The 126,482-nt window shown below is 45.3% G+C and overlaps 1 protein-coding gene across 23 annotated transcripts; it reads right to left on the minus strand.

Moving 5' to 3' along the window:
- Positions 1 to 7,177: 7,177 nt before the first annotated feature.
- On the minus strand, positions 7,178 to 119,348 carry SCRIB (scribble planar cell polarity protein). Of its 23 annotated transcripts, none has more exons than XM_042785756.1 (45): positions 119,051 to 119,348; positions 96,617 to 96,734; positions 96,291 to 96,369; positions 94,840 to 94,929; positions 94,089 to 94,145; positions 90,245 to 90,308; positions 88,925 to 88,999; positions 88,691 to 88,835; positions 88,223 to 88,341; positions 87,360 to 87,559; positions 86,385 to 86,551; positions 85,660 to 85,784; positions 84,352 to 84,477; positions 83,568 to 83,801; positions 82,781 to 83,098; positions 80,609 to 80,671; positions 69,170 to 69,259; positions 68,511 to 68,588; positions 66,093 to 66,407; positions 65,512 to 65,592; positions 59,297 to 59,554; positions 58,937 to 59,047; positions 55,277 to 55,453; positions 54,715 to 54,831; positions 51,145 to 51,333; positions 50,330 to 50,449; positions 50,016 to 50,072; positions 45,734 to 45,790; positions 44,909 to 44,992; positions 38,005 to 38,073; positions 34,747 to 34,797; positions 34,094 to 34,135; positions 33,089 to 33,214; positions 31,218 to 31,325; positions 27,872 to 27,919; positions 27,523 to 27,688; positions 26,229 to 26,397; positions 24,661 to 24,750; positions 24,182 to 24,370; positions 19,811 to 19,975; positions 18,989 to 19,128; positions 18,559 to 18,596; positions 17,619 to 17,693; positions 14,885 to 14,936; positions 7,178 to 9,555 (listed from the first exon to the last, which is right to left on the minus strand). In XM_042785756.1, exons 1-45 carry the CDS (start codon positions 119,210 to 119,212, stop codon positions 9,395 to 9,397), a joined length of 5,565 nt encoding a protein of 1,854 aa, XP_042641690.1. In that variant the 5' UTR covers positions 119,213 to 119,348; the 3' UTR covers positions 7,178 to 9,394. The 23 variants fall into 23 exon arrangements, with proteins under 23 accessions (XP_042641690.1, XP_042641689.1, XP_042641695.1 ...); XM_042785755.1 differs by having other exon boundaries at positions 33,089 to 33,217; XM_042785761.1 differs by lacking the exon at positions 80,609 to 80,671 and having other exon boundaries at positions 33,089 to 33,217.
- Between the last annotated feature and the right edge of the window lie 7,134 nt (positions 119,349 to 126,482).

Below are 126,482 nucleotides of genomic sequence, written 5' to 3' on the forward strand. Positions count from 1 at the left end.
CTCACACGACATCTTTGTCTCTGAAGTGGAGAGACATGGCTTTGACAGATGGACCACTCAGTGGATAAGGAGTTGGCTAGGTGGTTACGCTCAAACAAACTGTTGTGGTCAACAGCTTGATGTCCAAGTGGAGAGCGGAGATGAGTGGCATTCCTTAGAGGTCAGTGTTGGGACAGGTGCTGTTTAACCTCTTTGTTGGCAACATGGACAGAGGGATTGAGTGCACCCTCAGCAAGTTTGCCAGTGACACCAAGCTGTGTGGTGTGGCCAACACTGGAGGGAAGGGATGCCATCCAGAGGGACCTTGGCAGACTTGAGAGCTGGGCCCGTGTGACCCTCATGAAGTTCAGCAAGGCCAAGTGCAAGGTCCTGTCCATGGGTCAGGGCAATCCCAAGCACAGATACTGGCTCGGTGATGAGTGGATTGAGAGCAGCCCTGCGGAGAAAGGCTTGGGAGTAGTAGGGAATGGAAAACTGACTATGAGCCAGCAATGTGCACTTGCAGCCCAGAAAGCCAACCTGGGCTGCATCAAGAAAGTATGGCCAGCAGGTTGAGGGGGGGGATTCTTCCCCTCTATTCTGCTCTCATGAGACATCCTCCCCTTCCCCCCCATAGTACTGCATCCAGGTCTGAAGGTCCAAATATAAAAAGGCTATAGACCTGTTGGAGCAAGTCCAGAAGAGGCTACAAAGATGCTTGGTGGGGCTGGAGCACTTCCCTTATGAGGACAGGCTGAGAGAGTGGGGTTTTTCAGCCTGGAGAGGAGAGGGCTCTGGGGAGAACTTCTGGTGGCCTTCCAGTACTTAAAGGGGGCTACATGAACAGTGGGAAGGGACTCTATCAGGGAGTCTAGGGATAGGACGAGGGGGCAATGGTTTTAAACTTTAAAGGGGCAGATTTAGATTAGATGTAAGGAAGAAATTCTTCCCTGTGTGGGTGGTGAGGCACTGGCACATGTTGCCCAGAGAATTTATGGTTGCCTGTTCCCTCGAAGGCTTTAAGGCCGGGTTGGACGGGGCTTTGAGCAGCCTGGTCTAGTGGAAGATGTCTCTGCCTGTAGCAATGGGGGTGTTGGAACTAGATGAGCTTTAAGGTCCCTTCAAACCCAAACCATTCTGTGATTCTATGACATTAACAATTTCCTTAGAAAACCCCACTAGGATGAAATGTAATTAAAATGGTATCTCAAAACTAACTATTCTGTCATTGGAGTGTAGTGCTTGATATCATAAATACCAGTGATACCTGCCCATGCCGGACTTTAACATATGTGTTCATGATGTTTTCTTCTACTTTTTTTTTTTTTTTTCCGAGTTATCCTGAAAAAACCAAGTGAAAACGTAAATTGTTTCTTTTGGTGAGCATTATCTTGCATTTATATTTTAAAAATTCTTTCTGCCAGTATGCTGTTTCATGCTTACATTGCATAGTCCTTCAAGCTCTGTTGCCTACAGAATTCACCTGCCCAAAACAGGCAGCACTAACATCACTGTGTGCCTTCTGCCACACTCTGGTGGGGAGAGAGGGGCAACGGAAGGAGCAGGAGTGGAAGGTAGTGTTGCAATATGGTTCAAAATTTAGCTTCATTGTTACTGTTTTGTATGGAATACAGAATTCTAGTTTCTGCATGGAGTGACGATGTTGGAGTCAAAATCTGTTTGAGTGGACAGTGAGTTTGAAGTCATTATATCTGTATATGGTAAGAAGTCCCATCAAGCTTGCATGAAGCAGAAAGGTCGCAACAGTATTACTAATACAGAGAAGGAGAGACCTCTGGGATGGACAAAAAAAAAAAAAAAACAAAACCAAAAACCAAACCAACTTTGACAGCCTACCTTCCAAGCAGCTCTGATAAGGAAGACTTTTTGTGTGCCTTAATAGAAGAGGTGAGGGGAAAGAACTATCATTTATCTAAGAGTAATTTTGTGATTACTGGTTTCTTATATGTATGAAATTTGAGATAAGACTACATATTCATGTATGAAACATCTAGAGGCTATTTTAGAGGCGCTGTCCTATAGCAATATGTTATTACAGTCTGGTGTTTTGATAGTGCTATCACACTAATTATATGAACTAGGTACTAATTATATGATCACTTACCTATAGAGTGGTTTCAGTTGAAAGTGAAATAGGTTGATTTAAACTAGTGCTTTAATTATACCCTTATTATAACCTTGCTTGCTTTTGGTACAAGGTGCAAAATTAGTCTGTGCTTTGGTTACCATGCGGCTTAAAAAGGAAAGTAGAGGAAAACTCAAAGAAGGTGAATGAACTTGGGGTGGGGTCAGGTGTTGTCTGACTGCAGAAAATAAGGAATTGGCAGAGGGGGGACATTTACTTGTGCTTACAGAAAGGGCTGCATCTTTGTGATGCCAGGTCTCCATTAGTCAGAAGGCTGTTTGGGGCCTGTTACAGAATTTGGTATGGGACACTTCTGGTTTAGACATGTAGTTCATTTATTTCTTATCAAGACAGTATCTTCTTTTTGTCCACATGCAGTCAGCCATTGTTTATTATCCATTTGGACAAGCTGCAGCTTTTCTGTAGTGCCAAGACAGAATTTACCAGAACACACTGTATTCAATTAGCATGTACCTGGAAGCCAGTAAAAGTGGCTTTGCCTAGGGCCCTGAGATGAGTAAGCTGAACTATGCTGGTGGAGTGGCAGTGCTGGTTATAGCATAGTGGAGGTCCTGCAATGCTCTATCTTCAGGATCTTTCACTACATCTACAGTGTGTGTCACTAATGTCATCTGTAAACACAGCATCAAATAAAAACACGAGTAGCAGCAGCAGAAGTGGTACTGAGTTAAAACTACAGATTCATCTAGTCCAGCATGTTGTCTGCAGAAGCAGCTGGTGGCAGGTGGGCAAGACTGAAAACCAGCATTTCCCATCCTCCAGTTATCCTAAGTGTTTCCAAGGTGCAGATTTCGCAGTGCTGACTACACATGGGCAAATTTGTTGTGATTTGCAGCTTCCATGTTAGCATCTTATATCTGTTAGTAGACAATCTTTGAAGAGAATCCTATAGGTATTCAAGACACCTCCCTACCACTATATATGGAGGGAAACACAGGGAAGGGGCATGAGAATTCCATCCCTCACTTTGTTTACCAGTACCAGCCAGGACTTAGTGCTGAACCCAAGAACACTTGCATTTAGTAGGAACTGAGGGACAGGCTTTTGGGTAAGAGATTGGGCGCAAAGTATCTCACAAATTAAAAAAAAAAAAAAAACGTGCAGCCTTAGTCCATGCTTAGCACTAAGATTCCTTCCCATCTGTTGAAGTTATCCCTTGAGAATTCTTTCCCCCCCTCCTGTTCTCTAGCGGTAAGGATTCAGGATTTGTCGCTATCCCTAATTTTAAGTGGCTTTAAAGTTCCAAATTACTTGTTTTCATCTCTACTCATGTATTCGTCTTTGAAAATTAGATTTTAGAGCTAGGTCCTTGATGGCTAAGATTTCATTACTATGCCTTGCATAGTTGTAGGGTTGTATTTTGGGGCTTTTCTTCCCAATGAAGATGGCTTTCTTCCATTTCTGGGGAAAATTAGTTAGAATATATGGTCTATGCAAATACCATAAATTACTCTTGCTAGGACTACCCTTTGTAGAAGACCACTGTCATCCTTACTGCTCTTGAGCTATGGTCTTTGATTCATTACCAGCTTTCTACAGAATGTCTCTATAACATGTTATTCAGTTGGATAATAGTGTAGATTTCATCAGATCAGTCCAGAGTAGTAATGCTCTACTTTGTTTAGACAGGTTTAGGACAGTAGTTCTTCCCCATACTATCTGATCTTGATCTTACTGGGCTTAGTTGCATAGATTTTTCCGCAATTAATATCTCTCTCAAAAAAAAAAAAAAAAAAGAGTCCCTTTTAAACTTGGATTAGTTGTTGGTCTCAGTAACTTTCTATTAGGCTTTCTGTCTCTAATGTGTTATAAATGCTGTACTACCCGTAGGATCATTTGTTAAAGGGAAACTGAATTCTGTGGGCTTGAGGGCCCATTCCGGTAGGACCAGCTTGTCTGTGGTGCTCTGGGCTTGTGTCCAGACAGCAGCAAGGCTGAAAGTGTATCCTCAGTGTGCACACAGAGACACAGACAACCACCAGCACAGAAACACAGATAGGAGTACCTTTTCAGGCACCACATACTCACAAGCAGCAGCCACATAGGCAAGAACAATACAAATGGCTTGTTCGCACAAGACGAGCCCTTTTTATCCCCCCACTTTCCATTTTCCCATTCTTGTTTGATCTACCTTGAGCCTTCCCTTTCTCCACCTTTGGCCCTTCCCCTAGACAGTCCATGATAAGTTTTACATGAACCAACAATGTTCCTCAAGTGTCATCATCATCATCATCTCCTCCTCCTCTTCTTTTTTCTTCTTCTGTGTATCTGGGTGTTTATTACTTATCCTACATCTTGTCCTGGTCTTTCATGCTGAAACATGCCCTTAACCAGATAGTGTCACAAAACAGGTAGCATCCCAGTCTATATACCTGTGCCACATTAACAAGTTGCTTTTTAAAATTTTTTATGTGCATTACTGTGGTTTTTATTTAGCTTGCTGTAGTTCTTTCCTGTTGCTGTATTCCGTCTTTCAATATAATATGCTCCTAACAAGACACGGTGGTCAGCTATGTGGTAATCTCCAGTAAAACTACGGTGCACAAAAATGAGTGTTATGTAGAACAGGTTTTACTTCATGTCTTGCAAGTTTGCACCTAGTGTTATGTCCCAGTATGACATTAACTTCCCCTCCACACTCTCAGTAGCACATCTTTGATTCACTGTTGCTATACAATGCATTTAGCTGCAAGATTCTTGCAAACCTTCTACCTAACCAGTTGCACAGCCTTGAAGATCTTTGCATTGTCCCTATAAAATGAAACTGCTTTTTTTTTGTTCCTATTTACAGTAAAATCTCCAACTCAAATAAATTTCCTAAGTTAAGTTAATGAAAATGTAAGAGTATCCTTCCAGCACACCTAAAAACCAAGAGAAGCTATAAAGTTCTGAAATTATTTGTTGGTTGTCTTCTCAGTCTTTACTCCAGTAGCAACAGATTACCAGAAGTGAAAATGTGCGAGGTCTGTGCATACTTTGAGTAGCTATCATAAATCAGACACTCTTGTATGAGCACCTTTTCTGGACCTTCATCTCATAGAGCATTTGGAATTAGGGCCTACTCCCTTGCTTCTCATCAGCAGGTTTGTCCTACAAGAAGCAAAGCAGCTGGACAGATTTTTCTAGTTCTGAAACTCTTCTAAATATGCTTGCCATTAAGACTTCTGGGCTACCTTCCATCACAGCAGTCCTCAATGTCTTCCTGTTCTCCTAGCTGGAAATGGGGACTCTAACATGGACCTTTGGGAAAATCTGAATTGTAGATAAATGGGTGTGAATTTCCTGCCCCACCCCTCACCCCCCCAGTGTATATGCAATGGATGGGTATGTTATAGGAGGCTTTCAGGTTGGCATTTTTAGGAGATGTGTATGTTACTATGTGCTCTTCTCTGAGAAAAAGTATGCTAATGACCTGCTTCAATTCTTACAAGGACTCTGATGATGTTTATGAGAATGTGTTTACTTTTGTCTAAAGTGATAACTTGCATACGTCCTAATCATGGCTCAGCTGTGTTAGGTAATATATAAGCACAAGGTAGTAAACCTGGCGCAAGAAAACTACAGTCCAAGTGCAGAGAAAAAAAAATCTATTAAAATGATTTTTTAAATTCTATTTTATAGGAGAGAGCCTGTGAAATATATTGTTTGAGTCTAAGTCTACACTTTAGACTCTTGAACCCTCCAAGCTGAACTAAGATAAGACTGTTCCAGTGGTACCATGTCACATGTCATGGTCCCTTTTCCATCTGTACCTGCAAGTCAACAATTGTGAAGGATGGAGAATGAGGCCAAGGTCTAGCATAACACAGTCTCTAGAAAAAGGAATTCTGCCCTCTTCCCACTGAGGCTGCTTTTCTTTCTCTGTGCTGGCATATCTCAGTGGCCATCCATTGATCCAGACTAAGGGAAACTTGTTTGGGCTCCATGAAATGTGGTAGTTTTTTACCATTTAAACCGTATTTTTAAAACCTTTAATCATGTAAACAAAATTGTGTTGTTTTTTTTTTGTTTGTTTGTTTTTTCTTTTTTTTTAAGCAGAGCCAAAGCAAGCCAGCCAAGAGGCTTAAGATGTTGCTGATACCACTGTGTTTCATATTACATCAGCTGCCAACGGGTTTCAGGCTGTGCACTGCTTCCAGGCTACTACAATAACAGCCACCTACTGACTCATGTGTGTGGGTGTTCCTTCAAACACACATACACACAGACACACACGCACTCCCCCCCACAGCCCTGGCAGCTGGTCAGATGGAGCCAAAGCCTTAGGACTGGTGCTCCACAAACGCACCCGCAGCGCTCGGCAGTGGTGGAAGGGACCAGTCCTCACTGCCACAGACAGCAGCATCACATCGAGCAGCCTTTACTGACAGAGGCCCAGGCACAAAGCTTGTGGGCACCACAGCACATATGTGCATTTTGTGCCTGATCAGCCCCTCACGTGGATTGAATTAGAATCGGTCTGAAGTTAACATTGGCACTTATCTTAAAAAGTGTAACACTGAACAGCATATTAAAGCTTTTCTTCTCATTCCTGAATTTACCTCCCTCTCTTGTATGCCATTAAGTAGGATATTGATTTTTAAATAGGTGTCAGTGATGAATGTGGTAACTAAACCGCTGTCTCCTACATATACCATCTCACCTGTTTGTCCCCATTTCCTCTCCCCATCAGTACAGCTTCTCTGGAGCAGAAACCTCCACTCCCCTTCCTCCCCTCCAGGAGTGAATTCACTACTTCCAAAATAAGGAGTTCCTTTCAAGCTACATAAAGATGGAGTTAACAGTTACTGGTTTGGGTTCTCTTCTTCGCCTTTCAGCATAGATGCCAGTTTTCTACCAAACTGACATGACTAACATGTGCTCATCTTTATGTTCCTGCAGTTGGCATTGATTTAGGTGATCATTAATTTCTCCACACAAAAGCAGGAAAATCAGTAGTATGTTTGCTAGATTATAGGGTGACTAAGAACCAAAGTGTTGATATAGAAATTGCAGACTTCACACAGGGCAACCCACATTAACTAAAGTTTCTAAAATGTAAAGTAAACTTTATTATCCTTGAACCACAAAATAGATTTCTTTGGTTGTACAAATTTCACTAGTTACAGTCTTGATGCGCTCATTTTCCCTCAGAGTCTCTCAGGAGAGAATGGGAGAGAACCCAGAGCCTGGCACCAGGTACCGCAAAGGGAAAGAAAAAAAGAATCACAAGTTAGTCACCAAAACCAATCCAGGATTGTTTCCAAAATTGCTGTTGTTAAAAAGCAAATGCTAAAATTAGATTTAAAAAGGAAAAGCTCAAATTGCTGATGATGTAAGCAGCCATAGCTGCAGTTTGAGATTATCAGAGTTCCCCCTTCAAAGCTCTGTAAAATGAAAACATACGAAGTCAGTTAAAACGATCCACTGGATTTTGGCATGAAGGGAGATTCTCAACTAAAAGAAACTGCATCCAGTTCTTTCATTCAGCAAATATACAAGCAGAAGTGCCTGTTGCTCCAAGCCACTTCAAGTCACTGAAAGGCTTAAGGTCCAACTCTGGTCTTAATGCTGGAGGGGTTCAGCAGAGAGCACCAATGTATCAGGGTAGGCAGATCAGATTGCTGCCAAGCTCAGACGCCTTTCTCCCTACTAGAGGCATCCAAAAAAAAAAAAAAAAAAAAAAAAGAAAAGAAAAAGGGATGTCTTATTTCAGTACAGTAGTGGGCAGCAGAGACTGGTTTGAGCTATAAGCAGCATCTGCCTCCTCCACATCTGCAGAGCTCACTTGATACAGAATCTGTTCACAGCTCTTGTTCCACTCATGGAAACCAGGAATCACACCCCTGCTCCTTTTTAATTTTCATTTTTTACCTCTTGCATGGGCAAGCATGTATTTTTCCTGTTCTACATGGAGAGGGGCCTGAAGCCAACAAGTTGGCAAAGTGTAGTAGAATTGTGTAGTTATTGCAAGGCATAGGCCAGACCCATCCTACTTCATTGTGCTCTCTGCCTGGCAGGCGCTCCTTGAGAGCCCCACACTGGGCACCCCCATAACATCACATTTCATTTCACAGCCAGCAGGCAACCTAGTGGGCTCACCCACTAGTATCCTCCTACCTGTAAGACCCCATTACTCCTAACCTGACCCCAGCAACGCCACTTCCTACCCTTCCCCATTTCCTGAATCCTAACCCACTATCTTTTCTGCTGTTTACACCTCCTATTTCTGCCACCGTATCCTAAATCCCCAACTATTCTGCTCTCTATTGCTGTCACACATGCACACTGCTATACTCTTGCTACAGCCATTCAGCTCCTTTCTCATTTCTGCCCCAGTTCACCAATTTGGTCATGGTGCTGACAGAAGACAGATACCTGGCCTCCTCTGACACTCAGTACAGCGTGCTTGTAGAGTGGTTCACACTGCCTGCACGTAATACACAAAGTTACGTGTACATGTAGGTAGGTCTTCCAGAATAGCACAAAATACTGGCAGGAGCGATTTCCTACATGTGATAGATTGCTGTGCTCACAGAGGCAAGTGGCACAGAGCTGGCACAGGCTCCTGCTTATTCAGTCATCATGAGCACACAAGTGTCAGTGTCAGAGGGAGGCACTTCACCGAAATTGTTTTGGTGGTTTTTTTTTTTTTGTTGGTGTTTTTGTTTGTTTGTTTGGGTTTTGTTTTGTTTTGTTTTTTTTGCCTCCAAGCTATCCATTTCCACGTACTCCCAAAAGAAAGCAAGGTGACACGGTGCAGGAGGTGGAAGGAGATGCTTTTTGGCAAAAGACTGGAAATTAAATAGGAGCAAAGGCAGGCTGGACCTTCCTTCTACTTCATACTGGAGTAGAAGCTCCCATATTAACCCCTAAAAAAATCCAAGTTGAGGAAATAACAGCTGGAGCCCAAAACACTCTCCCACTCATATATGCTCCCTGTCCTACCCTTCCCCCACACACAATATATACAGGCTAACAAGCTGCAGCTGCCCACTGTCCTACCCACACCTCCTCTCAATTTGCCATCAATAAGTCTGGTGTTGTCCAGCTGTGTTTAGGACATGCCCCAGTGCATTATTGGGTGAGAAAAGAGGGCGGTTCACAGCCTTAAAGGAAGTTAGTTGACCACAATGCTCCCTGTGGTGCTCAGTTCCCATCCAGAGTCCAGGAGGCAGCAGTGTGGGCAGTCCAGTGCTGTCCCTGGAGCACAGGAAGCTCAGAAGCCCCCGTGCTGGGCTATTCCCTTGCCCAGGTGCATCAGGTCTTCTACGTAGGGACAGCAGCCTCCAGACTGCGCCGGCTGTGTCGGAGTTTGCGTTTGCTGCTGTACAGGGCCATTTCTTCAAGTGCTGATGAAGTAGGTGTTGATGAATCACGTGTTACTAGCATTTCCTCTTCCTCTGTCTGCCCATCCTGCTCATGGGGAACTGTGTAGACAAGACAAGTTAAGGTTTTAAGAGAAAGTGCCAGGTTAACTATATAGCTGATACAGTTAATGTAGACATAACAGTATACCCAGGTGCTGAATTTGAGATGGCACTGAAGTCTTAGTGATTCACAGTAATCTTGTGCCCAGAACTTTCATGTGATCTGTAGCTCATGTACTCACTACTGTGGATTCCGTGAAGGAAGTCACACGTGTGAGAAGACACCTGCCCCTAACACCCATGATTCACTGAAAATTACTGGAAGTGTCAAGCCTTAGGAAAAATCAAGTATACTGAAAGGACTTAGGTGTGTGTTAGTGCTCCAGGCATTTCACTAGTTTCAGTAGAGTAGCATGCACTAAAGAGCAGTGTGACTGCCAGTATGGTATGCCATAGCTGATGGTAAGGTGAGCATTTTGACCTTGCATAATGTTGAAGTTACAGGACTAAGTCCTTTCTGTAAATTTAGACTGTGACTTGGGTCCCTCACTGAAGGAAATGACAAGGAAAGATAATCTGGCAGGGCAGACTCCCACTTAACTTGGTCTTGGGCCTTTTAGGATGTGTTCTGCATCTAAAAGTACGCTGTTGTTACAGTGGCTCCTCACCCTCCCGATAGGAGCTGGTAGAGCTTATCTAATGTGCTTTGACATACACCTGGAACATCTGCCCATTGTGGTAATTTGGCTTGAGCAACTACTATGAGATACTTGTGTAAAGAGGAAAAAGTTTCACAAAACCGCAGATTTTTCACTTTAAGTGCAAACTGGCTCCTGAGAACCCTCTCTAAAGTCTTTGAATGTAGCAGATAAATACAAAATCTCAAATACAGAAATCTATGAAGATATATCAGATCAAAGGTGCACAGGCTGCTGAGCTGTACCCAGAGGCCTGCCCTCTGCTCTAAAGCCAGACCAAGATACAATATCCCCCTTGTTAGAGTACCCAAATATGAGTAGTTGTTGTAATTCACGACCCTTCCTGAACTACTAAGTGTAGCATTAACCTGTTGTGTTAAAAGGCCTCAGAACCAAATGAATGTTGGCGACAAATCTGACATCTTGAAAGGATACTGGGATTGGTAAGCTGACTGACTTCCAAACAAGGCAAACAGATATAAAAGAAAGGCATGGGAACATGCAGATAAAATCCAGATGGTTGGGTAGGGGTAGGAAATCAGTGTGTCTTAGAGGGAAGTCATTCCTTTTAGACCCTCTTAGACTAGAATTTGACAAAGGAGCCATCAAACATGCAAGTTAAGTGATCTCAACACAGCACAGTGAACTCTTAAAAAAACCTTTTGATAGTTCCTCAGCAAAAGCTCTTAATAAAAACAAGCTGCCATGGGATAAGAAGGCATGTCCTTTGGTGAGTAAGTAAGTAGTTAAAATATAGAAAATATCTGGCTCAAGACATTCCTAGGTAGTAGGTTATGACAGAAAATTGAGAATATGCACCCATGCAAGCTCATTTTCTCGGTTTCTTATAGTCTTTCCTCAGGAACTCACTTCAAGCCAAACAGGATACCGGTGTATTCTGAACCAGTACAAGCCTCCCTTACATGTTTCCTATCCTATGAAAGGAATCAGAAAATACTGGAAGAGAGCACAGGCATTGCAACTAGTATTAATCCAGAGATTCTAGTTTTGTGAAATTTTGGCGTTCTGGTGCGACAGAACCTGTAAAATGGAAGTCTGGACAACAAAAGGGTGGATGGAAGTGTTTCGAGTAGAGATGTGGCTAAAAAGGCTGGAAGGGAATATGAGCTGCTGAGCTGAGGCCTGGACAAAACTAATAATACAGTAGTGATTAGTCCAGTGTAGGATAAAAATATACCTTTCCTGTATATGTTGCTATAGACATTAGACATCCCAAGCGGACAAAGACCGTGAGGACAAAAGAATTTTCTTAAATACCATAAACAGGTATCCAGTAGTAAGTGCAATACTACGTTATCAAGGCTGTATGTCTGAAACCTGAGAGTTTTAAGATTGGAAAGCAAAAGATTCTGTCTCTAAGTGATCTGGAAGAGTTATGTCATAAAGCAAATAAAGCACTGTTCCACTCTAAAAATGCTATTATGTAGTTTAATAACTTCAGGGCCGCATGAAAACCTTGGAATAAATTATTTTAATACATTTAAAAGATGACGACCATGAAGTCAGACCTAAGAGTGGAGAGAAATATTTCTTAGAGTGCACCTGCAGTCGACAAGAAGAAAATGGTGTGCTTTAAAAGATGTTCAGAAGAGATACATGCTAATGCTTTCCTGCAGCCAACAGTAAGATATCCTTGGAGTTGCTGTCACAATGCTTTTCTAACATAAAGTTTAGGAATTGCTTATGAATTTATCATATGATCAAAAAGTCATAATTCCATGATCAAGGATAATTCTGATTAAAATCCCAGTGTGTGTAGAGGTGTACAGAGAAAAGGTGTCACTAAATGTAGCAATGAGATCTCTTTAAAGCTGTATTAAATACACACAGAAGTGAAAGGCCTGATTAGATATGTCAAATTGGTGCCTGAAATGCTGGGAATTACAAATGATGCTAGGATGGTGGGTGGGAGGAGAATGCACACATGTAGTGTTGTTTTGAACTAGTTCAGCATATACTCCCTTTGATATTTGGTAACTGGTTTCCATTCCTTTTCCTTTTACGGTAAAGAAAAACGCAAGTAAAAATCACTTGAATTCTCAAGTATTTTCCCAGAGAAATATTTTATTCCAAATATTTTCTCCTCATATTCTGAGAAGGTTATCTGAAAAGAGACAAAAGTAGGCCTAGCAGAAGGCTGGAACTGATGCAGAAAAGGAGAAATTTTTTTAAATTCCTCATACAGACGTTATAACTTGCCAAAAGCTATGTAAAAATAAAAATAAAGATCTGTATGTTGGCTGGAATGCTACACTGCCTGAAAGAATGAGATGAGGTCAGGGGGGGTGTCCTGGGATGAGTGAGTGGTGGAGTTTTTTGGTGGCAGGGGAGGGGGCTATCGGGGCGGCCCCCTGTGAGAAGCTTCTCGAAGCTCCCCCAGCTCCACGTCAGCTCCACTTCTGTTTGGGAAATTGAGCCAATCGGCTGCGCCTCTGCGATAACGTATTTAAGAAGGGACGTGGTGATGGGCAGTCGGACTTGTGAGGAGGAGTTGCTGCAGCTGCGTGAACACCAAGGTCAGTGGAAGAACAGAGGAAGAAAGGAGGGGGGAGGTGTGCCGGAGCAGAGACCCCCCTGTATCCTGTGGTGAGATGGCAGGGCTCCCCCCCCCCGCCACCAATGGAGATCTACGGTGGAGCAGACATTGATTTGTGGCCTGTTGCTCCTGCTCGGTTGATCAAGGTTCTGTGCCCGAAGAAGGCTGGGGTCTCATGGGAAAAGGCAGCCCCACTGCTGCAACTCAGCGCTGGGGGGATTGCAGCATGCGGGGGTGTCCACACCGGAGCAGCTCGGGAAGGGCTGCAGCCGTGGGAGGGAATCCAGTCGGAGAAAGTTAGTGACCCATGACGGAGCAGTGTGGGGAACGCTGCGGCCCGTGGGAGGAATTCAAGTCGGAGAAAGTTTGTGGAGGACTGTCTCCTGTGAGAGGGGGACCACGATGGAGCAGGGGGTAACAAGTTTTGGACACTCCCCTCACCGAACATGAAGGAAGTGGCAGCACTGCCTGCACCCCCCATTCCCTGCCCCTGCGCCACTGGGGGAGGAGGTAGAGATATCGGGAGCAGAGCTGAGCCCGGGAAGAAGGGAGGGGTGGGGGGAAGGTGTTCTCAAGATGTGGCAATGCTTCTCACTGTCCTACTCTGTTATGTGTTGTTAGTGTCTGTAATAAATGTATGTTCTTTTTTTCTTCCCCTAACGAGTCTGCCTTTCGCTCGTGATCATAAAAGGGGGATTTTCCCCCATCCCAGTCCTATCTCGCACCCCAAGCCTGGCTCTCTGTCCCTTCTCCTTGCCGGAGGGGAAGGGAGAGAGAGCTGCTGCATTGTGGTTGGCTGCCAATCAGGCCTAAATCACAATAGGGGGAAATCTAAAAAAACTGAACAGCTTTGTTCATTACCGAAAGAGCTTAGTTGCATCTTCACCTGCTATCCTTCCAAACTGATTTTGGAAACCTGCATTTTTTTGGTGCCTCACACACATCACAGCCTCATACTGAGGTGACTTAAGGATTACTCAAGGACTAAGGCCTGGGTTAAAAAACTCTTCATAGAGCACCACACTCTTCTCTTTATGGCTTTTACTTTATTTGAGGGCCTAACAGACCAATGACAGGCAACAGTGAAGTCTGAAGCCGCTAAGCAACTGCTAATTATTTCCCAACCCTTCAGTAACCTCCTACTTATGTATACTGACTGAATGGACTACCTCAAGAGAATAACTCAGGGTTGAGAGGTTTACTCTGAGGGAAGAATAACAGATGTTGTTCTCAGGAAATTAAGTTTTTTCTTGAGTCTCCGCAGCAGAAACTCCTTCTGGAAATGGTCCATACATGGATCAGCTGTCTGGAGTGCAGCCTTTACTCAGAGAGATGTGCAAAGATAAAATTGAGAGAGAAACTGTTCCTCATGTAAAATAAAGGGAAAAAAAAATAGCTGCAGAACAGGTAGAAGAAAACCAGCATCAAATGTTGAAGGAAACAGAAGTACTACTGAGGAGCAGGCAGGCCCTGCTGAGCTCCACACTATTACTACAGCCACCTAGAGTGAAGTGGGAGATAGTCAGAGCCTATCTATTGTAGTTAGGGACAGAAAGACATACTATAGCTAGGACAGTCTGAAGAGCTACAGCAGTCGAAGGTTTAATTACTGTTTATTTAGGTGACCATGCACCCAGATCCACAAGCACAGACTTGGAGAGTCATCTGGGTACTCAGGCACCCAAATGCTCTCAAGTCTTAAACCAGGATGAATTTATCTGCAGCTGGCTGTTGCAGGCAGCAAGACTCTTTACTCTAGCAAAAGGAGCACAATACAGACCCTGGACAATGGATGTTATTCACTTTCAGCAGGTGACAGAGGCCAAAACTTCCCACCCTGTTCTACTACCACTCTTTACTCCAGAACACAAAAAATGAAGAAAACTAGGCATGCTTGTTACACACCATTCTCAGCAAATTAGCCATCACTAAAGCACAATGCAAATATCCTACCCAAATCTGAATGTGGCGAGTTTGGAGGTTTCATTCTAAAATGGACAAAATAGGACATTGCTTCAAGCAGCAAGAAGTTGAAGTCCTCAGGGCTGACTCCACAAGCAGGCAAAGGGAAACCCTCTACAACCATGGTGGGAAGCCAGTAGTACAAAGATGACTCCTTTAGCCATGAGCTTACCTGAGTTATTTCTGTCATCTATGTATCTGAGGTCATCAGCTGCATCAGGTGACTGGAAGAGAACAGAAGACATGAGCATCCACCTCTGCAACACTAATTTCCCACCTCTAGCCTTCCAACACACTACAGAGAATCTTTTGCCCTCAAGGGCGCTGGTAATACAGCAGCTGGGGCATGACCCTCGGTGCATGCACGTGACTACAACATTACTCCATTGTGCTAAAGTCAAGCAGCCCATTGCCTGAATTGCAGAATGAAGTGCATGTCTGTCCATCAGAGCTCTCATTCTTTTACTTTGTGTGTAGGAAGAAGAAGAAAAGTGACCTGAAAGGTAGAAAGTGTAAAGACTATAGAAAAATTAGTAGAAACATGGGAGGAGAGCAAAGACAAGCTACATTTCCTTGAGAGTCCTGGATCCTAATTTTGCATCTGCACTGTTCCCAGGCCTGGCTTCTTATGCAAAAATCAACTTTCTCCTTTCTATTCAAGTGTCTATAGAGAATTGATGTGGGATAGGAAGCAGTAACATCCTAACAGATAGCAGACAGCTTTGGAGAAATGGCTAAGTGATAATCATGAAATTCCACCAGTTCCTGCTAATTTCAAAGTCTTCACAAAATGAAGGCCATTCCAACAACCAGAGCTGCCCGTAGCTCATCAGACCAGACTGACAACACCATGATAAAACAATTTTGCTCACAGTCAGGAACTTGAGGTGGCTTGAAAATCAGCACTATTCTGGGGACAGGCATAAATGTCCCAAGCCCTACCTATTTTGCTGAAATAGAGAACTTAATTTAGCTGTATATAGTGCTTCAAGGATAGAAAGGTCAAAGTATTCTCTTGAGGTATTCTGTTTACTTGAAAAGTGGCTGCATTTGTTACTTGTACAATTCTTCCCAAGTTTGTACACAATACACTGAGCTCAACCCTTCTCTGAGCTATACAAATGTAAGGATACAGTTTCAGAAAAGCTCAGTATTCAGCAAGTTTAATCATGCCAAACTTGTCTGAAAGTTCTGGCCACTACTGATCAAAATCTATCTTTTAGGGGGTTGGGTTGTCTTGCTCAGCTCAAGAGCACTAGTGAGGAGAAGCTTAATGTTTCTTTAGTTGTAGGATGAAGGATGGCAGCTCTCTACACTTACATGGAAAGCATTAGGGAAGTTTCACAGCTGTGAGAGTGCAAGAAGTCCTCATTTCCATATAAACTTGCCTATTTTGTGCAAGCAGCAAAACTGGAAGAGGCAGGAAAGAGGGGGAGTGACCTCAGCCCATTTAGTGCTTTAGAAATAAAGCAAATATATGGTAGAAGTCATGCTCTTCACGACCTGTGGTGAGCAGAGCACAGGGGGCTGTGATGATTTTGATATGCATTGTTGAGGAGCACAGCCCAGCCAAATAGCACTGCACTGATCCAAAGTGACTTATTTGTGTGACTATGGCCAGGAAGAAATACAGTCTCTTTATTACTGCACTGCGGAGAGAGGTCCAGAGGAACTGCCAAATGACTTGAAGGTGTAGCCTCCTTGGGAGGCACCTTCTCAGCTGTATGAAGACCCAGTGCTGTACTGTGGCCTCAGCAGAGCCTTGGGGAAACTTGGGTAGTCCAGAGCTGCCACTGGGGCCTGAGTGGCCACTCTTCAACTCACTTGGTACAGCATCTGGACAGGTACATACCCCAAGAGGGAAGGGATTCTCAGAGAAAAAGATTACCAAGGGCTGAGCAATATCACCAATGAAAGGAGTCACCCAAGATTATGCTTTAAATAATGTATAACTGCCTGAGACCCCTCAAACTGCAACTCTGCTAAAGTCAGCCTGGTTTTGGGATGACACTTTGGACCTGGGATCTTTGTGTCATGGCAGCAGGTTAAAGCCCAACATGTCAGTACTTGCCAGCTCTCCACACACAGCACAAATGTGACTGAAGGTATGTGCTTCGCTGTCTTTATATAAAACTAAAAAAAAATTACAGACATACAGCATCTGCTCAAATCAGCAGTCACAAATGCAATCAGTTAATGTCTAACCCAGACAATAAGAGAAAGGCAGTTCACAGTCCTGGGCAACTGGTTCCAGGTGGCCCTGCTTGAGCAGGAGGGTCAGACAAGATGACCTCCAGAGGTCTCTTCCAACCTCAACCATCTGTGATTCCGTGACAAAGCAGCTTAAATGAAATGAGGTTCCTTTAGGAAGGAGAACAACCTTGCCATGGCACTCACCCTTGAAACCTGGTGTTCTCTTACCACATGATTATTTTACAGTTCATCTACAGCAGTTACAACATATGAGAATTGTCACCACAGTGTGCTTCTTGGGCAGGATGCCAGATACATTCCAGTTTGAAGTTAACATTTGCTCCAATTTTAAATTTGTTGGCAATAATTTCTATAGTTTTTTCTTCCCTTTTAGTTCTCATTTTTCACTTAAAAATACTTCAGGATCAATTAAAGTGAAGATGTAGCTGCTTTATATTTGCAAAGCTTTTTTTCATTAGTTTTAAAACCATCTGGACCAACTTTTTCACAAATCCACTTGACAGAAGTCTCCAGTAAAGCCTCAGTTACACAGCACGGCTGGTCATCATTGCCTCCCACACAGACAGGGCCTTTGAAGAGGACTCCCTCAAATCATTCAACCTCTGCTTTGAAGGTCATCACTTCATGTGCAGGCACTTCCATCAAATCAAGTCCTAACCAATCTAATAGAAGGTTTAACATGCAGTTTATACCTGGATTTCGTAAACAGGTTTGGAGGAAGGAATAGCAGCAAATTCCCGGTAGTCAAACTTCTTTTCAGACATGGACTAAAAGGGACAGCGAAAGAGAAGAAACAGAGAAGAGAGTAAGGGGAGAGAAACGGATGGAAAACCAGCAGCAAGCTGAGCAATCCGTGCAGAGGTAAAAGCAGAAGCAGAGTGTCATTCTCAGTTAGTGCCAAGAATGTCTTGATACAGCCTCTGAAAATGAGGCATCTCTGGGACATGGTCTTTTTAGCTGGTGTCAGGACAGGGGTTCCAAGTTGCAGAGAAAATATTATGTGCTCCAGTAAAATGCATATGCATGGCATGGCCAGTTAGGTAGGAAGCCTATTTTCATGGGAAAATCCATAGCAAGATTCCTGATGGCTGTAGCACAGTCAGGATCTCAATCTAGAGTTGGCTGTATCGTGTGACCTTGGGCAAAACCAGGTCCTCCCTCTGTGCAGCTGCTCCCACTCTTCCGTTTAACTGTTGTACTAATTTTGACAGCTCTCTGCAACAATGTCCTGTTGCATTTATACAGTGCTTAGAAAAAGGAAAATGCTGGTTCCAGCTGAAGTTCTCAGCTTTATGCTGCTGAGGAAACAAAGGACCAAAGTCTCTGAAGCGAAAGGCTTTCTGAACACAGAGATGAAGAACCAAGAAAAGGATGAAATAATAAAACAGGGAAACAGAAAATAGATGTTACATCATTGTTGCAAAAAAAGGGGGGATGCCTCTAGCAATGTGTATGGCAGAGCTCTATCCACTGTGCCCTCTTCACAATTCTGTATATCATGCAGCCAGATCTGGCTTAAGTATTTAAGTAGGGATCCCATGGCCCAGATGCACAGTCCACACCCAAACTGAGTAACCAAAAAATCCCAGCATTATAGACAAGATAACAAAAGCAAGCACAAGTATGTCATACCAGCCTTCCCGGTGAAGTGACGTTTCTGGGACTGCAATCTGAAAAATATGACAGAAAAGCACTATTTAGTGAGTGGTTGTATTATATGCAACACTTCCCTGAATCTGCCCCTTCCATTTAGCAGCATTTAAGTGTGATAAAAGACTACGCTCAGGAAAGACTCTGCCTTTTCAGAACAAATGATTCTTTCCTGTTTTTTTTAAGATGCTGGTTTTATTTCTGCTCTGGTTCCCTGGAACCATACTTCAGATGTTCTCTCACATTTTCTATAGATCAGGCCCATGACCTAGGCTGAGAGATGCCATATGCCCTGAAGGACCTGCCAATCTATGCTGAAGGAGAAAATGCTTTCAGTAGGTCTGCTTTCAAACCAGTTAAGCTAGAGAATCATTAACTTTTTTCCTCAGATATAGAGATAGCTATACAGTACCTTCCAGTGGTGTCGGTGATGGGGTAGGAACAGGTGAAGGTGACTCTGCCAGCTGCTCCAGTGTGCTGCGTTTTTTCCCCTCCTTGGACTTGGCAATAACCATTTGGGCTTTAAGAGCATCCTGTTCAAGTGATTTCATTCTGCCTCAGAAATGAGGGAGGGAGAAAAAGACATCAGACATTGCCTTCTTGATAAGAGATAATGCCACCTTCTGCACCCAGCAGCCAGACCACAGTCAACAGGCTGAGTGCAGAAAGGCAAAATTAAGCACCCTTGGTTCCCTGAGGCAGACAGACTTTTACAGCAGGAGAGGAGAACAGCTTGGTTTGCTGTCATCCTGAAACACACATGCCATCATGTGTTGAATAGACAGAACCTAGAGCTAAGCATCAATGCACCGAGAAGCTGCAGGCCTTTCCAGAGGTGCCATATATGATGGGACAGCAACAGAAACTGGGAAAGGGCCTGCAGGGGCTCAAATGAGTAGGATCAGTTCTCAGGGCTTTACTCTCCTCTGTGCTCTCAAGTGTGTTGCATCTTAACCCTCTTCAGCTATCACAGGATTAAGAAGTAGCTAAGAAAAAGCAGGCTCAGCCTTCATAAACGTCTGCTCTCTCCTCCCAAACAGACCCAGCATCCCCCCCACCTTCCTCATTGACACCACTTCCAATAGTCTGTGGAACCTCAGGGAAATGAACACCGGCAACCACTAAAATTTCCTCCCTATCCCTGGCAGGCCACAGCTGGGAGCACCGCATTAGGATGGAGGGATACAGACAGGACTGTTGAGCATGCAGCTGGCAGGGAGGGGGCTGTGCACACCTGGATTGGCTTCCTGACCCAGGGATTCTTGAGGCGTGACTCTGCATTGGACTAGACATCTGAGCTGGCCTGGCCCCGGGAGCAGGTGCCCACTGTCGGGACTGGTACAGCTTCCTGGCCAGATCCTGCTCGTACTGTTTAATACTGTCTTCAAGAGCTGAGGATCTGAGGAGGAGGAGGAGGAAGAGGAGGAGGAAGAGGAGGAAGAGGAGATGATGGTGATGAACATCGCAGCAGACAAGCGCAGGGAAAGAAAGAAACAGATACAGGAACACACCCTGGCAAGGAGAAATACGGGTCTGATATAGGGGTAGCCTTGATTAAAAGAGGCTCCTATATCTGATCCTGTCCAACACCAACTGCTGCAGAAGAAGCGGGAACCTCCAGAGGGCAATCTGGGATGATGTGCCCAGAAGCATTCGCCTTCAGAGCCTCAACATCTAGAGTCTGCACTCCTCACAGGCTAGGAGAGGACTAGAAACACCCAGCAGACCAATGGAAAAGGCCCAGGAGGTAGCTACAAAGAAGTGTGTATGTGTGAAGCAGACTGAGGGAGTACAGGGCATGAGTGAGTGTGAGTGCACACATTTAATAATCTCTTAGTGTACATTTGCATACATATATCTGACCACCTGTTAGCATGCACCTTTGTCTGACCACAAGAAAAGGGGAAGCAAAATGGACAAGCACATTACAAAAGGTCTGTTTGCCACAGGCCCTGGAACACATGCAATTGAAGAGGTGAGTGCATCTGTAAAATAGCATGTGCACAGTAGGAAAACTGCCCAAGATGTATACAGCCCTTGCAGGACACCTGCCCCACTCGATATGTGCCTGTACTCTTCCTATCACACGAATGCCAGTAGTTGTGTGTGCCCAGAACAGTTATATAGCATGGGTCCTGGTGTGACTGTCCCAACAAAGCACAGGGGGGTGAGGGTGTTGCGGGGGGGTGGAAAGGGGGGCACACCACATGTCCTGGCAGAGCACTGATGACACAGGGAGAAAAAGGAAAACCCAAGAAGGTGCAAACTGATCGGGTCACGAGTGACAGCACACAGACCAGAGAACTGGAAAGAAGCAGAAGATAGAAGATTAGAAAGAAAGTAATAAAATCAGTGGCATGCACTTAAAGAAAATAAAGGTTAGTGAGGCTGCAGCACCATGTGCAGGGCAATACAGTCCTCCCTCTCACACAGCACATGTAGTGCTGCCTGGGGGCCTCTGGAAATAAGACTTGAGCCCTGGCTGCCATCATGTCACTGTGCCTGCTCTAGCAGTTATAGAAGAGGGATCCTAGGAAGACCAGATCATCCTGGAAGACCTGTGGTAGTAGGGAACAGCCCATCCTTGTCTTAACAAAAAGGAGCACATTATGGTGACTGGCTGATTCCTGACAATGCCAAAATAAGTAAGGCCTTAACCCTACACAAGGGCCAAGCAAGGAATCAGCCAGGCACTTCTCTAAGAACTGAATAAAAAGCTACACCTTGGTATCAGAAGCAAAGTGGAGCTGAGGACCTGGTCTGCAGAACTTAAAAACTGTAACACTGGATCTGATAACTGAAAAGCAAGACAGCTCAAGTAGCTGCTCCCTGTCATGTATTCTTACTTCTAAAAGGCTCTCCCTTCACTGGTTCATTTTCCATGAACAAATCATGCTTAGAAGAGAAGAGACTGAAGGTTTGGAATGCAGGGATCTCTCTCCTGCCCATCGTAGGCAAAACCACTACACTCAGCACTCACTAACCCTTCTACATTAATGCAGAACTTTTACTGTGCCCTTAGCAATTTCAACAAAATCCTAGCTAACCCAAAAGCATAGTCAGACATACAGTAATGCTACAGGAGCAAGTCATGTGATGACCTAAACCAGATCCTGCCCCCTTTTTTTCAGATTTCTTTATCTGCTGGTAACAGCAACAAGTTCATGAAAGATCACAGAGTCCTGAGGCAAGTGGTATACGTTCTGTGACATGAGTAATGCTACAGCAAATGGCTTTGCTTTCAAAGGTTTGTGCAGGCAATGTCACATTTCTCCTTTCTACACCCAACTTAAACAAAGCTTTTATTACAGCATTCCTTGGATATGTTAATGGTTAGGAGGAATTAGAACTGACATTACCTCATAAAGCCTGCCCCACTGTATGAGGAAATATGCATGGGAAGTGGAGGCATGAGGGAGAGAAAATCCTGCATGTAATTGGGAAAGGATGACAGATCAGTCTCTACAACCTCTCCAAGCACAGTGATACTGATTTTCAGGAGGAGAAGCCCGACAGACAACTTCTGTTTTGTTGGATCAAATAGAACAGTGGAGCTTTATTTTTTAGGTGCAAAGACTGAATGAACAGCAACTGTCTGCAAGATGTCTACTCCTGACAACACTGGTGCTCACACAGCATCGTACCAACAGTCAGTTTTTAATTTATTCAATGCTTATAGCCTTCCTGGAAGATAGAGAAGTGCTATTACAGTCCTGTCTCCATGCATCTGCAACACAGAAGTACTCGGTGATCTCTCCAACGTCGTAAGGAAGTATATGCCAGAGCAAGAATTTGGATCTGATAGTCTCAGTCCTAGCCAGCCTCTTCTGAGCAATGGTTTGTAAGCAGGCATTTCGCTCCACAACACTTACACAGCTTCTAGCCCTGTAACACAAGGGCAATGTGTCTGTTTTGGCAGGCACTGTTTAAAAATTCTGTTCTACCTGTATTTTTGTAAAAGGGTTGTTCCTGGCTTAATGTGAAAATACAGAACTTCCATTTGCAAATGATGCCACCTAAAAAGTTGTGACATGGAAACCGTGGGAACAGCATCAACTAGACTAGGTGTGAGGTGTCAAATACAGAAGAACATTCAGTGAATCAGAGCAGCAGACAGAATCCCACAGTATTTGGAGCATGAAACAATAGCACAGGGTAAAAACAATCCTTCCAGAGCATACTCTGTTGACGTCCTGACTCATCCCTGTGCCTGTATGCAGGCATCCCCATTAGTGGGGAGCTGGGGAAGGAGAGATTACTAAGTATAGACTCACAGAGCAATTCAAGTTGGAAGGGACCTCTGGAGGTCATCTGATCCAAAAGCTGCTCAAAGCAGGGCCGGCTTCAAAGGTCTAACAAACATGCTACAAGATGACAGAAATCAGTGTCTTTCAAATCAATGTTCCATATAGCAAACAGGCTTTCCAGTGACTTGCTCAGCTTTCCGACATTACAGGGCAGTGCAGTGAAACTAAGGCAGCGCTTTAGAAAAAAATTTCCAGCTGAGACAGACCAGGCAAAGGACTCATCCACGGCAAAGAGTTGGAGCATACCAAGAAAGTTTCTCCTGAAGGGCAAAAGCCCTGGTACTAGAAACATGAGTCCAACTCTAAATAAACCGTAAGCAGATCTGTTACAATGATCAAGTAGCAATGGGAAGCTTTGTACCCTTAAAGCCCTAGATAACTAGCCAGCTCTCATTGAGGATTCCTCTTTATATTCCTTCATCCTCAGAGACTCCCCAGAAGATGACAGCACTATTATTATCCACGTCTAAGCACAAACACTGGAACTGCCAAATGGTATCACAACTCATGGTAATCCCTCCATCATCTTATCTAGCAAGCTGGCAAGAATGAGTCGCTAGCAGCCTTGTTTCTCTAAAAGCTCTCACTCAAACCCCAAAAAAGACTGTTTCAGATTGTCCTTCGAATGTCTCCTACAGGAACATTATGGGAAGAAAACTATAATTAGTTATAGGAGCAGCTTGACTAATTTTTGAAAGGAATTGTATGACACAGTAAATGCCTGGACTAGCTTCAAGTCTTAAGTTCTGAGCTAGAAGTTCTCTTTCTTCCAAAACAATTTTTAATCACTTTTTCATAGCTGATGTAACAGCTTGTGTGGATAAGAATGCCCTTGTCTCACTAATTACTTGGCTTTAGCAAGTTTTCCAGTCTAGCAACAATGGATATGTGAAATGCTCTTTCCATTTTTCACCTTGCAGCTTCAATAAATAGAATCTTTTTCATGTGTTACAAAATAGGTGGGACGCTGTGTGCTGAGAGGGAAGGAATACATTCATCATCACATAAAGGTGTTCAAGTTACGTATTTTGTAAAACTCCAGTGTCTTCATGACTGTGCAAGCACTGTTGAAATGTAAGACATCTCACCCACGTAGCTGTCAGAAGCAGATGAGCTCAGCCAAGCGGTGGATGTCTTGCACTGTTTGAACAGATACGATATGACCTACCCTAACATCTGATTTAGGAAGGCCTGTTTATTCCCTGCTTTTAATGCTATGTAATACACAAGACATGCAGCAGGTCCCCCTTTCCTGCGCTGGCCTAATAAAGAGAACAGTGAAAGTTCTTCTGTCTCACCGTGCTGCCCTCCACATTGCTCGTTTCTCTGCCTCCAGAGCACGGCGTTCTGCTGGGGAAAGCTCCTTCTCCTGACCACTCAGAAGCTCAGGACTCTGCATTCGCAATCGCTCCTGGTGCCGCCGTTCAGCTTTGGCTGTCCGCACAGGTGCCACTGAATCCCCTGCTCCAAGATGTAATGGACTCAACCTGGGCAGAGAGAGAAACAGTGAGAGGTAGGCTGGGCTGGCCAACCACAACTCTTACCTGCCTGCTTTCAAGATAAAAAATGATGACTGACACCCCCAATCAACTGTTTAGTACCACATCCAAGCACATCACCTTAGGAGATGGAAGGACACATAACAGAAGTGAGTTTCTCTTAAGCTGGTTCCAATCACAGTTTCCCTTTCTCTGCACCGTACGTCTGCTAAAAAGAAGGAGCCATCTGCTCCATCATGTGGCAGCTCCTAGGCAAAGGACGTTGCTGGTCCACTTACCCAGACATAGAGTTGGTTCTCTGTTCAGGCTTGATTCCCTCTTCCAGTGAATTCCTCTGTGAGCTGCTGTTCTCACTGACCTCAGAGGGCCTAGAGCAAAAATAAGCACATCAGCAGACGGTACCACAGGCTGGCATACCCAAGAAAGGTTTGGAACGGATCCAAGCCACAGAAAGCAACTAATTCAGTTTGAACACGCAATCCTTACTGATTTGCTCAATAGCTCCTTCACATACACACACAGTCAGATGTAATGCATCATGTTTGCTAACAAGTTCTTCCACAGTTCTAGCCTGGTTCTTTCCAGCTGCCATGATGTGATGGGCAGCCTGGCTGCTTCCAGATTTTTCCTTTGCTGATGTCATATATGCACGAATGTTAAACGAAGGACAACCTTCCTGGGTTGTAAGTGAATGCACATCTGGGTTAGGGACGAATCCTGAGTGATCTCAGAACAGTGATTCTCAATGTAGCCACTCTATGCGCAACTGCTTGACACACTGAGGCTTTATGCTCATAACCAAATTACTGCAAACTTCAGATCAGCTGAGCTGTAGTTACCATCTGCACTCTTAAATTGTATGCATGCAGATACTACTCAGTTTCATTTGTAATGAAAGGAAGTCGCACAAGCCCGTATTCCACAGGTTAAGAACATGCATACTGTGGCTCAGCTGGCAGTGAGGAAATTTATCATGACTCTGAGCCCTTATTTTTACTGCTCAAGTTTATTTTGATTAAATTTCAGTTTCTGTTCTAGCATGACAAAAAAATATTTCAGGAAACAAAGTCAGTCTATTCCTGCCTTTGCTTTTCTTCAAGCATAATAAGCAACTGAAAGTCATCTGATGGATCTCTAACCTCCCACATTTCAATATAAAAACAGCCGGAGTAAGTATGCCTTCACATCAAACCAAGAAGCTGGTTTGCATTTGGCTGCTGTCCTTCCTTAGAGTTGCCCTGTCTGCACAGGAGGTGGAAGGTCTCAGTGCATTCATTATGTGAGAATTTCCTCAACAAAGACTGGACAGAAACAATGGAGAGAAATGAGATTCAAAATGACAGGATAAGTGTTTTCATCCACTATAAGACTGGCAATAAAAGTCTCTGTGAAGAGAAGAATGTCTGCACCAAAGACTCAGAAGAGAGAGTCAGATAAGGACAGCTTCAGCTTTATTCTAGTGCAACCTTATTTTATCTTTTATCTGTGAGAAGACTTTTCTCATTCCCCATTTTCTATCCCCAGGAATTAGAAAAACAACATTAATGCAACCTGGAGGACAAGTCCAGGAGAACCAGAAAACAAAAGCCAAAATATACCCAAACCTAGGTTCAGCATCAGGGCTTATGTTGAATTAGCTGTCTCTGAAAATCAACATCTCTACATGTGCAAGTGCACAGCTGGAGGATCTGTTCTTCTGAAAAGGAAGAGCTGAAATAAACCTGCCCGTTTCTATGCTGAAACAAAAATACCACCCAGCCCTTTTCTCCGAAAATTACTGACACATGATACTGATTACTGACACCTCCGACACGTGGGTGGTGCTGAGCTACCAGTTTTCTCTTACCGAGTTGCTGGAGCCTGGATGCTCCTTCCGTTTAGTCTCTCAATCTTGTACTCAACTCCTTCAATGATGACACTGGACTGCATGCTCATCTCAGGCACCTGTTTTACCATCTCATCCTCTTCTGCCTCTTCCTCCAACAGAAGGGTACGTTTCTGCTGCAGTTTTCGAGCTGCCAAAATAAAACAGACTCATACCACAAAGCACTCCCACAAGGACACAACTTCAAGGCAGGTCCTTATGCTTATCATCCCTGCAAGTCTGTGCTGTTCTAAGTCCATACTCTCTCCACAGAAGCCTTTGTTTCTCCTCCACTGCACTAATGCTTCAGACGTAACAAACTCTACACCAATCCCTCCGTCCCTCCTTCCTTATTCACTAAACTTCCATTTCCGAACAGTTTATAGAAAAAATTTCCAACAGTTCATCATGTTGAGTGTACTCATCCTCAAACTGAAAGTTGTGTGCAGACTCTTCTGCCCCTTTCCCCAGAATGGACAGCCCTAGGAATCTGCATGCACGTGTTGAGTCTGATCTTCCCACTTGCCTCCTGGAGGGACCAAAGCCTGGAGTGCTAGTGACAGACCTCCACACAAGGCAAAGGACTGAGGTGACCATTAGGCACGCAGACTAATAGGTCAGAAAAGAATCAGGGACAAAAAGGGGCAGAGAGCAGGCTGCTCTATGCAGGCTTGTATTCGGCAGTCAGCTGGTTGCCAGTGGTGTTCCTCAGGGCTCCTTTCTAGGGGCAGTTCTGTTCAATATTTTTATCAACGATCTGGACGCAGGGGTTGAATTCACCATTAGGAAGTCTGCTGATGATACTAAACTAGAAGGTGCTGTTGACTCTCTCAAGGGACATGAGGCCTTGCAGAGGGATTGGGCAATCATGAATTTAACAAGCACAAATGCTGGATTCCGCACCTAGGACAGAGTAATGCTGGGCACAAGTATAATTTGGGAGATGCCATGGGCAACCCTGTGTTGCTGCATATCAGCCTGGGCGACTTACAAAGAAACGTTATCATTTGTAATAGCTTTTTAAAACTTTATTGAAGTGTTCACCAACTACAGGAAACCCTGACACCACAGCACTTCCACCAGCCCACGGAGTAACAGTGGAACATCCACTGAACTCCTTAACGTTCACTTATTTCAAGCTATTACCAGGCCTTATGAATAACCATTCGTGGGCTTTTGGATGTGCTGGATTTCTGGTGTGTGTGCTCTCTCGTGCCTCCCACAGAGAAAGGACTTGCTTAACAAGCCAAATTTCCCTGCACAGATCCCAACATACCTTCCTCTTCTTTCATTTTCTTCAGGTCATCCTCTCCTACCAAGGAAACACGCTTGGGAGGCTTATCCATCTGCTGTTGCTTCACCTCAATTTCAAAATACTTCTGCCTCTCGCGGAAGGACCTCTGCTCAGGGCTGTGCAGTCCACTGGGGCTGTGCATGGCCACCTGCGAGAGCCACACCGGCACTGCCCAGAGCAAGCGAGCCGAACCTCCCTCCCCACATCACCCCCAGTGCGTGCCCCACGCCTGCCCCCGCCGCGACCCTGTCTCCACATCCACAGCCCAGAAAGCCTGAACCTCTGTGAGTGCTCAACCTACTTCCAGCTCCAGCCAGCCATCAGAACTCACCTCCGGGGCAGCTTTGGGATTCTCTGTGCTGGTCTGACCAAGCAGTTCCTAGAAACATAGAAAAACAGGCATGTTCTAAAAAGAAAGTTTCCTACCAGCACTCCTGCCCTCCAGCCAAGAGTCACCAATGCCACAAAAACAGCAGCAGTCCTGGACATTAGCTGGTGGACTGGTTCACAAAACAGTCCTAGAATTAACACAAGACAACATCACTTTAGGCTCAGCAATCCTGAGTAATAAGAATTTATGTTAAATTGAGGGCTAAACAGAAACAGATGGATGGTGGCGACTTTTAAAAGCACAGAAACTGAAAAACATGGGGAAATAGATGAAGAACAGGAGCAGAGGGCTTAGATTATGATGGAGGAGACTTGGACTTTCTTTAAATCAAAGATGCAACTATCAAAAATTTACTTCTAAGAAGTGGAAACACCATCAGGAAAGAAATAAATCTGTATTTACCAGAATAAATAACAGAATATTGTATGATTAGAATTACAGGGGGCAGGAAAAGAAATTGATGCACAAAATCCATCTGTGATTCAGAAATCAGTAAGGATAAAATGAGAACTGCCAAGAAGTTATTTAAAATATGGAAGTTTTTTAATTATACGAATGAAAAGGAACCACAAGATGAGAACAAGTAGACTACCTTCAACTTTATTCACATTCCAAACACTAGCAGAGTTTTAATTTTGTATATGGAGCACAATAACAGAGAAGGGAAGAAAAAAAAACAACCAAACAACAAACCAAAAAACTTCTAGCTAAGAATCAAATGTCTGGAAATAGAAATTATTGCTGCTAACACAGAAGAAAACTTAAGAGCTCAATACACTCACCTGCAGGGACAAGATAATCACTGTTCAATTCTGAATGAAATGACTTGTGAAACTGCAAGTCTGACAAGCACGGATTTTTAATTGACTTATTTAATTGGGTGGCAGTTCCTGTCTAAAAAATAGCTAAGATACCCTTAAAAAATCAAGAAGCAGGCAAAAGCAATTTGAACAGTGGAGCTATCAGCCTGTTCAATTTCAACAGGACAAATATTCAGGAATTAATATAGTTAAAACAAAAATAAATAGCAAATATTACAATGGAACAGGTGCAATGAAGATTAATCTAAATCCTCCTTTGATAATATAAATAATTTTTGAAACAAAGGAACTGCATAGATTTGTCTTGAGACTTCAAAGAAGAGTTTTGTGACCAACGTTGCTTAACATTTTCATTGACAAATTCGAATCAGAAACCAGGAAGGTGTGAATAAAATTTAAATTACAGAATACAGATTCACAGAAATGCAGAGTTGTCTGAGACCTCTGCAAATTATTTAATACATCCCACTCCACTGAATGGGGACAAGCATCGTCAAAATTCAAAATAGCTTGGAATATCATCCTGCAATGGCAGGTTCATTTGAGCAGAATGAAAAGAATTTAATAGTGCAAAATACAAGGTGATCGACGTCAGGATCAGTAACTGTTTCTTAAACCACGATACACCAGCCAGAGATTATGAAGTTGGAGAAACTGTCTGTGTGCAAGGTACAATCTGACTCATGAACTCAGGTCATCTGGTGGGTCACAGATGCTAGAGCCAAGTTCCACTTCCTTTTCATCCTGGACTTAGCTAACAACTTTCCTGAGCTTCTACTGACAGTCATTTAACTGAGTAAATCAGTCTATAAAGCTAAAATGGCTAAAAATCAACCCTACACACAGTAAAAAAAGACTTGTGACCCATACTAATTTACTGAACCAGATCAATGTAAGGCCAGATGAGCACCAAGGCAGGACAAAGTAGACAGTGGGAGGACAGGATTAGCTTAGATATAACACAAAATTGCTGTCACAAGTCAGTGCAGAATAGCCGTAACTCCCAGTATAGCATGATTATGAAAAAGGTGAGTGTGATGCATTGACATGTAAGTAAAGGTATTGTCTATTAAGATTCAGAAAGAAAGAAAAAAGAAAGAAACAAGCAAACAAACAAAACAACACTAGAAAGAATCTGTGAAATAGGGTATCACATTTGCATCAAAGATGTTCAGCAAGAATTCAGATGGGAACAGGTGAAAAGGAAAGCAGTACGATGATTAAGAGAACTAAGGGTCTTTCCAAACACCAGGTGTGAAAGTTGATTCTTCAGTTTAGTAAGCGAACTGATAGTATGACTGTTCATAAACTGACAGCTCCAGAAATCTCGCGTAAGTGGAGTGCTGCCGTGCATAGACACAGGCTCTCGAGGAAGGACAGGCAGGGAAGACAGCACGGGCGATGCCTCAACAGCACACTGAACGCGGGTCAGGACAGTGCCTTTGCAGAGTAAGGGCTGGCCACATGCTGGACTGCTGGAGTGCAGGCAGCAGGTCCAGGGAAGCGATCCTTCCCCTCTGCTCAGCACTTATAAGAACAGTGTGCCCGGTTCGGGGCTCCCTGGTACAAGAATGCCATTAACAAACTGCAGCATATCAAGTGGAAGACCATCAAAATGATTTAGGGGGCTGCAGGACATGACATTTGAAAACAGCCCCAGAAAACTGTGCTTGTTCAGCCTGGAAAAGAGGAGGCTCAGGAAAGAGGGATCTAATTCCTTTATTCAGTTTCCTAGAGGCGGGTGACAGAGCACAAGGTCAGACTTCCCAGAGGTGCACAGCAAAAGGATGAGAAGCAACAGGACACAAGTTGCAATAAAAGAAATTCTGATAAAACATATAGAACACTTCACAGCAGAGATGGTCATACACTGGAAGAGGTCGCCCACAGTGACCTTAGGATCTCCATTTTTGGAAATTCAGAACTCAAGTGGACTGGGCCTGAGCAACCTCATACAACTTCAAAGGTTGCCCTGTTTTGCATGAAGGACGGAGGCAGATGACCTCCAGAGGCCTCATCTAGCCTGAACGGTTCCATGACTCCAATACATGGAGTGGAGAAGGAATAGTTCCAATTAAGTCAAAGATCAAAATCTAATAAAAAATTCCCCAGAACAGGTTTAGCCTGGTCTTGGACTCTGGAAGTTTAGAGAGTTTCTTTATATCAGAACAGCACTGTTATACAACAGCATCTTAATGTCCAGAAAGAACAACAGCAACATGAAATTCAATGAGCTTTTAGGACTTGATATGTTTATGGACAGGACTCTGCAGGGTGACCACAACATGAATCGACTTCAACTTTCAAGGGGACCTCAACACGTCCCTCCTTCATGACAGCTTTCTTTGGAGGAAACAAATCACTACCTCCTTCCTAGTCTCACACTTCCCTCACTCACCTGCAATGCTCAATCTTCTGTTTGCACCACTGTTTGTGTAACATCCCCCCCAGCCAGCACTAGTTACCTGTGCCTCAAGCAGAGGGTGTGACAAGGGCACTGCTGCAAAGGTCTTGTATGCTTGCTTGACATTGATGGGGATCTCATCAGGAGAGGGTGGTGACGGTGGCTTTTGCTACAGGGACAAAGACAGATGGTAAATTTAAACACAGATGTTAAAAAAAAAAAAAAAAAAAAGAAAAATAACATGGGGGAAACACAGCACAACTCTCAGCCTGCAAAGCCTGAAGAGTGGACTATACAAGGGACAGCTCCTGCAGCCTTCGACAAAAACATGAGCAGCTTATTGTATACATGCTATATAGAGCAGCACATGGATCACAGCCCCGTTTTATGGTGGAGGAATGATACTTCTGGTCGTACAGATTCTCACTGACTTGACCAGAATTTTGCGACTGATCTCTTGGCCAAGGGGCCACAGTGCTGTCACAGTCCTTAAGGATTTCCACCCAATTCAACTAGCATGTGCCTACTTGAATCAGTGGGCTTCTGGGGCTGCAATAGGATCCAGCTGACAGTTGACTCTAAGACCTACTTTGGTCTGACCAAGTCATATTTAGTTTATTAGAAAATTAAAGATAAGCCCTGGCCTTATCTGGCATTTCTGACTAAAGAGGCCTTCTTCGTGGGAAGGGATCTATTAGTCTCTTTTGGTTTTTGCAGTGACTATTATACTTCTGTTTATAAAATGACTAGTGTGCACTTCTGTGTACTTCAAGGCTAATTGTCACAGCCTCCTAAACCAAACTGGCAACCCATTTAGGGATCTATAATCTGGAGAAGACCTGCCTTTGATCTCTGATTTTCCCTTCACAGAATTCCACTTACTCAGAAATATCTGATAAGGTCCAAGAGGACCCTCCTACTGTTTGTCACTTGTCTTTGCTAGTCTTTTCCTTGCCTGTCTTCCCCATGACCCCTCCAATCACATTCAGGGAGGAAGAAGAGTTAGGATGATGTGCTCAAAGCATCACAGAAACGAATGGGAGTAGGAGGGAAATGACACCACCACCTTCCTTTCTACTAGAGAGCAAATCCCCTGTAGTTGCTCCCTTCCTTCAATCACTCTAGCTGCAGTAAGGTTCAGGTGTTTGGGGTTTATCTTTGTCCTAGACTGAGGCTATACTGTGTTGTTTGATGATGCTCCCTTCTGCATAGGCTAAGTAACAGCACATCAAAATCAGAAGATACTGTAAAATACAAGAATCTTGGCCAACTACGTCGATTATACATAGCTGTCTGTCTGCAAATCAGGTCTCTAATTTGGTATGTTATACAAGCTTCAATAAAATGAGAAGGGCTATACTGCAGGTCTACAAGTCTCCTGTCATGACAAAGACCAAAATACCTGAATCTTTCTCTCCCATCATCATACAGCCCAAGGGAATACGGATCTTTCAAAAATGATAATTTTACAAATCATAAAATTATCAGCAAGATGGTATTGGCTCTTGCTCAAAGATGCAGGACATTGATAAAGGTTCTGAAAGATTTATACCTCAACAGAATGCAACACCTCATAAAAAAGGATCTAAAACTGTAACTGCTCTGGGGATTTCAGCCACAATACAGTTTCAACAATACTAACTTCTTGAATGGGTAAGTGAAGACACCAGGCAAGCTGCTGAGGTTCATCTGTGTTAGAAAAATGAATGGGATGCACTGACCATGACTCGACTGTGAAGAGTGTGTGTTCTTACCCAGGGCATCCAGACTGATGCATAAACAAGACCAGCCTTAGCTAAGGCATATGATCTTTACACTACAAAATCACCAGTGGGAGGGTGTGTTCAGCCAACCCACCATAAAAAAAGTGGTACTTTAGCAACCTAGGGCAGATAGACATAGCTTAGCAAGAAGGAACTGCAGGCCACTTACAGAGTTCTGGATATTGAAGCACAGCTCAGGTTGCTGGAAGGGATTGGGGCTGTCCCCGTCCTCCAAATTATGTGAGGCAGCATTCTGTCGCACTCGGGAAAGAGGCTGAATGACACCTGGTTTGGTCTGCTTGTGTCAATACCACACAACAGGGGGAAAGGCAAAGGAAGGGGGTGCGGGGGGAGAGAGAGAGAGAGAGAAAAGAAATAAGCAGTTAGGGCAGCAAGACGTCTCTGCCATGCAAGACAAAACCATGCATCTCGAGCTCAGTTCCTCAGTTGTGCTGCTGACTCCAGCAACCAGACTGGGAGAGAGAGCCACTGAAACAAACACCAAGCAATGCCTCTGGTGCAAGTATTTCGGACAGGCAAACAGATGAGTCAGAATCACAACAGGACCAAGGGTTACAGAGAATTCCAGGACACAAGGAAGAATCTGCCATACAAGTAGTAGCTGCAAGAGTCAGAGGGGTATGGCATGAGTATGTCAAAGCTTGGAGAACATAAGCATCATGAATGGAAGATGCAGTTGGGAAACATCAGCCAGGAATGAGTATTGGCAAAAGCTGGGGATGAAAATGAACTGAGACCCAGCTAGGGCTCCGATTAGAAATGCAGACATAAGAGCAGAGACAAGAGCCTGAGATTTGACCTCAATGTCATCACTGTTGGAAGCCACGTGGAAGTAAACACAACATCTAATACTAAAGAAAGTAGAAGCAGGAATTGAGTAAGCCAGAAAAAACTACATGAGTGAAATCTGCAAGGGTAAACAGGAATAAAAGCTGCAAAAACGCTTGCAGCAAGTTTTCAAATTGACAATATTTAAGACTTAGTACATTTGTACAAACTTGAGGTGTAGTGGAGGACTGAAGAAGACAGCGTAAGAGCCAACAGTGAGACTTACAGGGCTGTAACTGAGCACACAGAGAAGGAAGAGGCAAGCTCTATGTGCTGCAGAATGCATGGGGACACTACAATAAGGTCTCATGGCAGATGTACTTACTGATTTACTGTCATCCTGTGATGTAATGAAGTTAATGGAAGCCTGAAAACAGATATAGAGGTGTAAATTTGAAGTCCATACAGGAAGCCTTTAATTTACAGTGCTCCATACACAAAGAAATACAAAACTGCCAACCTCTCCCCTGCCCCGCCGCCCTCCCTGTACAGGGAAGATCCCCCAAGTCCCATAATAACCCCCACCATACCTTCCTCATGCAGGGAGCAGTCCAGAGCTCACCCACAAGAGCTTCTCCCAGTTCCTCAGCTATGTGAGAAGGCTTTCACAACTCTCTCTGCACATCTGTGGGCACTGACCCCCACCGCCCCCCTCTCTGCTCCAGCTCAGTTGGTCCTGGCCCTTGTTTACACCCCTGCCCTCTGCACTTGCTACTGAGCTTGAGCAAAGCCATCAGCACCACAGCTTCTCTGCCAGGAAGCGTTCACAGATGCCATCTCAGCAGTGGCTAGCAGGGAGCAGTCTCCCGTGCCCTGGCCTGCCGCCCCGGGCGCTGCTCTCTGCGGCAAGCCCTCGGTGCGCACCAAGCCCAAGAGCCAGCCGGGGAACGCGAAGCCGGAGGAAGGGGCGAAGAGCAGCAGTGCCGGGTGAGAGCAGCACAGAGCAGCAGCGCACACTGCACACCAACAGGCACTTACAAAGCGGGTCTCCCTGCCTGGCAGGTGAGCAGGCCGAGGGGCTGCAGGCGTCTGGAGAGGGGCAATGCCAGGGAGGATCGTCAGGGAAGAGAATGGGAGAGAAAACGAAGAGACTGGGTTTTCTGTGTAAGAGGCTGAGACGAGCACCTTTCCCAGCACAGAGACTGCAGCCATCCAGAGCTGTCAGTGTCCCCACGCAGCTCCCTGCTGCCTGCCATGGAGAAAGCCCCTCTGCTCTCCTTGGCACGCACACACAGACCCACCACAAACACCACCTTCCTCCCCCTGCCTGCTTCCTCCCCCACCAGAAGCTCACAGAACTCAAGGCCAGGCAAGACCATCATGATACCAGTCTCAGGACAAAGGATTCAACTTCTCTCCGTAATTGTCTGAGAGCTCTGAAATAAGCCTATAAATTCTGGCTGGACTACAAGATGTCAAGCCCCAAGAATTTACGTTAAAAAATAGGTAATGGCAGAGAATTAGAGATGCAGTTCATTGGAACTTCTACTCTGGAGCAACAACCTGAAGGTCAAGTGTCCTGAATTCCCAGAACATGTACAAGCCACAAAGCTAGTGATTGCCCTGTGTCCTTCAGTCCTGCCTGTTGGACCTGTTTATCTAATCTGTTATTTTTATAATCTGCTCACAGTATTCAAGGTGAGGGCGCACCAACGCTGATAGATATTTTATCTTGACGTTAGATATCTCTTTTCAGAGAACTAGATCTACTAGATACAGTCTTACCTGACATGCAGGAGACTGCTGTGGAAGGCTTTGGTCCAAAAAGTATTGAATCATGTAAATGTGACAGAAGGATCATATACAGAATGCAGGGTTGAGAATGCCACTATTAAGGCTAACGGCTCAGCATTGCGACACCAAGGCATCTTTAAGAACAACTGCCAGAGTCACCAGTTCATAACGGCCATAGATGAAGTAAAGAAAAAAAGCCTCAAAAAAAAAGCATCAAAATGACACATGGACTAGATCTCAGAAATGAAAACAGTGAGCAAACCTGCTGATGACCTTAAAAGGCTAAAGTAAAGGACAAAGTAATGAAATTGGTTATAAATGCTTTAAGATATTAACAGAATCTCTCTTGGCATATGCACCTCTGAACAGAGGGATAAAAGAGAAAAACAAGAAAAAAGCTCTATAGATCATTCAATATCTTGGTCAAGCTACAGAGGATTCATGATACAAAAAACCTGAAGTGACAGAATAGACTACAAATTACCGCAAGTGCTACATAACAGAGAGTTTGAGACATCCAACTTAAAATTATGAAGACAAATGCCTGCATCTGCAGAAGTGCTCCTGGGCTGCTCTTAACTCCATAGAACGCATTAGTGAGATCTTGTTTATTCTTCTCAGAGCCCACGGAGGAGAGAACAAACAGTTTTATGTGGAAAGTTTCCACTGTCAGAGCAGCGACTGCTGTAAGAAGACAAAGTGGTCACCGTTGCCACAGGAATTCGATAATGACAAACTATTAGACTCTAAAGACAAACAATTTATCATTGAGCAAGCCCATCCTGAGTTAGGAGAGCAGATGACATTATAGCAATAGGGTTGCTAGTGGCAAGGACAACAGCACTGAGCCTCCAATGCCAAAACAGTGATAAACAAAACCATCAGGGGTACTACTAAAGTTGCCTATGAGAAGCTGGGACAAGGGACATTCCATCCAAATACTAGTTTGAAAAAACAAATTAAATCAATCACAATGAGTGATAGTCAAATATTGGAGCTGGCACCTAGAAAGATGTAGACTTTCCATCTCTAGAGGCATTCAAACGTTAATTGGACCTGGTCTTCAGTAACCTGATCTAATTGGACCTGCTCTGAATGTGGTCTTCAGTAACCTTCCATCCTAAACCATTCCATGAGCAGCTGCATGGCAACACTGTAGGATTTGGGCTTCTTTTTCAATTGAGAGCTGAGGATCTTTAAAAACAGAGCAAATTAATATCTAGATCTCTTTCTATTGTAGAATGAGGAGCATCATCCCGACCCCATTCCTTCTGGACAGAAAGAACCCAATCTCAAAGAAAATTTGTACTTCTTGTAATATGAAAACTTACAGACAAACAGCCTAAAGTAAACCTCTGATCAGTATGCAATCACTGTCAGAAAAGTAATTAAGTAAACATATGCAGCTGGAACAGAAAGTTCAGTATGCAGCCACTGTCAGCTGGAACAGAACGTACTGAAATATTACTACAATGAATAGTATTTTCTAATCTTATTGTGTCTCTGGTGGTCACTCAGTTTCAAAGGATCTAAGAATTGTGGAAGATGCAAGATAAGCCAAGGAAGCAACAGAAGATGGATTGAACTGTTGCTCACAATAGCTCCACTGTCCTATTTGCTGCTCCCAGCCACATGGTCCTGACCCTTCTCCAGAGTAAAGTGTTAATCGTCACCTCATCCCAATTCATCTCACTAAGCTGAAGTAACCTAGCAAAAAAGCAGACAGCTTTAGTCCAGCTTAGAGAACTGAAATGTCTAAGCTAAAGATCAGGTAAGAACCAGAGCTAGTAACACCAAACAGCTGGAGAGCAGTTGCACTCCAAAAGGAATGCAACAGAGCACAAGGTATAATTTTCAGTTCGTTCCAGCCCCATAATATAAGAAACAGTAACATGTAATGACTGTGAAAGGAAAATTTAAAAAAATCCATTTAAGAGTATTTAACTTCAAAAGGCTCGACTAACTTGTGAAACCTACTGCCACAGGATGAAAAGTGAAATCAAAGACTTAGCAAGATTTTAGAAAAGATCAGAGTTGTTCTGAGAAATAAGAACAGCTAGTGGAAATAGGTAAAGATTACAAAATAAAAAAAAAAAAATCAGAAGTTACAAGAAATAAAGAAATTTCCCATTTCAGAGTGTAAGCTAGCCTCTATGCAAAGAGTTTTAGAAAATCATTCCCTAGGAGCAGGCTAACCTATAACTGCTGCAGGATCCTTTTCTTCAGACCAGCTGATGTGGGTGGCTGGCGGCATCACAAACAGAACTAGGGACCTCTCTGGGAGACTGAGTAGCGACGATTTACAGACCTGAGATGGTTCTTCACATCCTGACTTCTCCATTTCTTCTGACGTATCAATTGCCAGAATTAAATAGTCTCTGTATCCCTGGATACTCTCAAGGATGGAAATCACATTCAGCTTCCTCTGCCCTGCTGCGGTCTTGCCCTGGAAGCATGCCTCCCTGCATTTCCCCGTATTACCTGTCCTGGGAGCAGTCTCACCTGCTGATTACTAGGAGAATAGGGGGTTTCACGCCTGGAATTTCCTGTCCCAGACTCGCCTGCAGGAGTCTGAAAGAGAGAAGACAAAGCTAGTCACTGTACAGCAGCAAATTCCATGCTTCTCCCTTAGCAAGGAGAGCACAGACATCCAGCCTGAGGCCAACTATGGGCCACCTTACCACACAAAAGCAGTTAGCATTGGGCTCAACAGCAGCTATCATATGGCAGAAACTTGCAAAAAGTGATAGAAACAGCAAGGGAATGACAGGAATGACATTAAACATTGGAACTGAGATCATATCCAAATGGCCTGCAAGACCAACTGAATCACGTTAAAGTCCTCTGCCTTGTAAGACATCCCTGGGAATCCTCTCCCCCTAAATTCTCATTAGCCCTCAACAGACTACGCCACAGTCTAGGCAAACAACCTTGTTGTATAGACACCAAGCAAAAAAAGCCACTCCCAACTGAAAGGAGACAAAACTCATCCCCAGCCATATCCACTGTCATCGGCCTACTGGCAAGACCTCTACAAGTAGCCCAGTGCCTAGGAAAGACAGGGCTCGCACCCCTTCCACAGGAACCTATGATCACCAGTGCTCAGGCTGAGCCAGTCTACAGCCAGTCCCAACAGCTACAAGAAGGAAGCAGTCCCAGTAATTACTTGCAGTCTGTCCGCAGGATTAAGGAGCATGATTTAAAAAGTATTTGAGAGGCCTAAAGATGGAAATGGGTCACGTGGGATTTAGAATACCATTTAACCAAGTCTAGGGTTCCGCATTCATTAATACCATACCCACACACTACTGAATCATGTTAATGTGATTCAAGTCAGCCTTGGGCAATTGCACTTCTACTGACCAAGCCAGGGGATGGGATCTGAAGTTTGTATTGGAGCACAGAAAACATCTGATCCTTCTTAGCACTGTAATGACAGAGACTCTGGTAGTATCAACTGATCTACTTTCATGCCTTATTGCTCACTCTGCTTCTGGCTACTGCCTTTCAAGTCTTCCCATGTGCCAGCACATGCAGCTTACCAATCCACCAAGGAAGGAGCTGTTCTACAATACTGTTTTTCAGGGAATTCGGGTCTGTAACCCATCTGACACATGACTGCTCCAGTTCTGGTGTCAGCATACAGGAGGAGAACCATACAGACAGGGGGAACAGATTCCTTTTGCCAGTAACATGGAATTAGATTATCTCCAGCTAAGTGTGATGCCCACCTCCAGACTGATGACAGCTGATTTGGCATAAAGTCTGCCTTCAGAAAGGGTCAGTACTTTGTGACCACTGCTTTTTCAAGCTCTTGAACTCTAAAGCTGGATGTCTGTAATATCCAAACCCCAGTCTTTGACTTTCAATATAATGAGAGGTTACAGAGATTCAACTACATGCCTTGCTCTATGCTTATCTGCCTGCACATCTGTAAAAAACAAATTCTCACCAAGGAACTAGGCTACAAACACCTAAGAGAACTACAGCTGGGTGGTTTTTTGTTTGGTTGGTTTTTCTTCTTTGTGTGGGCTGTTTGTTTGTTTTGCTTCTCTTGCTTTTCAGATCTTCTGAAAGTCTGAGAAAGGAAGAAGAGGAGAGTGGTGTGGTGCTAATACGGAACATAGTATTTTTGGGTCTAGTCCTTGCTCTGCCACAGGTTTCATGTGCAACAGTGAGAAAGTTAAATACAGACTTCCCAGAGCAAAAAGCAAAGGCTAGGTATATTGAAACGTGTCACTTCAAGGAACAGCATGCCCCTGGGCTGCAGATTAACTATGTCAGCTATACTGCCTCTTAGTTTTCAGAAGTCTAGAAACAGCTGAGTTTGTTCAGGCCCAGATACATAGGTGTGACACCACCACCATTCTTCTACAAGCCCTTCCAACTCTCCACTCTCACAATCAGAGCAGATAGGGAACACCACTGCTCCTAGCCTGACTCCTGCCCACCCCAGAGAGACACTGGGGAAGGTGCCTGATGCCACTGCCTCCCCTCAAAGAAAGGCTTAGCAGTGTCCACACTTGGCAATAACGGGGGTACATTAGTGGCTGGCAGACAATTCCCTGACCGTCAGCGGCTGACAGCCTCTGCACACAAGACTGGAGAAGCACTTGTGTTAGGTGGAACCAGCTCCTGCACAGGCCTCGTGCTGCCTGGCGTCGGGGGTCCAGTACATGCGCAGGGGTTTAGTAGAATGCAGGTGGCCTTAACTGCGTGATTGCATGCCACACATAGCGTGCCATGGGACTGCTTGCCTTGGAGTAAAGGTTGGTCTTCAGCACTCCCCCCCTGCCATAGCCGAGGGGTGGGCCCCCCAGGCAAGCCTTGCCTGCTGCTTTCCCCTTGCGGTTAGCCACCACAAAGGGGTTCTCACTGAAGAGGATCGGCTGAGAGTCGATCATACACTCTTGCTCTGGCGTCTTTGGCATCTGGTCCTGGGACAAGGGACAACCTGTGGGATCCTGCTCGTCTAGCTGGGGCTTTTCTGCCCTGCTCGTGCACTTGTCAGGTGATGCAGGGTCCTGAGGAAGGCCAGCCACGCTTCCGATGATCGGGCCTGCAGCTGTGTCTGGGTATGAATCCCGGCTGTCCTGTGCCACTGGCAGGGACAGCACAGCACAGTCGCCCTCCATTCTGGAGCTGGCCGCCTTATACTGAACAAGCTGAGAGGAAAACAAAAGGATCAGAAAGAAATAAGGAGAACAGAGTAAAGGAGAGGAGGGAGAAAATACTGAGCAGCTGCTGATGCTGAAGGATAGGGGAGAGGAGAATTCCAGTATTAATGCCCACACCACCACCCCTTCTCTCTCTACTCTACCACCAATCTTGTGAGCCCAAATGCTACTTCCAATAGAGGACCTTGCTGTCGGCATGCAATACATACACCAAGTAGTTGACAGGCACAAGCACACTCCCTGTACCTTACCAGCTCTCATACACATTCCAGCCTGCACTTCAGAAGCTCACCAGTAACACTTCAGCTCTCTAGCAAAACTGATTGCCTGCACAAGCACACATCCTCTCCCACCTCACTGCAGCACATTCTCAGTTCAACTCCGTCACACAGTCAAACACCAGTTGTCTCACTCCAACATACTTTCAAGTAGTACCAGCATGGTCACGCAGAGTAAGACCTCTCACCTCATTCCAGTGCATTTTCATAGTTACAGTTATCATCATATTGCCTACCACATGCATTTCTATCACACCTGCATGAGCAAATGGCCCCACTTCATCAAAATACACACCAACAAGTAACAGAGCGTTAAATAACAGCTAAAAGAGCACAGATCCCTTTGAGCACTCTTACTGAAGGCAGGTCTGAAACAGAGCTCCAGTTCTGCCTAGGCAAAACTATACCCATCCAAGACGAAGCACTGACCTTTCCTCTTTTAAAACTATAAAAGAGAGATTGTTACCCCAGTCAAAGCCTTCTTCAGGGAAGCAGAGATAATCAGAGAGCAATGATCCAATCTCCTTCTACCCAAGTGCCTGCCGAGGAGCAGAAAGACCTCCTCTGCTTAGAGCACTTTCTCCAGCTCCTGTGTCATGGCAGCATTCACAAAAATAGCTCTCAAGGGCTGGGTGGGCTGGTGACTACAATGGCAGCTGAGAGGCTCAGGAATTTCTGAGGCCCTCCTCTAACCCCTCAACCCCAACCCAACCTAACGCAGTGCTTGGCAGAGCCCTGGCTCATATCATGTTTCTTCAGACAGTGATGCCTGTGCTACACTTAGAAATTTTGCTATTGTAGCTATGTGACTTTCCAATATAAAAAAACTCTACCAAAAGAAACTCCGAACAAAACACCCCTAAATTCCACCCTTCTTTTCTCAGAGTACCATAAACTACACTATCAAGAGCTCTAGCACACAAAGTTATGCAAGGCAAAAAGTGCCTTTGGGAACATTAGTTGTTCATTGGGGATGCTGTAATGAAAACACTGCTGGCAATCCACCACTGCAAAGTGGGTTTGTCGGTCCTACAGCCAGCCCCTCCAACACCACTGCCGCTTGCCCTTGCAAAGCAGAAGAGCAAAAACACTGACTAAGCCAGGTCCCAGGTGAATCCCACCACCAAGGCCTACTTTGCTTCGCACAAAGGGAAAAAATAAACAACACTTTTAGGGCACTGTGGAGATGGGCATCTCAGCAAGACTGCATGAAGTCCATGGGGAGCATCAATCCCTATTTTGTTCATGAACATGACTGGAAGGGAGCTTCATCTACCCCTCTCTTTAATCTCCAGCACTTCTGCTGCAGCAGTGTATTCCAGTGCAGGATGCCTCGCTCCCTCTACTTCACAGTGGGCTATTTTTATCAGACAAGCAACAATTTCTATTTCAAGTAAGCAAAGATTTCAGCAATGCAGTATGCTTTTCCCAGCCTTGCCCCTGTCACTCCCCAGTCTAGTAGACAGGCCAATCATGTTTTACCCTGCATCCTCCAAGGCAAAGACAGAAGAAATGCATTTGCAGTTCTGATCCATCACTTTGCCCCAGACACTGAAACAAATCTAATTTTAAATCTAATGAACAAGTACAGAGAAAGAATTAATGGCTACAAATTGAAGAGAAATAAGAGTCAGACTAGAAAGTACAGATTGTTAATTAACTAACCATGGTGACACACTACTGAGTGATGTAAAGTCTCTGTTTGTTATAGTCCAGAAAGCAAAACACGATTTTAAATGTTTGCAGTGGCTAGATGCAGTCATTCATGGGTATGGTTTTCAAGCTTGTACTATGCAGAAGACACAGACTATAATAGATCTTTTATTGCTGTGACGGCAGTATCCAGACACTGTAGTGCACTGGGTACTCTGCAGACATCAACTTACTGAGCAGCTGGCACAGCCGGTGGGCATCACTGAGAAGAGCATTCTTATGCAGCTTTCAAGTGGAATTTGTCAGTTGGGGTTTTAAAAGTATGCAGACAAAACAGGCTCACATCTCAGTAAGCCTTTGTTAAATCTTGCTCACAAAAGGACCAATACACATTAATAGAGATTAATCCAAGAGAGACAACTATCTGCTCCTTTCTTTAGAGGAAATCCTCATGACAAATTCCACCCGCAATCTACAGTGGTCACAACAGAGGTCTGCACTTCCTCCTGTTCAACAGCACGAACAACAGGCCCTGCACCTCTCTTGCAGGAACTATATGGCAACAAAAGATATGCAAACACTGCTTAGAGGAGAATATACGTGGTGAGAAAGTTGGCCCAGACACAGGAAGAAAGAGAAAAATGCTTGGGGAACTGGGCAATAGTATTACTCATCTTAATCCAGTCAGACTGTCTGGAGATAGAAACCTGTTAGTTGAGCCGCCTGCTTTTGTGCTGGCTGGACTGATCTGTGTGAGTCTTCCAGGCAGTCACCAAACAGGCAAAGTGCAGCTCCTGAAGGAATGCCAGAACCTTGCTGTCCTTGAAGCCTGTATCTCCCTGCACTCACAGTCTAGGCAGATGTATTTTTTTAAACAGAGCAAAGACAGGGCTGGGCAAATGACAGCTGGAAAAAATAAACATGGGCACCAATTGGGCTTTCCCCTGAAATGGGACATTTATAGATGCCGCCCATACACCCTGGCATTCCAGTGTGTTCAGCTCCACATTCCAGTGCCAAGCGTTCCTGGGCTTATATAGACTGCTAATGCACAAGTTCCCAAATGCTGCTCTGCTCTGGACAACAGAGGACTGTTCAGCAAAGAGGCAGCTGCTTGCATGGGGCTGGATCTCCCCTTGTTTCCAGCTACTAAGTTACACTAAGAGATGCTAAAAATATGTTAAAACTTTTCCTGATTACACTTTTCTGTGTGAACAGCTGGGAGAAAAAGCTGGGGAGGAATAAAATGAGACAAAGCCTGAGACAAAGCAGGGCACTAAGCAGTGTGAAATCAGAAAAGTAAAAGAGCCTGAAGTCAAAGAGAGGATAGATGAATAGGAGAGGAGACCTGGCTGGATGGAATGAGATGGAGACAGTAAAGGTAAAAGAGATAATCCCGAAACAGCAGAATGGGAATGCAGAATCTGATGATGACAGCAAAAGGTGATCTTGCTGCAACAGGAGGAAAAGAATGGAGGTGAATACTGAGGATGTGTGTGAAGGTGCAGGCAGAAACCCAGTGGAATAGGTGTGATGCAGGGAAGATAAAACATGATCGAAAGAAGCAAAGATGGAGAGGTGAGGTGAGATTTTAAACAACACAGGAGAGACAGATGACTTTGTAATCTGTGAAGTTTGTGAAATCTGGATTTTCTCTTGGCTGAGCTGCCACTACGTATCAGGGACTGAAATGCAGGTCACAGGGGCAGGAGTATCCAAGGCTGTATCAGGGCTAAGTCATGATATGCAATCACTGCCACCTTGCCTTTTGTAGTCCTAGGTGGATCCTGACTTTCTTTTAATACTTTTGGTATCAGCACACTGCATCCCTCCTCAAACACCATCCCACAATTAATTTCAACTAAGTTTTGCACACAACATTGTAATCTTCTGTGTCAGGAAGAATCTTTCCCTCCTTCCTCTGCAGCTTTCAGTAGTTGCTTCCTCCCATGATAAAACCCCTGTACACTCCCATTCATATGTATCCTCCTCTCCTGCTGGGCTGTTCTTTCTGCCTTGTTCAAGACATGTCCTTTTGCATCTTGGTAATTATACAGGGCACCTCCCTTTCCAAAACAGAAAGCAACCTGGCTCTGCTCTTCTCATTTTCTTATTCTAATCATTCTTTTGTGACTACCTCCCATTTCTGAGTGTCACAGTCTAGCACAGTTCTGCTTCCCAGTTTTCCTCTGCAGAGAATATTGTCATCTCACACCAGGGCACAAGGAGGGGGCAGATAACAGCACAACCACGGCTTCTCCCACACAGGGACCCACGTCTCAACAGCCCCTCACTTACAGTGCGATTGACTCTCTGTAAGCCACTGCTGGGCAAAGCAGCCAGGGTCCGATAGTCCAGTCTCAAAGGTTCACTGGTGATATTCTGGAGAGGGGCAAGGGGGGGAGCAAAAAAAAACACAAACACCAGGAAGAGATCAGGCCAGAAGTCAACTAAATCAACTGGAAAGAGCAATTAAAAGGAAACCACCCCTAGTAATAACCAAGGCCTTATTGCTAAACTCTGCAGAAAGTTCCCATTGTGTGGAAATGAACCTGAAATTGTTCCAAACACAACCACGGGGGCCCATGACAGAGGCCAGGCTTGAGAAATACTGCAGAGAACATGTCGCTCTGTGCCCTGGTCACCCACTGGTGCACAGATCCCCACCATTCCTCCTGCCCCCACGTGCACACATCCACTCCCCTACAGGGAGAGAGGAGAATGTGACATACATACCAGTTTTCTCCAAAGAGCATCCAGAAAAGTTTCCAGTCTGGATCTGGAGACATTTGAGAGTACAAATCTACAACTCCTCTACAGTATCTTTTCTCAACCTTAACTCACCCTCATTGTATAATTTCGTTTGATTTTGTTTCCCATTTGCATTTGTCTGCCTTTCTAATTCTAGCCATTGTTCTTCACCATTCCTTCCTCAATCATATTACAGATTTCTTCATTTCTGGTATCTTCTCTTATACCCAAAAGTCAAGTCTTTTGGGGGGGCAGAGGGGAAAGTGGAAAACAGAAATTATGGAAACAAACGCTTTTAGAGATTTCTCCAGCCTTCAAGTCCAGTTGCATCCCTTTTCTGCGACTCTCCAACCCTCCCACCATGCTCCTCACCTCTGCCTCCTCCTCAAGTTGCTGCGTGGCTGCCTCCCGCTCCCTACGCATCCACTCCTTCCATTGAGACAGGACAGAGTCAGAGCAGCATCCAAGCAGCACAGGCAAAGAGAGAGGGAAAGAGGTCAGCACCATGCTGGGCAGTAACTCCAGGGGAGGGACAGAGGAGCATGAACAGCATTGGCACCAGGAAAGGGCGAGCAGAAACCTAGCACATACATCGGGCCCAGGGAAAGAGGAGCTAGAATTCTGCATGAGCTTGGTTATCGCCAGCAAAACGGATGGGAACAGACACCCCATATAACACAAGCCAGGGTGTCACCAGATGAGGGGAAGGGAGCAGAATGTCTCTAAGATCCTCAGTGGGGTCAATCCTGGGGAAAAGCAAAGGTTGCTAAAGACCCCCTCCCCCAAACACAGGCTATGTCATCACCAAGGGAAAGAAGAAGATTGCTTATTGCTAGAAGAGACATCTTGACAAAGCACTGACTGGAGAGGCTGGAAGGGAATGGAAAAACAAATCTACAGAGCACAGGCCTAGCTGTCACTAAGGAAAAAGACCTAAAAAAAAAAAAATCACATGCTTGTTAATAGCATCACAGCCAAAAGACTATATATAGAGACAGAAATTGTATAAGCATAAGGCAGGGCTTAAAGTCAGCTGGTCAGCTCTCAGTCATTCAGCACAGCACAGGAATACTGTAAGAGTGACCAGTGACTAATCTCACAAGCCCCAGCTACGGGCTTGCTTCCAAGCTGCAAGAGGAAGGTAATAATATGTTACTTGTCTTAAAGAATTATTTCTGTGCACTTGTACTTTTGTGACTTTTTGCCCAGCATCCATGCTACACAGCAAGGGCTGTGGACAAAAGCAACATCATTCTTCTGTTCTGTTGTGTATTGCAACCCTCCTGACTGCTCCTCCCAAACAGCAGCAACCAGATGGTCCAGAAGTCCCAAGCCTAGGAGGATGGGAGGTGGAAGGCATCTGAGAAATACAGAGGGAGCTAACTGAAAATTCTGATAAGCACCTAGGCCCTTCTCTTCAAAGTTTCTGTGCAATACCACGAGCAAATAATCAGTGTCCCACATCACACCCCCGATCTCCAGACAATAATGAGCAACATGAGAAGAAACTAACACTCCGGAGCATCACAAGACCCAAAGAGATATTTAGGGATATTTAAGCTAAAGCATATTCTGAAGCTGGTTATGCTTATTTTGGACAAGCTTATCTGTAAGGTGAGTGTTCAAGCTGACAGTAATCTTGTATGTGATCCTTCTCTGAGGTCTTAAGAGGGGCAAGAGCACCAGCGAGCCCAGATGGAGCTGCGGAACATTCAAAGTTCATTTCTGACAACATCTTGGGAGCCTGGACAAGCTCTGGAAAAATGACTTGAAAAGTAACTACAGCTACAGAGCTGCGACAGAGAAATGCGCCATGAATCAGTCCATGGAGATTTGGAGTTACTAATATTGCTACTAGAGACCAAATTATCAAAGAATTGAACTTAACAGCCGTATGCAGTGAGTGCAACAGTGTTATGTGAAAACTTCTACAGGACTAACAGTGAGTATAGCAAAGCCAAAATTCTTCTCATTTCTTCAGCTCACAACCTTACTGTAAGGAGACATGTTTGATCTCTATCACTCTTGTGCAAAAGTGAACATGAAACATTGAAGTATTAGAGGAAAGGTCCAAAAATGTTGACACAAATAGTATTCCTGAGGATCTGGCACTGAGGTGGGAACTTCCTTTAGCACTACAATAGCTACCATATAGTGCTGGCTCCATCACTGGTATAAATTTAATCATCAAAACCAGTAACAGAGACAGAATCCCAGTTTCAAGGTCATGCTAAAAGGCAACAGCAGAAAAATGTGTCTTTGTTCTTGGGTCTCAGGCCATGGATCCTGAGACATCAGAGGAGTCTGGAGCATCCACCACAACCTCCTCCTAGCAACCTAATGCAAGGGGCACCAAAAAATATAAGATATTTTAAAGGCACAGGCAATTCTGGAGGGGAGTCTTGGTCTCTGCTGATCACCAGGCTACAGGCATACTTCTCAGACTTGTATGAGAAGAGGTTGGGATAGACATCGCTGTAATTATACTAAGCCCTACTACAGTGAGAGAAAAGGCAGTATATATGGGAATACAGACTTTAGAAGTCCTTAAATACACGTCACTGCAACCTCAGAATGTTGCTTTAAAATCTATCAAAAGTAAAACATCCAAGAAAGATGAACCACGATTACTGTGCATTGTTCAGCCTCCAGGAAGAATAATGGTATTTGTTGTAAGATGCTCATCATTGTTTTGAAATATTGCTGATGGCTGAATGACTAGTTATTACTAAGGGTTTTTTCTTTCAAATTAACCATTTTAATAAAATTTCAAGTTTAAGTTTTCCATAAAAAGCTATCATAATACCATTGGCGCTTTTTAAAATGAGATATGGCCAAGGCTACGTCACCAGTCATAAAGTTTTTTCTGCTTTTTTTCCACAAAGTCTCAGGGCTATTTTTAAGTAATCCCAGCATAAATTTTGGAAAAATTTTTTATCTATCTAAGACTGAACTAATGCAACCCGCTCAGACAGAACAGCATGGTTTTGGGGCCAGACTTGCTCTTGGTTTATCCAGAGGTGTTAGAAATGCTGATAATGACTCATAATACCTGAAGTCTATAGTACCTGAAGAATATGCAAATCTATATGCTACTAACATAAAACTAGTAGGAACACCCTTTGCTGCAACACTAACACTACAAAATCAGGTCTTCTGAAACCATTATACACCACTCTCAGTGCCTTCCTAGGCAAGGAACAAGAGATATCATAGGAAAAACCTAAATCTGATCTAAATTGGCTCTGCTCTGAGCTGAACCAAGTGACTTGTGGAGGTCCCTTTGTTATTATTCATAGAATCATAGAAAAGTTTGGGTTGGAAGGGACCTTTAAAGATCTAGTTCAACCACCCTGAAATGAGCAGGGATGTCTTCAACTAGATCAGGTTGAAGATTATTCTATGAAGTCGTTTCAGTGGAAGAATTCCTATCTAAGTATAGATCTCGAATACCATCAGAACACCTTGCAGATACTTAGGACAGGACTTATTCCTGCACATGCTGACATCAACCTAAGCTGTAGGCCAGCAAAGATAAAGCAAAGCTTCCAAAGGGAGTCTGCAATGCCCTCAACCCTTCTGTCTCTTTACCCCAGTCTTTTGTAAAATCATACCCTGCATAGCCCACTGCAGTCACTGACAAAAGGCAGATTAGGATTATATAAATATAAAATATATATAAATTTAATGATTACACATATATTGTGCCAGAAAGGTCATATGGCCATTTTCTTGTTCATTGCTCTGTCCTCTTACAGTCTGTGCCATTGCCTATTCAAAACCTTGGCTGTTTTTTCCAAAATAAGTAAAATCTCAAGTGTGGACTAAGTTATAAATATCACCTCCATCCAGAACAGCAAACACAACTACACTCCTGTGGGGTGTAATAAATGTAAAAAAGGCTGAGTGATTATGCCTACAGAAAGACCCTAGACAAATATAAGGTATATCTAAATTGGAAACCTGAAGAAATGCCTGCAAAAAGTACACGTACTTATCTGACAGGAAAAAAGATTCCTATTTGACAATACTGAAGAATTCAATTTTCCCTCATCTTCCAAACGAATCTGATTGAATAAGTTACAGTTGCAAGAGGGATAACTAGAAAGCCCAAGTCCTTGAGGGGCTTGACGTCTGCTAATCTATTTCTGCGAAAGGCTAAAATAGTGGGCAGAGATATAAAATTCTCGTAACAAATCAGAAAAATGATCACATAAACTGAGGAGCACAAACTTGGTGATTAACAGCACCACTTCTTCAAATCAGGGCTACTTTGAGCTGTGTGTTCTCAGCTTTGCTCATAAAAGTTCTGTCAGGTCATGGAGTGCTGTACAGAGAGAATTGATTAAATGCGGGACTTCCAAACTAATAGGCCATTTTTCTCAAAGTTGCAGCTTGGCCAGAAAGTACTAGCAGGTAACAAAGATGAACTCTGTAAATAACAGAAGAGTACCATCAAAGAGGTACATAGGAAGGGTATGGCAAAGCCAAAAAGCAGCTAGAGTAACTGAGCAGCGCACTGAAGAGAGAAGGCCCAAAGTCTGTCATAGCACTAACTGCTAGGTAGAAATAATCTGTGGCATTTTGCTTAGGGCTCACAGGCTTGGCAGAACCTCTGTCAAGAACAGATTCTGCTACATGAAAAATCTCTCACCACTTTCTCCATTTCTTCTCTCTCCCATTGAGTTGCTTCTCTCACCATTTCCATCTCCTAGGAGAGACCAAAGTTAGAGCCACTTCACCCACTGCTCTCTCCCCACTTGGAGCACCTGTAACCTCATGAAGATTTCAGAGTCCCATCCTAGAGCATTCCTGATGAAAATGCTGGGACCCGCTAATCCCATAAAAAGGAAGTCCATTACCCGTTACATTGCAGATTCTATGCACCAAGGGAGACAGAGACACCAGAGATTTTGAGAAACTTTTTCCACTCCATAACATTGTCCCAGTTGTAGCCAGAACACCCACCTTCTGAAGGATCTCCAGTTCTTCAGGGCTTAAATCCCGATCGATAGAAGAGATACTTTCCAGGCTATTCTTGCGCCCAATACCAGCAGCAAAAGGGTTTGCAATAATTCCTGGGGACATCTACAAAACAAAAAGGCAACAAAACATGGTGGAAGCCCACAGTATGCCATACAAAAAAATTCCATATCCTAGGCTCACAGACAGAGAGTGCCAAGATGATCCTAGGCAAGTCAGAACTCCTTCACAACTTGAAACCTTATCTCAGCTGTCAATTACTCAAGGAACTTGAGGACTAAGAAAGATGAATTTGAATTGAAACAGGTATAGAAAGGGGATAGGGTGACCAGGGATTGGGTACGTAGTCTAGTGGACAATAAAAAAGTTTACTCGCTAAGCCTTGAAAAAAGAAATCTGAGAAGGCACAGGACTGCTGGGAGTGTTTCCCTGTGGGGAAAGGCAAACACCAGTGAACAGACAGACAATTTACCTTAAATATAACACCGGCACAAGAAAAAACAGGCATAATTAACCTGGAGAGAATAAACTTGAAAACTACGTTTCTAACCAGCACAGTCATGTTGTGAAACAGTTCTATAATCAGCAGAAGTGAGACAGGCTCTAGAGACTACTGCTTTTATGAACTGACAACCACCTCCAGTTCATGTAGCAGGAGACCAGACTTTGAAATCTGGAACCTAAAAAAAAAATAAATCTACAGCAAAAGGTTAGGAAAATCCAGCAATCTTCTGTGAAGAAAGCAGTGGGACCCTTGTGGCACCGGTCACTACGAGGGCACCCTGAACTTAAGCTCTCACCTCAATGGCAGCTGCAGCCTTCGGATCAAAGCCATCACACACGAGCACAAGGAGCGCATCACCCACGCTTCGGAGTATCTGTACTGCTTCTGTATGCGTCATTCCCAGCAAACTCTGGTGATTCACCTCCAGGATCCGCATTCCCACCTTCAGACGGCCATCCCGGGCTGCAGCCCCGGAGGAGCTCACCTGTAACAAATGGGGGGAATCAAGGAATCACCTAAGGAGGTAAGAGAAGACTGGAGAGCCCTTGTATGGGGGCCATCAGGAAGAAGGAATGAGAGAGGACAGCATACAAAGGAAACAGGGAGAAAAGGCTGTGGCTACAAGTTGGGGAAAGTGTCTGAAAGTACTTATATATAACTTATGGAGAGGGTAGAAAAGGGAGAGCATGTACAGTTTGGTAGAGGAAGCAGGTGTGGAAAAAATCTCTTATGGGAGATAAAAAGAATCTGTATTTGAAATGTGTTGTCCCAAGGAAAGAAGCTGCTTTTGTTTTGTCAATGAAGCAGGTGAGAAAAAGCTCTTGCATTTATCTTCACAGAAAGGAAAGTATGATTTTTTTTTTTTTTCTTGGGAGAGACGGAAAATGCAAGCATAGGGATAATTTTTGTGGATAAAGATAAATGAGGCATAAAGACTTTTCACTGTCTTTGTGGTAGAGACAGGCATAACAAATTACACGTCTGTCATTTTCCATCCTTTGGTTCAGAGAAAGAACATGTAACTCCTATTTTCTTTCCTCAGAAAGTCACAAGAACTCATACTTGCCTCACGTACACAAGCTGTCACAAGGGAAAGCAATGACATGCAGCATATTGACAAGGCACATGAAAGTCAGAGATTGTCTTAAAGAGTGCAAGTATCCATATATGTTTGAGGAGAAACAAATATATTGAAGTACATGCTTTGCCACCAGAACAAAGGCAGTAGAGGCAAGGAATTTTGTTCAGTTTTTCCCCCCTTCAGAACAGGGAAAAGAGACTGTAGGACTTGCTGTGGACAGAAAGTGAAAGAAAAGGGGAAAAAATCAAAAACCCAAACACATGCAAACATAAGGCTCAGGAGAAACATGCAAGCTGGGGAAGTGAGGGGGGGGAAAAAAAAGCAAAAAAAATAATTGAACAATGGTAATAGAAGAAGCTACTATCAGGAACCAGACAGAAATACAGGATACAAAATGCCTTACGGAAAGGAACAGAATCACCAAATGGGCATTATTTTTTCTAATGGGAAATAAAAAAGCCTGGAACAAAATGGGATGTATACAGAGTCAAGCTAGATCAGATAGAGACCTTGGTAAACCTGGTATATAGACAGACCTCACTGGGAACATCAGAGACAAACAAATGGCTTCAATTCAAAGGCCCAGTCTCAAAGTCAAAGAACCAACATGACTAGGCTTTACAAAGAGAATTATGACTAGTGCTACTCAAGGGCTTCGCAGAAAGAGTATGTCAATGTCAGGGATCTCAAGCAAAGCCTGTAGACCTATGACAAAAGAATAAGGAGAGCACAAGGACACACAGCAGTGGTGGGGGAAAGACAAGGACATGTAGGACTCATCAAGGTAGGGTGGAGGCAGAGGTAACATCACAGGAAGTAAAGAAAGAAAGGACGGACCACTGCACACCACGTATTACTGGGATCAGAGAGAAAAAAAAACTAAAACCAAAGGCATGGGTGTTTATTGGATGAGAGCTGTTTTGGAGAAAAAAAAAAAAAAAAAACAACAGATAAATGTTTAATAAAGTACCTGTAAAAAGAGGAGAAAAAATGCTGCATGCATTTTTATTTAAAAGGTTTTGGGGGAGGGAAAGCAGCCATGCATGCCTACGCATAATTTCTTCAGGGCTGTAAAGGAAAACATTTAAGTGTGTGTAAGTGCATGTGCATGCACAAAAGTGGACACATGCAGCTGAATGGAAAAAGACCAAGTACTCACATTTTCTTTTCCAGGGAGAGCAAGTGCATAAGTGTGACAGTAGAACACCCAGAAATAATGGGAGGAGGTGAAGTTAATGTAGAAAAATGTCCTTAATGCCAACTGTCATCTGTATTACTGATATGTCACTGAGGTACACTGAGCTATCCCCATTGAGACAGATCATGAATTTCAAATTGCAGATGTAATTTATACTTCTCATGGTATTCAACTTGCAACACTTCATCAAGAAGGTTTTAAAAAAGAAGCAGCAGGTTACAACTTTTTTAAAAAATGACGATTAAGGGACTCAATGGAAATGCAAATTAAGAGAAACTAAGGAGAAAGAAGATATTAATCGGACATCCAAAGAAGAGAAAAATGAAAAAGCACTACTTTGTGTCTCAGTTACTAGAAATACACAGACAAAATAAGAAAAGCAGGAAAAACACTCTGGTTAGAACAGGTAAGAGAGATCAAGCTGAAATAACACAGTTGAAGGGAGAGCAGAAAAGTTCAGTGCTTTGGTTCTCCACAGGCTAAAACAACTACTGTTTAAGAAAAAAAAAAAAGGAGGGGTAATGGGTAAACTAACCCTGCAATGGGGCTAAACTATAAGCCTTCCAAACCCCTAAATGCTGTAACACTGAAGGAGCTAAAACCAAACCTAATTATTAAAAACAATTGTCGGTTACAATAATCTTAGGTTTTCTTTTATTGCTACAACAAATATTGCAGTTGAATGTGCAACTATTACTTTGATAGAGTGAATTGACTCTTGTAAACTTTAAAACTCAGATAAAGAAGTTGTATCTAAGTAATAATGAACGCTGAGTATTCCCTTTCTTTGAAGGTAGCCAATTATTAGAAAGAGTTAAGTGGCAATTATGGGGTGTCCACCATCCAGCAAGGATTATTAAGACCTCTAGAGCTAGAGTAGAATTTATACCCTACCATAGCAGCTAAAGAGGGAACCAGTGGTAGTAATGTGAGCATCCAGAGTCCCTCTTTGGTCGGCACCAAGACCAAATAGTACACCACTTATCACTACGCCCCGTTGCTAATGAGAAAGGGGTGGCAATACTTTCTGGCAAGAGTCAGGAGGAGCATAAGCTTATACACAGTGTATTACTGAAAAGAAAATGTGCATTACTTCTTGGGGAAAAGTGACATGACAAGTAAGTATGCATACAACCAGTCATTTACAAAGGAAAGGGAACAAAATTGCATAAATGATGCATGGCACAGGAGGAAAGGTGAGCAATTCATAATGCTTTCAATGAGAGGAGGAAAGATCATGCATGTCTGAGAAGCAGGAAGGCCACAAGCACTTGAGGGAAGCAACAGGAATGGAGGGGAAAAGGAAAGATGGATGACTACATGTTTTAGAAAAAAAAGCAAGAAAAGAAATGCAAGGCAAAATAAAAGCAAACATAGGAAATGAAAGAAGAAATTCTGTAGCTGTTGTAGAGGAGGAAATCTGAAAGGAAACAGATGTGCCTCATTCAGTGGATGGAGAATACTCCAGGAGAATTGACGTACCCAGTGAAAAGTGGAGAGAGCATATCGAACAAATTCCACCAGGATCACCCTTTTCCCTAGCAGCCCTTGCATGCAACCAAGTTGCAGAGTTAGTGGTCTGGTACCTTAGAAATGAAGATGCCTTCATCAGTGGGATCAAACGGATTTCCAGCATGACCTTTTGCTCCACCCCGGATACTGATGCCCAGCTTTTCTCCTGGAGCTTTTTCAATGCATATTTCCTGTAAGCACAGAAAGGATTTCCTTGTTTCTGGGTCAAGTTCAGACTGGAATTGTTGAGAAAACACTTCTAGTAGCTGGCCATATTCTAAGTACCCTGAAAACGACCTGAGTTAAACCCCTCACTCATTTAGCACAATTTATTCCTTTTGATGAGGCTCTGCCCTTTTCTGTATTTCTGTCTCCTGTTCAGGTCTGGTCTTCATGAAATCGGGTCATTCTCTGATCACAGTATCACCATGGGCATGGCAAGAGACCCTCCACAGTCCTCAACTGTATATATACTTATTACAAGAGACTGGATTCTGCCAAAAGAGAAGGAAATTTCAACCGGAAGTTGGGTTGTATCCTAGTCCCAGGCTTTCAGCTAGATAGGAAACTGCCATCAAAAGTGATCCTTCTGTCAAGAAGAGTGAGATTCCCCCCGTTCTCTTACTCAGAACCTACCTGCATACCAGGTGGTGGCGGATCTCGCCTTACTAGCATAGTCAGCTCCTGGGTGTTTGAGAGCAGGGCATTCACTGCTTCTTGGTGGGTAGCATGGCGCAGGTCAATACTATTTACTTCCAGGATCCTGTCCCCTACACGGAGTCCACTGCGAGATGCCAGTCCACGGGGAATGACCTACAAAGAATCATTAATATTACAATTAGAGAAGGAAATTCCATGTCTCCTTGGAGAGACACTGACTGTGTCCCTAGGCTATACCCTTCAACATCTTCTGAGGCCTGTTTTGATGACTCCCCTCTGCAACCAAAGTTCCCCATGAGGTAACATATCTGTGAACACTGACAAAGAATGAAATGAGATTTGCTTTAAAGTGTCATCTGATATGTTATTATATTCTCATATTAGCATTTACCATCTGAAGCAATCCTGTGTCAGCTTTTCCGTTATTTTGCCTATGACTGTAACCAGAAGATAGTTTTCTCACTCAAATGTTAAACTGCAGGGCTGTTGTTAGACGTGCATCATCTACAACTACCAATGGCCACTGTACCAGGACTGACAGTGTCAGTACAACTCCAGTCCGCAAGAAGTGCTCTGGAAGGGATCTTGAGTGCCTCGAAGTTACTAACCAGGAAACCTAACTTCTATTCCTGGTAAAACAGTAGAGTCAACAAAGAAAGAGTAAGATCTGTGATCATGTGGATACGCAGGGTTTATTGGGAAAGAGTTAGTTTGGCGTTAATAAAAGCAAATCCTGCCTCATTGACCTGCTGAAACACAGTGAGAGAAACAAATGAACATATGAAGGAAGGAATCTGGTAGACGTAACTTCTGGATTTCCAAATGGCCCTTGACAAGGTCTGAACTTAAAGGCTAATAGAGAAGCTGTGTCCACTGGACTGGAGCAAAGGCCATGTTAATGGACCAAAAGCTGGTTAAAGGAGAGGAAACAAAGGGCAGGGCTGGACAGCTGCTGCTCAGGACACAAAAGATTCACTAGTGGGGTGCCTAGAGGGATTGGTGTGAGACTGCTGTTATTCAGCATGCCCAGCTGTGACCTGAAAAAGTTAGTGGGCAGTGAAATCTCCAGGTCTGCAGATGATATTGTGCTGTTTTCAGCAGCCAAATGCCACCCTGGTGGTGGGGAACTTCAAAAGTGGTCAAGAAAACTGGACAAAAAAAACATGGCGTGAGCTTCAGCACAGACAATGTGTCCATGGAAAAACACCATAAACCATGCACACACACCACTGAACTCAGAAACGATAACTTATGGAAGTTCCTAGAGACACTGCCACATGTTCTCTGAAATCATCGGCTCCATATGCAGGAAAAAAAAAAAAAAAAAAAAGCCAGTAAAACTTTGGGGATCATCAGAAAGGGTACTGAGACCAAGACAGACAGAATCACCCACATTTCCAGGACTGTTCAAGTTCTCTGCTCCCACAAAGGCAGAGCAGAAGGGGACACAGAAACTGTGCCACAGACTGTGCATGGATGATGGTGATATGGCACAGGGTAAGGTCAGCAGCACCAGCCGAAGCACCCCTGGTGCTTTAGAGGAAGGATACAGCTTTCAGGGTCCTGGGCCACAGGGAGTGCTTAGAACCTCTCCCTGAGGCTGGTGGTGGCCTCACCAGTGGAAGGTGTGTGCTGATCAACGTGATGAGCTGTCAGGTGAAAAAGCTACAGGATGAGATAAGCATACTGCATAGCATCCATGAAAACAAACAGGAGAGCAACAGGCTCTTTGCAGAAATCTTGCAGAGAGAAGAGTCCAGACCCCACGTTGTATGGAAGAAGGGTCAGCTATGGGCTATGCTCAAACGAACAGCAGGGGCTCCCAAGCTGGGGAAGGCTGGGAGCTCGAGATTGCTGGTAACAGAGGGAAGAGTCCTTCTCTCTACTGACACACATCTAAAAGATAGGTACGGTGCCTTGTAGCAGATGAGGAAAACCAAACTACACAAAAGGAGGCACTGGAGCCATTCCAGAATGAACCCCGTCAGCACCAACAGAAAGTGTCAGGTGAAACGTACTGGAAACCACTTCTGCGAGGGACAGAGGCACAAAGCTGTCAAACAGACCTGACTAGCAACAAGCCTCCTGAAACAGCAGAGGCTGCAACTCAGTATACTGTGAAAGACAGCTAAGTCAGCAGTGTGCCCTTGCAACAGTGGAGCGTGTAACAAAGGAGCTGAGGGAAGTGATCATTCCCCACTAATCAGTGCTTGTGACATTGCATCTGGAGTACAAGACAGACACTGATAAACTGGAATCAGTGCGGCAGACGGCCAAGAAGATGAACAGGGAGTAGAGAATACACTGTACAGAGGCAGGCAGACAGACCTAGGGCTTTTTGTTCTTGAGAAAAGAAAGCTAAAGGTGATGTTGCTGCTGTCTTCAACTACCAAACACAATGGTACAGAGAAAAGAGGCCAGGCTCTTCTCAAAGGTACACAGTGGTAGAGGGAGAGAGGCAAGGGATCCAAGTTGGAACCAGGAAAATCTGGACTAGATATGAGGAAGAAAATGTTCACCATAACAGTAGTTTAAAGTTAGAAGAGGAGCCCAGAGAGGCTGTGAGATTTCCATCTTTGGTGATACTCGGAACTTGACTAGACAAGGCCCGCAGCAAGCTGATCTAGGCTGGCCCTGCACTTTCCCTGAGATCAAATCACCTCTGCAGGTCCCTTCCAACTTGAATGATCCTGTGATGCCACATATCAAGGACATAGTGGGCTTATAGAAGGTTCAGAGAAAGGCAACATAAAATGAGGGGATGGAGCAGCACCTTGCAAGGAGAAATGAGGGCCACAACTCTTGAATTTGGAGACAAAGCTGAGGAAAGAGAATAAATGAGGTTTACAACACAGAAAGTGGTGAATAAGCTGAATAAAAGACTTCTGTTTACCAAATTGGCAATACAAGAACGGAGGAGCACTCGGTGTAATCAGTGGGACGTTGGTTTAGAGCAGATCGAAGAGTGATCTTCAGGTGACAGGTAATGATGTTCTGGGACTTGAAGCCATGGGCGTTAGAGGAGACAGATTCAGCGTGTCCAAGGGACAAGAGACATATGGATGCAGGAAGGGCTGGGCAGAGATGTCCTCTCTGACATCTCTAATCCAACAAGTGTGAATGTGTGGGACTGTGAAAGGAATGAGCCACAGCAAGTGGCTGGCTTGTGTGCTGTCTCTAAATAGCATCAGCTAATGCCACCACTGGAAAGAGAATGTCGGGTCGAAGGACACTGATCTGAATGCAGGAGAGCGTTTGTGTTTTCCCTTGCATTTACACATTCATCCCACTAACACGTTCTGAGTAATGACTGGTTTTCTGAAATGCTTGCATCTTTCCAGGATTCATTAAAAGCTAACATAAGCCCAGAAATTTCGAAAGCCAAACTTCCCAAACAGTTCACCATGAGCTACGTATGTTTGCAGGCTTTTACATGACATTTCAATTTCTACAACAGCAGCAGTATGTCTAGAATAAGCTAACTTTTTACATATGCACACATCTCTCCCCATCCCTTTTTTAAAGAAAAATCTATACTGTACTTCTTAGACTGCTGCATCAAAATCCTTCATCTTAACCCCAACAATTAAACAGCTCAACAGTGTCCACTGCTAGACTGCTCACCCAGGACTCTACCTTTGAAATGAAGACACCTGGTTCATGAATCCCAAATGGATGGCTTGAATGGTCACTGCCTCCTACAATGCTGAGTCCCAGGGGACCACCTGCTTTTACAAGGTGAATTTCCTTGAGGGAACAAGAAGCAGAGTCAAAGGAAATAAAGGTTATCACATAAGGACCACAAGCACTGAAAAACATGGAGTCAGGGACGTTTTGCATGAGTGAGCACAAGGCAAGCACCCACAGGACAAGGGGGTTCCCCATTACTGCTCAATGCCCCCATAACACAATGGGCCAGCCCTCATCAGACTACAATTTTTTCTAATGAAAACCACCCAAGATTGCACTATCCCATATTCCAACAGACTCACTCACCTCAATGGGATATTGATCCTCCAGGCCTTTAGACAGATGGTTCCTTTGCAGAGAAGGCATCTCCTCCGGCGGGCTCTCCCCGTGGCCGGGAGGCGGTGGTGGGGAGTGCATGCGCACCCGTGGCACGCCTGGGCAGTCTCCCTCGCTGAGCTGCTCTGCACACTCTCTCTCTACCAGCAGCACGATGGTGGGGGAGGATGCGGTAAGCAGCGCTACTGCCTGATCATGCCTGGCTTCTGTCATGTCTACCCCATTGATCTAGAACAACCCGCAAACTCAGTGTCAGACCACCACCTGAGTACACCCTGTCATTTTAAGCACTTAGCCAAGCACCCTAAGGGACCCCATCCTGCTGGAACACTGCCCCTTCTCAAAAGCCTGTCTCCCACAGCACTCTGTAACTTACCACACTCCTTCCTATCTGGCAAAGGGACATAGGCACCTGCTTATTCCCACCTGACCACAGTCCTCTTTCTAGACAGTTTACCATCCCCTTTCCCACCTTCTATGTACATCTCCAACCCCTAACAGCATCATTTGTGCCTCAGAGGGCCATGAAGACCAAGTAAGATGCTGCAACTCCTGGAGTACTACAAGCCTAGCTATTGCCCAGACTCAGCTGTGGCTCACTCACTACCAGGAAAGTACCTGTCACTGCTGCTTGGCTCTGCATTCCACCTCTGCATTCCAGCTTTCCTACTGGGTCACAACAAAAGAAGCCCAAGAGGTTGCATTAAAGAAATGGGTTCAAAGATCTCAATATGGGAAGAAGACAAACCAGTGATTCCCAGAAGCGATGCCACAGCACAGTAATGTGCCATAGCATCCGCTGCCTCTGCACGAGGTCATTTGCCCTTATCAATCACTCTCAAAGCCCAGACACAGGCACTGAAGAGCATGATCTGATGTGCGACAGGGCTTCCCACTGGACACCGGGCTGCTGTCTGCCCCTGCTGGGCAAGTTCATGGCAGCTGGGAAAATGTCAGTTTTAAGTCATAAAAAGTGCATCCCAGGTATAAAAAGACTTGGAAGCACCGAGAAAGAGATTCTGCTAGTCCACAGCGGCTGAGTGGCTGACACAAAAAGAAAACTAGAATTCTTTTGGACAAGAAAACATCCAATATGCTATGCTGAACAATTTCAAGAATGCAACTACAGTCATCTTTTGTTACCTGTGAAAGATATAATGCCTCAGACCAAGAGGTACTTCCAGTACATACAGGGAAGCAACAATGTCATTCATACAAAGCACTGAAGAAAACTCATCTGAAAAACTGTGTACTATTCTCATCCTTCACACACAGAAAAATTATCTCACGTAAGTTAGCAAGATGTGCAGACAAAAGCTGCTGCAAAAGGCAGGGGAACAGAGAGCTTTTCCTACAAAATTTAAAACAGCTTGCCTAGAAACTCAAAATGACCGGAAAGGATGCAACTGTTCTCCATGAATGTACAAGGGGCAGAATATTGAGAGGAGAACTAAGCTAGAAGAACACTGCCAAAAAGATGAAACTTGCCATGAAAAAGTTGGAGCTGAAAATTAAAAGGTTTCTACTTCTTAGGTCCCGGAAAAGCTTTCCAAAACGAACAGAGAGGACACAAAAATAACAGCTGTTAAGATGGAATTCGATCAGCTTAGAAAATGGTAATGTGACTTTGTAACAGCCACAGCAACTGGATTTAGTAGGCCGATTCCTAGAAATATTATAGTTGCTCCCCAGTTCCTTCCAAAAAAGCAGTTTCTGGACAAAGCTGAGTCCACACAGTCTGACAAGGCTTTGTCCAGAACCTCCATAAACACCACCCCCACCCTCACCCGACCTGCCCCATCCCATCTGCAGTCAAGTGTGCTACTCCCCTTCCTTACAACATGGACGATAGGCAAGCCAGCCCTGTGCTGTGTTGGACACAGACAGGAAACTCTCAGCCCCACAGCATTGCCTCTACTCAGAGGATTGACCCCAAAGGGACACCTTTGGCACCAACCACAGAGGACAAACAGAAGGATGTGAAGGCATGCCAGCCTGCACATGCATGCAGGAAGAGGAAGGATGTAAAGGCACAAGGGTAATGGCTGATGAGCATAAGAGACAAGATAATAAGCAGGGAACGTAATAAATTAAACACACAGGTGCACAAACCTTGATGAAATGCACATAACAGAGACAAGACTCGAGACACTCATGGATGGATCATTAAAGGAATCACTCAAATGGTAACATTAAAGTACAACCAAAAACTTGGTGATCAATATGCAGAGGAAATCAAGATTACCATGGGTTATCAGAACAGCTCTCATGGGAAAGAGCAAACTTGCTATAGGAAGTCTTAAGGGGGACTGTGGACATGTGCAAACCTTATTATGGGATGTTCAGCAGAAGGATCACAGGTGGAAGAGTGGCCAAGGAGGAGAGGGGAGGAACAAGCATGGGAGAACAGAGAGGGTGGAGAACAAAAGATGCTGATCACATGCAAGCAGGCTGCTGGTCAGTATGCTTGTCTGGCCAAGCCCTGTGCCTGATCACCATAGTCTGCTCTATCTTTTTATCAAACTCTGTTTGCATTTACTGTGCAAGTGTGCTCTCTATTCTGGGTATGTGTGCAAGATCTACTAGTAAAATTCAAGTTGGACTAGCCAGCAAGTAGGAATCCAAAATGTGGAAAGACCCAACAGCTGGCCCAGAAACTGGATAAAAGGCTCAGGGTCTGACCAAAGAGCCTTAAAGAACTTAATGCTTGGGGCAGAGACCAAAGAGACCTGCAAACGTGAATATTTATAAAAGTTGAGCGAGGGAGTATATGTGCATGTTTCACTAGCAAACCTTAAACCTGCTTAGCCGGAGGGCAAGAACAGGGTTAAGTTATCTGCACTGTTCATGCCCTATGAGGACTGTTTGTGTTTATGTGTGCACCTCTAAAGGTACCGCCCTGCTTCTTGTCTGTGTAAATCTGTGGCCAGCCATGTCTGCAGAGTGTTTCATCTTTGGAATCTGCAGTTAGCCTTCCTTAAGAGCTGATGCTTTTCCCATTCCCAGGTCCGTGTCCAGTGGACTGGGAAGAGAGGATTCCCTTGGGTCCTCCTGTCTGCTATATACACGAATTTTTAACAAAGATGACATGCAGAGGAGACTTGGCCCTTAGGTTCTTATCACCAGATCAAGGCCCAACATACTCCACAGACAGACCTGCTGTAACAGCATACACACTTGACTTCATACACTTCCCTGTTATTTTTCTGCCACTGCCAAGAAGATGAGAATGGTCAGACTTGGTCAGACCAAAAGTATACAGTGGTACTCCTCCAGACTAGTGAACATGGACACGGGAATTTCCAAGTCAGAGGTATATCACATGTAACAGCCCTTGATGGCATTTTACTCGTTAACTTCTCCATTACATAGCAATCATGATGCCTTCCCAGCTTTTGCGCAGCTAGTTTTCTGTGGCCTTTTTTGCTACGTCTCTGGTTAGCAAGGCAACCAGGCCAACCAGTGCAGTTCAGCTAAATGCCCAGAGGAAGGGAAAGAGTGTCATCTTGTCCTTTTCCAGCTCTACATATTTTGACATGTGCCAGGGAGTTATATTATTCTGGCAAATTTCTTAGTGATCAGACCGCTCTCATTAGAACCCCCATGTGTCGCCTGGTGCTACTACTGTCCTAAGTCTCCCCCAGAACCAGTTTTATTCAGTCTACTCCCAGTCCTATCCCCCCAAACTAGCTGCCCTTAGCCACTGCTCCCAGTCCTGCACCCTCCCTGCTAGATTCTCATCCCATGATTCAAACTCTCCAACATTCCCCCCATTGCAGCTTCCTGCCCTCTATCTTCCACTACCAAGACGACTCTCAAGATGCCTGTGATGACTCTCAAGACACACTAGAATACAGGGAAAGCTGAAGCGTTAGTAGTCAATCACTGGTGAGTTTTGGGGGGTGTTAACTTTGAAGAGAGATCTAGGCTGGGCTCTTCAATCCATGTACTCAAAGCTCCCTTAAGAAAGTAAAAGGAGCTATCCCAGTCCTTCTCCTGCAGAGAAGTCCAGGATGATTTAGAGCACAGGGGAAGAGTATGAAGCTGTGCTGTATTTATTTTCTTAAGAAAACAAAAATTCTTTGGCAAAGTGAGAACTGAGGCATGACTAGGAGATTATGGCTTTGGAAATGGGTCTCTGCCTGCTGGACCTATGAAACTGCCTGTATCCTAACGAGGGCTCTCCTGCTTTCCCCATGCAGACAGAGGGGAACACATGCAACCTGCACTGCACATCCCAGCAATCATCACATCCTGAAAAGCTTTCCAAAATGGGCAACCACTGCTTCGAAAGAGTTGTGGTAAACAAGGAATTTATGTGATGCTATGCAAGCACCGCTCTGAAGTGAACAACCACTCTCTCAACATCCAGTATCACGGGGCAGGGCAACCCCACAGCTTTAACTTAGCACCAGATTTTGCCAGAGATGGAACAAAACTCACACAGCTGCTTATGCATCTCCTGCAGCAAGCATATATTCTCAAGGACAAATATCACTAATATGAGGCCTTAGGATGTAACACTACCTCTATGTGGACATCATACTTAGCAGTGAACCCCACAATCAGGAAAGGCAGAATAGCAACTGCTCCCAGAAGACATGGCTGCTGGAGAAATGACAGTCAGACTCTTGCTGGAAGGCAGGGAAGTTATGTGAATAGTCCAGACTAGGTAAGTGTTCTGGAAGATAATTATTTGTTCCTGCTTTCATCGTAACTGAGCACAAGATTTGAGCTGCAGCTGATGCTCAGCACCAAACCTTTTATGACTACACACACTTCAGAACAGGTGGCATCCTTGAGAGCAGAAGACCATGCTCTCAAGCATGGGCATATTTCCTACCTATGCAATAACACCGCACTCGTCATTATAGCAGGGTGTGTCAGAGGACTAATGACAGCAAGGCCTTCACCCACAGGCCCTGAGTTCTGTAAGCCCTGAGCCCATACATTGCAGTCTGAAGACACTGCAAGATATTACTAGGGAATTAGATCTGCTTTTCCTATGAAGCTGCCCACAGATATAAATAGAGCTGCTAATGGGCGGTGGAGACAGGTTTGACTTTTGACTCTATTCTGAGATTTTGTGTTTCCTTCTTGCCACAGGTATAGCAAAATCAACACCACATGATAGGCTGTGTGCCTGCAATTACACCTCTCAGTCATGCCTCTGTACCAGTGGAGCATCAAAAGATGAGCAACACCAAAATAACGTAGGCTCTCTGGCAATAATCGGGGTCAGGGCTTGATTTTGGGAGGAGGGGGGAGCACTAGCAAGGAGGGATAGATACTGTGCCAGTTCAAGTCTCCTGCCAAGATACATGTGTCAGAACCGGGCCAGAGCTCCACTAAAACTTTGTGCCAGAGCAAATACAACACAGCCCCCAGCCTAGAGATAGAGCAGACAGAAGCCAGCACTGACAAGGCTGTATCAGTGTTTACTCACGCCAGCTCTGTGGTAACACGTGCTCTTACCACAACAGCTGGATCAGAAACCCACCACCAGCACCAGGATGCAGGAGCTTTCAATTGGAGGCAGCATGCGAGCTTGGGAAGAGGGTCAGGAGACTCAGCAGACTCTCCCCGCAGGAGGGGGAGCAAGTGACACATTACGCAGAGAAACTTGAGGTTAGAGGCAGCAGTGAGATCCATACCACTGGCACAAACAGGAAGGGAAACCGAGGCCGAAGTTTCAAATGAAAGCAGGGGGGAAGCACTGCAGTATGCCCTGCCCAGTTCCACATCACGCTCAGGCAGCCTCCATTGCTTCAGCCTACGCCTGCCACCTTGCTCTCTGCAGGGAGCCGGTCAGCTGTGCCCCAAAGGGCTTCCCTCCCGACATGCCATGCTGCAGCAGAGCCCTCCGAGGCTGTCCTACAAAGCTCTGGAGGGACACCAGGCCATGGCAGTGCTGTCGTATCATCTCTCCAGCACAGCCCGGACTGCTGCACGCTGCTCCCATGGGGAAGCGCTCACGCACAGCGCTTGGGGAAAGGGGAGGCATTAACTGCACCCACCACCAGTCACAGGCAGGGGTAGAACCACCAAGATTAAATGCTCTCCCAGAAGGCTCAGGAGCTGAAAGAAGGACCCCCAAAATCCACCTTCAATAACAGAAAAACAGTCCCTGCATGAGGAAGGGCAGGGAGCTGAGTCAGACCCCTTCCCTGCACACCCGCACTCACCGAGATGACCCGATCTCCTACGTGCAGGATCCCGTCTCGATGGGCTGCACCCCCCTCTGCAATCCGTGAGATAAAGATCCCCTGAAACACAGTCAGAAGGGTCAGAGCAGCCTGTGCTTCCCCTCACCGGGGCTTGGCTTTCCAGAACTGTACCTGGACACCAGGCAGGTCTCAGTGTCTCAGCCCCTCCACCCTTGCAGACCCCTCCCTTGCCCTGGCACTTCCTATTTGTTCCTCACTCCACACAAACCCTCTTCTGCTTCTAGAGCCACCTGCAAAACCTCCAGCTGCAGCAAAGCCTTCATGTGGCCGAGAGCCCAGAATGTATGTCAAGAGGACAGTGACAAGATTAAATGTCACTGGCAGGGATTGTGAGCCCGAGCCCCACCTCCTTATGAACTTCTCTCCTTCCCTGACTTAAGAGTAGATTCTGTCCCTCGGAGCCCTCCTGGCCCACCAGCCCAGGGCCAGGCTGCACTGCTGCATGCCCATGGGTGAGGAAGACTCCGCACCGCTCCCACAAGTAGTGCCGAGACTCAGGGATAACAAAGCACCTTCCTTCCCAGGAAATCATTACTGACCGTGTCACCAGCCCGGTATGGTGTGGAGCCTTTGCCACCAGCAATGCTGAAGCCCAGGCCCTTCTCATTGCGCATGAGGCAGGTGGAATATCTCTCTGTGGGAGGTGCCCCCTCGGGTCGCTCTGGGAAGCGCAGACCACCTCGCCTCTCACGAGGGCTGTAGTCATCCTCAGGGCGCAGCGGTGTGACAGTGATGGCGTTCTCCGGCTCCACCATCCGCTCCCGCAGAACTGTCATGGAGACGGAGCTGCCTGATCCACGCAGAGCTTCCACCGCCACATGATGCTCAGCACAGTGCAGGGACACACCGTTTACCTGGGGACAGACAGAGCCAGGCACAATCCTTACCTCTGTGGAGAGTTCCTCCAACAGCTGCACAGACAGCTCCAGCCTTAGTAACTGCTGCCCAAGGCAAGCACAGCTCATCCCCTGCACAGCTGTGTTGACTTGTTCCCGGAGGGGTGCCCAGACCTCACCTGCTGCTTGCAAGGGAGTTTCCCGGCACAGGGGGCTCCCACAACACGTGCTGCCTGTCCCAGGCCAGGGCAGCCCCGGCCTAGCACAGTAAAGACCCTTCCAGAGGAATTCTCCCCCCACAGGGAGCTCCAACTTCCCCACCACCTGTATCGTCCCTGAAGGCAACAAACTCCCAGACAGATAACTACTCACCCAGAACTACCTTCCCTAACAAATCTCGGTACAACTCAGGTCAACACAATTTCTCTTTCACCTTCAAGAAGGACATCTACTTCCTCATACCCTGAAACACTCATTCCCTCCCCCGCCATGCTAAACTAGTAAAGTACTCGCAGGGAGGACACCAGGTTCTGCAGCTCTTGGGGAAGCAACCTGATTCCCTCCACTTTTGCTTCCCTCATTTCAGAAAGAGGTCCTACCACATCAGAAGACTCAGGATATGCAAAGCAGCGTCCCATGAAGCTGAAGAATCTTCTTTTCATAGCAGCTACCTCATTGCATATTAACACACACTTACAGGAAGGATTGTCTGGTGCTCAGCCTGAAAACCAATGTTCAAATCTATTTCCTCCACTTGATGGCATTTAGGGTTTCTTCCCATCATGACCTTCACTCCTGAGCAACGCTCTGTATCCCTACTCTAGGGGTGAAGACGTATTCCTTACAATTCATTGCCAATGAGAATGGAATCCAAGACTGATGTGCCTCAGTCACATCTTACTTGTAGTCATAACAGTCTTTTAGAATGAATATGACAAATCTCTGAGTTATGTTGTGAGGGTACAGCCACTTCTGCAGAAGGCATAGATGAATGGGCATCACGGGAAGTGAATCAGAAAGGGAAAAGTAAATAATCTCTTCCCAAAGTTGTAACTGAAGAGGGATCTACTTTACATGAAATAGTAGGGCACCACAAATTTAACTGTTGGGAAAAGGAATAAATATTAATCTCAAAATCTTCAAGATCTGACCCCCTTTGGGAAGTCATTCTGCAGCAAAATGCAGTATTATGCATGCAGCACAAGGATGTTCAGTAACAATGAAGGTCCTAAAACATACAAGAGACCAGGCTAGCTCAAGTGCATACTCCCTTTTTTGGACTCCATGGAATTATCAAGACAATCCTATGATAACTGCAGAAGTGAACAAGGTAAATTTTGCAACTCCAGAATCAAGTCTTCTCATGAAGCAACACAAAAACTTCTAATTACAGAACCATATAGCAGTTTATTCGACTTCTACCATGGTCAACAGCAGGTAAGTGGTGAGAAAGACCGGAACACCTACTCAGGCAAATGCCCAGGCCTCCACTGCTAATGCGTAGGCTGCAGTGAGTAGGAGCGCATGAGCTACCCAGAGACACCATACCAGATCGCACAAACACAGGCCACTGCCCAAATACAGACCACTTATTCCTCTGATCTCTGTCCAGCACTGTAGTGACATCTATTCCCTCCATAATGCAATCAATCCTTCCTCAAGTGCATCTCAATCCTGTATGATTAATCACGTTTTCAAATTATTTGAAGACAGGCAAGCATGGCATATGGCTGGCTCCCTGGTTCCAAAGTTATCTCCCAAGGCCCACTCTTGCCCCACACAGGAAAGCAGATATGTAGAGACCGGCTGGTCAGCCTGCTGGGGTCATGGGGACACACTGCTGAGTATTTCTTCCCACCTGAGTTACACAACACTTCAGAGTTGGGGGAGAGTGAAAGCAGGAGCAATTTACATCCTTACAAAGCAGCAAAAGATTAACGGTAATGTTAATTAAATACCTAACTCTTTGAGCTAGGGGAATTTTGTTTTGCTCTTGCACAGCACCTGATACTTAATTTGGCCTACAAACTAGCATGATGCAGATAAATACCAAATCGTATTTCCTCCTCCAGTCTGAAGTAATCAGAAGCATTTACTTCTTCACAGTAGCTAGGTTCTTACCTCCAGAAGCTTGTCCCCAACACGAACCCCTGCACGAGCTGCAGGACCCTCTTCTGACACACGGGAAATAAAGATGCCCTGGAAACAAAACTACTTGTTAGAAGAGGTGGAACCCATTCGTCAAGCCTCTAAAGTGTAAAGAGACCGCTCCACCCTGTTCACCGTAAGGGAAAGGGGAAACCCCTCGCCAATCCTGTACCCTGGATGTGGGGACAGGACAGCCACATCACCCCATTCAGGAGTTGGTAGAAAGGGGAAAGAAATCCCATTGCAGGGCTACCCCATAGGTGACAAAGGGGAAAAGGGAATGACACTTTAATCCTTTTCCAATGGGACAGGAACACGACAAAGCTGATGCCACCACATGTGTAGAAGACAACCCCATAATCTTTGCCTTGTGAGTCCTGTACATCAGGACACAGATGGGAAAAATACAGCTGTTCTCTGCAGCCAGTAGCAGGAAGGTACAAGAAGTTGTGATCCAGAGGCAAGAGCCCACACAGCCCACCTGCTCCAGGGTGGGCCAAGGGCTGCTCCCACCCTGCTCCAAAAGCGCAGCCCAGCCACAAAGCTGATACATACAGACATCCAACCTCCAGCTACAGAGAACTAGTCCCTGAAAGTGGGTGCTTCAATAATTATACAGTCCAGGGTCTTACCTCATCATCACCCTTATAGGGGGTGGAGCCCTTGCCCCCTGCGATGCTGATGCCCAGCCCCCCCGTCTGCCGCACGATAGTCAGTGTCAACTGGAAGCAGAATGGACACAGGTTACAGGTCAGTGCAGACTGGGAGAATGCCCAAAACATCTTGAAGAGCAAGGGATGACTACTTAAAGAATAAGCACAAAAGTATAAACTTTATCTGCATACATCTGCTCACATATTTTTGTAGGCTGTGGTATCCATGCCTCAAAGGCACCGAAGTCATAATACATTTAAACAAACAAATCCTTTTTCACAGTTGAGTCCTGAACCGTATTTCAAGACCACGAGTCAGTTTGCCTGTAATGAACACATCAGAATGAGATGTCCACCACGAAGTAAACTGAGCAGCAGTAGGATGGGACTGGATAAAGAAGTAGGGATAATGTTCACATCACAGCCCAGCTCTACCACATGGCTCCCTTTGGGGTGTAATTCCATACAACTACTGGAAGATTACGGGTCACCCCAACGTAGTGTACAATAACAAGAATGGCACCTCTTCCAGAATACCCTGGACAGATACATGACTTTGCTCTATTGGTGGAAATCAATATGTGATTCAAGAAAAGCCATTTGCTTTGTCCAGCTGTCTCCTTTCTCTTCTCCCCTCTGCAAAGGCAGGCTCAGGATTGTAGCTGTGCAATCCAGAATTCTCTTCTCCTTCCTGTCTCCCCCCTCTACATACCAAATTATGCCCACTTCCAATAGCAAAACTTTCGGTCAAACCTGAACTGAAATTGCTTATATTCAGGACACCAGCATAAACCGTTCATGTTGCCCCAGTCACAAGAAGGAAAACAGGGAGCATGTGGTAGGATACAGGGAAAGGAATGGGACAGAAAGGACCCTCTCAGGGATCTGTCAGGGCCAAGGACCAAGGAGCTGGTGAGGTAAGTGACAGAAATGCACAAAGACTCCTGGAGAGAACCAAATTTGCTGTCCTCCAGATGTCAGTTCTCTGGAAACAAAGTCCAGAACAGAGAGCGGCTGCTGCAGAGGTGTCTAGCTTCAACATCAGGTCCGCTTGGCCTAGGTCAGGCCACTGTGTGGGCAGCAAAAGAAGCAGGAGACTTGCTTTCTTTAACCCCTTCCTTCAAATCCTTCTTAACTTTCTACAATGCCAGAAGCAATAGCCTGTGGGGAGCCACATTCTGCTAAGTTTGAATTACAAAACCAAAAACAAACAAACAAACAAAACAAATAACCCCACAGGAAATGTAGAACTAAAATGAGGTTCCTTGCCATTTCCTTTGGTGTCCAGTCAACAGTGTAGCAGAAAGCTGATGGGATCTTCACAAGGACACCCCTGATTCTAGACAGACCATAAGTACATCATCTCCTGTGCAACACCTAGAGACTGAATAAAATCCAAGTACTGAAAGACAAGGATTATTCAGGTGAGACAAAGCAATGTGGTAATCATGAGATAGCATTCCATGTCATTGATAAGCACACTTTAAAAACCAGTTATTGATTAGACTAACGCTTCTTGCATGAAACAGTCTGTTAGGATCAAACTACAAATATCAGGGTTTTTTTCCAGTCTCACTGGATTTTACTAATGTTCTAAAGACTTATATCTATATTCAACACAAAAGCTTCTAAAGACAATGGAAAACTAGGTCTCCAGACAAGCACTAGAGAGTATTCTAATAACAGGATCCAGCAGTTTCCAAGTAAGATAGCTGATGGTTTTGCTCACTACCTGAATCAGTAGGACAGGATTGCTATCTTTGACAATGAACAAGGAATATACAATGTCACTGGTTACAGAAAGTCATCTGCAGTTGCACAGTAAGTTGATTGTGTAAATTAACTGAAAGATAAACAACAAAACCCATGGAATTCACAAATTCATAGAAATCAGACTGAAAATACAGGGAAGTTTGCCAGAAAAGTCAACTAGACTGAGTGTTAAGAACCTTTTGTCTATCAACATACACTGAAAAAGGAAAACACCAAGGAGGAACCAGACCTAATTAAACTTAAAGACACTGCTAGAACATCAGCAAATGGACTTGAATTAGACATAAATATATTTAGGCTGGAAAGAAGATTTTAAGCTCTCAAAGCAAATTAGTTCTCCCATAAAAACAGTGTGGTAGGAAACTGAACTGCTGAATGTTTGTTTGAAGTCTATGAAAAGAATAATTGACATGAATATGGATCTGAGAAAGAAGGAATTGGGTCCAGTAGCATATAATGGCCTTTCAGTTTTATATTCAGTATTTCACATTACCACCCAGACACTGCTTTTTACACTAAACCATTAAGTTATTTCTTCCCAAAAGTGCATCTGTCCTAAGGATGCTTCAGAGCTGCCTTGGCTTCCATGATGTCTAGACTGATACTCTGGAAGCACAGCAAATAGCTGCCCTAACAGCAGGGACAGCACAGCTTCTACCCCTGCAATCACTCTTGCCAGTGACTTTCCTGGATATTCTTCTCCTCTTGTATTTTCTTCCCTAGAACCAGGGATCCACCTGCCATCCAGCAAGAGCTCACCTCAGACCTAACAACTGATTAGTGATACTCCTTGACTAGAAACATGCTGCTCAACTGATTCTGGCTCCGTTCTTTGCAGAAAGGGCAAACCTTCATTAAGTGAGCAACATATCCGGAGTTTCTTCCTACTTACTCCCAGACAGACAAGCATTCATGTTCTCTATCCGGAGTTTCTTCCTACTTACTCCCAGACAGACAAGCATTCATGTTCTCTATCAAGAAGTACTACTAGGAAAGGTGAAAAGTAGGAAAATTGAAAAAGCTGCCACTTCAGCCGACAGTTGTCATGTCCCTGAACTCCCACTGGAGACTAGGAGGAGACCCATTCATCACTGATGGCACCAAAGCACAACCCAAGGAAGTAGTTCTACTTCCCTCCTCTCTCCTCCTCAGTCCCACCTGTGTTTCTACCTGTACATCTCTGAGAAACATACTTAAACAAGGACTGATTCCATCTCAACCTATTTTTCCTACATTATTCATATAACTATCTTTTAACAAATTCACTTGATCCTGCAAGATTTTCCAGCTTGCAGGGAATAAATGTATACCATTCTGGAGAAATGCATGGACAAGCTTATTTTTCAGTAGCAGCCAGGAATATCTGAGTATTGCCCAACTGACTTGAAACAGTATTCGGTGCTGTGCCTTCCAACTGCCAGCTAAGGATTTCTGCAACTTGCTTTTGGCTGGAGCACAGCAGACACAGAGGCAGCAAACTAGACATTCACAGGATTCAACTGCCAAAGCATGGAGCTGTAGTACTTCAGAACCTGCTGAAAGACCATGTTGTTCCTCCAGACGTACCAAAGGGAGTGGGGGTTTAAGGGCTTTCCAGAAGGCAGCAAGTTTCTGCATGCACAGGCATCTTTGTATAACTTGCTGTATATCTGTAAGTGTCTAACCCCTGCATTTACATGAGTTGAAACTTTAAATGAGACTGGATTGTCAACAGACGCATAAAACGCAAGTATGCGATAAATACTTCTGATTTGCACTTGGACAGAAGCATGATGATGTACCTGCGTCACATGAAGGTGATGGATCACACTTCACTCCAACGGCAGCTGAAAAATCCATTTACTATAATCAATAAGGAATAACCATTTTAAAAGTCCAGAGGACTGGATAACTTGTACCCAAGAGTCCTAGCAACTGACTGAGATCTCCAATACGCTTATAAAGCATTTATAATATTCTGGAATCTTGATACTCTGAAATAGCATTTACATTGTGCTGTTAGACTAAGAGACTACACAAGATGTTGCCTGTAATTACCAGCTTGTCATCCTAGCACCAATTCTAAAAAAGTAACTGAAGAACATGCATGCCTCTTACCAGGCACACAGAAATAGCACTCATGCCAAACAGCTGAATTTTATGAAAATTACCTGTCTCAAAAACCAAACATACCTATATTTCATTCTCTGACAAGACTCCGAACTTGGCTGATAAAGTAATAATAAAGATTTAACAAGCATATTTTGTAAAACAGGAAACTTGTTACCCCGATACATTCTTACTGACATCATATGATGCTGGTTTTGGGCGTATGTTACACAAGCTAAGAACTAGCAGAGCTCAAGTACTAGTGATCAGTGAAGAACCAAAAAGTAAGGTTCTACTGAGACTTCACCAGGCCTGATTGTATTCCAAATCACTGACAGTAGAAGTGTTAATAGTTCCATATGAGGGGAGGCAAGGAGCCTTCAAATGCAGAAGGGGGAGGGACAGACACATGTTTTTTCTTTTCATGCCATTAAATAGCTTTATAGGAAATTATTATTCCATGTTTGTAACAACAAAGGAATTAGGGATACCCAATGAAATTTCAGCAGCAGGCTTAAAATGCTTTTGAATGTAAAGCAGAAGTAAATTACAGAATTTATTACCACTAAATACTGTGGAACTAAGATGTGTAAAAGGGAGTGGAGAGATCAGACAATTCCACAGACAGCAGCTCCACTGTGTCTAGTGCAATAGTATGAACAGTCCAGAAATCCTAAACTACAGATTGCAAGGACCTGGGAAAATACCAGTGAAAGGATCACCGTACCTCGCTAAGGTCTGTGCTTCCTAAATCCTAAAGAAAGTCCCCACACTTAGAGACATCCTTACACAGACATGACATTCAATTCTGTGTGTCCTTTTTCCAGGAACTCCTCAGCAAAAGAGAGGGTACTTACGTAGCACATAAATGTAAGACACATAGGAATTCAGGAGCCAGAGGCACTGACTCAACAGGAAAGATTAGAAGAGCTAAATCTGTCTGGCTTCAGTAAGCAATAACTCATGAGGACAAGAGGATAGGCTGAAAATATCAGTGACCAAATGGAAGGTGGGAGATTCCTGCATGAGCTGTTGAGAACTAAATTAAAACCGAACAACGGAAAAAGGAACATGAAGGAAAGATCCTGCCCTGGCAGAGGAGCAATCTGCTGGGTATGAGCTGAAGATTTTCTGGCTCTGATGTTATTTCTTCCTACATTCAGATGTTTTTTTAGTTACCAAGGCAATGGATGCTTACAAGGCAGAGATGGCAGGGTACAGATCAGATGAGTCAAGCACTTTACTGCCTTCTTACTAAACACTTCTCCACCCAGTTTACTACTAATCAGAAAGAGTGCCAAATAAGAGAAGTTTGCAAGCCCCAGTGTCTGACAGCAGCATTAAGAACAGACAGGACAGGTGACCTGCAGTGCTAAATGCTCTGGTGTACTCCTGCAGGTCCCCTTTCCCCAGAGAGATTACAAGAGAGTGAACAACATTTCATGAATTGAGGATGAAGAAGGGATGCATTTTTTAAAACATTAAATATGACGACTTTTGAACTGTAAGTAAAAAACTAGGTTCATCCAGGTATGATTATTCTTGATATGAGTATATAGATATGAATACATAGTTATCTTATAGATATGAATCATATATTATATATATAGATACGAATGTTCATATATATGTGTCTATATAGAGATATGAGTTCATCTTGATATAAGAAAAAATTTTTACAGTGAGAACAATTATTCATTGGAACAAACTCCCCAGGGACGTGGTAGAGTCCCCATCAGTGGAGGTTTTCAAGATGCGACTGGTCAGGGTGCTAGATAATCTCAACTAGGCTCCCTTTCTCTCAAAACGTTGGACTTTTCAAGGGTGCCTTCCAACCTGCACTGGTTTATGATTATATAATTAGCTCTTTCATTAATGAATTCCAGAAACAGGGAATTAAGAAGCCAGTACTTCCTCCTCATCACAATGGGCACCCAGGTTCGTCACAGGCATGGACATGCCACCAGCAGGCTGGGCTGGCTAAGCTAGGGAATGCAACAGGACAGAGTCCCTCTGGGAATGAAAACATTCAACTTTGATAAAGAGAAACAAAATGAGTATTGGGCAAAGCTACCAAGCCTTGAACCATTCCCAGAACTGGAAATAGTACAAAAACCTAGACATGGAAGTCCTGAGGATTCAGCTTGAATGAGTGACACTGAAACACTTTGTATTTTTTCCTCTCTGCAGCAGTAAAGAATTTTTATTCCTATTTTGTATGTGGTAAAAGTGGTATAGTCATTGGTATAGTCATTCATTTTGCATCATGCTGACTACAAAATTTCACTTAGAAACTCCTCTCAGATCAGTAACTTCTTACTATTCTAAAGGTACATTTTAGCCCATCATTTCATATACAATTAAAAGACTGAAAGGACTGAAGAATTTACAACTCTCTTCTAAAATCTGTTTAAACTTTGTGCTGCTAAGGGCAGGCAGCACAGTAGGAGAGCATTTGTCCAAGGTGACAGTGAGCTAAAACACTCCTTTTAAAACATACGAGCAGAGACATCTTTAAGCACACCAACAGTCTGGAGGACAAAACTCACTGAGAACCTTGACACTGAATGCAGGAACAAAAGCTAGCTTGATAAAGAGAATTCCCCTCCATGACCAGAAACTACCACATTTGAAGTGGAAGAAAAACTATGGAATTTAGCGAACTAAAGTCTGAATAAACTGTCATGTTATCCACAGTCAACAAATCTGAATTCAAGTAGAACAAGGGAATGAAAAAAGCAGTGAGAAAGACAGGGAATGGAGATCTATCTTACAAGAGAACACTAGAAGAATTTGGTTTCTTTAAACTAGCAAAAAGAAGGCTAGAAGGAGTTGTGACTCATGTCCATAAAAAAATACCAAGGACAAGAAGACACAGGGTCAGACAGCAGTAAAGAGATTTTTCATGATAAAATATAATTAAATCAATGAATTAGCAAATGTAAGTTGAGCTTGAAAGTAAGCTTTCTAACCACTCAAGTAGAAATCTGGAGAAGTTTTTGGTTTCTCCCATGAGGAGGGACATGAGCATGTGCACACAAACTGAGTAGCAGGAGGAAACAATCTATGTTTAATAAAAAGTTTGACTGACTTATGAAATACAGTATCTGGTTACTAGTGGTGGTAGGAGACTTGGCTCGAGGATTTCGTCTAAATAATGTTATCTTCATCGTAAATTTAGCTTGTTGCTCCTGAACTGAACACAGCACTTCTCTGGCTAAAGTGTATCTTCCCAAAATGGCAACCTATCCTAGTCTTGCCTTGTTTTGGTTCCCCAGCCCAAGCTAGTGATTGTCTTCTACCACAAAGTCTCAAAACTATTCTAGGTGTTATCCTTCTCTTCTATTGATACAGTCAGGAAATATTATTGAGCTTGCAAACAGGGACCAGTTTTTAAAGGCATGCAAATGTTTAAGCCCCATTAATTTCTACAGGGGTTATTTTTAATGCCTAAATTTTTTGTATAATACTCATCCTAAGCAGCAAGACTCATATCTGTTATATATATTGCATTTTCCTATTTCAAAGGTGAAAATCACAAGTCACAGTGGAGCATTTTGTTTAAACAACGGTATCTTCTCTCCCTCTGTTAAAAACACTCCTCTGTTGCCTTCTGTTCTATATGAGAAAGCACACTAGATGATTGTGCCACACTCTTAGAGCAGGAAAAGGAAACTCTGCAGACAGTTCTGCACCTGTGTGAGAAATCACTCCACAGTTTGCTACTTGGTCCTTAAGGAAGCTCCAGATCAGATAAAATTTGCAGTTGACACATAGTGATATATTAAGATGAATAAGCAGCAATCACACAAGTAATTTGTCACCTCGTAGGTGGATTGTATTCAAACTGTGCCTTAATAGACCTGAATGCTAACCTGTACATCTACAGGAAGAGATTACAGTCCCTACTTCCAAACTGCTGGAAGGTCACAGCATAAGAAAGAATACTAAGGGCCATTCAACCCAGTAGAAAAAGGTCGTAAAAACGTCCCCATAGCAATTAATTAAAAGCCAGACACATTCAAACAGAAAATATGGCATATTTGTCCTTGCTTAATGGGAACTTTAGTCATTTAAAAAATTAAATGAGAGGAAGTAGTGTTGCATCTTTTCAGTACTTGAAGAGGACTCTGCTCTGTCAGAAAGTATATTCTAGTCAAGGCAGCTGAGCAAATACAGGTGACATGAACTCTCTTGCATTATACGGAAGTTTATTAATCTTTTCAGGGTTTAAAATTTATAGGTCACATTGTGGGAAAATCAATTTGCTGCATAACAGTTACAAGTCTGACAATGTCCTGATAAGAACGGTCTCACCCAGGAAACAATAAAAACAGACAAAGGTGCAGAGGTCCAAGTGTAAAGACAGCATCACAGCAGCACCACTGAGATGAACAGGGCTGCTCATGACAGCAGGGCATCCCGATGCTATGCACTGAGTGGGCCAGCCTTTTCAAAGCTGAACCCCCTTAACACTGTAAGATCAGGACCAAGCTGTCCTGCCTCTGGCAAACAGTAATTGTGGTGCCAAGCATGAGGCTTGCATTCAAACACAAATGGTAGTATTTCACAGCAATTTCCACAGGACAAGACTCCTTTAAGAAGACCTGACTTGCTTCTGACTCCAGAGCAACAGGATACGACATCTGAGCAGAAGCAGCTGGCAGGATCTTTTCCACCCTCCAGCAAGGCACTCTGAACATCTAAGATTAGCCTATCTTTTTCCTAGGAAGGGAAATTAACAGCATATCCTTTCTAGACAGCCATGTACAGCTGGGAGAAAGCATCCTGGCAGAAGCAAAAACCTATAAAGCTCCTCAGTCAGCACAAGTTTTGTCAGTGCAGAGCTCTTCATGACTCCTGTATTTTCAGGTGCTCTGCAGAAGACATGCAAACACAGAGGAATGACATCAGCCATTACTGCAGACAAAGAAGCACTGGTCACTTAAACAGAATTTGGGGCCCTCTTTCCACTATTATCTTCAATCTGCACAGCAGCTCTCTCTGGACTGTTTCTTCAAAAATTATCTGAAAGCAAACATACTTCAGGTGCAATGCCATGCCTTCAAATAGCATCTTGATATGCTTCTTTTCTCTTCCAAAAGCCTTCCTACAACCCAGATACAGCCATTTCTGCAGTGCAGATGGAGCCTGAGACAAAACACTGGAAACAGAGTCAGCAGTAGAATCCAGATATCCACTATCAGATATCATGTGCTTTAACAAAATGATTTATTTCACTGTAGTAGAGTCCCATCCGCACTAACAGCTAAAGGAGCTCTGGAAGTACCAGCTGCATACATAGCACCAGGTTCTCTACGCCCTGATGCTGGGGCACTGACAGAAGTTAGGCAGATGTCTCCAGTTCTACTCTGGCAAGGTTAGTCTTCGGCTAAGAATTGTGGGTTAGGCTTAAAGAACACAAAATCAGTAGTTCTTTTTCTCTAAGAGGTGTATAAAATAATACAAATAATGTGATAACAGCATTATGAACTTAAACTGTGCTGCTCAAGGGGCACCAGGCTCTCCACTCTGCAGTGGTCTTGCTCAGTTTCATCAGGCCATTGCTTTAGCTATAACAGGCTCTTCTCAAGGACATGAAATCATCCCTTGAAACAGCAGGCAGATGCTATTTCTGGGATCACTCCCTTCCCAAGCTAGTTCTCTACTTGGATGCTAAGTAGTCTTTAAGGCCCTGAATATTTCTTCTGTTGTCCTCCAACTATCCACCAAGAGGCACATGTGTTTCACAGCTGACATGTTAGGAAAGATGGCAAGGGCACCCCTCTCAGTACAAGTGAGGTGTCCTAACTGCGCAGTGCCCAAGTTCAGCTCTTGCTTACAGCACTCTTCTCAGCCCGAGTCCCACAGTTTGCTTTCACTGATGTTTCTGAAGACTGAATCTTCCACATGAGCTGCAGTTCTGGTAGGTGCCCTGCACGATTCCACTAAAATGGCTGAGTATCACTGACTGAAGAGGTCAGCAAATATCCACTGAGCTGACCACTCCACCAGAGCTGTAGGACAAGCAACTGCTTCCCAAAGCTGGTCTCCTCTGGGGCGACTTCAGCTACCACCACCCATCTGGTGGATCTCTACTAGGTTTGTCCTTGGGAGCTGCACTACCAACACTGCTCTTCACAGTGAGGGAACAGATTTGTACAAAGAAGATTACGCTGCAGGGACACCAGAGCAGACCTGGTGCCTCTAACCAGCTGCCATCTCCAGCCACCGCAGAGAAGATCTCAGCACTTCCATCAGATGCAGGTGGACCACAGGCAGGAGCCGAGGAAGAGGCAGGCAGACAGTTTCCTGACACAGGACTGAGGGTTTCTGGGCCACTGCACCTCAAGGAGCAAGGTGCTCCTGCAAATGGAACATGACATCTAACAGCTGGAAAGAAGGGCCAAGAGAAGTGTTTTCCCAAATGAGGAAACAGGAAGCACCTGGCTATACTCAGTTTTGTCTCTGAGAGACAGAAGAGCTATGCAAAAGAGAAACACAAGAAATATTAATGCCTTTCAGTGATCTAGAGCCAAGATAGACAAATCTTCAGGACACACTGACAGTGGACCACATCTGAGCCAGCTTGTGTTTCGCTGAAGTGGTGTGATCTGTCATCTCCCTCCCAGAAAATCAAGAAAGAAAAGCCTCCATTTTACACCCGAGGGAGTAGCAAAGTGCCAAGTTCACAACGACAGTCAAGCCAGCACTCCCATGTAATACATGAGTCTGGTACCATTGTACTGTCCTAAGGGAAGAAACCTTCATGCAAGCCATTAGTACTGACAACAGCTTCTGCCTCTTGCCAGTGGCAGAAGCACTCTGCTTCCAACAGTTCCTCAGTAACACTGCCTGCAGAAATCCCACTGACCCAAAGAATCAGTCAAGCCTACTCAAAACGTGGAAACAAGAGGCTGAGCTAAGGCAGCAAGACACAGGACTTTAAACTTTGGCACAGAAGACCATACATGTGCCAGGGCTTTATGGACCCCCTGGTGGCACTTGCCCCTTTTCTGACATCCCAAAGTGCTGCACGTGAAGACTTGAGGAGATTCTACAGTTGGGGCTGTGTGAGATACATGAATCATTAGCTCCAGTCCACCTTTCTCATGCAATGGCAGAGTGTCCTGAGTTAGATCCTCCTCCCTCTCCCAAAGGGTCATACATGGCACACAGCAAATTTGTGAGGCCTCTACTCCTTCAGGGTTACCTACCACTCCCAGCAGTATGCATTTATTTTCTTCCACCTTCTCCTTCCTCAGTGCACAGCAAACAGGAACTGAACTTTCCATCTCAGCCCCCTTTGTTTTTTTTATATTCCTTCCATCTCACTCCTGATCTGCAGCAGCCATTCTCACCTCAGGTATGGAAAAGTAGGGAAAGGAGGTGAAAGCAGGGGAGGAAACAATCATTGTGTGTTTGTGATCAGTCAGGTCCAGAAGCCACTTGACCCAGAGAGATCAGTTTCCCCTACAACAATGGGTGAGCCTGGGAAGCAAATCAAGCAGACTGAATGATTTTTGGCAGAGAGAGAACAGTAGGAGTGGTACAGACCTCTTCCTCCTCAATGCGAGCAGGTTCAATCAGCAGATTATTGGCTTGATCAAACGACACCCCCTGTTAGGACAGGAACCAGCAAAGAGGCATGCGGATTAGTGGAGCATAAACCAAACCCGCCACCACTACCACCACCACCCAACACACAAACGCACACCACTCTGACAGGTCTGGCCACACAGCACCAGAGCAGACCCCACTCACACCACTCCTGATTACCACCTACCAGCGAGTAGAGCGACAGGGCTGCTCCTGGGACTCACAACATGCAGAGTGTCAGCACTCTTTGGACCAGCTAACTGGAAACTGCATCTTTAAGGCCATATTTTGTCTGTGTTGGCACTCTGAGGCTGTCACCACCAAGCTCACAAGCTAAACACTATTAGCTGATTTTACACCCTCTGTACCAAGTCATTCAGTGAAGAAGGAAGGATTAAACAACAAAGGAGAAAAGCACAAAGCGACCTCTGGTGCCACCCAGCTGCTGCACAGGAATGAAGCGATCTCAAATCAAACTGCACTGGTCTCTCTTGCAAATGGAAGAGCCTCCGGTGGAACAGTGCATCCTGCCAGACACACAGGGAGCTTGCTCCCAAATGCAGGAAACCTTGGAAATTCTCTTTAAAACCAACCATCTGCAAAAAAACCCCTCTGGTTTAAGGATTCAGTTTCCTGCACACCCTCTTACCTCCTCCCTTAATGCATGTATGCAGCACCTCCTACTTGAAACTCCACTGCACAGGGACACTGGTCCCCACATTCTCACTTCTGGAAGATAGTTCAGGAAGCAAGCTAATAAACCTGCCTTCATGGAGCAGGCAACCAACCCAGCCCCCCAAAAAGGAAAACTGATTTCCGGGCAGAAGGCTTAGCTGATAACAAAGGTAACTTTCTGATAGATACACCAAACCTGTGGTCTCAATGCCTATGTAGGCTTTACAGGTTTTGCCAATGGGTCAGTGCCTCCTCAGCACTGAGTCCCTGACTAAAATAAGCTTTTTGGGTGAGGGCATTTCCCCAAGTACGGCAGGTCTTGAATGAAGGGGACTCAAGATGGCTTCACACATTCTTACAAGCAGCAGCAACTCCTTTTCATTCTGAACAACTCCACAAACAAGCTGTATCAGCTCTGCTACAGCAAGGCAACCATCCACTGAGAGAAAGGCTCCAAAGCAAACTTGAATACAAGAACCTTCCCCTGAGCAACGTGAACTCCAGCATGGGGTAGAAATGATCCCAACAGTCTGGAGTGTGTGCAGTAAGAGCAAGAGAAGACTTTACTCTAGCATCTTCAGAGACCCACATCTCATCCATGAAATCTGTTGGTGTCAGACTATGATGGAGGTTCAGCCACACCCTAATCTCTGCCTGCCAAATGCCCCTCACAAAACCATCACACCAACTTCAAGAATTGGTCTAACCTCATGCAGTGTCCCTCATCGGTATCTTCCTATTCCACTGTGAGAATGTTCCTCAAGCAAGAATCTCCGTGTGTCCCTAACCAACATGGTGGTTCAGCTGAGTAGAGCCAAGGACTTTCTATCTCATCAGCCCCAGCATAACCAGAAGGGCCCATCGTGGCCTCATGGCAATGGCAAAACTCCAGAGTATGAGTTCCCCTAAATCCCAGTGAACACTTCATCGGATTGCATCTGCACTGGTGCAAGCACAGGGTGGAACCAGAGGGGCACGCTCCTGTCTCCTCTCACTACCCACTCCTCTCCAAGAGGCACTGTAGCAGAAAGACAAGTGTAGAGCAGCCTGAACATCAGCCTGAGATTAGATCCAGGGATAAAGCTCATCCTGTTGCAAACGAGGTGCAACAACCAGCAAGCAAGGAGGTGAATGAAAGGAATGAAAAAACCTGTCAATGATGGGACAAAAGAACTGTTCTTGCAGCACAGAACACATCACCACACATAATGGGGAGGTGCAAGAATCTGGATACAGCGCGAAGAGTCAGACATAAGCAACACGGCACAGCTCTTGGACGATCATATGAGCCCCAGAACGACCTTCAGCTCTCCCACCCTCAGCATGTCTCTCCTGAAGTGCTGGAGCCTCTTGCAATGTTTTAATTGGTAACACAAGCACCTGGTTGATAGTTCAAAGTAGCGGAAGGGAGGTCTGGCACCCCTCTGACCTTTCCCCCTCCCCACAAGACTTTACCTTCACTGATGGCTGAGCAGATAAAGTTCCATTCTTTCTGTCATCCTCATCCCACACTTCCTCCTGCTCCTCAGGCTCTGTGTTGTTATTGCAGCCTCCTAACTCCTCTTCCTCTTTGGGGACTCCATCACTGTTCAGTCCCTGCAGGAGTGCCACCACTGCCTCTGGCTTGGGCAGTTTAGTTATCTTAAAGTGTTTCTTATAATGGGGTGTGTCCTTGCGGATAAGCCTCTGTTTCTCCACTGGGAATGGTCGTTCTTCATCCTCATCCTCATCCTCACTCCGTATTAGTGTGTCCTCAGCAAAGTGTACAGTAGGCTACAACGGCAAAGCCCCAGAAAGGTTGTGAACATTAGGTAACAGGTATATCTGGGAACAGTGCAGAAACTTTCTGTCCCCCCACTACCAAAACAGGCAAAGCCAGTGTTGCTGCTTTTATGCTAAATAAGATGCAAGAATACATGTTAAAATTTCATCATACTTGCCTTTTTCTGTATTAACTCCTTCACTCAGACACACCTTCTGTCTGCTCCAGCAACTGAGGGCACTTAAACTGTAACCCTGATTTTCTCAGTCTCTGTCTGGCTCCCATACTGTCCTTTCTAGTCTCCCATGGACACAGTTCCCACAGACTGCCTGAATCTCTGCTTATACTTGGACTCCACAGCCTGTATTTGCCTCCACTGATGCCCAAATCACACTCTCTACATCCATTTACCATTTTCTCTGAAACTTTCAAGTCCTTCCACTTTTTATCATGACTCTGCTGCAGTTCCTAGGCTCCTACCTCATTGTATTCCACTTCCACATCTTCCTCTTCTTGGTCAGCAGCTTCTTTATGCTCCTCGTCAGCTCGGGGCTTTGCTTCCTTCTCCAGCTTGTGCATCTCAGGCACCTGCCCATTTGGCCAGCTCCTCTCTCCCTCCTCTCCCTGCTCCTCTGCCCTAAAGTCAGCAGAGGCAGTGCTGTTGGAAAGGTGGGAGTCCTCACTGCGATTTGACACGGCGCTCAGCCTCTTCTCCTAAGTATAGGATTGTAAAAGTTAAGATGGAAACCAAAGCAGCAGATGGAACAAGGCAGTGTGACCGGTGTGAGGTAGGGTATGAACCAGTACCAACAGAACCAGCTTTTTCTTCAGGCTGCCCTCTGCTTTGCCTGCCAAGCCTGCTACATCTCACCTAGGTCCACCCTTGTTCCACCATGTTTGTAGGCATTTATTCTTAGTATCACGCCTGGGCAGTAAAATGTTTCCTCCAAGCACTCCTGTTCCCATTATTCTTCACTGGGAATATCAGAGCCTTCTTTCCCTCTCCCTGTGTTATGACAGAAGTGGTTCCAATGCACACAATTCCCCTTAGGCCATTCTCTGTCTCCTGGTTGCATCTCTTGCCCTATCTCAGTGGCCCCAGCTGACACCACAAGGCAGATTCCAGCCTTTAGAATCCAGGCAATCCTTCCAATCTTTCCCAGAAGTAAGTTCGTTCTGCCCAGCTTATACACGCTGCCTCCCCATTCCCCAAGTCCAACACATGTTTGCTATGGTTATCCATTTCTTAGTGAACAGCACTCACTTCTGAGTTAGGAGAATTCAGGTCCGTATCAGGCTTTGCAGCATGTACCTCATTGCGCCGAACTTCAATCACTTTCTTCATAACCTTCAGTTCACTGGGATGAGGGGTTGCTCTGCGCTGTAAGCCCTGCCCAGAGCAGGAGATTCAACAGTCAGAGCAGCACAGGCCACGCCTCAGGACTGAAGCACTTCAAACAACATGTTTTATCAGAGTGCTAGATCCCCGGCCGGACATGACCTCAATGTCATGTCTGGGCCCCTCCACTACGATAGTCTGTAGCTGTGAAGAGGAAATAAATGGAGGCACGTAACACTTCTCAGAGCTCTCTCTCAGACATTATCCTACTCTCCATCTGACAGAGGGGTTGGGAGGAACTGTAGAGACAGAGTTTTTAATTGTTCTTCAGACTTAGTAAATGCAAAACTGTCAACACAGAAACCCCTAAAGGAACACACAGGTGGAACATCATCTTAATCCCTCTGGTGTTTCTTAACACATCTGACAAGCACATATGCTACCAGAATTTGTGATACTTAGCTAGTTCCATCCCAGCTAAGAGTCAAGAAAACCAGTATTCTTAAATTAATAACGATGTTAAAAACAATCAAAAAAACCCCACAAAACCTCCAAACACCAGCAGCATATACATGCTGCAAGGACAGATGCAAATACAATTTATTGGAAGGATTCAGATCTCAAGAGAATCCCTCGCCACAAGATAAAAAGGGGAAAAAATCCTGCAGGAGATTTAAACCAACAGAGTACTTGCTGAAAACTGAAACTTTTATCCTGCCCTTTGCATCTGCAATTAAAGCAAAATGATATTCCATATTTTTTTAAGGCTGGTTGTCTACAGCGTTTAGATACTTTAGTAATAGGATACTCCACAGCACAGGCTTGCATCTGGCTCCCTGCCTGGAGGGGTGGAGACTGCCTGGCTTGAGTTTGGCTGTGCAGCTCTTCCCCATGAGTGGGGTCAACTAAAATCCAGTCCTGACAGTGCTCTGGCCATTAAGATCTCTGGATTATCTCAACACTCCATGGACAGATTGTCAGCCACAGCTCAACTCCCATGGGACAGCTCTCAAAACGTATATCTGCGCAAAAACTCTCAGGAAATTCTCTTTCATACCTGCTTGTCTCCTCAGGGCAGCAAATGCCCTTCGGACTGCAAAAACATAGTACACATCTGCAGCAGTATTTCAGGGTGAAACATGAACACCATAATGGCTCCCCATCTTAGAAAAAAAAATTTAGATTGTGCCTACATCTCCATGGGGAGCTAACAAGCCTCCAGAAACTCCTTACCCGTCTCTCAGCTCCAGACTCATCTTCATCATCTACTTTGGGTTCATCCAGGAACTGAATCACACTGACTCTGTTTAAATTGGTGTCTGTCCAGCTGTCATCCACACTGTTCTGCAAAAGATTCTCTGTGGACAAAGATAACACAGTGGGAGCTATTTTCTGAATGAGCAGGGCTGTAGGCTTGCTTGAATGAAAGACAGTTCTCAACACATTAGGGCACTTCTGTTGTATTTGCCTATGGCATCAAACCACAGAGGCCCTGGGGACAAAGGATGTAGCCTCCAGATCTTGTCACTTCTTGTACGTCCCCCACCAGATCTACAGCAGCCTCTACAAAAGGATCTTGATGGTTCAGCTCTAGCACTCCCTACCCAAGAACTAAGGAAAAAGGTAGGATTAAAACATGAATCAAGTACTGACACAAGAATATTATCACGACAGGAAGAAAACCTTACAGAAAATTAACTACTCAGTCAATAGATCAAAGCAGAAGACTTGAAGACTAGGCTGCAGCTTCTCTACCACCTGGCAGAGAAGCAATTTCTCAGTTTTAACAATCTCTGCCTTGGAAAGTTGCCACCAGCCATTCAGGAGCCTAGGTCTGCTGCCAGTATCACAATAATGAACAGTCCAACCAAGCAGAGAGGAAGGGTCAGTGCCTCTTCCCTACAGCATTCTCCAGAGCCCACGGTACTGCAGACAGCGTCCATAATGCAGACTCTTACCTAGGCTAGGAGAGGGCTGCTGGGGAAGCAGGTAACAAGTGAGAACTTTTTCTCCTGTCTTTTCATCATCCTCTGTCTGGAATTTCAGCATGGGCTGGGACTGATTTTCTGCCAGCCACAGGGCTTTCAGGTTAAGATTTGTCAAAGCAAGTGGCAAGTTCTGCAGTCTGCAAAAGAAAAGAAGAACTGCTGGTTAAACTTACTTGGTAATGAAGGAACTTCAACTCAGCTCCAGACTGCCTCACCTGCATTGGAAAAGGACAGAGCCGAGCCACTGTAGGATCCCTCACTCTCAGACACACCGAAGCAGCTGGCTCATGCTCCATATGGCTCTGCCACAGCCACACACTGGATTCCAGTAGCCCACCCTCATCAGTTTTTAGCAGAGGACAACTCCCATCAAGAATGTGAAAATGGGGTCTGAAGACAGAAAAATTATGCTGTCACAGACCAGTATATAGAGAGCATTCCAAACAGAAGCTCTGGTCACCTTCCAACTGCTACAGAAAATACCAGCCTTAGCTAACCAAACTGCAGCTAAAATCTTAAGAATCTTTCAAAACTGATCACAGAAACTTGTACTGCTGTGGGATTGTGCACACTTCAAACAAGGCTGTGGCACCAATCACCTGAGGACTGATGACACAAAACCACAAAATCTACAGGAGGGTCAACAGTGGACCAGAGACTTCCCTTGATCTTTGTTTCACGCATGGCAAAATGCCCCCACACTTCTGCATTAGTTCTTCCCTGTATTCAAGTAATGCAGAGAAGGGTTAACAGGCAAAACTTGAGACACACGCCCTCTTTCCAGAGCCCTAAGCAGCCAGTCTGGGCTTCTCCAAACCGAAGATCCTGGGATTAGCACAGATCCACTGTCTCCCAAAACACACCAGGGCACTGACCATGCTGTTCCTTCACAGCAGACTCCTTAGGAACATGTCTACAAGCCTGTTTACCCTTCCTGCTGCTGACCTGTTCCCAGCTACATCCAGGACGTGAAGCTCAGTGGTGTTGGCAAGCTCTGGTGGCAGGAGGGCCAGGCGATTGTCTCGCAAGGACAACACGTTCAGATTGGCACAGCCTCCGATCTCAGCTGGAAGGGATGTTAGCCGGTTCCGATCCACATTCAGGTTTGTCAGCTTAGCCAGCTTGCCCAGGGACTTTGGTAAGGCCTACGAAGGAGATGATTCAGTAGTTGCAAGAGATAAAAGCACCTGAATACAACGTATAAAGACCTCTACCTGGGGAGAAAAAAACTGCTTTCTGTCCTAACAGACAAATTTTTGATAAAGTTCTCACTACAACTTTGGGACAGGTTTTCCCTCAGGTTCACAGACTGTTATGTGCTAACTCTTCACATCAGCACAGCACACTCAGAACACCACTGGTCAAGATTTTTCTCTTGTTCATCTGTCCATTCCCAATACTTATGTTTTAACAATCAAATCATAAGCAGTTTGGAGCAGGACCATTTTAAACTACACTATTCCATGGCCCCTCATCAAACACAGCCTTTGATGTAGTCCTGCTTGCATCAGATCAGAGGGGCTTCTTCAGGATTAGCTATCCTAGAGCAAGCATCCTAGCCATTCTAGATAATTTTTCAGAGGAAAAAAAAAAAAAAAAAAAAAAAAAAGTGAGAGAAAGCAGATTCCACCAAGGTCTTCTCAAGAGCCTGTGAGCTAGGTGAAACTCTGTGCACCACAGCAGCTGAAGGGAGAGAAGCTGGAACATGCTCAGGAATCCGGCTCAGAGTCCAAAAGATGGGAAAGATCCCTGGCATGTGGCTAAACTGAACAGCACTGGAGAGGCAGCGTGGCTGCTGGTGTACTTACTGTCAGCATGTTCTCTGTCAAGATGAGTTCTGACAGATTTTCACAGTCCCCAATTGACTCTGTCACCTCTGTCAGCCGATTCTGGTCCACCTTGAGGATGGAGAGCTGCTTCAGCTGACCTGGCCAGGGCAACAAGTTAGGTGTGAACTATGCCACAGAGATAATGATGCTGTTCTATGTTTATCTGGCTGAAATGCTTCCCATCAGGGATTATGTAACCTAATAATACAGGCATTACCTTTCTTCCCCACCAGGCTTGTTCACAGGTTTCACCCATGCATAATGCAGATAAAGAACCTGAACTCATCCTGTAGAGTTCTGCTCACCAGTATCATCTACCACTTCTGCACTCAAGTACTGTGACTACGTCCATCAAGCCCTAATACCTTGTTACATACAATCTTGCCTCAATTCGGCCCTGCCAAGACAGTGAAGTCCCTGCACTGCTCCCCATCCTGTGATACTCACCAATCCCATCTGGAATGCATTCCAACAGGTTCTGTGACAGGAGCAAGTCCGTCAGTGCTACTAGCCCACTGACCTCGTTGGGCAACTGCTCCAGCTTGTTCTCTGACACATCCAGACAGACCAAGCGGCGGAGATTGCCCAGCTCCTAGGATCAGAAAGGAGATACTAGGGCTTGAGGGGGCAGCTGAGGAAGGGAGCAAAGTGGTGAATCAGTGGCCCTGAACAGGTACTCACTGGTGGCAGGGCTGAGAGCTGGTTCCGGTCCAACCAAAGCTCACGTAGGTTTGGTAGCGCTCCCAGAGTATCTGGCTGTAACAGAACAGGACAATAATAGCATCAATCCCTTCCACAGGGAAGAAGCTGCTTTAGGATGCTACAAATCACAACACACCTCGGCAAGCTAGACATTGTTATTGCTTTCACATCTCCTAGAACCATTCACCAAATGGGTTATAACGTGCTGGTGTGCCACAATATAGCAGCACATGTTTGGAAATGTCTGGGAGGGCATACTGGCTGCAAAAGGTCCCGACAGGAAACATGGAAGACAACAGCCAGGACTGTCTGGTAGAAGGCAAGACAAGAACTAAACAGGGTTTTGGAAATTCTGGCCTTACAGAAGAAATGAGTCTCCTCTTCCTCCTCTCAGACATGAAAACAAACATTTGGATAACACTGACCAACTCAACACAATATGGCAGCACCATCAGCAATGGTAGACCTACGTTCATAGCATCACTCCAGAAGCACCACACAGACTGATTACAATTTGGGTTTGGAGTTAATGCACCACTGGAGTGTGGTTCAAATGTCACGACAACTGTTCTCACAAGCAAGCTGCAGCCTTGTGCATAGCAAGCTGCACAAACTCTTTTGCCTTCCAATTTAGATGGGTTTCTGCCAAAAAGCATTCCAGAACATTAAGTGCAGGATTCAGTAACAGCTTAATCCATAGCTGCAAAATTAAAGAATATTACTGGATGCCCCTGAATGTCAAGACAAGTTGAATTTCCAAACTGTGCACTGGCTCTCAGCATGCTTGCACTCAGAGCCCTCCGTGGAAGCATCCCAGTCCAGAGGGCACACACCCCGTGCCTGGATGACTTCACTGCCAGGAACAACATGGCATGGTTGTGCACTTTGCAGCAATCAAATCAGAAGAGAAAGGTGGAAAGTTGGCCTAGCAGAAGTGAAAACCAACAGCCTGGGGCAACGCAACACAGAAGAGAAATTAAGTTAGCAGAGTGTCACTGGAAAGGAAAGATCCTTAGGCAGTTAGATAGCAAGAACTAACATCCCAGAGCAAAACTGCTTGGAAAGAGCAAAGCAAGTTGTGCACGAAGACAGCAGGAAGCAAGACACAAGGGTCAACACATGAAGAGAACATTATGCTGGGAACAATGAATAGACCATGGTGGGCACATCAGAATCTTCCCAAACAACCTGCAGGTCTATTTCTTTGTGTTTCAGATGAAAAACCACTTGCTTCCACAAAGGTACAGGGTTCTGCCCCTACCAACCACCCATACTCCCTCCCCACCATCCCTCACCTACCAGTACTTCCAGGTCATTGCCACCAAGATCCAACTGTTCTAACTTGACAAGGAAGGAGAGTGAACTGCAAGATACAAGAAGTAGAGAGGGGAAGAGAGAGAAAAAAAAAAGAAAGACAGAACAGAAGGTTAGCATCTGGGACACACATCTCACAAATTATGTAATTTTTAATAACTCCTAAAACAGGTGGAGCAATCCTGACCTTTTTCATAGTCCCTCTGTGCCAAGCAGTTTAGGGGAGTTGGTACCCTTCCCCAAGCCAGATCATCCGCATCAGGAAACCAGGTTTAGTAGCACCAGCAGTCTCAAAGTGGCCAGTTTCCACTCTATCACAAATTTGCCTTCTCTTCCTCCCACCATAAAACATTCTTTGAGCAAAAACATGACAGATGACAAGCCACACCTTAACACTGCTGCCCATTTTTATACCAAGGATGGGGACCTAGGCACAGATTAACAGATAGCAGGAGAGTCAGCAGAGGACAATACATATTCGGGGGGTAGGTGTAGCACAGATGTAGGGAGGGGCAGGAATGACAAAGTCAACAGCCTCAGTTTCCCCGAATGGGATACCCATGCGGCTTAAGAGAAAAGGGAAAGACAACACTGGCACAATGTCTCAGAAGAGGTCAAGACATACGGACAAGAAGCTTACTAGGCAAGATACTACAAGAAGCCTTCACAGGAACCAAAGCCTGTCAAGACTGGTGGTCCAAGGATGGGCCCTGAGTTTACAAACACATTACTACCTGGTGATACAAAAGGCTGCAATCTGCAACCCCACAAAACCAGGAGTCAGTTCTTCTGACATAGCCCAGGTGTTTATGCGTCCTCAGCTCTTGGTCTCACCCTACCAACTCCAACTTCCACTTCCCCAAACAGGGGTGGCTGTCTCTCACTTTACACAAGGGCAGAATCTCAGCCCTGCCCACTTCCCCAGTAGGGTCTTTGGTTCTTTTTATTCTCTTCGTAAGAAACTGTCCTAATACAGAAATCACTATACAGATCAGAGCTATACATCTCAATGCCATCCAAACTAAGGAAGTTGGGGGCTGCAAATCTGTGAGAAAGCAATAAAAAATATGTCTTGCCTGGGCCAAGCTATAAAAATATTTGGGCTACACAAGAAAAACAAGTTCTTGCCTTATGCAGTGGTGGATCTTGAGATATTATATTAACTCAAGCAAAGGTTTATCAACAGGATCATCACAAGGATTCTGTTGTATAGCAGTCTCCTATTATGACTGTACATTTTTTCTTTGACTTCTCTGAAGGGTGAAGCAGCCTTGACTGTCCCTTCACAGTTTCAATTCCCAAAGCAGGGACAAGTGAGCTGTGGAATCCATGTTAAGACACAAAGTCTTACAAAATGCCTCAGTACAGAACACTCTCCACTATTCCATGAGAATATATGAACGACAGCTACCCCTCCCAAATTACTGGCAAGCTGCATCACATCGGTGTGGGAATGATAAGGAGTGATAATCAGCTGTACAAAATAAACCACTTCAGCTCAGTTGACAGCAAAAGACTAACCAATGAAATTCAACTGAGACAAGTAAAGGTCATTGCAAGCTGGATCTTTTAAGGAGCTCAACAACAAAAATCAAAAGGACACTGATGCCTTATGCAGCCACAAATACACAGTATTGAAGCCCATCTACCTACTGGGCTCAGTAACCTTGAAAACTGAAAGCATCATCCATTTCAGTAAGTCATTCTACTCTTTAGCAAGATCACTTGGACTTGTTTAGAGCCATTCTTGGGCACAATTTGCAACAAGACCAAGTACAAGAGCTTCAGACCTGAGTAGAGTACCTGATAATACCACTGTAATTTCTTTAGCCATTGATTTTGATCTTATATTTGACTGACAGATCTGATGAAAATTGCCTTGGCCTTAAAGATCTTTCTACTTTTAGAAATCATCCAAAAGTAGAATCTGGGGAATTGGGGAAAGATGAAAAGATGAATTGCACTGCAGAATGTATCAAGTCTGGACTTATCTTTCAGAGAAAAACCTCACAAACTCATAGCATGCTACAAGTATCTTGCTGGCATACAAATCTAACATAGGGAAACAAGGGAGCACTGGGCATAGGAGATCTCCCCAGAAACCATATGGGTTTGGTCACAGACTGAATTCTCAAACTCTAGATACTTGCTGGTTCCTAGATGGTGAAAAGCCATTGGGACCATTCTTCATTGCAGTTTGAAAGCCCAACTTTGGATGTAGCTATTGTACCTCTTCGTTTATATGATGTATCACAGTGGTGGTACCGGTCTGTATGAACACAAAGAACACATGGAACAGACAGCAGTGGGTCCCAACACCAGGACCCAAACTTCTTCTGCCTGCCTGTTCTCATCCTGCCATAAGGAGCTTTGGCTCTCACGTTCTCCCTTGTGGCTAATATTCCATGTGAGGCCATCTCAGCTGGTCTCAATGTCGCGTCTCTGTGATAGGATGCTAATGCTGACAACTGCGCAGAAAAGATCCAGTCACTTTGGCATCAGAGACAAGATGAGAGTGTTAATTTGAACTATGCTTCTTCTGTGTGAAGCCTGGGAGCTGACCAGTGCAGACTTGTTCAGCTCCTTTTTGGAAGTGTCTTGTCATCTGGGTCAAAGCTGACACATGAATTCTATGAGCAGATATAAGTGATGTCATATAAAGCTTGTACTTGCAGGTCCCAGCGGAAAATAGCCACTAGGAAGAGCTTGTGCCCGAGTCAAAGCAGCATCTCACAGTGAGGGAGGCATGGCCATCACAGAAGCAAGACTAAAGCCGTAACTGCTTAGAGTCTCAAAACCTTGCCTGAACATTGTATCATCAGATGCCTCCTTCGCCCTCCTTTTTAAATAAAGCAGAGGAGAAAGGGCAGAAAGTACAGATAGCCAAATTGAATACTTGCCATGAATAGTAAGAGGGCACAGAGGAACGGTCACGATAGTTGCATGCTTCACACACTCACTGAGGAGTTTGTGTGGCCTCAAAACACACTGCTATTCAAAAAGAAGTCAGGTAGAATCCCTTCCAACATATATTCAAGAAATACCGCGGGAATCATCAGTTGGATGGATAAGCAGGCAGAAAATAAGTTGACAGAGCTAATGGAGGTTAGAAAACTCGAACAAATCTCATGGGCTCCAAACCAGAGATTAATGTACAGACTCATTAGTTCTCCATATCCTATCCACCTGATAGCATCAGCTGTACCAACCAGACCCTCTATCAGGAACTTATCTCTGTCCCTAACTCTCTGAAACGTTTAACAAGACTTACCTCTTCTCCCTTGCTGGCTTATTTTTTGTTTGCTGCAGGAAAGCCAGTTATCCCACCCATTCCCACAAACTGCTCAACCAGAACAATCAGAAGGGATACCGAAGAAAACAGAAATGTCAGAAGCAAAATATATCTTCATATTCTGCTGCTCTTCAAATTATGAACTTCACTATATACAGAGTTCTTCCTATACCCACCTCAGTACATTTTTCTCTCATTTTCCAAAAGAATCTGTCATCTGCTCTACCTCTCTAGAAAAAATGGTTCTCACCACTTCCAGAAACTTTCTCGTGGAACCATGACTATTCTAAATCAGTCTTGACACAGAAGATGAGTACAGACTGTGAACATCCTTCCCTGCTCTTAAGCCTTGGTACCATCTCTCTCCCTCCTTATCCCAATTTACAGAAATCCAGCAAGATGCAGATAATTTATGCAAAGCCTTGAGCCCTCCCAAGCAAAGTGCCAAGAGCTTGTACTACAGAAACAGAAAATCCCTGAGGAATCAGAAAGAAGGATCGGACAGGAGACTCCTGAAGCCACCAGACAGACACTCACGTGGGGAGAGTCTTTAGCAGGTTCTCACGTAGCTCCAAAGTCACCAGGTTTGCCAAACTGCAAGAGAAAAGGGAGCAAGAAAGCCAGATTCACTGAATAGGGCTTCAGGGATACAAGTAGATACTCATATCCCTTCCCTTGGGACCACCCCTCATGACCTGCACAAATGCATATACATGAATGTGTACACACAAATGGAGATGACAGGGGAAAACAAAAAACAAATAGGATCTTAAATGACTTCTGATGAAGGTGACTGTGTATTGCAAAATCATGGGGAAACAATACTATGCCCAAACTCAAGACAAGGAAGCATGGTATCACATACAGGACTGCCCAAAAAGATAAAATCCCTCACATGTAGAAAGTCAAATCCCATGGGAAGGGCATTGCACCCCACAGGTGCAGCTGCCGTTTGCTAACAGCGTAAATCATTTCAACATCATCAGACAGACCATACCTGTTTGGAAAGGGACAAATGGGCACTCAGAAAATAAGAGAAGATTTGAGAAGCCTGGATGCACTCCTTGCCTGTGCCACACACCACAGAGGAGGAGAAGGAGCTGAGACCAGGAAAGGAATCTTTATAAAGCGGTTGTCTTTTAACAAGAATAATGTTTAGAGGTGCTCACATAGTATGTTCAGTACCGTGGCAAGCTGTAACTGGGATGGCATGCTCTTCCCCTCTCAGTCCTGCTTGTGTCCCCACCCCAACCCTCCTCCCTGTTATGAGGAACAGAGGCATACTCACTTCCCAATGTCATTGGGGAGGCTCTGCAGGGACACATCATTCAAGGCCAAATGGCCCAGGCTCCGGAGCTGTGTGAAGCCCTCTGGAAGCCTGTAAAAGCATGACAGAACAAAACACCATTAATTCTGTTCACAAAACAATCCCTAAATTCCTCACTTAAATCCCCTAAAAGCCAGTCTTATCCTAACTGGTATCAACATGTGGAAAGGAGAAGAGCAGAAACCAACTCTGACCCTGGCTCCTGATCCAGGATATGCCCCGTTTCCAAGACATCAATACCCCTTTGTATCAAAGTCACAACATGTTCAAGTGTGCAAACTTGGCTCTGCAGTACTCAAGCATGAATCCCAGACTAAATTATGCCATGTGATCATTTGAACTTGGAAGCAGGGAGGGCTACCAAGTAATCCAAATGCCCATCTAAGGATATTTCTGCAGATGAGACTGAAGCATTCCCTGGGACCAGGTAGTATCATCATAACAGCTCCAAGGTGCAACAGAACAGGGGAAGACCCGTGAAAAGGAGAAATCCTTTGCTATTCACAGGCAGTTCCTGGAGCTTCCCTGCCCCCCTGCTCACGACACACATCTTACAAGTCTGGGCCAGAGAAAGACTCTGACAAATAACTCCTAGTGCAGAAGCACTGGTCACTCCTGTGGTACAGGGATTCTCACCGACTGAAAAGCTTGTCCCATTCTGGCAGTGTCTGGCACCACAAGAGGGAAGCAGAGAGTTAAATCTATTTAAAGGGCAACTTGGGCAGCACTTGCCCAGGAGCACAAAGGGCAGCAGGCATCTGGAGTCAGACTGGCATCTATAGGGACCCTGGCAGACACCAGTGCCTGAAAGCATGGTTCACCAAGGCAGAGGAGCCATACTTAAATTCCTAAAATATTATGGATTAAGGGCTGTAGAGACAGAAGACTGAAGAGACAAGGCAGAGAGCCCCATGCTCTGGCCACTATAAGGGAAACCCACCAAACACAGAATTCAAAGGATGGCTATCCTAAGTTATAAATAAAAAAAACATAGAGCAAAAAGGACTGACAAATATTAAAGCATATCAAGCAGGCCTCTCTCTACTCCTCTGGTACAATCAGTCCACATCCATTCTGGTTTGTGCACCAGGGTGAAGGCATGGGGAGGGAGTAACAAACTTACTCCAAGAGGACGGAAGTCCTCACCATTCACACCAGTGGCAACAGTATGACTCAAGGCTCATCAATCCAAGCCACAGGCCATACAGAAGAGGGAGCACACACCAGCTCTCCCCTATGAGTGTCAGTGTCAGGAGAACAGACATCTGCAGGTCTTGGCAAAGGCAGGGTGATCCTAGGCCTTGACTTCAAGGGAAGATAATTACAAGATGAAGACCAGAGAAGGCTTGGGAGAATGAGGAACTTCAGCTCTCATTCTCAGCTGGACAAAAGGCTTGCAGATGCCTTCCTACCTGGAGAGAGGATTCCCACTGAAGTCTGCGATTTCCAAGGATTTGCAGAATTTGATGCTTTCAGGAATTTCTGGAATGTCTAGAAAAAATATGTGAAAGAAAAAGAGGCTTGAGAAGAGCTTGTCATGTGGAAAATGGGACACCGGGTACTGGTGACAGCCTAAGACACACTAAGATAACCATATTTTCATAGCTCAGGACCCACGAGAGATCACTCTGCAGGACTGTGAAAGGGTCCTGCACCTTCCAGAACATGCACAGGGTAGTACTACTACAGAGAGAAGTAGGGCTGTGGGCACCCACTCCCCATTTAGCTTTGACCTTACCGTTGCGGGAGATGTCCAGTTCCACCAGTTGCATGAAGTTGGCAACCTCAGGGGGAAGTCTCTGGATTTCATTGTCACTCAGACCCAGCTTCCGCAGGTTCAGAAGCCTAAAGAAAGGCTATGACAGGAGAGAAGAAAACTGTCAGCAGCAGTTCTGTGGGAAGCCTGTCTTCTTACCTCAGGACAAACCTGAGCATCCATCCCTAGAAACAACTGCCTTCTTTCATAATGTCTATCCTTGTGAGGTCCTCAACATGCAGTCGCTGCACAGATGAGAACCCTGATTAAGGTCTACAAGAGATGAGGGTGAAAGAAGAAAGGCATTTAATGAGTTTAGCTTGATGATTCATTTAACATCTCTATTATCCCACTGCTCTTCTCCCTTCCTTGTTGTGCTGGGGGTTTTGGTAGTGGGGGAGGGAGCTAGAGCAGTGGCCCCTGTGAGAAGCTTCTCAAAGCTCCAAGTTAGACTCACCTCTGGCCAAGGCCGAGCCAATTAGCAACAGAGGCTGTGCCTCTGCAATAATGTATTTAAGAAGGGGCACTTGGGAGGAAGAGTGGGAGTCGTGAGAACATCTGTGCAAACACCTAGGTCAGTGGAAGAAAGGAGGAGAACCAAGGGGAGGTATGCTGGCGCATGAGCTGCATCCCATGGTGAGAGGGCAGGGCTCCCTGCTGACACCCGTGGATGTCACCAGTGGAGCAGAGATGTGCCAGCAGCCCATGGAGGAGCCCACACTGGAGCAGGTGACTGTGCCCAAAGAAGGCCAGGACTGTGAGGGAAGAAGCCCCCACTGCTGTAGTTCAGCACTGGGAAGATTGCAACATACAGGGGGGATTCATGCCAGAGCAGCTCAGGAAGGGCTGTGGCCCATGGGAAGAACTTATGTTGGAGAAAGTTCACGGAGGACTGTCTCCCATGAGAGGGGTACCACACTGAAGCAGTGGAAGAATGCAAGGAGTCCTCCCCCTGAGGAGGAAGGAGCAGCAGGACTGACTGCACCCCCCATTCCTGCCTCCCTGTGCCACTGAGGGAGAGGAGGTAGAGAAATCAGGAGCAAAGCTGAGCCTGGGAAGAAGGGAGGGGTGGGCGAAAAGTGTTTTTAAGATGTGGTAATGCTTCTCCCTGTCCTACTCTGTCTGTTAAATGGTGTTGTTGTTAGTGAATGAATTAAATTGATGTCCTTTTTTCTTCCCCTAACAAGTCTGTCTTTTGCCAGTGACCATAATGGGCGAGTCCTCCCTCCCTGTCCTTATCTTGATTCTGGAGCCTTTTGCTTTATTTTCTCCTTCCCATTCCTGAGGGGAAAGGGGCAAGTGAATGGCTGCATGGTGCTCAGTTGCCCTCTGGGCTCAAACCACAACACTTGTGGGATATAAAACAGATGTTCCTTGTTTCCTCAGAGAGCAGCTCATCTTATAGGCATTCAACTACTAGCATCATGAGGAAGTTACTATAAAGCAGCTTGCCAGTAGACACCACAGTGTTTATGAGTCTGGTCCAGAGAAGCCAACAAAGGAGAAACATAAGGGGATGTCCAGACTGAGGTTCTGTCCCTGATGTTACACGTGACTGTTATACAGTACATTTTTTCAGGACGTCAGTGACAGGTCCCTACACCAACAGGGAAAGTGTTTGTGCCACTTGTACTGGAAAAGAAAAGGAGCAAGCAAACTATCTGTAGGGCCCAAGCAACAAAGAATTAGAGAAGGAAACAAAATTCCTTTCTAGAAACACCAGAGTCATAAAACTGTTTTCTGGAAGGGATCTCTAGGGGTCTCCTAGTCTAACAACATCCAACCTTTTCACACCTGCCCTTGTTCTCAGAAGTCAATTAGATTAGCTATAAATGGTAAGTTACAAGATTCATCAATCATACTCTTTCTAGACATCAACAGTCTCTCAAATAAGTTTACTAAACACAACATACTGTAATTATCAACTGCAGCTGCTTCTAACTATTGTTGGACATAGGATACTGGACAGGATGGAAACCAAGGCTGTAGTGTTTGTTGCATCTTCCGGGTTGTTTCAGAGTGCCTGGGAATAACAAACAAACAATACTGGGCCACTGCAGAAAATGAGACAGTTTTAAGAAGTTTACCCATAACCCACAAATAGATAAAGGCAGAAACTGTTGCACGCACACATAGTAACACCGTGTCTCTGACTATGTGTTGAGGTTCTGCTACAGTACAGACAAGTGCTCTAAGCCACCTCTAACAGTTTATAGCTTTTAGATGACCAAATCTTAAGAAACTAATAACTCAACCCATGATGCAAAGAAAGTAGTGATGAAGCTAGGAACAAAGTCAGGTCTATGAAGTGACATGCAGAATCCACTTCTAATCCATGTAATCATCCTGTCTGTCCTACACCAGAGGCAGAGAGGGAGTTACAATAAGCAACACAAGATGTAATCACAGGATTACTTACAGATCAGAAGACATGTCCAGAGAGACAGGGCTGCTTACACAGACCACACTGAGAAGGATCAAACAAGAAATTGAGGCCTGAACCTTTTTTCTCAGTTGCCTTTCCCATAATTCATCAGCATAAAAGGCTGCTGAAACAGACCCCTCTAGGAATAGTTGTGGGGATATTGACATTTGTTCAGGTTTGAGGTGGTGGGACATCCCCCAACTGCCATTCATAACACCACAAAGAACAATAATACAGACCAGGCAAGGGAGGAGTAAGGAATGAAAAGGTGATGCACAACATAACTGTGAAAAGATACACAAGACCACAGAGAGAGCTGCTCACCCCACTAAAAGGGATGATAATGAGGTCTAATAATACAACTTGAGAAGTTTTTCTGTTGTAAATCAAAACCTCTGCAGTTGCCCATACAGACATCTCAGTCAGGAAGCATGTCTGGGTGCAAGTGCATGTTTGAGGGACTGTAAAATGTAGCATGGCTTTTGCTACTCTGAGGTGGTTGTACTTCCACATCGCTCCCCATAAGGAAAGGGAAAAGTGCTCTGGGATGAATAGCGGTGATATGAAATTCATACTCCTGATGCCCTAAAGTAGTACAGGGGACTGTAATAAGTAAAAAAAGAAGAAAAAAAAAAAAAGTCTTATTGACACCGAACAGCGCAAGTTCTTTTTAACTGTTTATCTAATGCAAACTAGTTTAATAAGAAAGGAAGTAGGTGAAAGTCTAAATGAAGTCTAAATAACAACAAAGGTTCAAGCCAGAGCAGGAGGTTTAGAGACTTAATTTGCTATTGTTTCCTAAATCCTTCTCCTAATTTTAGAATGCAAGGAAATACCACGCAAGACATTGTGTTGACCTGCTAGAGTCTACAAGTTGGAAAATAACAAAGGGAACAGAACATCTATAGTCCAAACTTTCAGCACTTCTGCCTACAGATTTTGGACAGTCTCAAAATAGATGCGCACACTTTTAAAAAATATATTTTAGAATAAAATAGAATAAAATAATGCTATATGTTGCATTGCAATATATATAGGAAGTGTTTATTGACACAACAGAGGTTTAAAAGCTATCTCTGGGACAAACTGGCAGCAGCGAATACTGGCTTCAGTTTTGTCTACAGTCAAGTTTTACTTTCCTGGCTAGGCCATCAAAATCAAAACATAACAACACTTCTTTGACAGAGCAGTTGTATCCATGCAGTTTACTGCAATTTAACAGAACAAACTGCGTAACGGGACTTTTACTAGCATAACTCCCTTACTGAAAATAATCAGAACCTACACGCACACCGAGACCCATGAAGCCACATGCAGACCAAGCCTCAGAATCAGGCTGTCACGACAATCTCACAATTCTTCCCATCTAATTAACTTTTCTTCAGGGAGACATCTACTAAATCTAATGTTCCAAAATTCCTTGTTTTGTATGCTACTTTTTTATATCAGTTAAACACCATTTTTTCACCACCAGTCTTTTTTTTTTTTCCTTTTTTTTCTTTAAAAAACAAACAAACAAACAAAAAAAGGTAACTGTTGACAGACTTTTACCAGATCTGTCCTCAATTCAGGCAACAGCAAGACAACAAGAGTAGTACATCCCACTTCTTAAGATTCAGTTAAGCTGAACTTGAATAAAATATTTTGATATGACAAAAATTTAAACTAGTCAAAAGTCACTGGTGGAGGTCATAAAAAACAAACACAGAATTACAGTATTCTCATGCAAGAATGAAGATTTTATATTTGCAAAAAAATTAGAAAGTTAAGCAGAATCCAAGTAAGCCACCATGTCTGACTAGCAAAACCTTCTTGTTAATTGTTAGGTACCAGGCACTTCTCATGATTAACTCCTTACCAATAGGATTGTGATAATGAAATACTGCCAGCTGAAGCACATATACACCAACAAGTCTGTATTTTCCCTTGATGGACTGCTTTGCTCATGAATGTCTTTACTATAGCAGCACAAACAGCTTTGCCAGCAGAGCATATCGATGCTTCTGTAACCAGTCTGGCAGCTCTTACTGCCGTTGCATCGCAGAAGTGCAAAGGTAGACCAGCACTGCTGACGCAAATAAACACACACTGGTTGTTCAGCTGCGGTTCAGAGATGGGACCATCTTCAGGAATAAGCACTTAGACGTGCAGAACAGATGTGCCCCCCACTTACGCTAGCAAAGCTTTTAGAAAACTAGCAATTGGTCCATGTTTGCTCTTATCTCTATTAGGACTGTAGTTAATAAGATGTAAAATATGGCAAGCTGGTGTAATCAAGAACTAGTAAGACTGCAAGCACCGTACCTAATGTGATACATATAGTTTTCAGTTCAGTATTTTGTGAACTGGGCACTTCAACTCCTAAGTCCAAGAGCCAAATTTACAAAGCAAAACTGCACAAGAGATTCATTTGTGACACTGGAAATGGAGAACAAATTAATTTTAAAATTACTACTGGAACTAAGAGTGAAAACTCAAGCAAATGTCTCTTTGGAGACTGGCAGTTATTCCTTTTTCTAATCAATGTTAATCCTGTTTCATACAGCTGGGAAAAAAAAAAAAAAAAAAGTCATGAATTTAACACTATACTGAATGTCTCTACTGAGATCAACATACACAACTCCAAGATTTCCTGAACTTAAAAATCACCAAATCTGCATGACCTATATCTTTCAGTGTCTAAACTATATATACATATATATATATGCATATAAACTATAGAGAGAGTTTAAGTTATAAGATCAAAAATAGAAGTTTGAAGAAACAAAATAAGCAGCAATCTTTCACTGTTTCCTGGCACACCAGAAGTCTAAAGATCACACAGAGCAAACACGGATTAGCATGAAAAGACTCCAGTGCACAGGAATTCAGCCAGCTCAGAGCACGATGGAAGTTATCACAAACTTTTAAAAAAGGTTCAAGACCAGGGGGTGTACTAATATATTAAGAGCATAGTTGGGCAACCGGGGGGGGGGGGGGGGCGGGAAAGCTTTTGTAAATTAGAATATATTACAAAGATATTCTACTGTTGAAACATGTCAATGGTTACAGGATGGCTAAGATGGAAAACAACTACAAAATTGTCAAGCAAATAAGATTCAGCTGGCATAATTTCTTACAATATCCAGAGCGGGGCAACTGCAACATAACAGATTGGAAACACACAGGCCATTGCTCTCATTAATGTACTAATCGGCTGCAAATTAGTGAAAGGTATAAACAGCCTGTAAAGCACTATAAACCAAAAGATAAGAAACACTCTACAAAACTTAACATTGCAAAAAAAAGACCAAAAAATGTGAAATACAGGCTCTGCAGCATGTTTTCAGATGCAACATCCTCATTCAGCATCCCCTCTAAAGACAAAAGCAGGCAAACATATGAGAAGTCATTCAAGAGTTATCTATAATTTTTGAAACAAAATTCAGTTAGTTCAATCTCTTTAAAAAAAAAAGGCAACGTAGATCCATGGATTTTCGAGTTAAAAGGGACAAAGAAGTAAAAGCCTTCTAATCCTCTGTGTATCAGAGACCTTTATCACAGAACCATGAAATAATTCAGATTGGAAGAAGCCTCAGGAGATCTCTAGTCCAACCTCTTGCTCAAAGCAGGGTCGGCTATGAAGTCAGACTGGGTTGCTCAGGCCTTTGTCTAGTCAAGTCTTTCAAAACCTCCAGTGATGGAGGATTCAAAAATCCTCTGGGCCCCTGGGTCCACCAATTAATAATCCTCACAGTGAACAAACTCCCTTGTACCTAGTCAGAACCACCTAGTTCAATGTCGCCCTGTGCCTCTCACTCTCCACCACGCACCGCTGGGCTCCATCTCCTTGATAACCTCCCCGTACACACGGTCAGGCTGCTATGAAATCCCTCGGAAGCAGCGACTTCTCCAGGCTGAAGAGTCCTGGGGCCTGTCCTGTCAGGGCATGTGCTTCAGCCACCCTACGGACCCTCTGCTGAACTCACACCACTTCAGCAATGCCGTTCTCGTACTGTGGGCCCCCCAACAGATGCAGTATTGAGGTGTGGCCTATGGAGTGCTGAGCAGAGGGGAATCATCGCTCCCCCAGTCTCCGCGTGTGCTCCTACTGGCACGTCCAGTATGCCGCTGGCCCTCCGTGATGCCAGGGCACCCCGCTAGAGCCTACGAGGAGCTAAACTCCAAATATACAGACCAAGGATGAAAGCCAAGCGCTGTTACCACAACGTCCAACAGGAAGAGAGGAGAGGAGGTGGCCATGTACAATACACAAAGAACGTTGCCAACAAGAGTACATGCAACATGAAGTCAAACCCACAGTCCCATTTGCATAACCAAATAAAAAGCCACAGATGTCCCTTTCTGCTGTTGTCAGGCAAATACTGAAGTGTGCAACCAATATAAACAATGGAAGAGAATCATCAAAACTTTAGGAGACCCCTGAGTGTGGCAAACCTTTCACAACTGAACCACACCAGTCACTTGGAAGCTACATTTACACGACTTACACAGCTACCCAATATAAGGTTGGGTTCCCAAGAAACTCCAAATAAGCTAATGGACCACCCTCAGCTATTTCTTTTACTCCTGTTGGAGTACAGGACACTCACTTGTGAGCTAGGTCCAGCTAACCACAATTAAACTGGAAAGACTTTACTTCTGTCTTAACAATTGATGCCTCGATTAACTTTGGAAGATCTGCTACAATACCAAAATACGATGATGTTTGCAGAAGTGAGAAAGGATGAAATCCCAGTGCAATTATTAATGAACCTCTTGAGTCAGACCACAGCCTCTGGAGAAATTTTATAAAAAAAAATATCAGGCTAATAGAGCAGGATCACTGCTATGACAGTCAAAACTATCATCATTGCAAAGGGAAAAAAATGTCAGCTTCAGACTAAAACATAAGAACAAGCCAAGCCAAGAGCCATCCTGACTATATAGCACTCATCCTTGATAGTTAGGTCAGTCCTACTCAAGGAACATTTCCAAACAGCACACTGTGGTTTTATTTGAGGTTATTCAGAGAAACAGTAACAGGCTCAGCCAGTTTATGAAAACAAGAAACACTAGTAGCAGCAAATACAGGCTCCATTTGGCAGATGCACCTGTGGCTTCTGCTGAGGAACTGAAATACCTGTCTATTGAGAAAGTCATGAGCCTCACATGCTGATGCCAAGGCCACTGATTTAGGACACAATTCTTACTGATAATGCAAGGATGCCTGACACTGCACTTTGCAGAGCTTCCCCCGCAGTGAGACACACAATTCCATGATTGCATGGAGTTCAGTATACATGAAGCGTTTTGCCTGCACTTAATTTATAAGCCAGGTTAGCCCACAGCTCCAGCTTTGGTTAATGGTGAACTCCTACATGGGAAAGCAGCGTGAACCCAGGAAAGAGGAAATACTCACATGATTTAGAAATGAGCTTCTGGCCTCATATCCTCAACATTTCATGATTGCTCCCCCGCAATGCAGATGGGTGGCACTAGAGATGGTGCTGGCCAAAATCAGGAGAGGGAGATGCCTAATTCCTGAGTAGACAGAAGTCTGTCAGTCCCCTGTATCCCTTCCTCATTCATTACGTGAGGAACTCTGACTGTCCAACTCCAAAACTGGCTGCATCAGCCACCTCCTGTTCTGCAAGAGACAGGAATGGAAGAGAATGAAGCCAGCCACCACTGCCTTCACACACAGCCTCAATCAGCACACAGCAGGCATCTCACTGCCTATGGACACTAGCACAGAGCTTCCAGATAAATTAAGAAAGCAGGGTAAGTTTCTAGAAAGCCAGTGTCTGAAAAACTGCACAGGAGTATGTAGCAGGACAGTCAGTGAGGGATGCAGATTTCCAAATACAGCAGTTCACTCAAAAAGGTGTCGTGCATCATAGATACAGGTCCAGCAGAACCACAGGATGGCTGAGGTTGGAAGGGACCTCTCAACATCAGCTAGTCCAACCTCAGCTCAAAGCAGAGTCAGCTATAGCAGGTTACCCAGGGTTATGTCCACTCCGGTTTTGAATACCTCCAAGGATGGACATTCTGCAACCTCAGCTGGCAACACATTCCAGTGTTTGACCACCCATCCAGTTAACAAGAATAAAAAAAAAAAAAAAAAAGAAGTGTTTCTTTATGTTTAAACAGAATATCCTCTATTTCATTCTGTGCCCATTACCTCTTGTCCACTACTGAGAAGTCTGTCTCCATCTCCTTTGCTCCCTGACATCATATACACACCAGTAAAACCTCCCTAGGCCTTCTCTTCTCCAGACTGAACAGTCACAACTCACTCAGCCTCCCCTCATATCACAGATGCCCCCATCTTCTTAACCATTTTTGTGGCCCTTCACTGAACACACTCCTGTAAACCCAAGTCTTCCCTGCACTGGGGAGCCCAGCACTGGACACAATCCTCCAGAGCAGAACAGAGGGGAAGGATCACCTCTCTTGACCTGCTGGCAATGCTCTTCCTATCTGCTGGTCAACTTGTGGTCTACCAGGACCCCCAGTGTTTCTGAAAAGCTGTTTTTCTGGCGGTCCATCGCCTGCCTGTACTGCTGCATGAGGTTATTCTTCCCATGTGCAGATACTGGCATTTCCTTTTGTTGAACTCCATGAGACTCCCACTGGCCCATTTTTCCAGCCTGTCAAGGTCCTTCTGAACAGCAGCACAACAATGTGGTACATGCAAAGTCACACACAGCATGTATATACACACCAAAGTCATAAAGGGCCATTGTAAACCCAGTCTCTTGTCTGTAAGAGGCCCTAGAAAACGTCTGGAGGAGGTTCCATCCTCCTCTCTGCAATTAGCATGCCTCCAACTAAGCTGTGCATCACGTCAGCAAGCTGAAGAAACACTTTCTCCAAACCTCAAAATCCTGCCTCTTTGACTGTCGATGTTCGTATCTGTGAAGCTCCCAGCATTAGTACCGAAGCTGCAGCAAAGCCCCAGGACATGAAATAAAGGTTAATGGAACTATTAGGTTAGCATAGAGAACCACAGCATTCAAATAGTGATGCTGGGAACTTGGACATCGCCCACAAGAGCTTCCTTTCTGCTGCAGAGTAATGCTCAGCAGAGCCTTGCCTCCTCCCTCTGCTCATTTAGTCAGATCAAGAGGTGGAAAATTAAAAAAGGAGAAAGGACAACAGATAAAAGGATCACAATAAACCCTTTGAGCTACCATTCAACTATGCAGTTTCCCAGAAACAACTAAATCTAGAGGACAGGCCTGGAAAGCCATCCATTCCGCAAATGAGATTAACAGCCAAAGAGTCAACCTGGCTCAGCTGGGCAGACAGTGCTGGGTAACCCCAGCCACCCCTGTGCTGCTACCACTAGCTCTTCAGATGGGGCACGGTGGAGCTGGCCCCGCTGCTCTGGCAGGAGAGAGGGAAAGGGCTTCAGCCTTGGAATGACCCAAGCAGTCTGATGACAGTCAGGGATGCAGATCTACCAGGTCAACCAAGATTCCCATGCAGACTGCCAGTGCTCACAACGCTGGCATCCAGCCTGCAGCAATCACAGCCACAGAGTCCCTGCTATAAGGCCAGAGCCCTGTGCTCATCCATGATTCACACGATGGCAACACAAGCCCATATGTCCTACAGCTCCCATCCCACCTGCAGAAAGACGCACCTTCTCAGCCAAGCAAGCAGAGTGCTGTTTGGGTGCTGAAGCCTGGGACTTGGAAAACACTGACTGCTCCTGCATGCAGACTGTTCCCCGCTTCCAGGTTGGCCCCAGGCCCAGGTGAATTTTACAACTCTCTTCTGAATCTTTGTTTTCTTGAGGCTACAGCAAAAGGGCTTCTGGCCTACCCGAGGCTGAACTCCAGGTCTCCCCTCACCTGCCACTGCTTAAGCAAGGAGATCCCCTCTGCAGTCCCCACACTGTCACACAATACTGAGATACGGGTGAAACAGTCCCACGCCTCTGGGCAGAAGCATTTGTCCCGTTTCACACCCCAAACATCAGTCTTACCAAAGGCACCGTGCCTAATCCTGGGGGAAGGGGACTTTGTTCCCCAGCACTGCCTTGCTGCTCTCCTCCGACAGCCAGCCCTCACACTCCCATCTGTATCTGGAGGACAGCCACCTCCACAGTGGCCAGGAGGGAGGGAGGAGGGCAAACAGACACCCATGCTCCTCTACCAGTTTCTCCAGAGAAAGAGCCATGCTGTTCTGCAGCACAGTCAGCTCTCAGGGGCTGCCTTGGTGCCAGGATCCCCACTGCAAACACAGGCAGGAGGGGACGGCTGTCAAGTGCCATCAGGCTATAGGAACACTTCTCCCCTCAACAAAGCATGCTTTAAGCAGGCTTCAATGAAACACCTCATAAAGATGGGGCATTTCCAAAGTGAGACTGCTGCAGCACTGCTAAAGCAGAGCAGGACACGCGCCAGAGGAAGAGTCGTCAGACACTCAACTTAAACAACTGTAGAACCACAATGATCTTACATATAGGCCAACATCTTTGAAAAAAGGCGGTGACAATTTATACATCTGGAGACCAGGAACTGGGTCTACAGTGTAAACACGGCCTTCACACTGTAATTGTACAACTCCTTCTTGCTTCTGCAGCCAAATCTATTAAGGTGTCCCCAAGCTCTGCTAGCCAAACAGTGGGTCTCACATGCCTCCTTTTCCTCAAAAACAACCTGTGACGACCCAGGCTGCTCTTGAGACAAAGGCCCAGAGCCACAGGCGTTTAGACCAGGTGATTCTGCTGCAGTGACTGAGCACACCAATGATGCCTGCTGCGTTACTTCTCCTCCAACATAGGCTAAGGGGATCCAAGACAGAGGTTTTGCTAATCTTTCTGATCCTGGAAATGCCAGTGGTAAGGACAGGTCCTCCTTATATCTCATTATTCTTAAGAGAATTTTAAGTCCAACTGTCAAACCCTGCTGGTACAGTCCCATCGCCTTCAGCAGGACAGCACGTTTAATTAAAGGCAGGATCAGACTGTGTAGCAGGAAAATAATTACAATTCTGGTGATTCATGAGCAAGAAGAGGGCCTGGTTTCCCATGCCACCACGGGCTGAGCTCACAGCAGAGCTCCATGTTTGTCCCCAACCAGAACAAATGCATAGAACTCTGCCACCGTGGGCAGGAGGTGTCTGCCAGAAGTGAAATGCAGCAGCTTGGGCAGCTCCTTGAAATGCTCACAGCAAAACCAGATCACATATTTCAGCCTTGTGTTTCATTCACACTTTCCTGCTTAAATGCAGGCTTGACATCTTAAGAGATGCCCATGGAGGAAGCAGAGGCTCTGCTCCATGCTCCACAACCAAAGTGTCAGGATGCAGAAGCACACGTCTGCCTTCCCAGTCTTGGAGACCTGCAGGTAGGAGAAATGTGAACATGACTGGGGTCTCCCCTTTTACATCTGTGATGAAAGAAAGAGCTGATCTTGGACAACTGTGCCAGTAGGATTGCCTTTGTGGAAAGCCAGCTGTACGAGAGAGATGCAAGCGGAGCTGGAAGCAAAGGCAGAAAAACAAAACACTTGGGGAGTTGATCAGCTCTAATGCTAAACTCAGTCCTTCCAAGTCACTGTGCTCAAAGCCAACACCTTACAGATGAGGCCACAGAACCAGAAAGACTTCTATCCCACAGCTGGGCAGCTCGGGCAGGGTGCCAGCCCCAGAAGCTGTACAGCTCCCTTAGCAGAGCAGGAGTCAGTCCACTTCCAGCAGAGCCAAGCACCTCCAGTTAGCACTAGGTTGCACCATCAGAGCAGTGAACCCAAGACACGCCTTTCCCTATATTGAGAGAAATGATGCAAGCAATATATATTCCCAGAATAGCCACCTGAAATCTAGTGAGGATAACAGAGTTAATGGCAGCAGAGGTCAAAAAAGCGATCATCACTGATGGGAGATGAGAAGATCAGTTTGGGGCTCCAGCAGCCAGGCCGCACCTCAGCCCCGGTGCTACGGGAAGGGCACCACTACCACTGTCCAGGTAGACCCTCTCACCTGGGCATTCCTCAGAGACCCTCGTGCCAGATACCCAGAGACTCAGTCTGACCCACCTGTGCAGGCATGGGACAGGACGACAGGACCACAGGCAGTGGATACAGACCACTTGCCATCCCAGATGAGGGATCTTCCCAAATAACTGACTCCAATTATAGCAGTGTTTCATTCTCCTCTCCTCATAGCACCTGTCACAGATACTAAATTGGCTTCAGCCTTTTCTGGCCACGAGCATGTAATCACAAACACCTGAAAGGGAACAACTCAGTAGAGTCTCAAAGGGAAACAGCTGATCCTCCCCAGCAGCCAAACACCAGGCACAGGAACCTTCGACCAAGCTGGGGTTTGCAGCCAGACCACCCCGGCAGGCCATCTTCCCTGTGCTTCAGCAGGGACAGCAAAGTGGGGCTCTCCTCCCCTTTAGCCCCCGCACAGCACAGGAGGAGGGGACACTCGTCACCTGCCCACACCAGACAGGCCCACGACAAGGAGGAGGCGCGCAGACAGGCTCGGCGAGGCAGGGCAGGAGCGCTGAGCACCCCGAACATGAGTGGCTCCGCGTGCCCCCACGCACACCGGCGCTCAGAGCTGGGGAGACCAACCCTACACACGCAGGCTGCTCCCTGGCTGCCGGGACACAGCCCTCCCTAAAGCAGACTGGCCGGATTTCCGACTATTTAACCCCACATATCAGGCCCTGAGGAATGTATTTCAAATATCTAAAAGTACTTAAGTGTCAGGAATACATTCCAACAAAGACAAAGCAAGCTGTCTCCAAGCCAAAGGCTCACCAGCTGCTTCTTCCCAGGCATTTAAGCAGGGACTGAGGAATGCAGTCCCCTTTGGGGGCAGAGGCAGCAACTGTTCCCCTGCAGACAGCATGCTGCCTGAGGACGGCACACAGGAGCAGAGTGGAATCTCTGGTCCAAACGAAACAACAAACCAATTCAGGGCCACAGAAAGGAAATCCCCAAGCCAGAATTAGATCACAACACCACAAGTAACACCTCACTCTTAAGAAGAGCTTTGGGGGGGTTTTATTGACAAGAGTAATTCATGGTCTCAGACTGCACCTTAAACACAAAAGCAGCAGCGTACAACTGCATAAACAGAGGGCCCCCCACTGAAATCAGAGCACAAGCGACCTCCTGCTCATTCCTGTGCAGTGGGCTGGGAGGAGTCCAAAGGAGGAGTGCCACCAGCACATCGGCACTCCCTGTGGCACACATGGAGCATCCAGTGGCATTTCCCATTGAAATATGGCAAAAGCATTCATCTGGAAAGATCTGATGAGATCATTTAATGGGACAGCATTCTGGCTATGAGTGAAGAAGCAAAACCTTATATACCCCAAGTACTATCCAAAGACCTCTTCCCCCTTTCTTATCTATTCTACCACTTACCTCTCCCCACCCAGCCCCCTCCCTGGCATACCAGCACCTCAGGAATGGCCTTCTCCAGTGTAACAGACCTAATCTACCAATCTAGTCGTCTTCTAAATCCTCTTCTGACCAAGGAATGGTCAACTAGCAATAACCAATTAGTAATTTACTTATCTGTAATGTCACAGGTGGAGAGAAGTGACAAGTGGTGTTCCTCAGGGGTCAGTGCTGGGACTGGCACTGTTTAACATCTTTGTTGGTGACACGGACAGCAGGATTAAGTGCACCCTCACCTCAGCAAGTTCACCAACAACACCGAGGTGTGTAGTGCGGTGATACGCTGGAGGGAAGGGATGCCATCCAGAGGGACCCGGACAGGCTTCAGAGGTGGGCCCGTGCAAATCTCATGAAGTTCAACAAGGCCAACTGCAAGGTCCTGCCCATGGGTCAGGGCAATCCCAAGCACAAATCCAGGCTGGGCGAGGAGTGGATTGAAAGCAGCCCTGCGGAGAAGGGCTTGGAGGTGTTGGCTGACAAGAAGCTCAACACAACTCAACATGCGCTCACAGCCCAGAACCCACCCGTGCCCTGGGCTGTACCCAGAGCAGGGGGGGGCAGCAGGGTGAGGGAAGGGATTCTCCCCCCCTGCTCTGCTCTGGGGAGACCCCCCTGCAGTGCTGGGGCCAGCTCGGGGGCCCCCAACAGCAGAAGGACCCGGAGCTGCTCGAGCGGGGCCAGAGGAGGCCACGGAGATGCTGGGGGGGCTGGAGCAGCTCCCCTGGGGGGCCGGGCTGAGAGAGTTGGGGGGGGTCAGCCTGGAGAAGAGAAGGCTTCGGGGAGCCCTTCGAGCGGCCTCCCAGGGCTTAAAGGGGGGGCGGGAAAGACTCTGGATCAGGGGGTGGGGATGGGACGAGGGGGGACGGTTTTAAACTGAAAGAGGGGAGATTTAGATTGGATATAAGGCAGAAATCCCTCCCTGTGCGGGGGGCGAGGCGCTGGCCCAGGGTGCCCAGAGCAGCTGTGGGTGCCCCCTCCCTGGAAGGGTTCAAGGCCAGGTTGGACGGGGCTGGGAGCCCCCTGGGCTGGGGGAAGGTGGACCTGCCTGGGGCAGGGGGGGGCACTGGGGGGGGCTTTAAGGTCCCTTCCAACCCAAACCATTTCATGATTCTACGAAATATAAGCAACAGGGGAAAATGCCAAGAGTATTAAAATAACACGTTCCAACTGTTTCAAATAGAATTGTATTCTCTTGAGGCAGAAATTATATTATCCTGTAAATTTATACAACAGGTGCATCTCCATCACTGAGAAGCACCATAAAACAAACAAACCCCAACAAAGAAGCTCTAACCCTGAAAATGGGAAATCAAGGCAGATGAAATCAAGTTTATTAACTGGTATAGAACAGGGTATTCAGACTACAGCAGACTGTACACTCGGGGTTCATGGAAGCACATTTAGGGGATTGGAAAAGTCTTAAAGAAAAGTTAAGTGTCCCTGTGTGGAAGGAGACAGCAGGAGATTCTCAGACACCAAATACACAAACAATTTTTCTGAACAGTAAGAGTACAAAGAATAGGAAGGTGCCAGAGCAGCGCTCAGGGGAACAGCCCAAACATACACCATTAAATACCCTGAACTAGAAATGGAAGAAGGAGGAGTCAGAACCACAGAGAACCTTTCAGTGCAAGAGCTCTGTGGGCTGTCACATCCCTCTGCCTCAGCACGCAGCTTGTCTTACCATCTACCACACTCTCTCACCACTGTTCCCTGCCTCATCCAAGTTTCTATCAGGCAGACGGTGAAATAAGGTTATGAAATCCAGGAATATTCAGGGGAACGGACATAACAGGTCAGAGGAGACCTAAAGAGGTTAACCTAATCCTGCCTTTACCTCTAACTATCAATGAACCACCACCTAAATCATTCCTGGCACATACTCAGACAATAGCCAAAGGGAATAAGGAAAGATCTTAGAGGTACAAGTAGATCAGGCGATGAGCAAATGCTCTGTGGGGCCACTGTGATATCTCATTTACACTTTAGAGACAGCATCCTGGAACATGAGCAAGAAAAGGTGAACCTATGCCAGTAATTGTCACTGAGGAACAGGAAGAATCCCAAAGGTGCAAACTTGTTCCAAGCAGCCAACTTAACAGCCAATGCACCCAAAGACACGAAAGATGTTATTAAGCATATGTCAGAGACGTATCTAAAGGTTTACAATAACCAGGTCAGCTGGACCCAGGGGGAAGACTGAGTAGGTGCTTTCATTGATAAACTTCCTACATTGTTCAAAACCAGTGCAAAGGAAGATTTGGTGAGACACAACACCATTTAGGCCAAGTTCACCTACATCTTCATGAATTCTGCTTCACTGAAACTTTACCAACCAGAATGCCTTTTCACCTCACTGTTACACTCATTTGAACTTCCTCCAAGACCTGAGCACCTTTTGAGATCCACATAGGACAGCATACCCACACGCTGTCCAACTATTAAGTTGACTACACACCTTAGAGCTCACAGAGAATTGAATATTAATAGTCAATTCTTACCTGCAGACCTTCTGTGCTCCTCTTTCTTGTTCCCTTGTTTGTATGTCTAGAAGTTTTATTAGCTCTTTTTTCCACAACTGAGCCTATACTCAGCTGTTACCACTCCAGCACAAATCCTAAATCCCCCTAGTCACTACCCAGGATTTAGAAGACAGACAGTTACTGCACAGAGAGAAAAGGATAAGGGTGAAGTGGCCTGCACTTATTTCAACAGCTGGGAAGCAGCACATCCAGAATACCTGGCTTTTGGAGAAACAAAACCACATCCATTTGTACACATTAACTCATAGGACTCCTGAACTCCTGTTAGGAATAGAGAAGCATGCCAAGTCTGTGCACAGGTCTCCTAACAATCAAGTGAAACCAGTTTCTTGACTGGTTTTGTTAAACAAATGCAGCTTGCAGTTTTGACAAAGCCTGTGATGCAAAGAACTCACATGCAGAACAAGAGAAGGTGCCCACTGCACACTCAAGCCTTAATGGGCACCAAAGTTGGCTCAGTCTCAGTACAGCATGGAGAAATCCAGTCACTGAAGACTCATGGTTCCCTGACTTTCTCAGGGAAGGGCTATTAGCATGGAGAGATTAAAAGGAGCAGCTTTACTCCTCCATGGAAGTAAATAAAACCCAAGATCCTCCTTGCAGGCCCCAGATGCCAGGAAATTAAAAGCTGCTCTTAATTAGCTTTGCAAGGCCCCACCTTGTCTTGGGAAAGTGACAAACACCGCTCTCAGGTTTCACCCTGCTCGGTGCAGCAGGATCCCAGGCTCTGGACAAAGGACACCAATGCTCTTGCCCCAGGCCAACAGCAGCCAAACAGGAGGAACTACTGAAACTGTTTCTACCAGCCTAGAAATGGCCTTGCCAAGATGCAAATAGCAACGAGCCACAACAGGAAGGAATATGCACTGGACCCCAAAGGCCTCCTCTCCTTGCTGCTCTAGCCAGGTGTCCATCTCTCATAATTTTCAGTGCAAGCTAGTAACAGGTCACTGGGTAGTAGGAAAAAAAAAAAAAAAAAAAAAAGTTTTCTGCACAGGGCCCAATGTGTCATGGGAGCTTTAGTAAGGAAAAAGCAAAGCAGAGAAGCTGTAACCCCTCCATCAAACATCCCTAGGGCTTGCATCTTCAGCACCACCACTATTCAAACACTTGGTATCAAAGCTAGCTCTTTCATTTCCTCCTTCCCCTGTCTGCACAATCCGTCAGCCTGCCCACCTCACAACACCCCCTGGCCAGGTATCCTTCCAGAAGCCTGTTCCTCTGCATACTCCTGCTGACACAGAAGAGGTCTCCTCCCTCCTCCACACTGACTTGTTCATAATTTTCAGTCCCTATGCAGCTCCACCCTCTCTTCCTCCTACACCAGGTCTTATGAGCTCTGCTCCACCCAGGCTCCTTCCAACCTCTCCCTTTTGCCTTCCCATACTCCAAACCTGAGCACTCCTCTGAAAGCACACCAAGAGCCTCTGGATCCCTGCTGATCATGCTCTGCTCCTGGGCTGTGACTGGCTCTGACACCTCCAAACCCCTCCTCCGAATTCCAGACTGCGTTCATTCCTTTCTGGTGAGACCTGCACCTCTGAAGTGCTCACGGAGAGTGAACTAAATGAGTCAGGTGGTTTTTGTAGCTCTAATGTAATGATTTAGTAGGCTGTATCCTTGAAACCTATACCCTAGCTGAAGGACCTGCTATTTTTCCTGCCACTGAAGCATGCTACACACTCACAGTCCAGCAGAAATCACTTTATGCAAACCAGGTATAGCAGAAATCAGCACAGAGCAAGGCATTTCCTCCTCTGGAATTCAGACACGCTCATGAAGAGCACGGGGAACTTATCAAACTGAATTTATCACTTTCCATTAAACCATGTTGTATCACCCTGGCAGCAAATCCCTGCAACAAGGCAGCAGATGCTCGTAACACAGATTTAATCTATCACTTCAAACAACCAGAGTGTGGCCACCATAATGAAAAATTTGGACTCAAAACAGGCAAGATTCCACATGGGACAACTGAAAAAAAATGCAAGAGCAGACAGAAGAGTATACAGCACTCCAAGACGGAGAGAAACAATCATTCACTTCTACAGTTTGGAGTAGAGAGTTCAGGAAAGCGCAGTGTTGTCATTCAGAAATGCCAGGAGGCAGGCAGATCATCTAACCAGATCAAGAGCAAAGCAGCAGCAGGAAGGGGACATGGGAAGTTCTGGTACAGAAGAAAATGGTGCCACAGAAAGAACAAGAGATTGCCAGTGTTTCTGGACAAGACAAATAAAGGCATATCAGACAGAGGTGGCTTGGTAGTAGGCGCTAGGTCAAAAAAAACCACACAAGAGGAGTCAGGTAAATTCAAACGTTTTCAAAAGAAGTTGTTTGCTAACGGTAAAACAAGATGACCTTTCCAAAAGCCAGCCATCCCTCCATTCTTTTGCTTCAAAAATCACCTTCATGTGGAAGCCTTCCCCAGAAGTCCCACTTGAGCCCTTAAAAACAAACTTGCTCTGGTCAAACTTGCTACCAGAGACTATATATACTCTCTCATTCAGTGCTTCTAACTGATCTCCTCCCCTACCCCTACACACACATCTCAGTAGTCCTTTAAAGTCCTCCCTCAAGGAACGGTGTACACAGACCTATTCTGTGAAACAAACGCACTTCCCTTTCCCCCCCATCTTCCTTCGTGGCACGCACAAATCCTCCCAGTCTGTCTCACACACAAAAGGCATGTTTCCATTAAGGGCTCTTCAACTGTAAACCATCCTCCCCACCGCAGACAAAGATCTCTCCTATTGCCCTCCCTCATGGAAAATACGTGCCCAAATTGAGTATTGCTCTCCTCAATTTCCCTGGTGGAAGGGCAAGTTATTTTCAAGTCTCATCCCATAGCCACCTTGTGTAACATGCAGATTCTTACTCCTACGTTAGGTATCTGTCCCTACCCACATGGCTCCCAACAGTAATATCCTTAAATAAAGCTACTTAAATAAAATCACTTAAAGTGATTTGTGTGCCTGGGACTGAAAAGTGCACCTCTTCACTTCTATTAGCACAAACCATCATGTCACATACTGGGTCAAACCTCAGGTGGATCTAACCTTGCATCCTTGTTCCACCAAACTCCAGAGCTCCTTATCAACTGTCTCCGGCACCAGCTGGAGGAAACTTGGTGGGGGGCTGGAAAGGGGAAAGACTGTGGGGCCTGCTTCTGCTCACTCTTTCTGACACGCCTGCATCTCCAGCCAGCATCCACCAGCTCCTTAGCTTTTTTCAGGAGCAGTTAGCACTGGGGGGTGCTTTTCTTGTTTCCCCTCCTGTTCCCCAGCTTGGTTGTGAGGAAGAAGGCATTTATGTTTTGCTAGGGGTGGGCTGCTACCCATCACAACTGGAGAAAACCCATAGCAGCTGCAGACAGTACTCGATACGCAAGAGTGGGAGTACAGCAAGCCCAAAACAACACTTCCTCTAAGTTTCTCCTGGGATATGCAGCACAAGCAAGATAGTGTCTTTGCATATACTCATTTTTGGTTGTTTTCCATCAACTAGTCCTTTGAACTTTGAGCATCCATTATGTCCTATGGCAAGTAGTTCCACACTTCAGCTTAACTATATTTTGCATGAAAAATTATTTCATTTATTCTGCACTGAGCCATTTTTGGTTTCACTTAATGCCCTCCAGTCCTCGTGCAGGAAGAAACAGCAGTCAGTTGCTCCCTGTTCATTCCCTCCAGGCCATTTGTGATACTCCAGACCTCTGTCCTCTGATGGAGGAATGGCACTATCTTTTTCAGACAGACTGAATAGATCTCGCAAATGTTTATTCTCCTTAAACAAAAACTGTTGCGTATTAAGTCTGATGACACCATTTTCTGCTCCCCATTCTCTGTACCTCTTTTGACTTTACTACATCCCTGAAACTGGAGGACTAGAATCTTACCTGTCTGTTCTCTATTGTTTCTCTAATAATTCTTTGCCAGAAGAGACTAAAAATTTGGAGGAACCAGAGAGGAACCCATGATCTCAGGACAGGTCATGGCAAGGGCTCTGATGCCTCCAAGCCGAACAAACGGAACAGCTGGAGTTAAACAACAGTGATCATAAATACATGCTCTTTGAGCACAACAGGAAGGTGACCCAGAGCTTAGGACAGATACACCGTACCTGCTTTCACAGGCAGGATTATATCTATCTGATCGCAGACTGAAAAAAATGTCATTATAAAAATTACATCTATAATCCCAAAAGAAGATGCTCTTCAAAAGCTAACCAAAACCCAGTAATATCCCAGTCCAAACATGTTCAATGTAAACACAAGGTAGGACTGTGACTATTCAGCAGCATACGAAGGAGCTGAGCAGCACAAAGGTTGGGAAGTTCACTGCAGATAGGCTGCAATTAACCTCCTCTGCAGGGAAGTCTTATACTCAGTCCTAACCTGCCTGTAACACACATTTTCCAGTAGTGTGAGAAATATCCCCGCCTAAAGTATAACCAGATCCCAGGCTACATGATGGAAGAGAGCTGATCGAGTACCATACCAGTGTCTCCACACCTGAACAACGCAGCCTCGCACCTGAATCCCACAAACAGCCTGGCTCACAGTAATTCACAGGAAGACAAGCAGGGAAGGCAGAGAGGACACAAAAATATTAGAGGCATCAGGAGAGCAAGAATCTGCTGTTCCTACACAAGAGTATCTGTTTAGGTATGGATGCATAAACTGTAAAATTTAACAAAACTGAACTAAATTATTTTGGCCTGGATCAAAACCAAGTTTTTTGGTTTGCATTTGGTGTTTTGTTTGTTGGGTTTTTTTCCCTCCATATTTCATCACAAATATTATTATATCATGTCAGTAGCTCAGTAAGAAACTTTAAAACAAAAAATAATTACCTAGTTCTCAATTTTTTTAATAAAAAGGTGACTTACTCTACATTCACTGATGAGCAGCTGTTCAAACAAGCTACAGCCAAATAATTTCTTTCTCTGGCACAAGTAATATTTAACTAACTTTTTAAAAACGGTACAATTTCCACAAGGGATATGTGGTAAAACTTCCTTCAGAACATCCTATAGCCCAGTAACTTCTACTTAAGGTCTTTTCCTTCCTGAGAGGCAGGTTCAAATTCCAGTTCTTGCTTGCAGCGTCCTATGCTTCAGATTACCCAGCAAAACAGGAACATCATCGTTTCAGTTCCTGCTGAACGGTACTGTAGGGCCTGAGCACAAGATCTGGGCCAATACCCCAGACTCCTGCCTTGGGAAAGCAAAGCCCAGACGTCTGGGTCGAGCCGGCAGCTCTCTGCTGAGCACATCTCCAGTTCTCTGCTTCCACGGAGAAATCACACCGACATGGTGTGCGGCACCACTAAGGATTCATCACCAGCGTTCCCTGCGCAGGGAGCTGTGGCTAAACAGAACTGTGGGAGAAGTTGCAAGTGCAGGCTGAAGTCTCCGATAATACGTCTAAAGCACCCTTACCGCTTTTAAAAAAGTTGGTAACTTTTGTGACGTACAGCTTAAACCAGAGTTTTTAAATTCACCTTGTGCTTTCCTTAGCAGTAAGCCTGGCTCACAGGACTGCCGGTTTCGGCGAGGGGTTTCTCCTCCGCGGGCTGGAGGCCCCGCTACCAGGCAGACGAGCTCACCCGCACCGCGCCCACCGGCCGCCGCCCAAGCGGGGGGCTCCTTCCCCTCCTTCCCCTTCCCCGCACCGAGCCAGCCGAGCCCCACGGCCGCCGGCCCCCACAGGGAGCGCGAAACCCGCCCGCGACTCCCGCAGCCACGGCGGAGCCAGCTGCCCGGCCCCGGGGCCTCGGCGCGAAGCCCGGGGAAGCCGGCCGGGGGCTCGGACCGCACTCCCCGCCCGCGGGCGCGGGGGAAGGCCAGCGGCCCGGCCGGGAGGAGGCCGCGCCCGGCAGCGGGGCCGGGTAGGCCGGGGCAGCGCCCGCCCGCTCCCCTCACGGCGGCCCCGGCGGAAAGCGGCGGCGGCGGCCGCCGAGGGCGGGCCGGGCTCTGCCGGCCCCCGGCCCCACCGGGCCGCAGCGCACCCGGGCCTCCCCCGCGGCCTCACCTTGGGCAGCTCCCGGAGCTGGTTGGCGTCCAGCAGCAGCTCCTCCAGCGAGCGACTGTAGCGGTAGATCTCCTCGGGCACGGCCTGCAGCGAGCAGTGCCGCCGGTCCAGCGCCTCCACGTGCCGGTTGCAGCGCCAGAGCGGCGGCATGCACCGCAGCATCGCGCCGGGGCTCGGCCGCGATCGGCTCCGGGCGCGCAGGGGCGGGAGCCGCCGCGCCGGGAAGGGGCCCGCCCGAGGGAGGGCCCGGATGTGAGGGGTGGCGGGCGGGCGCTCGACCGGCCCCGGTTCCGCCGCCCGGCTCGGCTCCGCGCCGCCCCTCGGGCCTGCCCGCCGCTCCCGGCCGGCTGCCGGGGCCGCCCCCCCCCGAGCGTCCCTGGGAAACGGAGTCCGCTCCCGCCCGGCCGCCGAGGCCGGAGCGGGGCCCCGGGGTGGAGCGGGGCCCCGGGGCCGGAGCGGGGCCCCGGGGTGGAGCGGGGCCCGGGGCCCGAGCGGGGCCCCGGGGTGGAGCGGGGCCCGGGGCCCGAGCGGGGCCCCGGGGTGGAGCGGGGCCCGGGGCCGGAGCGGGGCCCGGGGCCGGAGCGGGGCCCCGAGCGGCCCAGCGGCAGCTCGGAGCGGCGTGGGGGCCGCTCGCACTCCCCAGCTCGGCCTCTGGCCGCGGGAAGGGGCACCCCGAGGGAAAATCAGCCCCGACTGCAGACAGCGAGAGCTGCGGTGGCTTCCCGAGTAACTTACACGCGCGTCGCCGGCAGTCGCTGGCTAACGCGTTCGTAATGCGGGACAGCATTAGGAAAATACGTTGTGAAAAAAGCCAGGACCACTGCACAAAGTTCTCTGAGGCAGCAACATTTCTCTTAAAAGACTGTAGTTTATGGAGGCAATCAGAAGTGTGAGACGAGCTGTGGAAAGAGCTCAAACAGTGCCTGCACACCGAAGAGCACGAGTCAAGGGGGAAACACAGAGGCTTGTGAAACAAGTGGTGCGAAAGGAGGAATGAAGAACAGTAGTCGCCATCTCCCCCCACAACACAGCAAGGCACCAACATGACTCGGTTTAAACTCAACGCGTGCAGTCAGTGCTGGGACACAGGGCCTAGGATGTTGCTTTGCAACAAAAGCATAAAATCCAAAGCAAGTTGTTACCACAATGTTGCCCAGGGACAATGCAGTCCTCCTCGTCCTCACCCTTTACTGCCTTTACAGTTTCCTGGTCCCTCTATCACTCTTCATCTTTCTTGTCCAGTTATTTCTGCTCATTTAAGTTTATCACCTCTTAATTTCCCACCGCCAACTCGTCTGTGTCACCCAGTCATTACATTCATCTCTCCAAACAAGATACTTCGTCCCGGCTATTGCCTTTCACACAGGTCTCCACCTCCACAGCAGTTCTCAGAGTGGCCATTTATCTCAGTAAAACTTTGAGATAAACTGTTCATTCCTCATTGTTCAAACGTGGCATCTCTTCACACACGCACTCCTGTGACAGTGGGCAGAGTCCACCACCATGGGAACAGCCTTGGACACGAACCAACCCAAAGCAGTACACAGGCTCCTTCTCCATACTCGGCTTTCCTCATACTGCAGAGAGCCAGAAATCTTTCTGCGACAAACAGAAATGAAAAGTGACTAATAACTGAGTGACATTAAAGAGGGAGGCACTGGCACTTGTGAAAAGCAGAAGGAGGTGAGAGTTATCCAAGCAAACTGCGGGGTCTTTCAGCTTCACCGTTAGTAATGGGCAATGGCTGTGACATTCTGAAGGAAGGAATTTTAAAACATTTGGCTTTATTAATCTTTCAATTGCAGTATATTCTATCAGAGAGAAATCGTGCCATATTAACATATGACTTCACACAAATTATTTTTTTTCTGGGCAAAAGTACTAGTGTAATGCATCAGTTGGTGTAGTACCCCATTAGAAATCACAAAGGTATCTAGGAAAAAAATGGGGATGACTACAGGAACTGTAAGACAAACGATGAATCAGCCATCAGGAACTGAAAAGATGATATTTACATTTGAAGACCAACTCTAAGCATTTGTACCAAAATGTTGGAATGTCCCAGCTATATTCCCCAGAAACTGGAGGGACAGCACAACAAAGCAAAAACTGTGGTATTTTGAAGCTGGCTTCATTAATAGGGCTGCCTAAATTTCAGCGCAAGTGCAAGGTTATGTCAGAGACAAAGAACAAGAATTTCAGTTATGCATAAGGCTCATGGGTTAGACATGGTGCAGGATAAACAGAAACAATTCACCCAGAGTAGAAAACAACCCAAAAAGTGTGCCTGTAAGGGTGCTTGCATCCCTATTCAAACTACCATCAGAATAGCTGAAAGCTCTTAAGGAAGGGAATTTTATAAATTTGATTCATCTAGCCTACTAAAATACTAACAATAGCAAGAAATCATATTCTGTAAAAGTACATGAGTAAGGACAAAACCAAAAAAAAAAAAAAAAAAAAATCAAACCTAAATGAAGATGTTAATACAAGAGCAGGTATGAAACTGGTTGCTAATGTTAGGTTTCCAGCTTCAGCAAATTGGGAAAAATCTATCTGTAAATCTCAGTATTTAAGATCGTGAACTCTGCACATCTTCCCAGTGCTACCTTCATTTTCATTCTGTTCTCAAGGACTCTGTAAGTGGGAAGAAGATGGTTTTACTAGAGTTCAAATCTTTAAGGTAGAATGAGAATTCTGTAACACCTTTGAGCAACAGAAGACATTTAACAGCAGCTACCCCAACAGGATAGTGTTTGTAAGCCCACAGTTACAGAAGCTCTGAAGGCACCTAACACTGCTCATCTTGAAAACCATCGAGAGATGGAGACGCCACTGAACCTGACAGATTCTCAAGAAATCAGGGATTTGACGTGCTTTTCTCTGGAAGCCTATCTTCCCTAATTGGTAAAGGAGGAAACTTTATTTTCTGTTTAAGCTTCTCTCGCCCTATCCAGCTGTCATGCGTGCAGCACTAAGCCAGCTCTGCCTCCCACGTACTAAACTGCTGTCAGTTTTATCATCCCACCACAGGAGCGATCTGATGCTGAATCAGTGCTAAGACACACACAGACTTGGAAACCAAGTTGTGGATAAAGTTTATCAGATTACTGGAAAAATCCCATCACAGCCTTATTCCCATCTCTGGGTGGTGCTGTCTTAATTTGTGGGACTAAGTTTCTGAAACAACCAGTTTTCTGTGACCAGACTTCATTATACTTGAATGCTCTGCTGCAGAACAGGCACTGTGTGCAAGAACACCATTCCTCTGCCCTGCAGTGCTTGAAAATTCAAGGCACTCAGTTTTCTGTTTTCACTGGAAAACTGCACCCTACTTGCCATGTAGTTTCATTGAACAACAGGTTCATCGGGAAGCTTGGACCTAGAGCATGTCCTGAAAAATAGCCAAGCAGCTTTCTGTTGCAGACTGCTGGCCTGGATCAGCTGGTTTTGCCAGTACTCTCTTCCTTCAGCCTCAGAACCCCTCTGGAATGTTGCTGGATCTATCACCCATGGAGGCACTAGAACAGCTTCGGCAGGAAGCTCACTGAAACAGGCCCAGAGGAAAAAACTATTTTCTAGAAGCCCCAAGTGCTTCAGCTTCCTAGCCAGCTGGAGGAGGGTCAAAGACAGTGGGAGAAGCAGAGCTTTGTGCAAAGGGCTCAGACAACAGCCTCTTTTGACTACTACAGTGGAACTTGCATGGGTTCTGGAATGAGGAATTAACCAAATTCAGTGCTGCATGATGCCCTAAAAAGAAGATTCAGCTTGTGGTGTGTGAATTGTCACAGCCTCCAGTTTAGGAGAACCCTTACCTGTAAGTTGTTGGCATCTGAAGCATATTCATCTCATGCTTGCCCTGTTCTACACTTTTGTGTAAGAATCTGCAACAGGCCACTGCCTTGGGCAGGATGGGCCCTTTTTCTGAAACAGCAGAGCTGTCACTTTGTGCAAGCCCACTTAGTTTATTCTGTAGAAAGCAAGGCCTGGGCATTGGAAGAACAGATTAAAACCTAAGGTGATAGTCCCATTTATGGAAAACTAACCAGTTGCTGAGGCAGTTTTATGAACAGTGGGGAAAAGACTGCCAAGGTCAAAGAAGCTGGGTCAAATAGAATAGGAAGACCCACAGCTTCAAGGCTCAAGCTCTTCTGCACCAGTCCCTGGGAATTACAGGTTACATGTAAGAGGAAATAAGGCTACCCCCAGTGCGAAATGCATGTGTGAGAGGTCTTTGCCAGCAGCAGCTGCACCAGGTCTTTGCAGGAAAGAAGTATCATCACCAAGAGGTCTAATGTCAATGGGAACAGCTGAAGCTCTGCTTCAGGGTCTGTGTGAGAGATCCAGGCATGGATTGTTGGGAAGGATGGACAGCCTGCTTTGGTGGTAACTCCACAGACTTGCCAGTGAAAAGTCTGGTAATTAGCTCATAGAAAAAAACAAGAACAAAAAAAACAACAACCAACCAAACAAACAACAAAAAAAAAAAACACAAACAAACCAACCAACCAAACAAAAACAACCAAACCAACAAACAAAAAAAACACACCCCCCAAAAAAACCCTTGGCTGTAAATTTGGGTTATTTCAATTACCCTTGTGTTTAGCTCAAGATAAAGGCCTGTTGTCTTAGAAGCACAAATACTAACTAACTAGCCTTCTAAAGTACTATTAAGTGCTCCTTTCCTGATAGGCATGCTTTTTTAAAAGGACGGGGCACTCATGCCTGTGTTAGCAAGATATAGTCTTATCGTTCAGGCTGTCTCTGAGAGCCCAATAGCCATAAAAATGAAGATCTACACAAGAGACAGCACATACAGGAAAAAGTGGACAAATCAGGATTTTACCTTATTCATGATGGAAGCTGAACCATTTACCTGGAATGAAGATGATGTGGACAAATAGTCTGTTCAAGTACCACTGAGATACTGAGAAACCTTCTTGTATACTTACTTTGTTTCAGACTGCTACTTCACAATTTGGTCTCTTCCTGCTCATCTGCTATGCAGGTACATATCAATAGTCTGCAGGATTTACAGAATTTAAACTTGTACACAAGTCAACAGCAGGAACTAGACAAATAACAGCATTTCATGGGTTAAGGCCCTGAAATGTGAGGTCCTGGGCCAAAGAAAACACCAGGCACATGCAGCTCTATAATTAGGTGTGTATATGCAGGATTTAAGCTGGTGGTTAGTTATCCCTTTTGCCCAAGCATCTGAATTTAAGGCAAGGGACTCAGGGAAAAAGTGCTTCAAAGCTGGGGTAGGTAGGGTGGGGAGAAACAGGAGCAACAGATACAGGAATGGACTGGAATCAGTTTAAGATGAATTCAGATTAAAGTCTCCTGCCATCATGAAATAGCTGACCGAGCTTACTCAAGCACCCATATCCATTGGGGGTGACACCTCAAGCCTTGTTTTTCAGGGAAGCAATCCTGTTAGAGGCAGGAGAGGTCTCTCAGCAGAGAGCACAGGTGCAAGGGCTCGCAAGCTCTCTTTTCCCTGTTATGCTGAAATGATCCAATTTAAAAACTTGAGAATCAACCCTGCACAGCTGGTGCCAGGCTTCTGCAGTGCAGCCTTTTTCTTACCTCCACTTAAGATGTATCATCCTCTTTCAACAGTGCCTTTGGGCCTACAGGGAGGGCCCACAGTCTTACGAGAGCTGAAGTCTCTGACCTCTCTGCCGATAAGGAACCAGCGATGCAGTCAAGACATGCAGGCCCATCTAGAGCAGCCTGGTGGCCTCTACTTTCCGCCACTGCTGTTTCCTTTAGGGATTAGGAAAGTTGAACTCTTTACTGGTCAGGTCCAGTTCATAAGCTCCAGCACTCAGGAAAAAAGGTTTCATCCTTACCCCAAACATTTTTGGAATGTTTTCATTATAACCTAGAGCCTCCTCTGACAGTTGCCACCAGACAGAGCTATTCAATAGTTTGTACAGCTGCACCCAAGCAGTTTGCTCTCATAAATAAGGCAACAAGGCATCCCAGCTGCTCAGTTCTGGTTTTGATCAATTCTGGTATTAGGTAAGTTACACACACTCTGCTTCAAGATATATATGGGCCTCTGTGACACACCACAGCTACCAGTATGATTATCATTATGGGCATACCTGAATGTATAGACTTGAGGAACTTCAGGAAGACAAATTTGGACAGGTTTAGACTTCTTGCGTCTTTCAGACAATTACTGCAGACCTGTGCCAGAATTTTAGTGAGATCAGCACAATTCTCTGTCCTAACTTAGGGCTGCAAATCTAGGGAAGTCCATTGGTGTGAGTCACATGGCAAAGTTTCCAGATGCTGAAGTTGCTTCTGCAAAAAACCCATTCTGAATTGCCCACAGTTTTCAAATGATTTACTGTGAAAACCACTGCTGTCGAAGGAAATGCCTGTGCAAATAAAACTAGCTGAAAACTGCTACTCTGCAGTGATATATTCTGTCAAGAGGAAAAGTCTGAAAAAGCCCGAAGGTGAAGTAACTTGAAGACATCTTGTTACCTTCTCACCCTGTCAGAAAACTGTTCAGACTACAACCATTCAAGAAGAAGAATAACAAAGAAAGATTGAAGCCTGGCTAACAGGCTAATGCAGAGGTACCCATTCTTTTGTCTGTACTACCAGATCCATGCTGCACCTGAAGACGTCCACAACTTTTTCCAGCTTGCTGAGAAAGCATGACATGAAATATGATAATGGGAAGAATACATGATTAAATAGGAGTTGGTGATCGCACAGACATCTCTGAAGATCATATAAGAAGCCATCAGTAAATTCAAGGATGGGTCCAACACAACCAGTGTTCTCGGGAACCAACAGCCTGCCAGTTTCTCTAAAGGGAGGCCATCATGGTGCGACTTTGTGCTCCTCTGGTCACACGTGTCATCCTTTTAGTCACCAACAGCTTCAGGTTTGTAGTCACCTAGAAGGCTAACTATATGGATGGTGAACACTCACCCCCAAACTTTCCCCAAGAGGAGCATCACAACATACACCACCACATAACACACCCACAGATTATCCCCATAACCTTCTCATCCTTTTTGACTTACAGATTTCTAAGTCAGAAGAATCACCCACTGCTGAATAAACCATTTTAAGTTTAAACACAAACCAAAGCTGACTACATCCACTTATGCCAAGCCTAACATGCTACTGACCTGCCATGCTAGCCTGTTAAATGCATATTCCTGTAGCTGCTTCAAAATCCTAAATCAGATATGTGCACATTTGGCCTAAATCAGATTTCTACTGAGATGCATTGAGATATTTGGGGGTTGGACTAGATGACCTTTAAAGGTCCCTTCCAACCCAAACTATACTATAATCCCAGGGAAAAAAGGCCCTTTCTCACTCAATGCTATATTGGTTTGGGTTTTTTTTGGTGTCTTTTTGTTTTGGTTTGGTTTTTTCCTATCTAGGATTATAT

Source organism: Tyto alba, unplaced genomic scaffold (genome assembly GCF_018691265.1).
Source record: "Tyto alba isolate M040663 unplaced genomic scaffold, T.alba_DEE_v4.0 Super-Scaffold_9, whole genome shotgun sequence".
Lineage (NCBI taxonomy): Eukaryota > Metazoa > Chordata > Aves > Strigiformes > Tytonidae > Tyto > Tyto alba.

Excerpts from the sequence above, each read along its gene's own strand:
- SCRIB (XM_042785755.1), bottom strand. The coding sequence starts at position 119,212 with ATGCTGCGGTGCATGCCGCCGCTCTGGCGCTGCAACCGGCACGTGGAG. Across the intron at positions 27,920-31,217 it reads ACCCTCTGCTTGAGGCACAG|GAACTGCTTGGTCAGACCAG; the intron begins GTAACTAGTGCT and ends CTATGTTTCTAG. Across the intron at positions 19,976-24,181 it reads GCAATGTGGAGGGCAGCACG|ATCCTCAGCTCTTGAAGACA; the intron begins GTGAGACAGAAG and ends CCTCCTCCTCAG.